This window comes from Macaca mulatta, chromosome 2 (assembly GCF_049350105.2).
Source record: "Macaca mulatta isolate MMU2019108-1 chromosome 2, T2T-MMU8v2.0, whole genome shotgun sequence".
NCBI lineage: Eukaryota > Metazoa > Chordata > Mammalia > Primates > Cercopithecidae > Macaca > Macaca mulatta.
In genome coordinates this window covers 59,054,436-59,198,614 of record NC_133407.1, presented here as the reverse complement: position 1 = coordinate 59,198,614, position 144,179 = coordinate 59,054,436, and the positions used below count along the sequence as shown (strand labels likewise).

Below are 144,179 nucleotides of genomic sequence, written 5' to 3'. Positions count from 1 at the left end.
CATTTAACACAGCATTTTCAAAGTTTGCTCATGTTTTAACATGTATTGGTACCTTCTTCCTTGTTACTGATTTCTTTTCATTGCCAAATAATATTCCATTGTATGGATGTGCCAGATTTTGTTTATCCATTTATCTGTTAATGAAGATTTGGATTGTTTTCACTCTTTGGCTGTTATGAACAATGCTGCTATGAACACTCTTTTACAAGTATTTGTGTAAACATATGTTTCCAACATTTTGATATTCATATAAACATGTATTCTCCCATATCCAGGAGTAAAATTGGTAAGTCACATGGTAACTCTATGTTTAACATTTCGAGAAACTGCCAAACTGTTTCCTAAAGTGGCTCCACTATTTTACGTTACCATTAGTAATGTAGGAGGGTTCCAATTTCTCTACATCCTTACCATCACTTGTTATTCTCCTGTTTTATTATAGCCCTTCTAGTGCTTATAAAGTGGTATCTCGTTGTGGTGTTGGTTGTCACCTCCCTTACAGCTAATGACTCAGAGAAAGCTATATGCTTTCTCCTAGATGTTTTCAAATTTTAATTCTTACATCTAGGATTATTATCTATTTTGAGTTAATTTTTGTGTGTGATATAAGGTAAAGCCTAAGTTCTTTTTTCCCTTTTTTTCCTTTTCTTATAAATAACCAACTGTCTCTGCACCATTGGTTGGAAAAACTATTCTTTCCAAAGTTGAAATGAATTATTATGGCATCCCTGGCAAAAATAACTTGACTGCAAATGTAAGGATTTATAATCTCAATTCTATTCCACCGGTCTATACGTCTATCATTTTGCCAGTGTTGTGCTGCCTTCATTACTGTAGTTTTGTTGTGATTTTTGATATCAGGATATGTAAGTCCTCCAATTTTATTCTTTTTCAAAAGTGTTTAAACAATTCCAGGTCTTTTCCATTTCCATGTGAATTTCAGGATCAGCTTGTCAATTTCTGGAAATCTTCAGCCAGCTAAGGAGTCTGATAGAGATTGTGTTGAATCTGTAGATCAGTTTTGGAAGTGTTGCCATCTTAATATTAAGTTTATGTATCAGAAGACTCAGATTATTTGCAAGGGCTCTTCATCTGCCTCAGATCAAATCCACCTACAACAGGTCTTACAAGGTCCAAGGTCCATCTTGATCCAGCCCCTAGTTAAGTAACCATTGCCTCTTTGGCAGCACCCCCTCCCATTGCCACCACAAAATACACTACAAGCCATATAAACCTGCCTTTGGTTCTTTAAATATGTGATGCTCTCTTTTATCTCCAGGTCTGTCCTCACTCACTTACACTGCACATTCTCTGTGTCAGGGGTTTTCTCCCTTGTGCCCCATCCCTGATTCACTTCTTTTCCTTCACATCTCAGGTCCCTTTTCACTTTCTCTGAGACTCACATCGTGAGATATGCAGCTCCCCACAGTCTACTGACTTGCCTTTCTTTGTTCTTTCATAGTGGACTTCAGTTTATTTGATGGAAAACATTGTTCGAGACTTCAAATTGGTTGAAATATCTTGATTGAAATGAGTATCACTAGTCCTTGTTTTAGGCAGTATTAGAAATTTGGGCAGTTTTACAACTATTCTTGTGTCTTTAAACATTTTTATAACTCTTTATAAAATCTTCAGGATTTGGAGAAAATATTTTCCTTCCTTTTTTTCTAGTATTTTCCTCCAATCTGTTGTACCTGTTCATACCTATTGGACCTGTTTAAAATGGTTGTTGCAGGTTGACTGATGGCCCCTCAAGGTGTCTATGTCTTCATCTCTGAAACCTCGGAATATGTTTATTCTATGGCAAAATGAAAATCTACAGATGTAATTAAGTTAAAGACTATAAAATGAGGAGATTAACCAGGATTATCCAAGCGGGCGCAAAGATGAAATCACAAGTGTCCTTATAGAAGGGAAGCAGAGAGAGATACTACAGAGACGAGAAGAAAATGTGAGGAAAGCAGAGTCTGGGGTGTTGGCAGCCTCTCCAAACTGAAAAAGGCACGTAGTTGGATTCTCCTCTCATAGCTTCCATAGGAAACTAGTTTTACTGACACCTTGACTTTAGCTCAATGAAACTGATTTCAGAAACTGATCTCCAGAGTTGTAAAATAATAAATTTGTGTTGCTTTAAGCCACTAAATTTGTGGTAATCTGTTACAGCAGCTAAAGGTAATACAATAGTAATGAGTTGCAAATAACCTAACATCCAACAAGCGGGGCTAGTTGGAATCAACTTGGATGTCCAATAACATGCCAGTAGGAAACAACCTATGTGCCCACAGGAAGAAACTGGTTATATAGATTCTGATAAGTTTCAGAAGAATAGGTGTGGTTTGGTTTTCTTCATCACCCAGGCTGGAGTGCAGTGCCGCAATCTAGGCTCACTGCAACCTCCACCTGTCGGGTTCAAGTGATTCTCGTGCCTCAGCCGCCTGAGTAGCTGGAATTACAGCATGTGCCACCATGCCCAGCTAATTTTTGTATTTTTAGTAGAGACAGAGTTTCACCATGTTGGCCAGGCTGGTCTCGAACTCCTGACCTCAAGAGATCTGCCTCCCTTGACCTCCCAAAGTGCTGGGATTCCAGGTGTGAGCCACCCATCGCACCCAACCTGGTTTTCTTAATGCATTAGAAAAAGATCTGGGAGGCTGTCTACAAGTTATTAAAGTGGATAGGACAATGAGTATTCTTTATGCTATTCTTTTTCTTTGTTTATTTCATCTTTAGTGAGTCAAAGGCTTCATTGTTGTTGTAGTAATAAAGGAGATAGATCAATAAAAGAAACTTTAGCAATGAAAGGAACAATAAGAAAACACAAGGAAAGGATCTGGAGTCTTTAGGAGCCTGAGTGGACTGTATGATTTCTTAATTTCTAATTTATATGCATCCAGGTTCTCCTGTACTATTTGTTCAACAATGTTTTCAAGAACATTTCCATCTTGCAAATTGGTTGAAAATGAGTATTTCTAATCGCTGGTTCCCATTTTTATAGCTTTTGTATGTACTATAAATACTGTATGATAATCTCTACTACTATATTTATGTGCCATAAGACAAAGATCTTGCCTAGAAATGATCATTTAGATGGTGAGAATCAGTAAAACTAAATAAAATAATTGGAAAATGAGGCAATCTGCAATAAAATGTTGAGTTACACATCTTGGATTTTAAGGGAATGATATGTGGTGGTTCATAAAACCATAAACATAGCTTTCCATGTGCTAGATTATTTATCCACATCAGCATCCCCAACTGTGAGTTCAAAATATACCGATTAACAATAACATTAATAGCAATGATAACAGTACTATTAGAATAAAAGTGTCATATTCTACAGTATATGTGTCTCATTGTTCAGCAACCCTTACAAAAACCATGTGCAGTAAAAATACTTGACTATTATTTATACTTTACACATGAAGAAGCTGGAGCTCAGAAAAGTTTAGCAATATTGTCAAGGTCACAAAGCTCCTTAGTGACTTAGATGACTTTTCTATTTAGTGACCTGCCCATGGGAGGTACAGATATCCCAGATCCCCATCTGTCTCTAAGAATCAAAGATAAAGGGAATCACCAGTAGCTTCCCTACTCCACTGGGGATTTCCAGTGAAGAGGAACCTGTGGCAAGAAATTTCTGACTGACACCTGCTCAAAGCTCAAGGGAATTTCTTGCTGAGTTCGTTGCTGTGATGCCTAACACTGGATGGCAATCTTGCACTAGGCAGAATTCATTAAGTGCCTAAGGGTCATGCAGGTCCATTTGTTTTTTGTTTTGTTTTTAATTGTATATATTTAAGGTGCGCAATTTTTTTTTATATTAGTCCATTTGTTTTTAGAAGTAGGTTACTGTTGGCCGGGTGCAGTGGCTCACACCTATAATCCCAGCACTTTGGGAGGCCAAGCCAGGAGGATTGCTTGAGGTCAAGAGTTCGAGACTAGCCAACATGGTGAAACTCCGTCTCTAATAAAAATACAAAAATGAGCCAGGCATGGTGGCGCATGCTGGTAATTCCAGCTAGTTAGGAGGCTGAGGCACAAGAATCGCTTGAATCCAGGAGGTGGAGGTTGCATGAGCTGAGATCGTGCCACTGCACTCCAGCATGGGCAACAGAGCGAAACTCCATCTCAAAATAAATAAATAAATAAATAAATAAATAAAAAACAACAACAAAAAAATAGGTTACTGCTCAACTTGCCAGAAGTGACTTACAATATTTGTGTTAAACACTATTATGATGTAGCAGAATGAGAATTTGTAACAATTCCAAAGTGCACTAAATGCAACTTTATTTTCTACAATTGTCCCCATCTTGCTCCAGCTGGCTCTGACTACAGTTCTGCTGATGGTCATTAAGGTACAGTTGAAATGGTGTTGGGGAATTTATTCATCTGTTTTCACACTGCTATAAAGAAATACCTGAGACTGGGTAATTTATAAAATAAAGAGGCTTAACTGACTCACAGTTCCACATGGCTGTGGAGGCCTCAGGAAACTTATTAACACAACCATGGGGGAATGCAAAGGGGAAGCAAGCACCTTCTTCACAAGACGGCAGAAGGGAGAACAACAGGGGAAACTGCCACTTATAAAACCATCAGATCTCATGAGAGCTCCTACTCACTATCATGAGAACAGCATACGGGAAACCGCCCCCATGATCCAATCACTTACTTCCCTTGACACGTGGGAATTACAATTGGAGATGAGATTTGAGTGAGGACACAGAGCCAAACCACATCAAGGAGGAACACTTGATTCTGCTAAAGAAGGGTAAGAGCATCTCTTTCTAAATACTGTCTTCAGATAAAGACTCAATGTAATTCAGATTTATATTCTTCATAACAGTGGTTTCTCTCCTCTTAAGGAACTTCCCTGTCCAATTCTCCCTTCCTCTGAGTTCCATGGAAAGTTTATTACAATGTGGGGAAGAGCCTCTGGTCCACGTGCCACATTCTGTGTCCTTGCCGACCTCACTTCATTTGGTCATTGTCACAGCTACCATGTTGATAGACATTGACAAGATTGTGGATATCTAGACTATACTTTCAGGGATCATTTCTATAGTTTGTTACTAGAGAAGTTTCTCTGAATGTGTAGAGCACCGAAGACAAGAATCCCCTCTCTCACCACTCCTATTCACTCATAAGTGAGAGTTGAACAATGAGAACACATGGACACAGGAGGAGAATATCACACACCAGGGCCTGTTGGGGAATGGGGGGCTGGGGGAGGGATAGCATTAGAAGAAATACCTAATGTAAATGACGAGTTGATGGGTGCAGCAAACCAACATGGCACATGTATACCTATGGAACAAACCTGCACGTTGTGCACATGTACCCTAGAACTTAAAGTATAATAATAATAATAAATCAAAATTAAAATTATAAAAAAGTAAAATAATAGAAACCCCCCCAAAACAAAGACTGTAGATCTCTAGTCATGACTTCATGTACAAGGCCCCTTCACTGTGTGACCTCCTTTTTCCATGACTCCAGGCTTCTTCTAGCCTACCAGTCCTCTCAGTTTCCAGGTTCCTCTCTACTCACACACAGCCTGCAAGTACCTGTGATTCTCCAGTGCACCATTGTTCAGGCCATGGGGCATAGGGGAACTAGTTTAGGCCCATCTATGGAAACACCTCTCTCCAACATCACTTCTGAACCGAGCCCATAGGACGGCACCACGTTCAATAAGGTGCCACAAAAAAACCTATGGCTTTCCTCAACTTCTTGCAATCTCTCCAGCGTGGAGAGTCTCTGACAGCCCCAAACCTGTGTGGATGTTTAACCACACTTGCCACATGCTCAACCCTAGGACATGGAGAACTAGGAAATTCTTACCTGGCCCTCGTCTCTTTCTCAACTTCCCCCCTTTTCACAGCACCAGGACTTTCTGTTTACTTTCCCTTTCCCTCTGTAAGCAACGTTCCTATGTAATAGCCTGTTTCTTACCAACTGCATGAGTGTCTTTGCTCCACGTAGATACCTTTTCCCTTCCTTAGCACTAAAACCTTCATAATCTGGCCCTTATGCTAGAAGGACTACAGAAGTTTTTTTGTTTTTAATTACCAAGGGGCAAATATATTGTAATTATTTCAAGAATATCCGTTTCCAATAATAGCAGTAATTAAGTGTTAGGCTCTATCTCTAGGGTTTGAAGCATGGCTGTACCACTCACTAACTGTCCAGCCTTGGATATGTCACTTAACTATTCTATACTTCAGTTTCCTCTTAAGTTGAAAAAAAAAAAAGATAACAGTCAGCTTGTTATGATGCTTAAGTAAGATAAAGCAGGTGTAGCACTCAACATAGTTGCTAGTACACAACGAAGTGCCTAGCTAACATTAGAAATTAGTGGTGTTTCTTTGTTCCTTAGCTACTAAGTTAGTCATTCATTTAAGTTATTGAATTTCATGTACAAAAAAAGAACACTAAACAAAGAAAGGATATTTTATTTCCTTGTAAAACCACAAAATTCTGCCTCCAGCTTTTTAGATCCCCTTGCAGAAGATCATTGCTGAGATGCCTTTTTAGATCCCCTTGCAGAAGATCATTACTGAATGCCAGTGTTTCACTGGGCAGGCTTCATTAAGACCCTGGAGAGTGGGTTCTTCCTTTCTGAAAAAGGGCATGGTTAAATCAACTTAATCAAATGTTAAGTGAAAATTTAGGGTCTGTCACATACACACATATGCACAATACACAATCTCTCCCTTTTTTTTTTTTTTTTTTTTTTTTTGGAAATGGAATCTCACTCTGTTGCCCAGGCTGAAGTGCAGTGGCACAATCTCAGCTTATTGCAGCCTCCGCCTCCCGGGTTCAAGCAATTCTCCTGCCTCAGCCTCCCAAGGAGATGGGACTACAGGTGAAGCCACCATGCCTGGCTAATTTTTGTATTTTTAGTAGAGGCAGGGTTTTGCTAGGTTGGCCAGGCTGATCTTGAACTCCTGACCTCAGGTGATCTTCTCACCTCGGCCTCCCAAAATGCTGGGATTATAGACGTGAACCACCGCACTTGGCCCACAATCTCTTCAAATCAACCAGAAAATATATCTTAAAAGCTATCTTCACATTTTAAATGATCTATTTAATACTAAATATCTTATTAACATTGAAAATGTCTCTTTTAATACTTCAGTAAGCGCCATTGTCAGTACATAGTATTCTATATACAACTGTCAAGTGTTTAGTAACAGCTGATTACTATGGCTTAATAGCCACTTCTGAATGAATCGGAAGCACTTTGAAACCTGGTTAAAGTAATTTATCTGGTTGTTCAAACACAGTTCCACGAAACAAGCTGCAAAATGTACCTGGCTTATAGTCCTGCCCTCTCAATAAACATTTGCTGAAAAACAAAATGCTGTCACACAACTATACCTTGAAACAACTGTAACTCTTTAGAAACTACCATTATGGAGAGATTTTGGTCATAAAAGAAATTTTATTAAATTTAGTGAGATACATATAGGAATTCAAATTGTGCTGCAATATTCCTTTGTTCATTGGTTCATTCATTTAAACTACCGTTGAGAGAGATATTCAAAATAAGCCAGATTTGCAACTCCGACAACCCACACCAGAATGCAAAAATTTCCCTTTTCCTCTCAGAGCTTGTCAGTCTAAATAACACATATGTGTTTAATTTAACTAAATATCTAAATGATACTTCTAAGATGCTTGGAATATAGTTGCTTTTATAAATATAAGGCACTACCACCCCAGATATTACCAGAGTCTTATTTATAGTGTTAATTTTCACCTTCTATGAAAAAAAGAGTTTGCAGAGCAAACCTCAGACTAGTCTCTATGCAATTAAGAATGTGTGGAGTTCAAATTAGTGAGACTTCATAGCATTTAGAACCAGAGGCAGAGCTATTCCCTTGGAGGGTCTCTGTCTTCCGAATTAACACTGCCTGTTTTGGTTTTGCAAAGTCTACATTTGAGGAAGCGGGAACAAAATCCCATCTAATAAACAAAAGTTTTCTGAAACTTTGGACTCTTTCAAAGCTAAGCAAATGCTTTCAAAGACAGGGCTTGAAAAAACCACTTTACTGCTCTTCCCTGCCCCGACCCCACCACCCAATGCTGGGACATGGGGTACTGTCCCGATGCAGCAAATAAACAAAGGGAAGAATCGAACTGATACTAACTCAAATGTGTCCTTTATACTTTATTTTAAATTTCCATAATCAGGAGGAATGCAGAGGTTCCTTTCTGCAATGTGCTTTGGTAATACATTTATTTGCTTTTTTGGTGTGGAGGAAGAGCAGGTAGTGCTTCTCTCTGAAGAAATTACGAAATCTCTCTTCTACCCATTTTCTCGTCTTCATCCCTTTCCCAAATTACTAATGTTTCTTTTCCAAATAAGATTCCATTAGTTTTTTACTATAGACACAAAAATCAGAGCACCTGATATGCATGCCTTGCAGTGATGAAAAAAAAATAGCAAATAAATGACAAGGAAGGAACAGGAAAAGCAAAGGTGAGAAATGAGATCTCTTGATATTTTTTCAAAGTGATCAGCTGGACATAAGTGTTGTTTAATGACTCCCTTCCTGCTCACCTCTCCTCAAGGGTCCCACTTCCCCCCACAGCTTACCCCTCTGGGTTGCAACTGGATAAAAAAATTCTAAAGTTTCTTCAATGAGGGGAATGATTTGTGTATGCGTGTGAGTGCACTAATTTAAAAAAAAAAAAAAAAAAAAAAACCCCAAGCAAATATATATGGATAATCTTCATATCTAGGGAAGAAATGAAATTCTTCTGGTTAAGTGAATAAGGTAAGATAAGAATGTTAATTTATTTTAATGGGTGGTGTATCAACTTTTCCCTGAAAAACATGCCCAATTCAATAAAGGAGGAAATCATCATTAAAAAGAAGTTGAGCAGTTTTTTAGTATATTATCCTGTTCATCATAATAGATATTGTCTCTGCCTATCCCAAAAAATAAAATAGAAAATACAAGCAAATAGGGCTGGGCGTGGTGGCTTACACCTGTAATCCCAGCACTCTAGGAAGCCAAGGCAGGTGGATACAAGGTCAGGAGTTTGAGACAAGCCTGGTCAACATGGTAAAACCTTGTCTTTACTAAAAGTACAAACATTAGCCGGGTGTGATGGTTGTATGCCTGTAGTCCCAGCTACTTGGGAGGCTGAGGCAGAAGAATCGCTTGAACCCAGGAGGCAGAGATTGCAGTAAGCCAAGATCATGCCACAGCACTCCAGCCTGGGGGACACAGAACAAGATTCTGTCTAAAAAAAAAAAAAAAAAGAAGAAGAAGAAGAAAGAAAGAAAGAAAATACAAGCAAATTTAGGGTGGCTGGCAAGATGGCCAAATAGGAACAGCTCCAGTCTGCGGCTCCCAGCAAGATCAATGCAGAAGGCAGGTGATTTCTGCATTTCCAACTGGGGTACCCGGCTCATCTCATTGGGACTGATTAGACAGTGGGTGCAGCCCATGGAAAGTGAGCTGAAGGAGGGTGGGGCATTGCCTCACCCAAGAAGTGCAAGGGGTTGGGGAACTCCCTCCTTTAGCCAAGGGAAGCTGTGAAGGACTGTGCCATGAGGAACAGTGCATTCTGGTCCAGATACTACACTTTTCCCATAGTCTTTGCAACCACAGACCAGGAGATTCCCGCAGGTGCCTACATCAACAAGGCCCTGAGATTCAAGCATAAAACTGGGCAGCTGTTTGGGCAAACACTGAGCTAGCTGCAGGAGATTTTTTTCATAACCCTGTGGCACCTGGAATGCCAGCGAGACAGAACCGTTCACTCCCCTGGAAACGGGGCTGAAGCCAGGGAGCCAAGTGGTCTAGCTCAGTGGATCCCACCCCCATAGAGACCAGCAAGCTAAGATCCACCAGTATGAAATTCTCACTGCAGCACAGCAGTGTGAAGTTGACCTGGGATGCTTGAACTTGGTAAGGGGAGGGGCGTCCACCACTACTGAGGCGTGAGTAGGCAGCTTTCCCCTCACAGTGTAAATAAAGCCTCTGGGAAGTTTGAACTGGGCAGAGCCCACCACAGCTCAGCAGAGCCGCTCTAGCCAGACTGCCTCTCTAGATTCCTCTTCTCTGGGCAGAGCATCTCTGAAAGAAAGGCAGCAGCCCCAGTATGGGCTTATAGATAAAACTCCAATATCCCTGGGACAGAGCAGTTGCAGGGAGGGGGCAGCTGTGGACACAGCTTCAGCAGATTTAAATGTTCCTGCCTGCCAGCACTGAAGAAAGCAGTGGATCTCCCAGCACAGTGCTCAAGCTCTGCTAAGGGACAGATTGCCTCCTAAAGTGAGTCCCCAACCCCTGTGCCTCCTGACTGAGAGACGCCTCCAAGCAGGAGTTGACAGACACGTCATACAGGAGAGCTCCAGCTGGCATCTGGTGGGTGAGCCTCTGGGACGAATCTTCCAGAGGAAGGAGCAGGCAGCAATCTTTGCTGTTCTGCAGCCTCCACTGGTGATACCTAGGCAAACAGTGTCTGGAGTGGACCTCTAGCAAACTCCAGCAGACCTGCAGAAGAGGGGACAGACTGTTAGAAGGAAAACTAACAAACAGAAAGCAATAGCATCAACATCAACATAAAGGACATCCACACAAAACCCCATCCAAAGGTCACCAACATCAAAGACCAAAGGTAGATAAATCCACGAAGATGAGGAAAAACCAGTGCAAAAAGGCTGAAAATTCCATAAACCAGAATGCCTCTGCTCCTCCAAGAAAATCAAAACTCCTCACAAGCAAGGGAACAAAACTGGATGGAGAATGAGTTTGATGAATTGACAGAAGTAGACTTCACAAGGTGGATAATAACAAACTCCTCTGAGCTAAAGCAGCATGTTCTAACCCAATGCAAGGAAGCTAAGACCCTTGAAGAAAGGTTAGAGGAATTGCTAACTAGAATAACCAGTTTAGAGAAGAACATAAATGACCTGATGGAGCTGAAAAACACAGCATGAGAACTTCGTGAAGCATACACAAGTATCAATAACCGAATCAATCAAGTGGAAGAAAGGGTATCAGAGACTGAAGATCAACTTAATGAAATAAAGCGTGAAGACAAGATTAGAGAAAGAAGAATGAAAAGGAATGGGCAAAGCCTCCAAGAAATATGGGACAATGTGAAAAGACCAAACCTATGTTTGATTGGTGTACCTGATAGTGACTGGGAAAATAGAACCAAGTTGGAAAACACACTTCAGGATATTATCCAGGAGAACATCCCCAACCTAGCAAGAGACGCCAACATTCAAATGTCGGAAGTATAGAGAACACCACTAAGATACTCCTCCAGAAGAGCAACCTCAAGACACATAATTGTCAGACTCACCAAGGTTGAAATGAAGAAAAAAATGTTAAGCATGGCCAGAGAGAAAGGTTGGGTTACCCACAAAGGGAAGCCCATCAGACTAACAGTGGATCACTCTGCAGATACCTACAAGTCAGAAGAGAAAAGGGGCCAATATTCAACATTCTTAAAGAAAATGATTTTCAACCCAGAATCTCATATCCAGCCAAACTAAACTTCATAAGCGAAGGAGAAATAAAATCCTTTACAGACAAGCAAATACTGAGGGATTTTGTCACCACCAGACCTGATTTACAAGAGCTCCTGAAGGAAGCACTAAACATGGAAAAGAAAAAGCGGTACCAGCCATTGCAAAAACATACCAACTTGTAAAGACCATCAACACTATGAAGAAACTGCATCAACTAGTGGACAAAATAACCAGCTAGCATCATGATCACAGGATCAAATTCACACATAACAATATTAACCTTAAATGTAAACGGGCTAAATGCCCCAATTAAAAGGCACAGACTGGCAAATTGGATAAAGAGTCAAGAACCATTGGTGTGCTATATTCAGGAGACCCATCTCATGTGCAAAGACACACATGGGCTCAAAATAAAGGGATGGAAGAAGACTTACCAAGAAAATGGAAGGCAAAAAGAAGCAGGGTTTGCAATCCTAGTCTCTGATAAAACAGACTTTAAACCAACAAAGATCAAAAAAGACCAAGAAGGGCATTACATAATGGTAACGGGATCAAAGAAACAAGAAGGGAAAACTATCCTAAATATATATGCACCCAATACAGTAGCACTCGGATTCATAAAGCAAGTTCTTAGAGACCTACAAAGAGACTTAGACTCCCACACAATAATAGTGGGAGACTTTAACACCCCACTGTCAATATTAGATCAACAAGACGGAAAATTAACAAGGATATTCAGGACTTGAACTCAGCTCTAAACCAAGCAGACCTAAAGGGTATCTACAGAACTCTCCACCTCAAATCAACAGAATATAATTTCTTCTCACCACCACATAGCACTTATTCTAAAATTGACAATAACTGGAAGTAAAACACTCCTCATCAAATGCAAAAGAATGGAAATCTATTGGGGGAACCCACCCCCAATATTTCAATGTAGTTCTTTCTATTTTCCATAAATGTTGGCCAGCTGAGAAATAAAGAAAAAGAGTACAAGGAGAGGAATTTTACAGCTGGGCTGCCAGGGGTGACATCACAGATCAGTAGGACCGTGATGCCCACCTAAGCGGCAAAACCAGCAAGTTTTTATTAAGGATTTCAAAAGGGGAGGGGATGTACAAACAGGGAGGTCACATGCTTCAAGGGGCAAAAAGTAGAACAAAGATCACATGCTTCTGAGGAAAGAGGACAAGGGCAAAATCAGAACTCCTGATAAGGGTCTATGTTCAGCAGTGCACATATTGTCTTGATAAACATCTTAACAGAAAACAGGGTTCAAGAGCAGAGAACCGGTCTGACCAAAAATTTATCAGGATGGAGTTTCCCAAACCTAGTAAGCCTGAGGGTACCGCAGGAGACCAGGGCATATCTCAGTCCTTATCTGAACTGCATAGGACAGATGTTCCTGGAGTGGCCTTTATAGACCTCCCCCGGGAATGAATTCCTTTCCCAGAGTATTAATATCAATATTCCTTGCTAGGAAAAGAATTTAGTGATATCTTCCCTACTTGCACGTCCATTTATAGGCTCTTTGCAAGAGGAAAAATATGGCTTTTTTTGCCTGACCTAGCGGGCAGTTAGACCTTATGGTCGTCTTCCCTTGTTCCCTAAAAATCGCTGTTATTTTGTTCTTTTTCAAGGTGCACTGATTTCATATTGTTCAAATATACATGTTTTACAGTCAATTTGTACAGTTAACACAATTATCACAGTGGTCCTGAGGTGATGTACATCCTCAGCTTACAAAGATAACAGGATTAAGAGATTAAAGTAAGACAGGCATAAGAAATTATAAAAGTATTAATTTGGGAACTGATAAATGTCCATATTAAAATGAAATCTTCACAATTTATGTTCCTCTGCACGGCTCCAGCCAGTCCCTCTGTTAGGGGTCCCTGACGTCCCACAACAGAAATCATAACAAATAGTCTCTCAGACCATGGTGCCATCAAATTAGAACTCAGGATTAGGAAACTCACTCAAAACTATACAGCTACATGGAAACTGAACAACCTGCTCCTGAATGACTACCGGGTAAATAACAAAATTAAGGCAGAAATAAATAAGTTCTTTGAAACCAATGAGAACAAAGACATGATGTACGAGAATCTCTGGGAAACAGCTAAAGCAGTGTTCAGCGGGAAATTTATAGCACTAAATGCCCTCAGGAGAAAGCAGGAAAGATCTAAAATCAATACCTTAACATCACAATTAAAAGAACTAGAGGCCGGGTATGGTGGCTTATGCCTGTAATCCCAGCACTTTGGGAGGCCAAGGCGGGTGGATCACAAGGTCAGGAGATTGAGACCATCCTGGCTAACACAGTGAAACCCTGTCTCTACTAAAAATACAAAATAAAAAAAAAAAAAGAGCTGGGCATAGTGGTGGGTGCCTGTAGTCCCAGCTACACTGGAGACTGAGGCAGGAGAATGGCGTGAACCTGGGAGATGGAGCTTGCAGTAAGCTGAGATTGCACCACTGTGCTCCAGCCTGGGTGACAGAGTGAGAATCCACCTCAAAAAAAAAAAAAAGAAAGAAAGGGCCGGCGCGGTGGCTCAAGCCTGTAATCCCAGCACTTTGGGAGGCCAAGACGGGTGGATCACGAAGTCAGGAGATCGAGACCATCCTGGCTAACACAGTGAAACCTCGTCTCTAATAAAAAAATAAAAAATACAAAAAACTAGCTGGGCGAGGTGGTGGGCGCCTGTAGTCCCAGCTACTCGGGAGGTTGAGGCAGGAGAATGGCATGACCCCAGGAGGCGGAGCTTGCAGTGAGCCCAGATCGCGCCACTGCACTCCAGCCTGGGCAACAGAGCGAGACTCTGTCTCAAAAAAAAAAAAAAAAAAAAGAAAGAAAGAAAAAAGAAAAAGAACTAGAGAAGCAAGAAAAACAAATTCAAAAGCTAGCAGAAGACAAGAAATAACTAAGATCAGAGCAGACCTGGAGGAGATAGAGACACAAAAAAATCCTTCAAAAAATCAGTGAATCCAGGAGTTGGTTTTTTGAAAAGATTAACAAAATAGATAGACTGCTAGCCAGACTAATACAGAAGAAAAGAGAGAAGAATCAAATAGACACAACAAAAAATTATAAAGGGGAGATCACCACTGACCCCACAGAAATAGAAACTACCATCAGAGAATACTATAAACACCTCTATGCAAATAAACTAGAAAACCTAGAAAAAAATGGATAAATTCCTGGACACATACACCCTCCCAAGACTCAATCAGAAAGAAGTCAAGTCAAATCCCTGAATAGACCAATAACAAGTTTGAAATTGAGGCAGTAATTAATAGCCTACCAACCAAAAAATCCCAGGACCAGATGGACTCACAGCCAAATTCTACCAGGGGTACAAAGAGGAGCTGGTACCATTCCTTTTCAAACTATTCCAAACAATAGAAAAAGAGAGACTCCTGCCTAACTCATTTTATGAGGCCAGCATCATTCTGATACCAAAACCTGGCAGAGACACAACAAAAAAAGAAAATTGCAGGCCAATATCCCTGATGAACATTGATGTGAAAATCCTCAATAAAATACTGGCAAACCAAATCCAGCAGCACATTGAAAAGCTTATTCACCACGATTAAGTCGGCTTAATCCCTGGGATGCAAGGCTGGTTCGACAAATGCAAATCAATAAACATAATCCATCACATAAACAGTTCCAATGACAAAAACCACATAATTATCGCAATAGATGCAGAAAAGTCCTTTGATAAAATTCGACACCATTTCATGCTAAAAATTCTCAGTAAACTACATATTGATGGACCGTATCTCAAAATAATAAGAGCTATTTATGAAAAACCCACAACCAATATCATACTGAATGGGCAAAAAAGCTGGAAGCATTTCCTTTGAAAAAAGGTACAAGACAAGGATGCCCTCTCTCAACACTCCTATTCAACATAGTATTGGAAGTTCTGGCCGGGACAATCAGGCAAGAGAAAGAAATAAAGGATATTCAAATAGGAAGAGAGGAAGTCAAATTGTCTCTGTTTGCAGATGACATGATTGTCTATTTAGAAAACCCCATCGTCTCAGCCCAAAATCTCCTTAAGTTGATAAGCAACTTCAGCAAAGTCTCAGGATACAAAATCAATGTGCAAAAATCACAAACATTCCTATACACCAGTAACAGGCAAACAGAGAGCCAAATCATGAGTGAATTCCCATTCAAAATTGCTACAAAGAGAAAAAAATATCTAGGAATACAACTTAAAAGGGATGTGAGGGACCTCTTCAAGGAGAACTACAAACCACTGTTCAAGGGAAATAAGAGAAGACACAAACAAATGGAAAATCATTCCATGCTCATGGATAGGAAGAATCAATATGGTGAAATGGCCAAAGTAATTTATAGATTCAATGTTATCCTCATCAAGCTACCATTGACTTTCTTCACAGAATTAGAAAAAACTAAATTTCATATGGAAACAAAAAAGAGCCCATATATCCAAAAAAATCCTAAGCAAAAAGAACAAACCTGAAGGCATCGCACTACCTGACTTCAAACTATATTACAAGTCTACAATAACCAAAACAGCATGGTACCGGTACCAAAACAGATATATAGACCAATGGAACACAACAGAGACCTCAGAAATAATGCCACATACCTACAACTATCTGATCTCTGACAAACCTGACAAAACAAGCAATGGGGAAAGGATTCACTATTTAATAAATGTTGTTGGGAAAACTGGCTAGCCATATGCAGAAAACTGAAACTGGACAACTTCCTTAAACCTTATACAAAAATTAACTCAAGATGGATTAAAGACTTAAATGTATGACCTAAAACCATAAAAACCCTAGAAGAAAACCTAGGCAATACCATTCAGGACATAGGCATGGGCAAAGACTTCATAACTAAAACACCAAAAGCAATGACCACAAAAGCCAAAATTGACAAATGGGATCTAATTAAACTAAAGAGCATCTGCACAGCAAAAGAAACTATCATCAGAGTGAACAGGCAACCTACAGAATGGGAGAAAATTTTTGCAATCTATCCATCTGACAAAGGTCTAACATCCAGAATCTACGAAGAACTTAAACAAATGTAAAAGAAAAAAAAAACAACCCCATCAAAAAGTGGGCAAAGTATATGAACAGACACTTCTTGAAAGAAGATATTTATGTGGCCAACAAACATATGAAAAAAGCTCATTATCACTGGTCATTAGCGAAATGCAAATCAAAACCACAATGAGTTACCATCTCATGCCAGTTAGAATGATGATCATTAAAAAGTCAGGAAACGACATATCCTGGAGAGGATGTGGAGAAATGGGAATGCCTTTACACCGTTGGTGGGAGTGTAAATTAGTTCAACCATTGTGGAAGACAATGTGGTGATTCTTCAAGGATCTAGAACCAGAAATATCATTTGGCCCAGCAATCTCAGTGCTGGGTATATACCCAAAGGATTATAAATCATTTTACTATAAAGACACATGCACACATATGTTTATGGCAGCACTATTCACAAAGCAAAGACTTGGAACCAACCCAAATACCCATCAATGATAGACTGGATAAAGAAAATGTGGCACATATACCCCATGGAATATTATGCAGCTATAAAAAAAGGAAGAGTTCATGTCCTTTGCAGGGACATGGATGGAGCTGGAAACCATCATTCTCAGCAAACTAACACAGGAATAGAAAACGAAACACTGCATGTTCTCACTCATAAGTGGGAGCTGAACAATGAGAACACATGGACACAGAGAGGGGAACACCGGGGGCCATAGGTGAGGGATAGCATTATGAGAAATACCTAATGTAGATGACGTGTTGATGAGGTGCAGCAAACCACCATGACACGTTTATACCTATTTAACAAACCTGCACATTCTACACATGTATCCCAGAACTTAAAGTATAAAAAAAGAAAATACAAGCAAATTTAAAACTATTTGCTGATAATTATGTCATTAACATCCTTGAAGTCAGTGAAATTTTTCTTTTATAAACATTTTGGATTGGTCACTTATCAACAGAAATAAACATCGGAATAAAATTATAACAAATAACTGATAATTTCATTTAATATTCTTCATTTTCTTTTTTTTCTTTTTTTTTTTCTTTGAGACAGAGTCTCACACTGTCGCCCAGGCTAGAGTACAGTGGTGCAATCTCCGCTCACTGCAAGCTCCGCCTGCTGGGTTCATGCCGTTCTCCTGCTTCAGCCTCCAGAGTACAGGCACATGCCACCATGCCCAGTTAATTTTTTGTATTTTTAGTGGAGATGGCGTTGGCCAGGCTGGTCTTGAACTCCTGACCTCATGATCCACCTGCCTTGGCCTCCCAAAGTGCTCGGATTACAGGAGTGAGCCGCCATGCCTGGCCCATTTTCTCTTTTTATGTATGTAATCTTAAGTACAGGTACCAGGAGGAATCACTTGTTTTGTTTTGTTTTGTTTTGTTTTTAAGACGGATCACCCAGGCTGGAGTGCAGTGGCATGATCTCGGCTTATTGAAGCCCTTGCCTCCTGGGTTCAAGCAATACTCCTGCCTCAACTTCCCAAGTAGCTGGGACTACAGGCGCCTGCCACCACACCCAGCTAATTTTTGTATTTTTAGTAGAGACAGACTTTCACCACATTGGCCAGGCTGGCCTCAACTCCTGACCTCAAGTGATCCGTCCGCCTCAGCCTTCCAAAATGTTGGAATTACAGGCGGGAGCCACTGTGCCCGGGGAGGAATGACTTATTTTTAACAAATGTTATTCTGAGCTGGCAGAAAAAAATGTTGAAAACTTTGAAATGGGCAAATAAAATTACTGGGTGTCCTGTCCAGTGGTGCATCTTGTAACTGGACAATCTAAACATAGGTCACTGCAAGCAATGCAAATGACTCCTGTTCACAGACTGCAAATGAATTTTGCCAGGGAGAAGTGCAAAATGACATCCATTTCTTCCAAGAATCCAGCTGTGCATTTATTAAGCAAATTCATTTCAGCATTCCTCATTGCCAATATATGTGTCTGCTCTTTGAATTCTCCTAAATTGGCTGTACATCTTACTGGTTCCCATTCATTAATGAATTAAATAAAAATCATTTATATATTTCATTTTACACTTATATTAGAATCATAATTTTGGCTTCTCATCAAAACTGTCTTTTCAACAGATCCAAGACACCTACACCATCCCCTTCATAAGAGGGAATTTTGAATTCCCCTTCAGAAAAAAAACAGATTAATTCAAAAATCATCCTTCAGAGAACATTGCCAAAAAAAAAATCACATGATCGTCCACCACCACCACTATTAAATTGTTTCTTTTTTTGTTTTTAATGTACTAATTGAATTAAAAATAAATTAGCCCATAAAATTTAAACAATATATAAGTATATAAAGCAAAGAGTGATGACACCTCCCTAAACATTTTGGTATCACTTCCCAAAAGTAACCAGTGTTAAAAATTAAAATGAACATTACATGTATAGGCATAAACTATAAGTAAGGAATCACAGGAAGGTAATATGGACGTAAAGTTAAAAACTTTGCCTTGGCATTGGGGTGGGAGTCTAATTGTTACATTTGAAGTCAGAAAACAAAAAGTCTATTCACCCTTACACGTACCCATGTGCTTCTTAGAAGTGCCTGTGGCCTCCTTATTCATACCTGTGTGCTCCCTGTATGTACTCATGGGCTCCTTATATGTATCTGTGTGGTTCTCATAAGAACCCATGTGCTCCTTATGCATACCTGTGTAAAAACACACCTACAGGAGGAGTTACGCTCAGCCTCTTCAGGGCCATCTCCCATGCACCTTCTCTGGTATGTTCACTCCTTGAGCATTTACCATTCCTCGTTTACCATTTTGCTCTTGTAACTTAATTCTTGTCCTTTAGCAATCTCCAACGCCCAGGTGGAGGCCCTCTATCTTAGTGTTCAGCCTTGGCCCCCTTCTAGAATATGACTTCTTTCTTTGCCTTTCAGAAAAGGGGATAAAGTAAATACTCATACCTGAAACCAGGTAAGAAAATGAAAAGCAGACCTGCTGGCAACTAGGCCATGATATTTCCAATTGAATATAAACCACAATCACAGAATAGAAACAAGGTCTAAACAAATCCATTTCAATCCCATATTTGGAAGGAGACACAGACAAGTACACTCTGAAATCACAAAAATAGTAAAACAGCCCCCTCTTCTGTCTAACATGAGTGACTGCTTCTCATTTACCTCACCAAGGAAAATCACTGTGGTCCTTCTATCTCGTAGATAAAAATGATTACGATATTCAATCACAAAATTGCTCCTGCTTCCTGAAACATCCAATTCAGAATTGCTCCCCACCTCCTCAATCCTCCCTTGAATCATCCAGCACACACTCACATACTATGACAAGCTTCTTCCAACTCCTCATCATTTCTTTAAGGTGCTTTCAGTCTTGCAACAGCAAGAAAAATACATGTAATTTCTTTGTACTGCAATAAATGTGTTCCTGATGGTCCTTCATTGGTGGGCTTTAATGCAGAAATACTTATTTACTTTAAGGGAATATTCAAATTGATTCTGGTCTTCTAGTAACTCTTAAGAATGCTTCCCTCTGTATGCTCTGTGTCCTTTCATTTCTAATAAACAGTCATATTGCAATGCACTTCCATATGCATTTTCTCACTTTAATTTAGCATCCAACATCTAAAGCAGGTAAAAGTAATGTTTTTGTCCTCAACACTCTCTAAGGTTGAGATTTAGGTCTGAGTTCATTCAGAAAGTTGTGAGCAATGCCATGTAGAGTTCTGAATTCTCTACACCTGAGGACAATCTAGCACAGGGAAAGTGATCAATGAAAAGGCCAAAAGTTTACATTTGTCTCCTCAAAAAACACACTGAGTGATGCAGGAGCTCCCAGAGGGGCAGCTGGATTGGAATGTACATGGGTTCAGGAATAGTGGCCACTGACACCTGAGCAAGGGGCAGTCCCACTTTAAGTGGAAGGCTAGTCAAATAACTTACTCCTTTTTCTTTCTCCTAGGTTCATACATACATCATCTCATTTTTAATGTATCTGTGTGGTTTTAATGAGATGATGTATGTATGAACCTAGGAGAAAGTGGCTCATGCCTGTAATCCCAGCTCTTTGTGAGGCTGAGGCGGGAGGATCAGTTAAGCCCAGGAGTTCAAGACTATAGAGAAAACCAGAACCCACGGCAGAACAAGTTCCAACAATGCTATTAATTAATTGAATTGCTTCTGCAAGAAGGAGTGATCAGACATCTCCAATGACTGACTCCTTTAACACTCCAAGGGGACTGACTCCTTTAACACTCCATCAGTCCCCACCACACGAGGATTCACCTTTTTCCTAGCCCTTCACCCTCCGACCTCCACCTCCCTCCCGCAATTTCACAAATGGAGTAAAGCTCACGAGCACCACCTCGAGGTTTCAGAATAGCTCAACTGCCCCCAGAAACTAATTAACCTAACAACCTGCAGCTACACTACCCCATGTATGAGACCAGAAACTTTGTGAGATGTAAAGTCAACAGACACCCCAGTTGGTCATTAAGACTTCCTCCAAAACATTGCTAAGCTCACCACCTAAGAATAAGCTTTGAGATTCCAGCTTCAGACACAAGCTGCATCCAGAGCTGTCTTCTCCCAAGAAATCCGAGGCACTGGAATGGCACTGGGGTTCGCCTTTCTAGTAAATTCCCCCCCCTCCAGGGAGGTCTCAAGTGGCCTTTTTTACACTGCTTTCCATTTAATAACAATTTAAATCATCAGAGATTTGTTTTGTTTTGTTTTTGAGACGGAGTCTCGCTCTGTCGCCCAGGCTGGAGGGCAGTGGCGCGATCTTGTCTCACTGCAAGCTCCGCCTCCCGGGTTCACGCCATTCTGCTGCCTCAGCCTCCCGAGTAGCTGGGACTACAGGCGCCTGGCTAATTTTTTGTATTTTTAGTAGAGACGGGATTTCACCATGTTAGCCAGGATGGCTTCGATCTCCTGAACTCGTGATCCGCCCGCCTTGGCCTCCCAAAGTGCTGGGATTACAGGCGTCAGCCACCGCGCCCGGCCCCCCAGAGACGTTTTAATAGCAGTTGACATGAGAAGGAAAACGTCTCAATCCTTGATAGCAGAAGATTCCATGTCTCCTATGCAAATGTCACCATCACTATCCCAGCAAATTTTGAACACCTTGTTCCAAAGGATATGTATTAGAACCTAAGTCTCGCTAGCTGCAAAGCCCTTACTTTTTCCACTTGCTGGCATAAAACCAATGAAAATTTGAAATACTTCAAAAAGAGGCCCCTGCTAGAGACTATACCCGCATTGACCAAGAACTATCAAATGGCACATTCAAGCTCTCCTGCCATGACCTGCACCTCAAATAGCATAAAGACATTTATACAATTGCAAATACAACGGAGGCTTTCAATTCTTTTAATATATAATATGGAAAGGAAATTGCTTTTCAGTGCATACACATTAATAGAATCTCTTCAAGCATATTTCTATTTAGATTGTTATTTGCAAACATTGGAAATAACACATTCTATGAGCTGTCAGCAGATGGATCAAACATTTGCACAACTCTCAGCTGAACATCCTAATGGAGCCTTAAAGTCACTATGATATTTGTGTGCATATTTGTGAGGATGTGTGTTTGAGCCTAATTTTAAACCCACACATTTTATTTCCTCTAAAGAGAAGGGTTGTTGCTTCATAAAAAGCTTTCTGGACATCAAGTGTAAACACACAGCTGGGTGCAGTGGCTCATGCCTGTAATCCCAGCTCTTTGGGAGGCCGAGGCGGGAGGATCAGTTGAGCCCAGGAGTTCAAGATCAGCCTGGGAAACATAGGGAGATCCCATCTCTACAAAACAATTTTAAAAATTAGCCAGGCATGGTGGCGTGCACCTGTGGTCCCAGCTACTCCAGAGGCTGAGGTGGGAGAATTGCTCCAGCCCCCAAGTTTGAGGCTGCAGTGAGCCATGATCATGCCACAGCACTCCAGTCTGGGTGAGAGAGCGAGACCCTGTCTCAAAAAAGCAAAACAAAACAAAAAGCATAAACACATTCTTTTTTTTTTTTTTTTTTTGAGACGGAGTCTTGCTCTGTCGCCCAGGCTGGAGTGCAATGGCACAATCTAGGCTCACTGAAACCTCCACCTCCCGGGTTCAAGCGGTTCTTGGCCTCAGCCTCCCAAGTAGCTGGGACTACAGGCACACGCCACCATGCCTGGCTAATTTTTGTATTTTTAGTAGAGACGGGGTTTCAACATATCGGCCAGGCTGGTCTCGAACTCCTGACCTCGTGATCCTCCCACCTCGGCCTCCCAAAGTGCTGGGATTGTAGGCACGAGCCACTGCGCCTGTCCCATAAACACATTTTTTAAAGAAAAGTCAGTCTTTCATTTCCAGAATTGGCAGTGATGAGGGGACAGAATATGTTAACTCACGCTATTTCAGTTTTGTCTCAGAGGCATTTACTCTGGTGGTTTTATGTAGAGTCTGTGTCTCATCTCCCAGACTGAACTGCCAGCTTCTGAGAACTAGAACTGAGCTTTCTGCTTCTTTTATTTTCCTCTTAGGTGGTGGCCATAAGCAAAGGCCAACATTTAATGAGCACCTATGGTAGCTCACTTAATTATTTTTCAGCAACTCCAAGCACAAACATTCCTATTACTTTCAGTAAACTCAAGCTCAGAAATTTAAGACACCCATGATCCCAAGGCTAGAAAATGCAGTTGATGCTTAAGATTTCAGGTGAATCTAAGATCCACCCATTATACTATAGTATATTACTACCCAGAGACACATATGTGGTCTTCCTATTTTGTTGTTTTCAGTGTGAGGATCATCTCCACTCAAAATCCTCCTGCACATGACTGCTGGATGACCTACACCTCCAGGTATGCTACACCATAGCGTATCTATGCTTATGCTATGCCTCATTCTATGCCTCACCCCAGCACGTTGTGAAAAGCAGGTGATATTTACTGAAACCTAATGGTTCATAAGGCACCCCTACTTCTTCCTTCTGTTTCCAAGAACATCAACTCCCTATGTAACAATTTGAAAAGCCATGTAACAAATTGACCAGACTGGCAACTTAATTTCCAGCATTTGTTTATCTGATGGAACTATGATCAGAGCAGTCCAAAAAAACAAACAAACAAACACAAGATCTCATCACAAAAGGAAGAGGCCAACCTAACAACTACCTGGTGGGGATTAGAGCCACGTATCTTACACATATGCTCAGCAAATACTTACTGAATTAACCAATGACCCAAAACTAAGAGACAAACCTTGCTCTGTTAAGCATTGTGAAATACTTCAGACACTCCTGAACTAGAAGCATTAACATAAAGCAAAAGATATTGGAAAAAAAGACGTATACGATACGCTATTTCCATTTTTTTCACAAAATCCCTGCACTGCAGGTGTGATGTGTCTTTGGCTGGGGAGGTGAGTGCAAGAGACTTAACAGATGTTGCTTTGCAGCCAAGTTGGAAGAGTTGAGCGGTTGTTCTTGGCTTCGGGGGACTGAGGCTGCAGTGGTTTGTAACAAATTGGCTGCATGTTTCTGCTTTAAAGGCTGAACTAATAAAAAGTCTTTGAAAATCCAAATGGTGCGGGAAAATGAAAAGTCCAATAAATCCAGTCTGCTGAGAGGCCCTCTGCTGAGAAGACTGGCGAGGCTTCCATGCCCATCCTTCATGTGTGTTTTCTCTAAATATCACAGCTGCTGTAAAACTTTCATATAGTAAAGGCCAGAAGGGGCTTCTCAGACTCTGCAAATGAAAGGCGGTAAAACTCTTTAGTGACCCAGATTTCAGCTTATCATTAACGCACCTCCTTGAAGGTGCTTCACACACTTGGCTAGATCTGCACAAAGAGAATTCATGTAAAAAACAGGCAGAAAATGAAGAAAGAGAACAAAGGGGCCTTGTAAAATCCAACCGCCATCTGCCTCTTCAAATCCAGCAGCACTAGGGTAGCTCACTGGCAGGAGTTTTCCCTCTGGCTGTCTAGAAAGACACTTTTTAGGCAAAGGTGGTGTAGGTCATCCCACAGTTTCATTCAGGGGGATTTTGAGTGAGATGATTAGCACACTGAAAACAACAAAATAGGAAGATAACAAATGTGTCTTTGGGTAATAGGAAACTGCAACAACTAGATTAGTGTTTGGCATTGGAGAGCTCAGGTCAGGCCTAACAATGGGATTTATTCCATCTTCACAAGTTTGAAAAAAAATAACTAGAGGAGTTGTCTTTGGCCAAAATGTAAAGAAATATAGTAATCCCTGACTTACCTATGATTTTGCTTTCTTCAGTTTTAGTTACCTGTGGTCAGCCACAGTCTGAAAATATTAAATGAAAAGCTCAAGAAATAAACAATTCACAAGTTTTAAATTGCTTACCATTCTGAGTACCATGATAAAATCTCATGTCATTCCACTCTGTTCCCTCTTCATCACAATAAGAAGCGTAAGGCCAGGTGCAGTGGCTCACACCTGTAATCCCAGCACTTTGGGAGGCTGAGTCAGGTGGATCGCTTGAGGCCAGGAGTTTGAGGCCAGCCTGGCCAACCTGGCAAAACCCTGTCTCTACTAAAAATACAAAAATTAGCCAGGCATGATGGCTCGTGCCTGTAATCTCAGCTACTGGGGAGGCAGAGGGAGGTGAATTGCTTGAACCCAGGAGGCAGAAGTTGTAGTGAGCCCAGATTGTGCCACTGCACTGGCGACAGAGCAAGACCCTGTCTCAAAAAAAAAAAAGAAAAGAAAACAACGGTAAAGAAGGGTAAGTACATTACAAGGTATTTTTGAGAGAGAGAGACCACCATGTTCACATAACTTTTATAATAATATATTGTTATAATTGTTCCATTTTATTATTAGTTACTGATGTTAATCTCTTTCTGTGCCTAATTTATAAATTAAACTTTATCATAAGTATGGTATGTATAGGAAAAAACATAGTACAGTTATGCACCCCATAAAGATGTTTCAGTCAATGACAGACCAAACATACTCTGCCGGTCCCATAAGATTATATACCGTATTTTTTACTGGATCTTTTCTATATTTAGAAATTTTTAGGTACACAAATGCTTACCATTGTGCTAAAATTGCCTACAGTATTCAGTACAGTAACATGCTATACAGTTTTGCAATCTAGGAGCTATGGGCTATACCATATAGCCTAGGTGTGTAGTGGGCTCTGCCCTCTAGGATTGTGTAAGTACACTCTGTGATGTTCACGCAATGACACAATTGCCTAATGATGCATTTCTCTGAATGTATCCCCATTGTAAAGCAAGGTATGACTGTATATACAGGGTTTAGTACTATCCACGGTTTCAGGTATCTACTGGGAGATTTGGAACATATCCCCTGTAGGTAATGGGGGGACTAATGTAGGAGTTCTTTTTTTTTTTTTAGTTGAAGTCTTTTATAACTTTAGGTTTACAGAACTGAATGGATAATATTCCTGAATTCACAGTATGCTATCATTGGTGGCCCCTGCAAAGTTATTATATTCTATTTAAATTTGTTTTATGTTAATTTTCTTTATTCCCCCTTCCAATTCCAATCTCTTTCCAGGTATAGGCACCCACTCTACTATATTTAAAGTTTGATCTTCAAACCATCTTTCATGCATATTTATTTTGATGCATACATATTTACATCGTGATACATAAATCTTATTTATATGGGGCATCTGTCTGCTGCATAATATTCCTTTAAATGTATGTACCGCACTTTATTTGTACATTTCCCTAGAGATGGACACCTGTGTAATTTCAGATCTTTGCTAGTTCAAGTAATACTGCTATGAACATTATCATGTGTCTGTTTGAGGACGTCTTTTTGTAAAACTCTATGCAAGTGATTCTCCAGATGTTGGAATTTCTCCAGGCATAGAATTTCTAGGCATGGTATTTATGCATTCTTAATTTCACTTCGCACTGCTAAAATGGCTCACTGGAATGACTCTTTATACTTCCACCTGCCATAGATGAGGATTCTCATGTCCTCACATTTTTGGTCACTATTTGACACTACCTGACTTCATTTTTGTCAACTGGATTGTGAGAAAATTGAGTTAATTTATTCTAAATTCATTTTTCTTATTACATTCACTTAAGAGATTTAATTATTATGTAAGTTTCGCTTTCTATTAACTACTTATTAATATTCTGTGTTTTCTTTTTCTTGCTGCAAGCTAGAATTATATGCTAGAATTCCCTGAATATTCTAAATAGTTTGTTGGTTTTATACAGTGAAAATAGCTTTTCCAATCTGTTTCCCTGTAGGTTGTTTGTCTATGATGAACTTTATTACATAAGAATTCTTAATTTTGTTGAAAATAAATTTTTAATTTATAGTATCTACTACTTCGAGTCTTGTATAATTAGTCTATCCTCAGACAGTATCCTGTATTTTCTTCCATAAACTATAAAGTTTTAATTTTCATATTAAGGTTTTTAATCCACCTACATGTTATGTGGAGAATTGGAGATTCACGCTACCTTTCAAAGAAACAAGAGTAGGTCAGGCACAGTGGCTCATGCCTGTAATCCCAGCACTTTGGGAGGCTGAGGTGGGCGGATCACTTGAGGTCAGGAATTCAAGACCAGCCTGACCAGTATGGTGAAACTCCATCTCTCCTAAAAATACAAAGATTATCCAGATGTGGTGGCAGGCACCTGTAATCCCAGCTATTTGGGAGGCTGAGGCAGGAGAATCGCTTGAACATGGGAGGTGGAAGTTGCAGTAAGCTGGGATCATGCCACTAAACTCCAGCCTGGGCAACAAAGTAAGACTCGAAAGAAAGAAAAGAAAGAGAGAGAGAGAGAGGGAGAGAGAGAGAGAAAGAATAAATCAGTACCAGCCAGCTTTGTCATCCAGGAATATTAGTAAACAATGACAAATCTTTCCATTTTTCAAGAGAAGCTGGAAGTTGAATTCTTTCGTACGTAACATCTCCTGATATTTAAAACATGGTGCTGCTCAAACAAAACATATATGTGACCCAGACTCATCCCATGAGCTGCCAGCTTTTTCCTTTGAGTTGCAAGATTTTTCTTTCGTATGTTGACCTGACTTTTGATGCCTTGTAGTCTAGTTATTAAACAAGAGTTTTTGCTTTCACGCTTTATATTGTTTCTACATTTATTTAATGCAGCTTATCTGTACTTAACTTGTTCCTAATCCTGCCCATTTAGCATTTTATCCCCATCTTCACACAAGTTAAATAATTGACCATAATTCTGTCAGCACATTTATTATTACGATAATACTACCTCAAGGCAACAGGGGTAACCACATGTTTCTCAAGAACTAAAATCAATGGGAATAAAAGAGGAGTCATTTTTCTGCCATCTGTCTCACAATGCAGATTCCAGGAACACACACTTACACCAAGGACTTCCTGGAGAGGCAATGTGTAGAAAATGAGGCTGTGAGTACCTTGAGAGTAACTGCTGTGTCTTCAATTGCATTAAATGCCCAGGAGCTCCTCACAAAAACATTTATCTGAGAAGTTCCTTTGTCCCCTTATCCTCTAGAAAAATGAATGTAAGGGAACTCAACATCCAAGTAGGTAAGGACATGGCCAATAAAAACTTCGCACAGGCTGGGCGCGGTGGCTCATGCCTGTAATCCCAGCACTTTGGGAGCCCGAAGCGGGTGGATTACTTAAGGTCAGGAGTTAGAGACCAACCTGGCCAACATGGGGAAACCCTGTCTCCACTAAAAACACAGAAATGAGCCAGGTGCGGTGGCGGGCACCTGTAATTCCAGCTACTTGGGAGGCTGAGGCAGGAGAATCGCTTGAACCTGGGGAGACAGAAGTAGCAGTGAGTCAAGATCGTGTCACTGCACTCCAGCCTGTGTGACAGAGTGGAACTCTGTCTCAAAAAAAAAAGAAAAAAAAAAAAAAAAAAAAAAGAACCTTCTCACAGTAGTAATCACAGTCCTGGAAAGTCTTTGATAAGAAAATTCTAAATAGCCAATTTATAATAAATTAGAGAGGAACTTGGTAGACACTACATGGCAAATTGTATTACTATTCAAAATACCTGATACTCCTTTCAGTGGGAAGACTATACTTTGCACCACACTGATGCCATGCTTGGCCATGTGGCTTCTGGTTCCCTTTTCTGTTGTATATTCATCCCCACTCCATTGAATGCAGATGGCATGCTTTGGGACAAAAAATGTGAGTAGAGGTGCTGTGTTCCTCTTTGGAACAAAAGCTTCTCTTTTCCTTTGACTGGCATGTCTCGGGGGAGCCCACTTCTTCAAGCTGAGTTGCAGAATACAGATGACAGAGAGCAAATCCTCCACTGACTTGCAATCAATATGGAGCATGAGTGAAAAATACACCTTGGTTGTCACATGCTATTGAGATCTTAGGGCTATTTGTCACCACAACATAACTTAGCCTAAACTGACAGATGAAATTTACTGCAACAAATCCATAATACTTTATATTTTGGACACATTAATTTTCTTCCAAACAATGCATAGTGCTTTATGTTCTCTGGTGAATTCTCTCAAGTGCAGTCAGTGGTTCGATTTGGTTGGGCTCTGACATTATTTCTTTTAATAAATACAATTCCTATTGTATTGCCTCTCTGCCTCCAAATACCAAGGATTCTCTCCATCAGACTACTAAGAACTCTATTTTTAAAATCTGAAAAGTGTTTTGAGAACTTAGGAGTGAGTTAACTTTAAGGTTCTTTACTTTAAGAACTAACTTCTGGTTTTCAGTCCAGCATGTAAGAAGCTTGGAAGTCACCACTCCATCCTAACAACAAGTAAAAAACTGAACAAATGGAAAAATCAACAACTCTTCTTAGATCCATCAGAGAAAAGAAGTTCCAGAGAAATCCACTTCCTCAAAAATTGGCGAGAGTAGCAGGTACAGAGAATTGCAACTCATCAGAACGGAAACCTCTTCAGGAACCAGTGCCAAGGTAGGGAAACCAGAACTATCATTGAGGAAATGCTGGAGGCTCAGAATAGATAAGACTGAGGTTTAAAACTTTAGGAAGGCCTCACGCTTTTGTCAGTGTTTGCTCCTGGAGCTCCACCAGGTTCTTACAGTGAATATCAAGGAAAAATCCCTTTGTGCTTCCAACAGCGGAAGGGGAAAGATAACCTTGAAATATGCCACAGCATTCCGTTCTTCTTAACAAGAACTGCCCTCAGGAGAAACTATTTTATCAGAGTTTAACCTACCGGAGTTTTATCAGAGCCTAACCCACCTAGGGGGAGGATTATATCCAACTCCAGCTCCTTCTAGCCATCCTAGCCCACCTAAGATGGTGGGTGTGGGGTAAATGAGAAACACATGTGAAGTTCACAGTTTAAAGTTAAAGGCTCACTAAAAGACTGAAACCTAATCATAGAACTACAGAATGCCTCCTTTTCCCCCACACCTTATCGCCACATCACTAAAGGCCTATTTATCAGAGCTACTTTCACCCAGCCCATCATGTCTGGCTTTCAAAAAAAAAATTACAAGGCATAGAACAGGCGGAAAACACAGTTTGAAGCAACAGAGCAAGCATCTAAAGCAGACTCACATGTGGCAGGGATATTGGAATTATCAGACTGTGAATTTAAAGCAACTGTGATTGGCCAGGCGCGGTGGCTCACACCTGTAATCCCAGAACTTTGGGAGGCCGAGGCGGGCAGATCACCTGAGGCCAGGAGTTCGAGACCAGCCTGGCCAACATGGTGAAACCCTGTCTCTACTGCAAATAACAAAAAATAAAAATAAAAAATTAGCCGGGTGTGGTGGCAGGCACCTGTAATCCCAGCTACTCAGGAGGCTGAGGCAGGAGAATCACTTGATCCTGGGAGGTGGAGGTTGCAGTGAGCCAAGACCGTGCAATTGTACTCCAGCCCGGGGAACAAGAGCAAAACTCCATCTCAAAAAAATAAATAAATAAAAATAAAACAAGAAACACTAGTAAAGCAACTTACAATACTACCCCCAACATCTATTTAGTCGTAAAGTCGTAAAGCTCAGGGAAATTTTGCCAACAAATAAAATGTTGGTTTCTCTTAGCCAAAGAAACACAGGGCAACACAAGGGAAATCTCATGCAAGTGAAGTTAAATATCTGTGAGGTTTTTTCTTGAATTTGCATCTATGAAAATTCCCCTTTATTTCCCATGTGTTTAATAAGCTAAGAGTTCTAATGGGAAAGAAGGCAACACGTAAGAACAGATAGGTAATGAAAGCAGAGAGATAGAAATTTTAAGAAAAAATTTAAAAATTGCTAGAGATCAAAAACACTGTAACAGAAAGGAAGAATGCCTTTTATGGGTTCATTGGTAGATTAGACACAATTGAGGAAAGAATTTCTGAGTTTGAGAACATGGCAAGAGTCCCGTTATTTGAGGTGTTTTGTTGTTGTTGTTGTTGTTGTTGTTGTTTTGAGATGGAGTCTTGCTCTGTCGCCCAGGCTGGAGTGCAGTGGCACAGTCTCGGCTCACTGCAACCTCCATCTCCTGGGTTCAAGAGATTCTCCTGCCTCAGCCTCCCAAGTAGCTGGGACTACAAGCAGGCGCGTGCCACCAACCTGGCTAATTTTTGTATTTTTTAGTAGAGACAGGGTTTCATCATGTTGGTCAGGCTGGTCTCGAACTCCTGACCTCATGATCTGCCTGCCTCAGCCTCCCAAAGTGCTGGGATTACAGGCATGAGCCACCACGCCCAGCATGGGGTTTTTAAGTGTAAAAATATATACAAGCCTGAAACACCTCCCTTTGGAATCTTTGAGGTTTAAAGTTTTAGCTTTATAGTGCAGCTTCCCTTTGAACATTCAAAATTATAAGATGGAAGAAATCTGGGGGTAAAAAAAATAGCCAATTACAGCTCTGCATACTCCAACATGGGTTCCTGACAGCAGAGAAGTAAACTTTCCCCTTGTTAAATTTGTCACCCTCTAAAGTAAAGGAGCAAGAGACACAGTGAAAGTGAAGCCCAGAAACACTAGTAAAGCAACTTACAATACTACCCCCAACATGTATTTAGTCATAAAGCTCAGGGAAATTTCGCCAAAAAATAAAATGTTGGTTTCTCTTAGACAGCCAGAGAAACACAGGGCAACACAAGGGAAATCTCATGCAAGTGAACTTAAATATCTGTGAGGTTTTTTTCTTGAATTTGCATCTCTGAAAATTCCCCTTTATTTCCCATCTGGCCTCCTGAGGAGTGAGGGTATCCTGTGGGCATCCAGTTATTAGAGTAAGTATTTTTACATTCTGTAGTCATTTTATATGGATACTAGATCATGTTTACATCTTTACAGTGACATTTCTAAGGTTTATAATAGTCTACATTCGTGATAAAAATGGAAATATTGAGAACATTTAGACCATTGGGATCATAACCAGTAGTATCCTTCAACGGCGAATAGAACTTGCCTATTTAAGGGCTTAAAAACCAATTATTTTTTCTAGCTTTTAACTTAGTGACATCATCATACGGGTATTTCTGTAAAAGAATTTGAGTTTGGGTAACATAGGCCCACTGGCCTCATCCCAGGTTACTCTCACTGTACCTGGGAATTACAGCTATGTGACCTATTAGCACACATTCTGGCCCCTTAGGAATTCACCTCCTCATCACTGTACCACAAGGCCTCTTCCAGAAGAGAAAACTAGAGAATACACTCCCCTAATGTATTCTATCAGGTAAGTATAAACTCAACATCAAAAAAGACAAGTACAACATGAGAAAGAAGTATTACAAGCCAATCTCACTTATAAACATAAATGCAAAAATCCTAAACAAAATTTTGACACAACACATCCAGCAGGGCATAAAAACGATGACACATCTTGACCAAGTTGGGTTTATAACAGAAATTCAGGGATAGTTTAATCCTAGAAAATTTACAAATGTATTTATCATGTTCACAGATTAAAGGAGAGAAAACTTACATATACTCATTTAAATAGATGCCGAAAAAGCATTTGACAAAATTAAACATGCAGACATGACTTACCCCCAAAATAAACTAGGAATGAAAGAGAACTTGCTTGCATTGATAAAAGATATCAAGCACAAACTTAATTCTTAGTGATAAAAGGATTCTCTTTAAAGTGAAGAACAAATAAAGATAGAATCTGTTATGGACTGAATTGTATACACCCCTCCCGCCTCCAAACCCTGCCACAAACTCACATTTTGAAGCCCTAACTCCCAATGTGATTGTATTCAAAAATAGGACCTATAAGAAGGTAATAAAGATTAAGTGAGGTCATAGAGAGGGACCTTAATCCAATAAAACTGACCTCCTAAGAATAGGAAGAAACCCCAGAGTTCACTCTCCCTCTGTGCACACTAAGAAGAGGCCAGATAAGGACACAGCTAGAAGGTGGCCGTCTGCAAGTAAGAAAGAGAATCCTTGTCAGAAACTGAATTTGCCAGCACCTCAAATTGAGACTTGTTGCCCAGGCTGGAGACTTGTTGCCCACTCTTGTTGCCCAGGCTGGAGTACAGTGGCACGATCTCGGCTCACTACAACCTCCGCCTCCCAAGTTCAAGCAATTCTCCTGCCTCAACCTCTTGAGGAGCTGGGATTACAGGCACCCACCACCATGCCTGGCTAATTTGTACTTTTAGTAGGGATGGAGTTTCACCATGTTGGCCAGACTGGTCATGAACTCCTGACCTCAGGTGATCCACCTGCCTCAGCCTCCCAAAGTGCTGGATTACAGGCGTGAGCCACCACGCCCGGCCTGACTCTTTAAACATATCATCGTTACTTGTAACCTGAATTTTGATTGCTGAGGGTTTTAAGATCCACTGGTAAAGTAAGAAGTTCTTGTTTTTCCTTTCAAAATTCTTCTTCAATTGATCACATTTTTTGTGGTTATAAGGTGACTCTTCTCTGTTTTCTGAGAATTTTAATATGTCTTCTTTATATAGTGCTATAGCCCATCACCTATGACATTATCTTGTACAAGTAAGCATGTGCATCTATCACGTGTGTTACTGGCTTGAGAACATATTGTTTGATTAGGGGCTCACTCTGGTTTTTGCTGTTTCCATTGGATGAGTAGTTTTTAAAATGTGGTTTTCAGATTCCTGGGAGGCCCCAAGACCCTTTCAGAAATTTTGTGAGGTCAAAACTATGTCCATAATAACACTAAAACATTATTTGCATTTTTAATTGTGTTGACATTTGCACTGGTGGTGTAACAGCAATGGTGGGTGAAACTATTGGTGGCTTGGCATAAATCAGTGTAGGAGCAAACTATGCCAGTAGTTGCTACACTCTTCACCAGCATGCACTAGCAGGGAGTGAGGCATGAGGCCTAGAAGCCAGTTTCACTTACAAATGTCCTTGATGAAGCAGTAAAAACTATCACATTTTATTGTATCTCACCTGTTTAGTACATGTCTTTTTAAAATTCTGTGGGATGAAATGAGAACTACACATCAAGGCCCTCGGCTTCATATCCATGTTTGATAATTATCTCGAGGAAAAATACTTGTGCGATTGTTTGCTTTGCAAGCTGAACTGCTTTTTCCATGGAATACTATTTTTACTTGAAAGAATAGCTGACAGATAAACTAGGCCATCCAGATTTGGGTATTTGGTAGACATTCTCCGAAAAATGAACTAAGTGAGCCCGCCACTTCAAGGAAAACAACTGACAGTGTTTGTTCTTAATAATACAATTCAAAATGTAAAGTTGAAATTAGAATTTTTAGAACTGTAACTGCTACCAGGAACTTGAAAAGTTCCCCAATATTCAAAGGCTTCTCTGATGAGATCAGTGCTGACATTAACAAATATTATTATCTTTTTTATTTTTAGACAGAGTCTTGCTCTGTCTCCCAGGCTGGAGTGCAGTGGTGTGATCTCAGCTCACTGCAAGCTCCACCTCCCTGGTTCATGCCATTCTCCTGCCTCAGCCTCCAGAGTAGCTGGGACTACATGTGCCCACCACCACGCCTGGCTAATTTTTTGTTGTTGTTGTATTTTTAGCAGAGACGGGGTTTCACCATGTCAGACAGGATGGTCTCGATCTCCTGACCTCGTGATCCACCCGCCTTGGCCTCCCAAAGTGCTGGGATTACAGGCGTGAGCCACCACAGTCGGCCTAACAAATATAATTTTCTTATGTTGTAAAATGAACTGTACCACATTTGGATGATCTGTATAACTCAGCAAACCAGTATTTTCCAAATGACCAATGCATGATGTTAAAACGTCGATTCCAACTGCAAAACAGACCAATTAATTTTAAAGTTAACAGAGTAGGAAAAGGCCAATGATATGATTTCAAATTCTACATCACAGCCAACATTTAAGAAACTACCAAGCTTTGCCAAGCTTTGATATAGTATCAAAAAAGAAACCCACAATTAACTGAAAAGGCCACTAAAATAACCCTCATTTTTCCACTTCCATATTTCTTTTCTTTTTTTGGGACTAAGTCTTGCTCTGTTGCCCAGGCTAGAGTGCAGTGGTGTGATCTCAGCTCGCTGCAGCCTCCACCTCCCGGGTTCTCCTCCCTTCTGGGATTCTCCTGCCTCAGCTTCCTCCACCTCCATATTTCTGTTAGGTTGCATTTTCTTCATATATTTGAACCAAAACAACACATCACAACAAACTGAATTCAGAAGAGGTGAGAATCTGTGTTCTAATACCCCATGATTTGTAAAAACAGTACCGCCCTTGTTGGTAAATTTATTTTTGTTTTGGGAGTATCATTATTTTTAAGGAAAAAATGTTATTTATGTTAATATGTAATGGGTTTATTGTTTTTTAAAGTGAATTAATAGCTAAACAGTTTTCTAACTCCTTATTTAATTTCTAAAAGAGTAAATATTGCTGGATGTAACCCACATAAACAAAATGCCTTTGGAGCTCTCAATTACTTTTAAGACTGTAAAGATAAATGCACGTGTATGTTCATTGCAGCACTATTCACAATAGTAAAGACATGGAATCAACCCAAATGCCCATCAATGATAGACTGGATAAAGAAAATGTGGTACATGTACACCATGGAATACTATGCACCCATAAAAAGAAATGAGATCATGTCCTTCACAGGGACATGGATGAAGCTGGAAGCCTTTATCCTCAGCAAACTAACAAAGGAATGGAAAACCAAACACCGCATGTCCTCACTTATAAATGGGAGCTGAACAATGAGAACACATGGACACAGGGAGGGTAACAACACACACTGGGGCCTGTTGGAAGGGTAAGGGGACGCAGGGCATCAGGATAAATAACTAATGCATGTGGGGCTTAACACCTAGGTGATGGGTTGATAGGTGTGGCAAACCACCATGACACATATTTACCTACGTAATAAACCTGCATGTCCTGCACATGTATCCTAGAACTTAAAATATTTTTTTTTTAAAAAAAGAGTATAAATTGGCCCTGAGACCAAAAAAGTTTAAGAGACTCTGATGTAAAACAAAGCATGTATTTTCAATTTCCAGGCAAATGGCTTGCATGATAAACTGAACTTTCTTACTCCTTATAAACTCCCAGTTCTTCACGGGGAAAAAAGAGAAAAAGAAAGCCTTAGAGAATCTAGTGATTCCTATCTGGCTCCTTTAAAGATAGGAAGATCTTCAGCATTAATTCAAAATAATTAATTCAAAATAATACCCATTCATTCATTAATGGAATTAATAATTATTGAGTGTCTGTCCTGTGCTGACGTTGTGTTTAAGCACTAAGGTTAGGAAAATGAGCAATAACGACTGTTCTTACAAGTCTCCATTTTACATTAGAAAAGAAAAATTAATAATATCATGAATGTAAGCAAATTAACTCTTATCGTATCAGTTTTAACAAGTTTTAATGCACGAAAGTGATTCCTCCCATTGTAACTGTAAGAGAAGACTTCCTCTTCATATCTTTCTCAGACTCTTCTGGTTACTAACAAAGACTTGCTCTTTTTAGGACTTTATCATTATAAAGCAAAACCCAGCTTGTAGGAAACTATAAGGACAAAACACTGATTGGTGGTCTTGGTCTGGGGGCGGTGGGCAAGCTTCAATTGTAAAGGGCCAGGAGGAAACTTTTTAGGATAAGGAACCTCTTCTGTATCTAGGTTATGGTGGTAGCTACATGATTTTGTACAGTTACCAAAATCCATCAAAAGAATACCTTAGGATGGGCACAGTGGCTCACGCCTATAATCCCAGCACTTTGGGAGGCCTAGGAGGGGATCACCTGACGTCAGGAGTTCAAGACCAGCCTGGCCAACAAGGCAAAAACCCATCTCTACTAAAAATACAAAATTAGCCAGGGGTGGTGCTGCATGCCTGTAATCCCAGCTACTCGGAAGGCTGCGGCATGGGAATCACTTGAACCCGGGAGGCGGAGGTTGCAGTGAGCCGAGATCACTCTACTGCACTCCAGCCTGGGCGACAAGAGTGAGACTCTGTCTCAAAAAAATAAATAAATAAAAGGAACACCTTAATAAACAAAATAATGGAGGGGGGAAGCAGGTCTCAACTTTACTAGCAGGAATGGAGAAAGGGAAAAATAGATTTTACTTTTTTAAAAATTACATAAGGAGCCTGGGACATTTTTCTCTCACAGACTCAGTGGTCTATTCTGGAAGCACTATGCATGCGCCTACAAGTTCAGATGCTGGCATTAGACAGTTCTAAGCTTGAAACATGCTATTGGTAGGTAACATATGTGTGGCCTTGGGCAAATCACTTATTCAAGGCCTCACAGCCTTCATCTGTAAAACGAAGTTCACAGCAGTATCTATCTCATTTTTTTAACAAGTAAATGAGACAACATATGTATCTCATACATTTACACAGCCCATAGGAAACGCTCAGTAACATTTGTAATTACTTTATTGAACAATTTAGACATCTATTTGCTGCACAGATATTCCCTTAGATGCTGTTATGGGTTGAATTGTGTCTCCCCGCAGAAAACATGTTGAAATCTTCATCCCTCCCCAGTACCACAAAATGTGACTTTATTTGAAAATGTGATCTTTACAGAAAATGTGATAATTACAGAGGCAATTAAGTTAAAATTAGATCATTGAGGTGGGCCCTTATCCAATATCACTGTGTCCTCACAAAAAGGGGAAATTTGAACCCAGAGATAAACATGCACACAGAGAGAATGCCATGTGCAGATGAAGGCAGAGATTGAGGTGATGCATCCACAAGACCAGGAATGACGAAAAGTACCAGCAAAGCACCAGAAACTAGAGGAGCGGCGTGGAACAGATTCTTCCTCACAGCCCTCAAAGGGAACCGACCCTGCCAAAACTTGACCCTGGACTTCTGGCCTCCAGAGCTGTAAGGCAATAAATTTCTGCTGTTTAAGCCACCCAGCCTGAGGCATTTTGGTACAGCAGCTCTAGCAAACTAATAAAGATGCTAATTATATAAAGGCCAACTGTTACTAACTCAGGTCACCAAATAACTCAAAGAAACTAGCACTATATTAACAATAGTGATTAACTGCAGGCAGAGAGGGGATAGTGAGGAGAGGGAAGGAAAAAGTGGAGGGAAAGGAGAAACAATACAGAAATCATTGGACTCGAATTCTTAATCCAGAAAAACTTGGACTCCAGAGGTGAAAGAAGAAAAAGCTGAGAAGGAAATCATTTGCATTAATGAAAGAGAAAGCACACAGAATATTGCCCACTGCCTCTTTTAAGCTTCCAAGGGCTCCTGACCATGGGTCACAATCAGCGTCTCTGTAAGAACTGTCCCCCAATTGGGGCCCACTGACTGTATGATTTGAATGTTTAAAGATCAGGTTTTTGCACCTATTCTGTACCAGAATTTCTTCAAGGGATAGACATTTCAGCTCATTTCTTCTTTTCTCAAACGATCTTCTAACCATTGTCACCAGACTTTGCCCAAAACGATCAAACCCCCTACTCCGAGCAAGTGTCTCCCTTCCCTCCAGACTCAGGGACTCAGAGACTAACCTTTATCACTCCATGATAGCTCCAAATCTTCATAACTTACTGGCTGCATAAATAATGGGCTACCATCTAAGGCTTCCTTACAAGAAATATTTCTTACTTATTTTTGCTGTAAATTGTTCTGCATCCTGAATTTAAATGAGTCTTACTGAAGGAACGAGAATATTCCACTTACGTGATTTTCCTAAAAACATGTCCTAAGGGAAAAAGCGCTTTAAGATAATCTGGGTTAATTCAACCACCAAATACTTACATTCTGGTCAAATTTTGGTCAAATGCACAAGGAATGACAGAACCAGGACTCAAGAATTAAACTTTCAGGATTAAGCTGACTTTTAGCACAGTGCTTTTTCCTATATACCATTTACCCCCTATAATTTCAGAATAAAATAATTTGGGTCTCACAAGAAAACAAGGCTGACCTGGATATTGGACCTACCCTTCTAAACAGAGTACAGGCTCCCTCCTTTTTAAAGAAGGTCATTCTAAGTATATCTTAGCCTGTTGTGTGCAAAGCAGGAAGCATATGTTCAGCAGATATTCGTACAGATGTTGGCAGCCATCTGCCCCATTCTAAGAGCTCTGAAGGCCAAGGAGTGCCTCGGGGTGCCAGGGCAATTACAGGATGTATAGACCAGTGGCAGGGCTCAAAAATGCCCATGCCATGCACTCTCTTCAATGTTGGGGAAAGAAATGTGTCAAGAAGGGACCAGAGACACATATGTTGTGTACAGGGACCAGGAATTGACGTATGCAAGAAGAGCCCATCATCTACAGCCATTGTTGGGAGCAGGCTTTCAGCAGCTGAGATTCTGAAATGTATTCATTATAAGGTGAAAATATGAAATGACCACTAGCAAACACTAGCTCTCACAGCACCTAGAACAGTATCGGTGATTTCTACGTGCTATGCCCTATTCCAAGCACTTTACACATATTAACTCATTTACTCACCAAAACTTGCCCCAAAACAGATATTATTATTATCCCTATTAAACTGCTGAAGAAGTTGAGGCACAGGATTAAGTAACTTCACTGACATACCAAAGCTACCAGTGGCAAAACCAGGATTCAAATGGAGGTAACCTGGTTCTGGGTCCATACTGATACTGCATTTTCCCCCTTACATCTCTACCAATTGGTAGCCAATTTCAAGCTAGCAGTATGACATCACTGAACATAGGGTTGGAGAAAGATGTACACAGTTGGTTCTTGCCAGCTGTGAGCCAGCTCCAGCATGCCAGTGGGTTGAGTGAAAGAGGGAAAGAAAAAAAGGAAGGAAAGAAGGACGGACGGGAGGGAGGGAAGGAGTTGTGAGGGGCAGAGACTAGAATAATAAGATATGCTTTCACCATGTGACCTCTCCCAGCAGTGACGCCTGGGGAATTTGAAGGCTGTCACAGGGAGGATCCCATTGTTGAGTCTGGTTGTGACATATCTTATTCATGTAATGAGTTGTTTCTTACCACCAGTAATCTCAAGGTGCAATTAAGACAAGATGACAAAATCTACAGTTTTTTGCTGACCCCCACCAGCATGAATGCAAGAGCCTACCTATTGGCTCTTCTGTTCCATAATGGGGGACTCTCATCACTTGTCACCTTAGTCCTCTCTATCTGTGACCATCTCGTATGTTTTTGGAATGGAGTCTGGGATGGTGCCTCTGGCTGCCAGCCCTGCCACCATGGCTGACAGGGCTGCCTCCCCACCACGAGGTGGCTGCCATTTTTGTGGCTGCAGCCGTTCCTGCTCCTCTCTTAACCAATGTTGCTGCTATTGTGCTACCACCTCAGGCACCAGTGGGACTGGTAGTTCCTTAGCACTGCTTCTGGCCACACCACCCCTCAGGCCCACCCACTGTCTTCTACCTAAGTCCTAGGGCCCTTCTCCTCATCCAGACAGAGCAAAGTTGGTCCTCCAAATGTGGCGGGACTTTTCCTTAGTTCAGCTAAAGTCAGGGTCCTTGTCACATGGCCATGAAAATTTAGACTCGCAGACAATCTGAAGGGTGAGTAAAGCAGGGTTTTACTGGGTGAAAAGGGAAAAAAAGGTAAACAAGGACCCTCTGCAAATCCAGAGTCCCTGCTGGTGCACTTCCGGCCTCACAGTTTGAATTCCAGGTTCCACCCAGGAAGAGGAGGGGCCAGGCTCCTCCTCTTGCTGCAAAGGGCATGAACTTCTGTGTTCCACCCCAGTGTGCACTCCTCCCTGTGCACAGGCAACTGGAGTTTTGCCAGGGAGCCCTTCCCACCTGTCTGTCTCACAAACATCAGGAGGCACATGCCTATTTCAAATCCAAACCCATCCAGAACAGTTCCATTTCTGCCTCAAGCCTGGTTACCCTAAATTGAATCAGTATAGTCCCCCATTTGTACAACAGACATTTATGGAGAGCCTAGGCACTATGCTGACCTTTCAAAATGCAACAGTAAACAAAACAGTACCACTTCTGGGGTTTACAGCCTGGCTGGGGGTTGGAGGAATAGATTCCAGGGAAGTGTGAAGCTTTGCTTTGCTAGGAGAGTGCACCAAGGAAACTGATCCTGAGAAACTAACCTCCAATCAGCTTGCTGGTAAGCACTCAGAAATAAGCAGTGTGCTTGCATGTGGCCTACTCAGCTACTTGCCTGACCTGGTTCCTGCAGCTTTCCCCATCCTCCATGCCAGAAAACTTTCCTCCCAAAATATGCATGCAGCTGTCTTTCCTCACTTCACTCAGGTCCTGGTTCACATACCACCCAATCAGAGAGGACTTACATGGCAACCTAATAAAAAAAAATAGCATCCTCAGCAACATGTGAGAAAGATTCAACTGGCTGCTGCTGGCTTGGAAAATAAAGAGGCCACAAGCCAAGGAATGCAGGCAACTTCCAGAAGCTAGAATAGGGAAGGGAATGGACTCTCCCCTAGAGCCTCCAGAAGGCATACAGTCCTCTTAACACCTTCGTTTTAGTCCACTGAAACTCATTTCAGACTTCTGACCTCCACGATTGTAAGATAGTAAATTTGTGTTACTTTAAGCCACTAAATTTGTAGCAACTTGTTACAATAGCAATAGGAAATTAATACACTAAAGTTCCCAGCACATAGAGCCAAAGTATGAGTAGCAGTTTTAAAAGCAGCTGGGGGAATGTTTTTCCAGGCAGAGGGAGCAGTGGCAGCATGTGCAGAGCCAGGCAAGTGAGAGAACATTATGCTTTTAGAGAACTGGAAGTAAAGGGTAGGTAACATTGAAAGGTATACAGTGTTCTACACATGCAATTTCTTATTTTATCTTCCAGAGATTATCTTATTTTCCACTGACCAGATCAAAGCAAAGAATGACAAGTTTGAGTGCTTTGTTCAAGAACCCAGCACAGGCCAGGTGCAGTGGCTCACTTCTGTAATCCCACCACTTTGAGAGGCCACCGAAGGAGGAGAGCTTGAAGCAAGAATTTCAAGACCAGCCTGGGCAACAAAGTGAGACCCCACTTCTGCAAAAAATTTTAAAATTAGCTGGGTGTGGTGGCACATGCCTATAGTCCCAGCTACTCAGGGGGCTGAGGATGACTGCTCGAGCTCAGGAGGTCAAGGCTGCAGTGAGCCATGATCATGCCATTGCATTCCAGCCTAGGCAACAAAGTGAGACTCTGCCTAAAAAAAAAGAAAAGGAAAAAAGAACCCACAGCAAGTAAAATGCAGCCAAAGATGGCCAAGAACACACCTGTAATTGAACAAAACTGGGTTTAATGATATTCTTGTAAGAGTGGAAAGCCATGGGACCTTTTATAAAAGTTTCTTAGCAAGTGCTTATTTTGTGATTTGGGCTTGTATTGAGGAAGCACATTGTGTTTTGTTTTTTTCTGGATTAGGTGCTCTCACATAATGGGAACAATTCTATACTTGGATATCTGGATAATTATTATTTAGCAGGCCAGAGCTAATGCTGCAATGGGTAGAGAAGCAGTGGTCACTCATGTGAGCCAGGTGAGGGGATGTTTAGTGTTTTTGCATTTTGTACAATGTTCTATTTTTGTCAGCGCCCAGACATGATTATAAGTGTGGTCCTTCATCTCCCATTGTTGTCGACACACAATGACGTTGTCAGATATTAGTGTTTTGTGAAATTGTTTATATTCAACAAGAGTACCCCATGCCAGGCCAGCTCCCAGCTGACAGCTGTCAGGGGCTGCCTTCTTATTTCTCACTTAGCTGGGGCTCAGATTCCTATCTTCTGATGCCAGGTCCTATGCTCTTTCTACTTCATGGCTCCGCCACCATTCAGTGGATCTGTAGAGTTGCAGTAATTACAAGACCTTAGCCAACAGTTCCAACCTCCTTCTCCTTTTTTTCCAATTTCTTCTCCCCTTATTTCCATTTTATTTTCTGAATATGTTGTATAAGATTATGTATCCGGCCAGGATTGGTGGCTCACGTCTTTAATCCCAGCACTTTGGGAGACTGAGGTGGGAGGATCACTTGAGTTCAGGATTTCAATACCAGCCTGGGCAACAAAGCAAGACGCTGTCTCTACAAAAAATTAAATAATTAGCCAGGTGGTGCATGCTTATAGTCCTAGCTACTCAGGAGGCTGAAGTGGGAGAATCACTTAAGCCCAGGAGTTCAAGGCTGCAGTGAGCTATAATCATGACACTGCATTCTAACCTGGACAACAAAGCAAGGCCCTGTCTCGAAAAGGAAAAAGGAAAAGAAAAGAAAAGAAACAATAAATCGTAATCACAAAAGAAAAGCATAATCAGTTTGTACTATTATACAATTACTCACAAACCCACTTTCCTAACATACCACCTAGTTCAGTTTTGCATTTCTTTCTAGATCTGCTCCAACAGCATCCACATTTTTACACAGACATGATGATAGGGTGAATATAATATTGGGTTTTTTTCATTTAATACTACATAAGAACCTTCTTTTCAAAGAAACTATTACAAAATTACACAGCATAATGAAGAATAACTTTGAATAAAAAATGTATCCTTTCAAAGGATCCACTCATTTTGGGTGGTTGTCAGTGGGATTCTACACCCAAGATGAAAAAAAAGAAAGATGGAAAAGTAAATACACCAAAAGGGTACAACTGAGTAGAGTTAGTGATTGGCTGAATGGCCTCCAAATTCTCACACCTTGGAGGCCACTGTAGACTCTAGTGTTCCATAATTGTTTTCTTGAGCTCTATCCTATGGAATCTGGACTATATCTTTGGGGATAGGAGAGCTCCATAGAGGCAAGGATAATCTGGAGACCAGTCATCTTTTAAATTTTTTAAGTTACTGGCTGAGAGAACAGCAAAAGCAGAGCTTAAAGGAAAATTTAGAAGATGACTGGTCCCTTGACACCAGTCAGGAAGAGCCTGAACACACTCTCTGAGGGAGCTTAGACCAGGACCACTGCTGGGGAACCTGTCAGGAATTGCCCCAGTCATGCAAGTATGGAGGTGGATACAGAGCCATGGGTTCTGCTGGAACCTCACAGCCAGAAAAGCACTTCACCCTAGAAACTGAAAACCAGCCCATGTGTGGAAAACCAACTTTCCCAGGAGAGAGTCATCTCAGAGGGTACTGTAAGCATATCCTGTAATCATCTTCCGGGACTGCACCTGACACTACAGGCTTTGGAATGGAAGCATCTCAGGTCTCAATACCTCTAGTGAGTGTCCTACCCATCTTTCCTATTGAACAACAGAAGGGGCAGAGATTGATTTCTTTTTAATCAACACTTTATGAGGGAGCAGCAAATCCAACTAAGAAACGTTATGAGGTTTGGGCTGAAGATGGTTGGAACTAGATGGAGTGTGGCTGGCCAAGACCGACAGACTGCAATTAAAACTGTTCCAGAGGAAGGAGATTCATGGAAAATACTGAATTCATTGCAAAATACTCTAATCTCAATTCACTTTACCATCTGGGTGTATGTATGTTAATGGTCAGTTCCATACCCAAGCTGCTTTAGCTCTGACTGATGTAGAAGAATGTTACCTGTGAGAGCTGAGATTCCTAGGTGTATTTGTCCATTTTTGCATCGCTACAAAGAAATACCCAAGACTGGGTAATTTATAAAGAAAAGAGCTTTAATTGTCTCATGGTTCTGTAGGCTGTACAGGAAGCATACCAACTTCTGCTATGTGAGAGGCCTCAGGAAACTTACAATCAAGGCGGAAGGCGAAGGGGAAGCTGGCACATCTCACATGGCCAGAGCAGGAGGAAGAGAGATAGAGAGGGAAAGGTGCCACGTATTTTTCAAACAACCAGATCTCATGAGAACTCTATCATGAGAATAGCACCAAAGGGATGGTGCTCACCCATTCAAGAGGGATCCAATCCCATGATCCAGTCACCTCCCACCAGGCCTCACTTCTAACATTAGGGATTACACTTCATCTGAGATTTGGGTGGAGACACGGATGCAAACCACAGCACTAGTTTTCTCTAAACAGGGAAGAAAAATTCTGAGGCCTGAGCTGGGTATTGAGACATTTAAAAAAGAGAAAGAAAGAGAGAGAGAGAGGGAGAGAAAGACAGAGAGAGAGAGACAGCACACATAATGTGGTTAAGGAGCTCCCCTCTCCCCACGAGGAAAAGTGTTGCCAGCCTTAGGACATGGGGGCTGGTGCTCCAGAATCTTAGGGTGCCCCCCTCCCCCTTAAGAAAGCAGAGCTTCCCAGGCATCTGAGATAGCTTTGTGGAAAGGAAGGGCCATAGGATAATTGTGGACTCAGCAGCAGTAGGCTGGGCCAGGAAAGGGAGATGAAGTGTCTGAATTTTGCCTTTGCTCATGATAAAGAGAAGACAAAGGGGATGGCAGAGGGGGATAGAATAAGACACGTGGCTGTTAGAGAACCATAAGAAACAGCTAAAGCATGAAGTAGTCCCAGAGTAACTTTTGGAGAGATGGCTACTTCCTTTTAAGTCTGGGATCAGAACATCAGGGACTGTTCTGTTGAATTGGGGAAACTGGCATTCTTTTTACTGTGATGGGAGAGGTTCTCTGGTGTCACTTCTGAAACCTGTGAAGGCAAGGGAGGAAAAGTTACAAGGGTGTCAAAAACAATGAGATAAGAAAGCACAAAGAGAAAGAGAAGCTGCCAGATCATGGGTACCTAACAAGGGTCCTAGTTTTACCCCTTATTGACTATCACCTCTGGGACCATTGGGAGGATACCCAGAAGATTGGAATCATCCAAACTAGATCCAGAAACACTGGACTGACAAGTGTCAACATTGGTGGGTTGATTTCTGAGCATGGACAGGAATATAAGGAATATAATGAAGCCGTGGTGTTGGGCAGAAAGTTGTAGAGAACCAGGATCTTAACTGGGCTAAGAACTGTGCCTGCGGTTGCCTATTTAAAATGGTATACTTGAATCCAGACAGCCTGGTGGGGCCCACATTAGTGAGGACTGGACCCTAGAAATGTTGGCTCATCTATTACTGTTAATTGCAGGAGTGTAAAAGAGACTACTGAGGGATGTGGAATGAAATTGTGGCAGTACAAAACTTCAGTAACCAATCTTAGCTAATAAGGATGAGCCAGAAAATGTTAGTTCCTTTGTGGATGATAACTGGAAATATTTTAAGGTTATTGTTGAATTGGGGAAATTGGCACTCTTTTCATTGTAATGTCTTACAAAATATTTGATAAGACAAAACTTGATAAATTTTTATCCATGGCGATAAGCCTGGTTGTGTCCACATTGAATGAGGAACAGGGTACCAGAAAATGTTGGTCCCTCTATTGATGGTAATTGGAAGAGCTTTAGGACAACTAATGAGACTGGACTCAAATAGTAGGCCAAACTTGGATGACCAATTATTTGTAGGGACCAGCTAGTTAGTGCCCACACTGTGTAAGGATCTGGTACCCTAAAATGTTAGTTTCTTTGTTGATGGCAGTTGGAAAAGCTTTAGAGTGGCTAGAGAGAAGCCTAAAGAGAAATTGGGTTAGGACAAAAACTAGATGGCCAATTAGATTCAAAAGAAAAAGGTTAGGAAAGAACTAGTTTCTTCAACCTATTGAGTCGCTGAGGGCCCTGCCCCTGTGGTTGGTCAAATGATATTTTCCATGTGGTCTGATTCTTATCGTTTAGAAACAATTTGTTTTAAGGTAATAGGGTGAGACATAGCAAGGGTTTATTGCACAGAAAGAAGCAGCTTCAAACAAATGGAGTTGAAGTAAACACTGAGAATAAAAAGAAAAATGGAGATAGAGAGAAAAGAAAAATATGGTAACTATTAGTGGTATCGAAAATGGAATGAGAAAGGGCAAGGAGGCAAGAGAAAAACACTGTGTCAGTCAGACATGGAAGAGAGCCAGAGAGCCAAAGAAACAAAAATAAATTTCTCTCTCTCTCCCACTCCTGACTTTCTTTCTTTTTTTTTTTTTTTTCCTTCCTTTACAATCATAGAGCGGCCACTATGTGTCAAACTAAGTAGAAAACCGTTCTACACCATGTTCTATAGGCCGGACGCGGTGGCTCACGCCTGTAATCCCAGCACTTTGGGAGGCGGAGACAGGCGGATCACGAGGTCAGGAGATAGAGACCATCCTGGCTAACACGGTGAAACCCCGTCTCTACTAAAATACAAAAAAAAATTAGCCGGGCGAGGTGGCGGGCGCCTGTAGTCCCAGCTACTCGGGAGGCTGAGGCAGGAGAATGGCGTGAACCCGGGAGGCGGAGCTTGCAGTGAGCCGAGATGTGCCATTGCACTCCAGCCTGGGCGACAGACAGAGACTCTGTCTCAAAAAAAAAAAAAAAAAAAAAAAAAAATGTTCTATAAAATATAAGTAAGACTCACTCTCTGCTCTGTGGGTCATTGCTTGGGACTAACACTTGGGAGAGTACAATAGTAAACCGCTAGTAAGATGGACATCAAGCTTTTAAGAGGAATTAAGAAGGAGTGGCAGAGTGAGAAAGGATCAGATAACCAAAGATTTAACTACCGGGGATCTCATCCCTGAAGTTGGGAAAGTGAGTCTGCTACGGAGAAAGGCCAAGGAGAGCAGGGTGGGAGGGCAGCTGTGAGAGCCACTTCCTACAGCCTAGAGTCTCTGAAGGGCCACAGATTTAACTCCCACCCCACATTTCGAGGTTGACTTACCAGATGTTGCCATTCTTGGAGTAAAAATGTTGAATTGCCTGTGCTCAGAGACCTGGCCACCCAGCTCCCAGGCATTATAGGTGCAAATGACTCACACCATCCCACATCTAGTGGTGGCGTGGTTACACCAGGAAGCCTTTACACACGAGGAAGTTCAAGAGAATCCGTGTGTTAGTGCCCACACTGGGTAAGGACCCGGACATTTATTTTTGTTTCTTTGGCTCTCTTCCATGTCTGACACAGTGTTTTTCTCTTGGCTTCTTGCCGCATTCCATTTTCAGTACCACTAATCATTATATTTTTCTTTTCTCTTCCTGTATCTCCAATTTTAAAACACTGCAGGGTGTGGGGTCAGAGAGGAGATTCTCTATCTGTACTTCAGTTGTGGGTTTAGCTGAGCCAGCTGGAGCATCACAAAATGCCAACCTGGTGCAGCCTAAAGCAGGCATTCATGTTACATGGAATTTTTAAATGGGTTGAGGAAAGTTCATAATTTTTAGCATTACCAGGAAACACATAAAGATATTCTTTAATATATTATTGATTAGCAGTCTGTTTCCAAAAGGCTTTTGAGGTAGCTTTTTGTTCATGCTAGGTTCCCATTTTCTTTTTTTTCTTTTTCTTTCTTTTTTTTTTTTTTTTTGAGACGGAGTCTTGCTCTGTCGCCCAGGCTGGAGTGCTGGAGTGCAATGGCACATCTCGGCTCACTGCAAGCTCCGCCTCCCGGGTTCACGCCATTCTCCTGCCTCAGCCTCCCGAGTAGCTGGGATTACAGGCGCCCGCCCCTATGCCCGGCTAATTTTTTGTATTTTTTAGTAAAGACGGGATTTCACTGTGTTAGCCAGGATGGTCTCCATCTCCTGACCTCGTGATCCACCCGCCTCGGCCTCCCAGAGTGCTGGGATTACAGGCGTGAGCCACCGCGTCCGGCCCCCATTTTCATTTAATGGGAGGAAAGCTTCAGGAGAAAGAGTCATGGGCCGGTAAAATTTTGATGGGAGAAAATACAGCAATAAATCTTAAGTATTCACATCACAATTGAAGATCTGCAGAAGCTACAGGACAGTGGAGAAAAGTGATACATGTGCTCAGAAAAAGGGGTGGGAAAAGAATTTCAAGTAGAAGACAAACTTTTCTTCCGTTGTGCCATATTCTACACAAAAAGCAAGAAACATTGTATTGCTACTGTGGACTTTAAAAGTAATAGACAAATAGAAATAACATATTAATTTATTCTCTTAAAGGTTCTATCATATAGAATAACAAGTAAAATGTTAAAGTCCCAATTCCCTTATCTCTTCTACTCATCTACCCCAAAGATAACTACTTTATAAAGTTTATGGTTTTTTTCTAGGCATTTACATATTTTTTCAAATATAAATATGATTGCTATACATTTTTACAACAGCCCATGGAGCTTTGTATTCTTTTAAACAGCTACATGTATACTCGATTATAAATGAACCCCACTTTATTTGACTATTTTCCTGTGGACAATGAGATTTTTTTTTCCTACCCTGTTTTATTTAAGAGCATTATTTAATAATCATCACTATCTAAATCAAGGATCTGCATGTCTATGAATCATTACAGAAACTTATGGAAAAGTAGAATTAAGGTCAACTTAACAGTTTTCCTTTATAAAGAGAATTGTGAAATATACCAATAAAGACCAAGAAACACACTTTTCAATAAATATACTAAAGTAATTGTCAAAACAGACATCATTGCTCTGGAATGCATAGGGAAGACAGTCAAAAGAGTGAGAAATAGGGAGAAATAGTGAGGGATAAAGGAAGAGACATAAACTGTTTACACTTTCAGAAGCTCAATGGACACAGTATTAATAATTCACTTTGAAATACATTTTCTGAAATAAAGCATCTCAGCTTTCAAAAGTCCAAAAATATTAGTAAATTTGCCAAGTTTACATTTATGTGACCAACAAACATATGAAAAACAAAGCTCATCATCACTGGTCATTAGAGAAATGCAAATCAAAACCACAATGAGATACCATCTCACACCAGTTAGAATGGTGATCATTAAAAAGTCAGGAAACAACAGATGCTGGAGAGGACGTGGAGAAATAGGAACGCTTTTACACTGTTGGTGGGAGTGAAATTAGTTCAACCACTGTGGAAGACAGTGGCGATTCCTCAAGGATCTAGAACTGGAAATACCACTTGACCCAGGAATCCTATTACTAGGTATATACCCAAAGGATTATAAATCATTCCACTATAAAGACACATGCACACATATGTTTATTGTGGCACTATTCACAATAGCAAAGACTTGGAACCAACCCAAATGCCCATCAATGATAGACTGGATAAAGAAAATGTGGCACATACACACCATGGAATATTATGCAGCCATAAAAAGGGATGAGTTCATGTCCTTTGCACGAACATGGATGAAGCTGGAAACCATCATTCTCAGCAAACTAACACAAGAACAGAAAACCAAACACTGCATGTTCTCACTCATAAGTAGGAGCTGAACAATGAGAACACACGGACACAGGGAGGGGAACATCACACACCAGGGCCTGTCAGGATGTGGGGGGCTAGGGATAGCATTAGAAGGGATAGCATTAGGAGAAATACCTAATGTAGATGACAGGTTGATGGGGGTGGCAAACCACTATGGGACATGTATACCTATGTAACCTGCACATTCTGCACATGTATCCCAGAACTTAAAGTATAATTTTAAAAATTATTACTTAAACTATAGCAGCAGAAACTTTCCTCAAATTCTCTATTTTCCGAATTTTCAGTTAAATATATATACACACACTGTGGAGGAGAGAAAATGACTTTTTAGATTTTACAAACCAGGAGTTAAATTTCATAGAACAATACCCTTGTCCTCCAATCCCTTAGCTTCTAGAATATTGTTACAAAATACTTTTTGTGTGTTTGTTTGTGATGGAGTCTCCCTCTGTCGCCCAGGCTGGAGTGCAGTGGCGCGGATCTCTGCTCACTGCAACCTCTGCCTACCAGGTTCAAGCGATTCTCCTGCCTCAGCCTCCAGAGTAGCTGGGATCACAGGCATGCACCACCACACCCAGCTAATTTTTGTATTTTTAGTAGATACGGGGTTTCACCATCTTGGCCAGGCTGGTCTCAAACTTCTGACTTCAAGCAATCCACCCGCCTCGGCCTCCCAAAGTGCTGGGATTACAGGAGTGAGCCACCACACCCAGCCAAATGTTGTTACAAAATACTTTGGAAAGTACATTATATTTTTGTCTATATGAGCCAGTTTATATGAAGCCAAGGTAGATATCACATATGAGGGATAGTTTATGCTCTCTTCCCATCTCCTGCAGCACTAGTTGCCAAACTTGGAATTCCCTTAAGGCTGCATTTATAAAAATGTGCAGTATTCAGTCATCAAGAAGCAGCTGAGGATCTAAATTTATCAGTCTGGAAAATAACTCGACATCAACCATCTTTGCTCCTTAGAGGCTGTAAGATTCAGAAGCAGAGTTTTGAGGCACAGACAAGGTGACAGACACAGTATGGTCTCAATTGGCTCATTAAATTTTTCTGCCAATTACCTTTTTATGTGCATTTATTTAAACAACACTTACGTGAACTTTCTATAGCCCAAGCTGTATTCTAAAGGCTTTGCCCTCATTGCCTGTTTCTCATCTGCCAACTGGGAATGAAAATAATAATACCTACTTCACAGAGCTGTGAGGTTCTATGAGGTTAAGTTTGTCTGAGGCCATATCTACTGCGTGGTAGAGTCACTTAGCCATGCTTCATCTTCTCTGGGTTCAACCTTTTCTGTTTCCCTTAACCACTAGTTCATTCAGTCCCCCAGTTCACTGTGATGGAGATTAGATGGGACCTAGAAGTTCTATCCAATCCCACCTTTACTAGTATCCAAGTTTTCTAGCACTTGTTCTTGAGTGCTCAGGTGAAATTTATGATTTAAGAAATTTAATATTTAAATCTCTCTCTTTTTTTTGAGACAGTTTCACTCTTGTCACCCAGGATAGAGTGCAGTGGTACGATCTCGGCTCACTGCAAACTCCACCTCCCAGGTTCAAGTGCTTCTCCTGCCTCAGCCTCCTGAGTAGCTGGGACTACAGATGCCTGCCACCACACCCGGCTAATAATATTTAAATCTTGAATTAAAATATTATCATGAATACAAAACCTAAAAGAGTTAGGAGAGCCAGAAGAAAAACTGGAATTTTTAAAATAGTTTTGAGAAATTATGAAAGCTTTTTCCCTTTAACTCTCATGTGACAACAAAATTTGATATCTGGGAAAGAAAGAGAGTTTGATGAAGCTTACAATGGATTTAGATCAATGTAAACCAGTTTGTTTTTCTAAATAAATTTCTCTGGTTAGGGTAACTATTAATCACATGTTAATCAGTGACAGTGACCCAATATTAAACGTCAAGAAACAAACTAACCAAAGATAAAACAATGAATGCTGTACTATATCGTTAGGTGTACACCATCGCTCCCCACCCCCTCACAAACACATCCATTTCCAGTTATGTGCACCTTTCAAGAGTCACTGTTGACCTGCTACAGAATGCACGTTCAAGTCTCCTGGAGGCCTGATCTGTCTCTCTTGCAGGCATATAATTCATGGTTTTCCCCTCTCTAATGCAGGCCCCTAGTGGTGTGACTTCTAGTTGTGGGTTTACATTATACAAGTTCAGTAACATGGAGCTCGTTGCACCTTACAAGGTGCCCAGCTTCCCGAGGCCTATTTAGTTCAAAACACCTGGTCCAACAAAATCATTAAGTCAAACCACAAGATTGGGGTTTCCTGGTAGGCAACTGCTTTTCTGTAGTAGTTTCATTTTTCTTGGGTTTTCAAGGAGCTTATGCTCCCTTGCCAAGTACCAAAAACTTTTGCTTTTATCAAGACTTCTATTTCACATGTCCCTAAGGCTCTGCAAACCACTTTTAAACCATTAATTTTATCTAAAAGTCTTATTCCTGGTTTCTTCAGGTACTGGTTAAACAAAATTAGGGTTTAAAGTGCTGTTAGTTGGCTGAGCAAGGTGGCTCACGCCTGTTATCCCAGCACTTGGGAGGCTGAGGCAGGTGAATGACTTGAAGTCAGGAGTTTGAGACTAGCCTGGCCAACATGGTGAAAGCCTCTCTCTACTAAAAATATAAAAAATTAGCCAGGTGTGGTGGCATGTGCCTGTAATCCCAGCTACCAGGGAGGCTGAGGTGGGAGGATTGCTTGAACCAGGAGGTGGAGGTTGCAGTGAGCTGAGATCGCGCCACTGCATTCCCGCCTGGGCGACAGAGCAAGGATCCATCTCAAAAAATAAAATAAAATAAAAATGATCCTCAGAGGATTATCATTTGGGGAATATATTTTTTCTCCTATGAAAGTAGCATGTGTTGTGGGGAATTTAGAAAATTCAAACCAAAAGGGGGAAATTTGGAATACTCTCTAATTTCATTACCCTGTGATAACTCACCAATAACATTTTAATGAACACCCTTACAATTGTTTTCATAAGCATATTTTTGCAGAAATAAGTTTAATTAGTACATGCTTCATATACCAAAAGTATCTTCTTGTGATTACAATTTTCTATCACATCAATTTTAATATCTATTACATGGATGTACTTTAATTCATTTAACCAATTATGCTGCTGTCTCAGGTTATCAGACTCTGAGAACTTGCACCTAGAAGAGACACCCCACTGGAGACCCTGAGAACAGGAGGCCATGGTGTGATGGGAGTTCTCTCCCAATGAGGAGAATCACAGTGCCTTTACAGCAGAGTGTGAAATGCATAGGTTATATCAGGTGGAGGATTCTTTGGAACTGTGTTTTCATTTATGGAATGAACAGTCCTATCCTGTGTTAAGAGGCCACAGCATTTAAACACTAAATCTCTCTTGAAGTGTCTGCCCATCTCACAATGTATTTATTTAAAAGTGATGTTACTTCAAAGCCATGTTTACCTTAAGATAGACACAGTTAGATAGATGCCAAAATTATAACGATGTATATACACATGTGCTAATATACACTCATATTTCCTAGCTTGTCCACTGAGAGGGTCTGGAGGCAGTAACACACACCCCAGTAGCAAGAAGCTCCTAGATCTTGGTTTCTATACCATTCTCCAAAAGAAACCAGAGCTCTTTGAAGAAGTGGCTGATTTTAGGGCTGGGGCAGGGAATATATAAGATGAACCTGGAGTATGACATTTTGAAAGAAAGCTTTACCAAAAGGAAAAAAAAGATCAGACATCTCAAAGCGACAAAGGTGCCAACCTAAAAGAGCTCCCAATGGCCAAAGCTGGAACACTTTCAACAGCAAAATAAACAACATAGTCCCATAATATAATAAAATAAATATCCATGAGTACATACTGGTCTAAACAAATGACTGAATGGGAGAAAAGAGTCAAGTCTCCTGTACAGAACTCTAATTTAAGTAGATACTCCCACCTTCCACTCTCCTCCCCCAATTGCTTCCAAACAGTAGGGTATAGAAAGGAAAGAATAAGTAACTTTACAGTGAAGGAACCTGGCCAACACTACCTTGGCCTGATAGTCAAGGTTAACATCATGAGTGCCAAGACATAGAGATAGCATGTTCCTCCTGAAATGACATCATGAAGGCACTTCACCTTTGTGGTCTTCCTCACAAAATCCATAACTTTGTTCTGAAAGAAATATCATGCAAACCAAAACTGAGGAAATATTATTTGACAATAAAAGGTACAATCTATAATGTGGATGAACACTGAAATCATGCTCAGTGAAAGCAGTCACAAAAGACTACATAATATCTCACTGAATGTGTATGAAATGTCCAGAATTGACAATCTTCTGCCCCAGCCCTAAAATCCATAGAGACAGAAAGTAGATTAGTGGTTGCCTAGGGCAGGGAAGTTTGAGGGGAAACTGGGAATAACCACTAATGGGTAGGGAGTTTCTTTTTATTTATTTACTTTTATTTTTTTCAAGTGGTCAGTCTTATTACTGAAGTTTTTTTTTTAGAGGTGATAAACTGTTCTACAATTATCTCTATAATGAGAATTACAGAATATTGCCAAAAGAAATCAGAGATGACACAATCAAATGGAAAAATATTCCACATTCCTGGATAGGAAAAAATCAATATTGTTAAAATGGCCACAGTGCGCAAAGCAATTTATGGATTGAGTGCTATTTCTATCAAATTACCAATGACATTTTTCACAGAATTAGAAAAAAACTATTTTAAAATTCATATAGAACCAATAAAGAGCCTGAAAAGCCAAAGTAATCCTAAGCAAAAAGAAAAAAGGCAGGCATCATATACCCAACTTCAAACTATACTACAAGACTACAATAAACAAAACAGCATGGTATTGGTACAAAAACAGACACACAGACCAATGGAACAGAATAAAGAACCTAGAGATAAAGTCATACAAGTACCACCATTTGATCTTTGACAAAGTTGACAAAAACAAGCAACGGAAAATGGACTCCCTATTCAATAAACAGTGCTGGGATAACTGGCTAGCCATATGCAGAAGATTGAAAGTGGATCCCTTTTTTTCATCGTATAAAAAATTAGGCTGGGCACAGTGGCTCACACCTGTAATCCTAGCACTTTGGGAGGCTGAGGCTGACGAATCACTTAAGGCCAGGAGTTCGAAACCAGCCTGACCAACATAGCAAAACCCCGTCTCTACTAAAAACACAAAAAATAGCCAGGCATAGTGGCGTAGCCTGTAATCCCAGCTACTCGGGAGGCTGAGGCATGAGAATTGCTTGAACCCAGGAGGTAGAGGTTGCAGTGGACGAGATTGCACCACTGCACTCCATCTTGGGAGACAGAGTGAGACCCTGTCTCAAAAAAAAAAAAAAAAAAAAACCCTAAAAGAAAACCTAGGAAATGCCTTTCTGGACATAGGCCCTGGGAAAAATTTCATGATGAAGACTCCAAAAGCAATTGCAACAAAAACAAAAATTGACAAATGAGACCTAATTAAACTAAAGAGCCCCTGCACAGAAAAAGAAATTATCAACAGAGTAAACAGACAACCTATAGAATGGGAGAAAATATTTGCAAACTATACATCCAACAAAGGTCTAATATCCAAAATCTATAAGGAACTTAAGTTAACAAGCAAAAAACAAATAACCCCATTAAAAAATGGGCAAAGGACATGAACAGACACTTCAAAAGAAGATATACACATGGCCAAGAAGCACATGAAAAAATGCTCAACAGCTTACCAATCATTAGTAAAATGCATATCAAAACCACAGTGAGGCTGGGTGCAGTGGCTTACACCTGTAATCCCTGCCCTGAGGTGGGCAGATCACGAGGTCAGGAGATAGAGACCATACTGGCTAACACACTGAAATGCCATCTTTACTAAAAATACAAAAAAATTAGCCGGGCATGGTGGCGGGTGACTGTAGTCCCAGCTACTCGGGAGACTGAGGCAGGAGAATGGCACGAACCCAGGAGGTGGAGGTTGCAGTAAGCTGAGATCTCGCCACTGCACTCCAGCCTGGGCGACAGAGCGAGATTCCATCACAAAGAACAAAACAAAACAAAAAAACACAATGAGATACCATCTCACACCATCAGAATGGCTATTATTAAAAAGTCCAAAAAATAATAGATGGTAGCAAGGTTACAGAGTAAAGAGAACACTTATGCTGGTGGGAGTGTAAATTAGTTCCGCATCTGTGGAAAGCAGTTTGGAGATTTCTCAAAGAACTTAAAACAGAACTACAATTTGATCCAGCAATCCCATTACTGGGTATATACCCAAAGAAATATAAATTGTTCTACCATAAAGACACATGCATACATATGTTCATCACAGCACTATTCACAACAGCAAAGACATGGAATCAACCCAAATGCCCATCAACAGTGGACTGGATAATGAAAATGTGGTACATGTACACCATGGAATACTAGACAGCCATAAATAAGAATGACATCATGTCCCAAGAAGTAACATGAATGGAGCTGGAGGCCATTATCCTAAGTCAATTAATGCAGGAACAGAAAATCAAATACTGCAGGTTCTCACTTATAAGTGGGAGCTAAACACTGAGTACACATGGACACTAAGAAGGAAACAACAGACACCAGGGCCTACTTGAGGGTAGTATCGAGTACCATGCTTTTTACCTGGGTGACAAAATAATCTGTACACCAAACCCCCACAGCACGTAATTTACCCATGTAACAAACCTGCACATGTACCCCCAAACCTAAAATAAAAGTTGGAAAGAAAAAGTAAATAAAATAAGAATTATACTGGATAACATTTAAAAAGTTAAACATATATCACAGCAATTTCACTCCTAAGAATGTGCCCAAGATAAATGAATGCATATATCCATGCAAGCTTATACAACATCATAGTGAAACCACCATTGCAAAATTATAACTGAGACAGTGAAAGAGATCGGATCTAACCAACTCCATCTTGCTTCTAACTTCCAAGCTGTCCTTGTTCATTCCTGGGCATAGGGCAAAGTAACTTTGGGAGGAACTTAGTTTAGAGTTTAAAATAAAGACGATAACAACCCTTTCCCAAAGGAGACCTCCTTCTTGCCTGGAGACTAGATTGCCTTTGTAGGACTAACAAACTAGCCAAAAGATTAGAAATCATGGTTTAGGTGTCATGCAGCTGGAGGCTACAGGATTCTGACCCTCTCTAAACTGCTCCTAAGAGATATTTTGCACACCCTGCACTTGACGGATCAGCTGGCACCACCCAGATACATCAACTGGCTCATCTGATCTTGTAGCCCCCACATAAGAACTGACTCAGCCCAAGAAGACAGCTTCAACTCCCTACGATTTTATCTCCAAACCAACCAATTAGTACTCCCAATTCACTGGCCCCCTACCCACCAAATTATCCTTAAAAACTCTGACCCCCAAATGCTCCGGGAGACTGATTTGAAATAAAACTCTGGTCTCCTGCACAGCTGGCTCTGTGTAAATTAGTCTTTCTCTATTGCAATTCCCCTGTCTTGATCAATTAGCTCTGTGTAAGCAGCAGGCAAGGTAAACCCAATGGGCAGTTACAATAGCAACTCTTTTCATCACAGCCCCTAACTAGAAACAACCCAGATGTTGATCAGCTGGTGAATAAACAAATTGTGATATATCTTTTAAAAAAGAAATGTTCTACTATTGATGGTGGCAATGGTTACACAGCTCTGTGAATATACTTAAAACCATTGAATTGTACAGCTTAAATGGGTGAATTGTTATGTAAATTCTACCGCAATAAAATTATTAAAAAGAAAACAAAACAAGGCGCATTCAACAAAGTATCTGACCAGTACTGATACAGGAAGTAAAAAGAAATCACTTAGGTAGATAGTGAGGGTAAGGAAGTCCTCAATAAGGTTTTCCTTTCAATGAAAAGCAGCCCCCAAATCATTTCTTTTCTAACAAAGAACAGCCTGTAAAAATCAAGCTGCAGACAGATAAGCTGGAAGCTTGCATGGATGAATGCTGGCAGCTGTACCAATAGGAAAAGGCTATGTGGGGGCTAGGCATGTTCAACATGGCATCTTCCCTCTTCTTTTTTTTTTTTTTTTTTATTATTATTTTTTTTTTTTTTGAGACGGAGTCTGGCTCTGTCGCCCAGGCTGGAGTGCGGTGGCCGGATCTCAGCTCACTGCAAGCTCCGCCTCCCGGGTTTACGCCATTCTCCTGCCTCAGCCTCCCGAGTAGCTGGGACTACAGGCGCCGCCACCTCGCCTGGCTAGTTTTTTGTATTTTTTAGTAGAGACGGGGTTTCACCGTGTTAGCCAGGATGGCCTCGATCTCCTGACCTCGTGATCCGCCCGCCTCGGCCTCCCAAAGTGCTGGGATTACAGGCTTGAGCCACCGCGCCCGGCGGCATCTTCCCTCTTCTTTGCCAACCATGTGTACAGTAAGGAGCAGACAACATGGCACCAGCCAGGTAGAAAACACATTTGCATAATAAAAAGATTAGGGTGGGGTGGCCAGCTTCTTCGTGGGCTATGTAAACATCACACCCGGTCCAACCAAACTTTGGGTCCTATGTAAATCAGACACTGCCTCCGCAAGCCAGTCTATAAAATCTTGTGCACTCCGCTGCAGACCAGAAGTCCCACTCAGGCACCCCTCTCTCTGCAGGAGGGAGACCTGTGCTTTCTTTCTTTTGCCTATTAAACCTCTGCTCCTAAACCCACTCCTTGTGTGTCTAAGTCTTCAATTTCCTTGGCATGAGACAACGAATCTCAGGTATTTCCCCAAACAACACCCACACCACTTCAGTACTACACAAAACTGTCAAGGTCATTATAAACAAGTCTTAGAAATTGTTACAGACAAGGGGAGACTGAAGAGACATGAAAACTAAATATAATGTAGTGTCCTGGATGGGATCCTAGAACAGAAAAAGGACATTAGGAAAAATCTAGTGAACTAGTAATAAAATGTGCCTGGTTACTAATGCACCAATATGAGTTCCTTAACTGTTATAAACGTAACGCACAGGAATGCACCCAGGCCTGTCTCATTCTACAGTTCGTTTTTTTTTAGCCACCAAACCACACTGCCTCTCTGTAACCCTAATTATGGAAGCTGACCCTGCCCTCATGTTGGAGGCTTATCTCTGTCTCATCCAGGCCTGCTACTGAGATCGCAGGAGGCCTCATCAAAAAGCTGCATCAGTTAATAAAAGAAACATCACTTCCTCCATAGCTCTGTCTAAAGACAGATTAAAATATAAAGCAGAATCAAAGTATATGAGAACCACGTTATGACTCTCTTCTGAGTCATAATGAGGTGATTGAAGCACGGAGTGGGCATTCAAATGTTGGTTAAATAAGTAAATGAATTAGCTTCTGAAGGCATTAAATTGCTCTTTTCTTCAAATACTTAAAAAGTTAGAATAAGAACATTTGAAAAGTTCTAAAAGTCTTTTTAGAACTCTGCTTTCTAAAAGACCTCTGAGATTGAAAAATCCATCCCTATGATCTGATACAGATTAGCTTGAAGGGGGAAGAAAAGCTTTTTCAGGTGATGTTTGTCTGCTAAAAGGACACTGGTCTAAGAAAGAAGCAGAATGAGTTTATTTTTAAAGTGAACTTGATGGGGGGGAAGGAGAAGCAAAGGCATATAAATATAGCAATGACCCAAGACAGGCAAGACTGACCAATGGGAAGAGGTATTTGCTCTCAAATGTGCTTGTAGGGGGCTGGGGGAAGTCTACCCTGACCGTTAGGATCCTCAAGGCAGGCGGGCAGGCAGTCTAAAATAGTGGGAAGTGCTCCCAGGCAGGAGTCCCAAGATGGGAGTTTTCTATGTAGCTCCAGCTTTAACCAGAGTGCAATCTTTCCACTGCTGGAAACTTAGTTGCCCTATGGGATAAAACTAAATGCTTTTCCTGGGTCCTTACCAATTCTCATCTTTCAGAAATCTGAAAGAACTAGAGCTAAGCGTCAAATAACCTTGAGGCCAATAGTATATTTCCTCCCCTACTGAAACTCTCTGGGCTGAAGTTATCAAGAAATAAAACTATAGTCAACTCTTGTGTATGTAAGGGTCCAGGACTCCCGCATATTCCAAAATCCACGCACACTCAGGTCCTCCAGTAAGCCCTGCAGAACTTGGGTATATGAAAAGCCAATCCTCCCTCCACAGGTCTCATATCCTGAGAATGCTATTTCTCCATCCACATTTGGTTGAAAAAAACCCAGGTATACATGAACTCACGCAGTTCATGCCCATGTTGTTCAAGAATCAACTGTAGCTTGTGTTTTCAGGCCTTTCCTTCTCAGTGACAAAGGAGCAGTTCAATAGCTAGTCAGGCAGTAAGAAGACAGAGGGCACGGGGCATAATTAGGCTAGAATAGCTTTCAGATGGATAGATACCAAAACGCACTTTCAACTTATAATTGGACCAAGTCATACTATGTTAGCTTCAACAGCTTGCCCTCACCAATTCATATACCCTATTTTTGTTTTTCCTAGGAAACCATAAGGATCTAGAAGAATAATACAAAAAAAAAAAAAAAAACCCACAAAACCTGACTTCACTTATTTTCCCCCAGATATTGGTGCTGCAAATATTTTAAATGGAGACAGGCTGGCTTTTTACTAAAAGATGAAGAAAAGGAACCAATTAAAATAGAAACTCCTTTCCAGGTGGAATCAGAAATAAAGCAGGTAAGGTTTTGTGCCTCACTAGAGTGAGGTGCTGGTGGAGGGTGTGGGGAAGGGGTGCACAGGAGGAGCTGGAGATTTGGAAGGTGTTTAACTCTTGTGCTAAGAGGACTCAGGTAAACCTTATTTCTGAACTATTAAACCAGGATGATGGGTTTGATTAACCTAAACTGCAAAACTGAACTAAGATTTTTCCTTCTGTCACCCACATTCTTTTTTTTTTTTTTTGAGACGGAGTCTTGCTCTGTCGCCCAGGCTGGAGTGCTATCACCCACATTTTCAACACTTGCAGCCTCATTTAACGTATCTGTGGATCCTTTGCTCTCTGGCTTAGTTCTTTTGGATAATAATGCCAAGTTCCTACCCATTACAGGAATCGTGATTGGAATCCACCAGCCCAGCACCCTGTACTCTGCTGCCCCAAGTGATTACATGTGAGCCTCCCAGAAAGGACAAATACAAATACTACTCTTGCTACTCCTCTCCAATGCTGACAGGACTGAGTCCTGGGGCAAGTGGATCCGGGAATTGCACTGCAATTTCGCAGTAATTCCCTGTGTGGAGAAGCACACCAGGTAACACTAGTTAAGACTGTCACAGTCCTAGGAGAGGTAGGAACAAAGCCCACATTATCACGATGTCTTCTGGTGGCAAGAAATCTTTCTCCCACCACCATCCCCTTCCTCCCAGCATCCCTGCCCCTTTGTGTATCTCTTCTGCTCTCACTTGACCACCCTATCCTGCTTACTCATAACCTCACCTTGCACAGTGCCAACACGGCCTCTCAAGACTCACTCTGAATTTTTTAGTTCTCATGCCCCTATATATCTCAGTGTTTCAGAATACCCTAGTTTAATTCATTTTTTAAGACAGGGTCTTGCTGTTGCCCAGACTGGAGTACAGTGGTGTGAACAGGCTTACTGTAGCCTCAACCTCCCAGGCTTAAGTGATCCTTCCATCTCAGCCTCCCGAGTAGCTGGGACCACAGGTGCACATAACCATGCCTGGATATTTTAATTTTTGTAGACACAAAAGGACTCACTATGTTGCCCAGGCTGGTCTTGAATTCCTGGCCCCAAGCAATCCTTCTGTCTCGACCTTACAAGTGCTGGGATTACAGATGTCAGCCACTATGCCAAGCCCAAACTAAACTAAACATTTTTCAAGTCAAGATCAGTGATTTACTTGTGTTTGAACTCTCAGAGCCTGGTTCATAAAATGTAAAAATTGAATAAATGAACAAGCTTATTTACAGTGAGGTATTAATGATCAAATCTATGATCTTTTTAAGGAGTTTCTGCTTTTTATTTTCTATTTTTTTGAGACAGTCACCCAGGTTGGAGTGCTGTGGCGCAATCTCAGCTCACTGCAACCTCCGCCTCCCAGGTTCAAGCAATTCTAGTGCCTCAGCTTCCCGAGCAGCTGGGATTACAGGCGCACGCCACCACGCCCGGCTAATTTTTTTGTATTTTTAGTAGAGATGGGGTTTCACCATGTTGCTCAGCTGTTCTCCATCTCCTGAACTCAGGTAATCCACCCGCCTCAGCCTCCCAGAGTGCTAGGATTACAGGCATGAGCCACTGCACCTGGCAGTTTCTGCTTTTTAAAAGAGACCTGCAAGAAAAGAGCAAGGCTTATATCAAAGGAATAAATGTCTAACAGTGGAATTCCAAGTATTAGACACCCAAGTGAAGCTGAACATGGGCAGGACTTAGCCTGCACCCTTGGCTTCACACTTCACATCACCAAATAGGAAACCCACTTGTATTTTTCCCCTATGTATAGCTTCAGCCTTTCCTGTTACAGCCCTAAGTGCAATGCTGTTTCGTTTGTTTCCAGAACTCTAGACAGTCTGTTCCTTGGCAGATTCTGTTTGAATTGTAAATTAAAATATGATAGCATGGAGAATAGCATGCAAGGTTGGAGATTAGCGACAGGAGTCAGTGTGTTCTGTTCTGTTAGGGTTAATATCATGTGGCATAAATTTCATAATGAACAACGAAATTGTTATATAATGGGGCAAGTACAAGCCCCATATAGTTCAAAGCAAGTGACCCCACACCATCTTCAAAATCTGGGACTCTGTTATAGTCTAAATTTATCTGATTTGTCCCAGCTAATTGAGCACAAAGACTATTAATCCTACAACACTCATTTCATCTGCACTGCTATGTTTTAAATAAGAGATTATGCTTATGTTATACATAAAGCACCTTCTCATACATATTTTCATACTTAATGTACTGGTAAATCAATTCCTTATACATTCTTTCACTTGACCCACAGAGGCAGTATTATTCCTCCATTATATGAGTGATTTGGTGCCAAGGAGATTGTTGCCTTACCCAGGGTTACACGGCTACATGGAGTCAGTCAGAAATAAGATACTGGATTCTAGGCCAATGTTTTACCAACAGATTTAGACCAATATGTTACAAGTGAATATTCTAACATACTGGAACAAATATTAGATAAAATAGATTCCCAAGATTACACCTAACTCAACTAGGAATCTTACTCTTATGTCACTCATACTCTGAAAATGCCTCATTCCCATTTCTCAGAGATAAAATTTTTACATTTTCTATAATGGTCCTCTTCTGAGATTCAGGGTAAAGAAATCACATAAAGATGAAAATATAAAGATAGTTATGCTTCTTTAGTAAGCTTTTTAAATTCAACTTATTTCCAAACTAATGTGAGCAATGCTGATTCCCTCTCTGCCTTACTGAACGACATCTCTAAACTCAAACATATCCAAAGGATGACCATTATTGTTTACTTAATGGGAAAAATTTAAAAATATATGTGGTGACTATTTCCCCTTACTTTACAAAGGGAAACCAACATTGTAACAACACTGTAAATAGCACATCTGGCCTTTTCTAAATCCAGTATATTAGAATATTCACTTCTATAATAATGGTCTAAAAGGTATGAGATAGTTTTAAATCTCTGTAGCAATACCAGTTACCTGAAAAAGCTAGCTCCAAGGTGAATTTAAGTATGCTTTAAATGTGGATCTAGGGACATTCTATACAGGTCTACTTTAAGAAATATATGGGATGTCTGTACCTCTACCCCAGGAAGATGCAATAAGATTCTTAAGTATCTATATTTTTGTAAAATATTCCAACTCTTAAATGTCAAAACAGGAAAGACAACACTTTCAATATTAAGGAGCTATATATATGTTTTTTATTTTATTTTTTGAGACAAGGTCTTGTTCTCTCACCCGGGCTGGAGTGCAGTGACGTGATCACAGCCCACTACAGCGTTGACATCCTGGGCTCAAGCAATTCTCCCGCCTCAGTCTCCCACATAGGTGGGACTAGAGGTGCACACCTGGCTAACATTTGTGTTTTTTTGTAGAGACGGGGTTTTGACATGTTGCCCAGGTTGGTCTTGAATTCCTGTGCTCAAACTATCTACCTGCCTCAGCCTCCCAAAGTGCTGAGACTACAGGCATGAGCCACTGCACCCAGCCAAGGACACATATATATTTTAAGACATATCCTTCAAAGTTAAGAAAAATTGAGAAAAGAAAAAAAAAATCACAATAATCAGACACCATGGTTCTCAAACTGTGCACCAAGGCACTAAAAGCCACTGCAACAAACTCACAGACACAAAGTGAACTATTAGTTTGTGGTCAATTTTCAACACAGCATCATGCTACCTTCCATTTAATGATGTCATGTTTGCACAGCTGGCTGGGTTTTCAGTGGCCGTGATTAAAAACATGTATGTTGCAAAAATCAGCGTGAAACAGAAAATGAGGATGGCAGTGATCTGATAAGCTTTACAGTGCTCAACAGATGCACATATCCCATTCATAGTTAACTTTAAGGATGGAAAGAATGAATTTTTTTCATTTACACATATTTTTTCAAATGGCTATGTTGATAGGACATAACTTTTTAAGTTGTTTTGTAACTATTAATAAATGGAACTGTTACTTATTTTGGCCTAGGGACACTACTAAAATTACTAAGGGAACTGTCAAAGAAGAAAGTTTGGGAACCTCTATACTAAATTCACATCAGGTACTCCAGCAGCCTGACCAGAAAAAGACAAAACAAGTAAAACAATGCCATTCAAAATGTATTTTATTTAATGATGAATCTTTAAGTTTCTCTTTAAGCAAAAATCTAACAGAAAATAGGTCAGGACAGCCACATAACCATTAAATTAAGTACATGAATTCTCCAAACCATCTCATTTCTTTAAAAAATCTCTGGGTACTGGCCAGGCACAGTGGCTTCTGCCTGTAATCCCAGCACTTTGGGAGGCCGAGACAGGTAGATCACTTGAGACCAGGAGTTCGAGACCAGCTTGGCAACATGGCAAAACCCCATCTCTACCAAAAACACAAAAATTAGCCGGGAGTGGTGGTGTGCACCTGTAGTTCCAGCTACTTGGGAGACTGAGGAAGGAGAATTGCTTGCACCTGGGAGGCGGAGGCTGCAGTGAGCCTCCCACTGCACTCCAGCCTGGGCAACAGAGCAAGACTCTGTCTGAAAAAAACAAAAAATCCCTGGGTACTTATTGCCAACTTTTTGGAAATCTCAACCGTGTGCTATATGGCTAATTCAGTCACTAACGAATCATGTTATTCTAATTCTTGAGTCTGAGTAATAGGAATATTGGGGTATGCTAATTGCATTATTCTACTTTTGTGTATGCTTGAGTATTTTCACGGTAATTTTAAGAAGGTCGTTGAACACCTAATAGTCATGATATACAGAATTCTTGGTACTCTCCCATAAACAAAATAAGCACAATAAGCAGTTCAATCTATTATATGCTCACTACTACTCACAATAAAATAGAAGTTGTTTTCCAAAAGAATCAAAAGATGAGATTGTCTTACTTAGCTAGATTTTTAGTCCACTGAAACTTTCTTCTTATTCAGAGTATCAATCATCCTAATGCAATTAAAGACATCTTGACAAAAGGCTCATGTTTTCCACACCATTTATGTAGCCATATTAAGTGGAAATTTTAAAAAGTTTTCTCTAATAATGTTATTTTTTAAAAAAGAATGTTTTGGCAGGTTTCATATTGTCTAAAAGAACAGTAATATATACACATGGAATGGCATTCTGAAATATTAAAAAAGCATTTAATGATTAGAATTTGACACACTACTTGAAAACAGTGAAGTTAACATAAGATTCCTAGCTGCTTTTCTTAGAATCTATATACATTAATTAGAATAACTCACTAACAATCTACTGAAAAAACAAAAAGCAAAAACAAAAACAGCTGTGTGGTGTTTATATAGCTTTTGATAAAAGGAGTATTAAGAGGCAGAATGTCAGTTTTGAAATACAGGAGTTCAAGATTAAAAACCTAATACTTTTGTTATGAATTATGCTAAAACAGTAAAAAAAATTTTCAAAATATAGTTGTCTCAAATACAGTCTTATCAGATAGCAGAAGGCCAGGCAAGGGCACTGACTTGAAGGGAAACAGACCACGGAAATATGACTGCCTGAAAGTAACTATGGAATTCAATTTCTCAACATTATTATTTCTTCTGATCTTCATATTGATGATTCACTAGTACATTTACTTTGATGGGTTTAATCAACTCTGATAACATAGTTTCAAATAATTAAAAGGACCTTATGTATTAAACAAAGGTTAAATTGTTCTTGAGAAACTGACAAAAGATTTGGTCAAATGTAAATGAATATGCAATAAGTCACGTCTGTGTATATACATATATATGACTTTAATTTTATAAGTGCATGTGTATACGCACACCTTTAGCTCATCATTTAAATAAAAAGCTATCCAATGTTTTGTATCTATTATGTTCCCTGTTAACACTGAGCAAAATGCTAATGCCTCCTATGTATGTAAAAGAAATAGAGTAAGTTGTTATATAGAAACCCCTGACACTATACGCAATTTCTTATGTCCCATATTCTGATAATGTCTGTCCTCTTGGCTCTCACTTCTTGGACTTTCTCATAACATGGAAGCTTCATGACAAAGTGTGAAAATCATCATTTCCTCCTTTATGAAGTATACTGAAGACAAAGGGATTAAAGTCATTTCACATTTAGCAAAGCTATTTTATGGCAACATTGTTACAACACAAAATAGACATTGCAGTTTACAATTAACAATTACATAGTGATTTCATAACAATTAATACTACTTACTCCAATTAACAAAATATTTCTTTATAAAAAATATGTTCAAAAGGAGGTTTACATTCACTTCTTTAATATCAAGGTTGTAACAATGGTCTTAGGAGATGCAAAGACAGAAAACTACTTACCTTAAAAATCTGTATTCTTGAAGATATATACTCCACTTGGATACTGCTCAAGGTTTAGGCTTCCCAGACAACTCAAGAGGATTTTGGAGTTGTACTTAATATACCCAAGAAATAGCCAAATTTCCTAAACTCAAAATTTTGCTAACCAAGGGCCCGTAACAAAGTTAAAAGACACCACAGGGTTCAAAAGTGAACAAATATGTTGTTTTTGTTTTGAGACGGCATCTCACTCGTCACCCAGGTTGGAGTGCAGTGGTGCAATCTCTGCTCACTGCAACCTCCATCTCCTGGGTTTAAGTGACTCTCACACCTCAGCCTTCCGAATAGCTGGGATTACATGCGCGCGCCACCAGGCCCTGCTAATTTTTACATTTTTAGTAGAGATGGGGTTTCACCATGTTGGCCACACTGGTCTCGAACTCCTGACCTCAAGAGATCCGCCCGCCTCAGCCTCCCAAAGTGCTGGGATTACAGACATGCGCCACCATGCCTGGCTACAAATATGTTAATGAGTTAATTAGATGGTGCTGCTCAAATGATTCTAACTCAGGAAACTTAGGTTGCAGGTAGGTAATCTCTAGTTCTCTAAAGAATAATACCCAAATGGCAGGAGGATTTATGTGTTGGTGCAGTAATACCTCAGTCTGTTTCATGACCTAGCTAGAGTCAGAACTGGAGCAGTGGCTACAGCACAGGGGTGGCTTTCTCCTCTCTGAAGGAAAAGTAAAGAAGTAGGAAGAATGAGGTTGAAAGAACAGCCTACACAGTTGTTGCCCAGATCTCGAAATTAGCAACAAGTATGTCAGCTGTCCTAATTATTACCAAACAGGTCCTGGGAGTGTCTGACATACAACATAATAAAGGTATAATCAGTTCCAGAATCTGGTTCCTGGATATGAACTAATTTAGCTCTAAGACCTTCAGCAAGACTGTCTCTATGGCCTGCATTTCTCTCCTATAGGTTTGACAAAGATTCACCTGTAAGTTTGATGAAGATAGGCTAGATATGGCCCTCAGTAAGAATTTATTCTGGCTGGGAGATTTAAAACTGTAAATGCTTGAGTTCTACCTCCAGATTCTAATTGTATTTAATTGGACATCAGACCATGGTGTCTGATTAAATAACTATCCAATTATTTAATTGGGCATATTGTATTTTTAACTCCAGGTTATGTAATAGGCATGAAGTATTGAGGAACACTGACAAAAAGGTTAAGAGTTCAGTGAGACACTGAGGCCTCTTCAGTACATAAAAATAGGGTTGCAAGTTAGCATCTTGATACTCTTTGGGGGATTCCATATCTCTTCACTTGCCATTAAGTGAAACGTTCAGAAATTTAAGAGTCAACAATGCCATCATTACTGCTGTCAAAGTCCTTCAGTGATTAAAAAGATATTGTGATCCCTCCATCATCTGGTGTTGTTAAATTACTTCAGTAAGTAAGAACAAAAGATGTGCTTTCCAAGGGTGGAGACATCCAACTTGTATTCAGTTCCCCATTACATTCTGGATTTGGGTCAATGAAAGCAGCATCCATTGGGGTGATAGCTAAGGCGTGCCCTCGCCACATATGAGTAAGATTTCTGGAGAGGAGTAGTGTGGAAAAGTGGTTTTAACATTGGGCAAGAGGATGTCAGAGAATTTCTGAAAGACACGGCTATCTCTAGAAACTCACTGTAAGTAAAGAGACAATTAACACTTTCGAAGCCCATTTATCCCTGATGGTCAATTACACACTAAGAACTTCCTTTTTAAGATTTGCCTTGAAGGGCCCTAGAGCATTACCTCTTCCATGCAGAGAATCAGAAAGCTTGGATTCTAGCTCTAGCTCCCAACAATTAGCTGTATATAACTGATGATGGGTGACTTCATTAGTGTCAAAGCCAAAGCATATTCTCTGTCAGCTTTTCAAAAAAACACGCAGTAAAGAGAGATTCCTACCAGGAAACTTTGATGGGTGTTTTTCAAGTGTTATCTCACAGCAGAAGATTCCTCAAGTGGTCAAACCTTGCCAACAGCTTCAAAAAAAAGGTAACTAGGATTTAACTTTACAGTGCATTTTGATGTTTCCCTTTGTGTCATATCTGACAATAAAAGAACTTAAAAAAAAAAAAAAAAAAAAAAAACCAACACTATCCAGCTTCTCCATTCTGTCTCCTGCTTTGCTTTTTCTTGTTTATAAAATACAAATTGATGGCTGGATTTGATGTTGAAAATTTAATATAGTTATCTCATGTCACAGATAAACAACAAAAATGACTTGACCAAGTTCACAGTGTTGTTTAATGGCAGAGCAAAGCACTAAAGATGGATAGTCCTGCCTTCCTAATTTGAACGCTCTTATCTCTACAGGTTAGGATCAAGTTATTCAGCAAAATAGGCTATCAGGAGGTTAAGCCCAAACAGTGAGGACACAAACTTTTATGATGTTTGACTAAATGCATGCAGTTTACCTCAAAATTAAGGGATTTAAAAAAGGTTGGAAAACAGTGTAACCCTATCTCCTGGATACATCTACAGACCTGCATTTAGGAATTATGCCAGGCTGTTATTTCTAACAGAGCTGATGATCATAGATGGGGCCTTTAGGCAGGACTGGGTATTTGGTTCTTAAAAATGATTCTGTGCCTGCCTATCTTAGGAATAAATAATGCTTTCAATGATCTGCATTGTTCTGTCTACCTAAAAGGTACAAAGAAAAAGAATATATTTAATTAAAGAGAGATGTGTCCCAGGTAGATGGTAAGCAATGGGAATAAAGTCATGATATACCCAGCATAACCAATAATGAATGTTATTAGCCTGGTAGCCACCATTCTAGTCTTAGTTGAAAATAAGCATCTCATAAGTTTACATAATTTTAGGTGTCAGAATACACATACGGAAAGGACAATCTAGACTAAGGAAACCTGAAATTTAATTCTGAAATTCATTAGGGAACCATGCCTAAGATGAGTTTATTTTCTTAACTGTAAAATGGAAGTGCAACCTTTAACTTTCCTCAGTGGCTCAGATGAAATACTGTGAAGGTACAGAGTAATGCTATATGACACAAAGCAAAAAGTGCTGTGCAAAAGACAGTGTGCTAAATATTAGGAAATTTCTGAGTTCCAGAAAATTTAGATTTTTAAGAAACTATGTCATGTGAAGACGTGTTTTGGATAAACAATTTTTCCAATATTGTATTTATATATTAGGAGGGATTATATAAAAGGTGTTCAAAAAACAAGTATCAGGAAAACACTAAATTAAGCAGAATTTAGCAACTGCTTTTAACTTCAGAATTTCTCAGAGCTTAGAATATTGTATACCATGAATCTCCAGGAAAGGACAACTGAGCTTATTCTCCCCAAACTTATATGACCACCTAATCCTTTTTACATGGACCTTCTCAGTGGAGCAGTGTTCCATATAACATACTTAGGGAACACACATTCTTACTATCTATTTTCCCAATTCCTATTGTTATGCTTCAACACAAAATAGTAAGACACCGTGGCTAGAATTTTTTTTTCCATATAAACATAAACGTGTACTGACACATGCTGGTAAGCATTTTATAGGCTGTCTATTCTAGCTCTCAAATAACATGACTCTAAATCTAAACCAGATCACTAACATAGCCTCTTTCCAGAAGGCCATAATGAGTACCTCCTCATCAGGATAGAGAATGTACCCTTTAAGTTTTGTAGGAGTCAAGTACCCCTTTGTCTTGGGCACAGATTTCTGTTAAGACAGACAGAAACTCTTCCCTTGCTGGTCCAGCAGCGGTTTTCTTGTTCTCTGGACCAGCCAGAATAAAAAGACTACTTCTTGCCATGCATCATTTGTTGTTTATCTAACACTGAATCCCAAATAAAATTTCACACCTGATTAATAGATCTGACCTTTTAAACTAGAAAAGCAGCAGCAACCTGAGATGGAATTGGTAAGAGAAAAATATGGTAACATTCTTAGCTAAAATACTGAGAGAAACGGAGAGTTTAAGTCTACTACTGTCTACAGTACTTATGTGAATGTTATAAAAGATCTGTTAGAAACTGGTGGCGATGGCAACAAGTCCTGCACCAGTTCTTAAATTCTCTCTTATAGCTAGTAGAAAGGATTACAAAGTTTGGCAAACATCTTGCATGGATCAAGACTGTTCACAGATGTCTGAGCAACGAATAATATGTCTATAGATTAGATCTAAGAGGTCATTTTACAACTGTTTACTAGAAGATATAAACATTTTTGCTCTCCCATTTGTAAGCTGTAGGTATGCATCATGGCTTCTGTGATCTCAGAGCTGTTTCTCGGACCAGCAAAAGAAGAGATCAAAATGCTCCTCTTGACCTCTATCTGCACTACACCAGAAATGTCACTGAGCCAGTTTCTTCTAGGGAGATAACAGAAACATTCTATGCAAGGCTGTGGGGGGCTGGTAATATAAGGCTAGGAGGATAAAGCTCCTTACTAATGAACAAGCTGACATTGAATAACATGGCATCTATGTGGAACATGGTTTGAAAACATTTTAAGATCATTCAGACATCTGAGACCACTGACAGTTTCTTCCTCCCAAGGCTGTGAAATAAAATTCAAAAGTACATCAATAAATTCCTGGTGCTTTTCCATTTTATGGTAGCTTATATTTTATACCCTCAGTGTCCTTCAAAAGTGGCTGGAATAGCCCACCTATGCCTTTATCTGATATGTTCATCTCTTTTTCACCCTTTGGAGAAGTAAGATTACTTACAAGAAAACTGATTCTCCAAAAGGTATATATACATAGTACGTAACACTGGTAAATAATGGGTGTTTCTAACAGTTCTTAGAAACTGGCAAAGAGACAGAAGCCCGTAACTACCCCAAACTCACCCACCTTCATACATCTTCACAGAGACATCAATAGCAACAGTGAATTTATACATAAAGAGTAAGTGAGGCAAAGGCAAAAGCAGTATCAATCTGTCTGAGTGTAGGCAATGGTGCCTTGATTATTTACCCGTACAAATTCTTCAGTCCCTTTTGGTTATCCCCAACTCAGCTCTTAAGCCGCAGATTTTTGCTGTGGAGAACTCAGATGTGATGTAGCTGCTCCAGTAACTCTTTTCACAGTACTGCATGTCAATAATGGGAATGATTTCTAATCAATTTAAACTGCACACGGTACTTTAATAGAACAAGAAGTTTATTACTCCCACTCAGTAGTTCCTGGGGGCTTTGATGTTAAGTCATACATAATTCGAGAAATACCAGGAATCTTCTTAATCTCAGTGACCATCTTTAATACCACCTATTAAAAAAAATTACAGAGAAAAGTCAGCATCCACTGCATGTCCAACAGTCCTAGAGGGCTTACATTTCTAATTTAAAATTAAAAGTTGACTATTTTCACTATTGTCCTCCACGTATATGGGATGGTTTCCGATTAATCTTATAGAATGAACCTATTCCCCTCTGCAGGGATAGGTTTAAGTTATTAAGGTTTAAAATATTAGTGACTTAAACTCAGTACTACTCAAAGTGTGATCCACAAACAGGTGCTAGTCTGCAATTTGTGTTTGTGACTGAGCCACAACAAATGCTTAAGAACATACAGTGATTTGACATTGCTGTGGCATCCAGGCATGTGATTTTATGTGTTTCAGCCAATGCTCTGCAAATTATCTGCAGCTTAAACATACAACTCTAAGGGCCATTAATCATTATCAAGTATACAGGAAGAGAGGATAGCCTGCTCACTTGTCAAATTTGGCAAATTTGAGTCTAAGAGAAAACTAACTAAGCCACATTCCCCAACCCATCTACCTAGCTACAACCACAGCCTCGTGTTAGTGCACTGGAGGCAGCGGCCCAACTGTGAGACAGAGTCTCACTTTGATTTTCACTTGCTATTATGCAAGTAGCTCCTTTGGAATGTTCTGGTGAAAACAAAGAAGGATCAAAAATTGAGTTGGAATTGGTAGTAGGGAGAATATTTAGGCAATTCTTGGGTGTCTGGCCATAAAGCTATCAAATTGCATCCTTATTTCTAACTAACTCTTCTTCACTCCTAGAGTTTTCTTCTTTATTTGGGGAATACTATTTGTAAAGTAGAAACTGGCAGGATTAGATAAAATTATTATAATTGATTACTGTTTATATAGTAATCAGACATTTGGAGAGCATTTATAACTTAAGGCCTTTTTCTGCCCCAGTGTATTAATCAAATATGTGAAAATTAAAAAAAAAAAAAAAAAAAAAAAAAGGCCTATCTTATGAACAGAAAACCAACATCAGAAATACAGCACTGGCACAGCCTATTCCATTCACTGTATTATAAAATGTAAGAGGCACTGAGAACATGCATTAGAAAAAAATATATAAATTACCTCTACAGGGATCTCATTGCCAGGTGTTGCAGGTATACCAGTCATGAAGTCACTAGTAATAAAGGTTCGAATAACCACAGATCTCTGGCATGAAGGCTGCTTTTGAAGTGGGTCCCGATCAAAATGTAATGGTGTCAAAATCACCGGCATCTGGCTGATTTTCCCAGCATACCCTAGAGAAAGGTACATGTAGAACCAATCACCGCACCATAGAAAAGCACTCTCAGTTCAATTAAATCCTCCCAGACAATATCTGAAATCACATATACACACACAGTATAGTTAAGACTGTCATCATGCATTGATTCTAGCTACTCGCAGAGCATTTTAATTGGACTCAACCACAAATGCAAAAAACAGAATTTGATCACATCAGTGATGTTTCACTGATGTGCTATAGAAAGAGTCCATTCTCATTATTCTCTATTATAATTTGCAGTATAGTTATATTCTACACTGCAAACAATGAATTAGTGAATATTGAACCATTTCTCCCAGGGGATATGGAGGGTTAGGTCCCTGCAAGCCTCTGGTTGCAATATTTTCATCAACTGATTAATATATAACCTTGTTTTATGTATGTTTCTGATTTAAGACACTGTATTTAATATTTATTATAGATTCATTCATACTGAACTCAAAATCAACAGCTCTTTAACTCATGCCTGAATGAAGTTTATCTAACACACAGATTTTCTCTGTAAGGTACATCACAGCATTCCTGTGCTTAGGAACCCAGACAGCACTTCAGCACTATACTTGAGATCCATTTTAAACAGCAAAATCACTAACAAAAAGCATAAAAATGCAAAAGATATTTCATCAAGGAGACCATGAAAAAGACTTGTTCACCTTATGAGCGCTGGAACAAGAAGGCACAGTGTCACCTTGTTCAAACTCAGCTGGGAACATCTAAGTCTGGAAATTCAAATTTTCTGCTGCTCTGTGCATACCCACAAATTGCCACAAAGGTGAATATATTTTATTTAGAAGCAACATTATAGGCTAGGTGCAGTGGCTCACACCTGTAATCCCAACACTCTGGGAGGCCAAGCCTGGCCTCACCTGACTCCTGACCTTATCACCTGAGGTCAGGAGTTCGAGATCAGCCTGGCCAAAACGGCAAAAACCCCATCTCTACTAAAACTGCAAAAAAATAGCCAGGTGTGGTAGCGGGCGCCTGTAATCCCAGTTACTCAGGAGACTGAGGCAGGAGAATCACTTGTAACAGGAGGCGGAGGCTGAAGTGAACCAAGATTGTGCCACTGCACTTCAGCCTAGGTGACACAGCAAGACAGACTCTGTCTCAAAAAAAAAAAAAAGCAACATCATAGAACATTCAAAGATTTAAATAATAAAAACAAAAGCATCTAAAAAGCAAAAGCTACATCCTCCTACTCTTAATGTCAAGCTTCCAAAAACTAGTTTCAGAGGGTAGTGATCAAAAACATGAGCAACTTACCAGACTCCCTGAGAATGTTATGGGCCTCAAAATCTGCTTGGCGTAAAGTACTGAGCACCCCTGTTGTCAAGAAAGTGGGAGTAACATCTGTAGGAGGTTCTTTAACTGGTGGGCCAAATATATAAACAACTCTGGAAACAAAGAGGTAAAAATAATAGAGCAATTACATTTTAAATGTAGAAATTACATTTCAGTATGAGAAGCAAGGCACTTAGAACAGTAACATTCTTTCCATTTCCCACTTAGTTTTAGGCCCTTCTCCTGCCCACTTCATCTCCTCAAATGGATAGGACAACATGTAAGATTATAGGAAGGTCTGTGTTCTATGTGCTTTCCTCAAAGTGTGTTCTCTGGAACATTCTGTATCTCAGAATGTGCAAAGATATAAGTGATTATTACGACTCTCTTTTCACTTAACGTACTGGGTCAAAGAGTATCCCCAAAACTTCATGTCCACCCAGAATCTCTGGGGAGAAAAAGGGTCTCTGCAAATGTAATCAAGTTAAAATGAAGTAATACTGGATTAGGATAGGCTCTAATCCAATGACTGGTATCCTTTCAAGTACCGGAAAATTTGGATACACAGACACACATAGGGGAATGAGGATCATGTGAACACAAAGACTGACTGGATTATGCTGCCACAAGCCAAGCATTGTTAGCAACCATCCAATAGTAGGAAGAAGCGAGGAAGGATCCTCCACTAGAGTCTTCAGAGAGAATATGACCTCGCCAACACTGAATTCAGACTTCTGGCCTCCTAAACTGTGAGAGAATAAATGTCTGTTGTTTTAAGCCTCCCAGTTTCTGGTAATTTGTTATGGGTGGTCCTAGGAAACAAATACACATAGTTAAAATTTAAAAATAGGTGCCTTTATGACAAGACTTCAGAAACTATTAATATACTATGCTAACATGCACTGGAAATCTCCAAGAGGAAACTATAGTGAATTTCCCAAAATTAGTAAACTCATCTTTTTATCTACTTGAGAAACAATGATCCTAGAGAGATTCTCATTTGCACTTCATTAAAAGGGCCATTGAAATAGGACTTAGTATCCTACTACTTCCTTCCAAAAAAAAATTCATTACTGTTTTATATAAATGTCTGTTTGAAAGACATGAAGATATACCACAAATATCTTCATGTTAATGACAGTCAATGAGAGTACAGTTTGGAACATAACTTGAGGAAATCAGAATCAGACAATTTTAACAACTTGAAGTGTGTAGCTGGCCATTGGTTTGAAGGGATCTGTTTCACAATCTTCACCCAGAAAACAAGAGGGAATCAGGGTAAAGATATGAGTGCCACTTAGCTAGTTCTCCCTACTCCAGCCAGTAGACAATTGTCACTTTTCATCAGTCATGATTTTAGCAAAGAAAATAAAACTCCCTGGCAACTATCATGGTAAAGTTTAATGTTTTTTCTTTTTTTCTTAATATGTACTTAGGTAAAATACACAAAAGAAAACCATATTAGCACAAAACCACTGACACCACCACCGACTTTATTGTCTCCTTCCAAACATACTACAACAGAAGCAAGCTTTTTATCCCATGCATAGACAGTAAGTTATACTTTTTCTAAACAATATAGTTCCTAAAGCTCATAAAAGATCTTTAGAGGAAAAAGTTAAGAGAATACCATGAACCTGCTTTTTAAACCTTCTCACTTCTTACATACAAAATCACTAGAGTGTACTGGCACAGGTATTTACCCACACTATATATGACAGTAAAACTGGAACAGTCCCTTCCTGTACAAAGATTCCCTCATCCAAATTAGGAAAAAAACTGGCAAACATGGAAGAATATTTTAAAACTCCAATTCCCCAAAAAGACCCCGGCAAAGAAATCTAAAGTTCACCAAGATCTCTTTTTTTTGAGACGGAGTCTCGCTCTGTCGCCCAGGCTGGAGTGCAGTGGTGTGATCTCGGCTCACTGCAAGCTCTGCCTCCTGGGTTCACGCCATTCTCCTGCCTCAGCCTCCCGAGTAGCTGGGACTACAGGTGCCCGCCACCACGCCCAGCTAATTTTTTTTTTATTTTTAGTAGAGACGGGGTTTCGCTGTGTTAGTCAGGATGGTCTCGATTTCCTGACCTCGTGATCCTCCTGCCTCGCCCTCCCAAAGTGCTGGGATCACAGGCGTGAGCCACCGTGCCTGGCCAAGTTCACCAAGATTCTTTTAAGAGCTTGCTGGGAAAATCTAGTTTTTTGTTTGCTGATTGTTAGGCTTTTTATTTTTTTCTTTTTTGAGAAGGGAGGAAGGAAGAAGAGACAAATAGGGAAAAGAGAGAGAAACTGGAATATAAACATAAAGTTTAAATAAGGATGTGTGCCCTTCGGCAAAAGAAAAAGGAGATAAAACTGTAAGAATGCTGTGAATGAAGAAATACACTAATTATACAGTAAAAGTGTGCAGTTCAATTTAGGGAAATTTTCTCTGTGATAGGCAAATTATGAGCCACTGTTCTAACCAAGACAATTATGTCCACTCAAAATAGGCAATTAAAAATTTATCATTATTGAAGTTTTTTTGTTTGTTTTGTTTTTGAGAAAGGGTTTCACTCTGCTGCCCAGGCTGGATTGCAGTGGCACGATTTTGGCTCAAGGCAACCTCCCAGACTCACGCGATCCTCCCACCTCAGACTCTCAAGTAGCTGGGACTACAGGCACACACCACCATGTCTGGCTAATTTTTGTATTTTTTGTAGAGATGGAGTTTCACCATGTTGTCCAGGCTGTTCTCAAACTCCTAAGCTCAAGTGATCCACCATGCCTGGCCCCCATTATTGAAGACATTAATAATTCCATTTTTCAGCATATGAAAGATGCTTCTGTATTTGGGGGTCTTCAGTTCATTTGAGTAAGCTTTTGAATGAGCATGTTCCCATCGGTAAAAACACGGCTTCCCTGTAACTCCTTATCTCTAACTATACAGACTCTGCTAGGTTAACATTAAAAGGTAAGCTTCTGATTTCTGCAGCAATTTGAGCAAAATGAAATCTCAAGTAATTCTTTTTGGTTGTTAACTGCCTAACACCCATGAAGAAAATTGAAGAGAGAGAATAACCGTGAAATAAGAAAATTTAATTAGCAATCTAGTACAAAATAAGTGAATTTTTAAACTATATATGGTATGATGAAATTGAGTATTAGAAATAGATTATAAATCAGCTGTTGATATATCCAATGTAAGAAATTAATATGCAAATTAAAGGAAAATTAACCTAAAATGTAAATTATATATTTAAATGTAACTATTTTAATGCTATCTGGCACATGCCCATTTCTTCGATTTTTTCCTTGGGGTTACTACTAAATTAACCAAGTCTCCATTTTTGTTTGCGGGGTGGGTGGTTGGTTGTTTTGTAGGGGTGGGTGGGTGGGTGTGTGTGTGTGTTACTTTATTTGTAATTCTGTAACCTGGACATACATTTTTTCAGTCCTTCTGGAATAAAACATGTCACCATAAAACCAATAGCTAATATAAGCCACTAATGTAGAAGATAATGTTTTACAGCTGCCTTTAATATTTTACACTAAAATAAAAAATCTTTCTCCTTTAAATAATTTTTAACAGATGATTACATTGTGATGAAGAGTCAAAACACAAGATAATATTACATATCTACTTAACTGCGACCTATGTGCATATTTGAATTGCAAACACAGCCATTTACTCTTATCTACATGACCTACCTATATCTACATTTGAGCCTTTTGGTCTTTCATTAATGGAAAGCCCTTAAGAAGCACATCCTTCCATTACACATGTCCCCACCCTAGCTCCTGTGAAACACACCTGTTAACGTTGTGACACATGCGAGGTATAAGCCTAGCCAGAAAAATAAGTGATTCCCAGTCAGGTTCATCTTTACTGGAGATTCCACACACGTAACTGTAGGAACGACAGTCACCCTGAAAATAAAAAGATAATCAGTAATTTTTAACAGTCAAAAGTTTAACTTGACTTTAAACTTAAACTCGGTTTAACTTGACAATGCTGTTTTTTTTTAAAAGAAAAGATGCATTGAAAAATATCTTATGCATGGTGACACTATTAATAGTTTTTTTGAAATCTGAATGAAAGTATATACTAGATGTTTCTTTAATGGTATGAATAAATTCCAAATTAAAATCCCATATTAAATCCTACCTGAATCAGTTAAGACATACATAAGGTATCATGGTAATATCAAGAATTTAGGCTGAGCACAGTGGCTAATGCCTGTAATCCCAGCACTTTGGGAGGCCGAGGTGGGCAGATCACCTGAGGTCAGGAGTTCAAGACCAGCCTGGCCAACATGATGAAACCCCGTCTGTACTAAAAATATAAAAATTAGCTGGGCATGGTGGCATGAACCTGTAGTCCCAGCCACTTGGGAGGCTGAGGCAGGATAATCGCTTGATCCTGGGAGGCGGAGGCTGCAGTGAGTTGAGAGATCACGTCACTGCACTCCAGGCTGGGTGACAGAGCGAAACTCTGTCTCAAAAAAAAAAAAAAAAAAAAAAAAAAGAATTTATTCAACATTCCCATTACCTGCTAACTGTGGATAATTTGGCAGACAAGGCCAGGTACAGAAGCTCACACCTATAATTCTAGCACTTTGGGAGGGCGAGGTGGGTGGGTCAGTGGAGCCCAGAAGTTTGAGACCAGCCTGGACAACATGGCAACACCCTGTCTCTACAAAATATACAAAACTTAGCTGGGCAGTGTGGTGGCATGTACCTGTAGTTCCCGCTACTCAGGAAGCTGAGGTGGGAGGATCACATGAGCCCAAGGAGGTCGAGGCTATAGTGAGCAGTGATCATACCACTGTACGCTAGCCTGGGCAACAGAGTAAGACCCCATTTCAAAAATAAATAAATAAAATTATGAAAAATTGTAATTTGGCAAGCAACATCTGCCCATGTTTTTTGAGTGGATAAAGAATTCTTAAGTGGGAGACAAAAACGATTCATAAACATTTACTTATCAATGTGTTTAAGTATCAGCTTAAAAGCTAATTTTAAAATAAGTAAATAAAACTGATTATAATTTATTCTCTTTTCCTGTGTCCTGTTTAATCCAAGTAATTTGCTTTTTTTATGAAAAGCATTTTAAAAAGTAACAGATTAGAGAAGTACCTAATGCCCAGAGTGGCAGGTACTAAGAACGCGAAAATTCAACATATGTGAACGCTAATGTGATAGCATCTTATATAAATAAGTATAAAATGGGCCGGGCGCGGTGGCTCATGCCTGTAATCCTAGCACTTTGGGAGGCCAAGGCGGGTGGATTGCCTGAGCTCAGGAATTCAAGACCAGCCTAGGAAACATAGTGAAACCCCGTCTCTACTAAAATACAAAAAATTATCCAGGCATGGCGGCGTGTGCCTGTAACCCCAGCTACTCAGGAGGCTTAGACAGGAGAATCGCTTGAACCTGGGAGGTGGAGGTTGCAGTGAGCTGAGATCATGCCACTGCACTCCAGCCTGGGCAACAGAGCAAGACTCCATCTCAAAAAAAAAAAAAAAAGTGTAAAATGTACATTTAACACAGAAAATGATCCTATATAAATACATGAATAACTGATGGGATGCCTATATAATAAAAAACTGAGAACAGTTTAAATGCCCACTGGTTAGAAGAATAGTTAAATAAATGATGGTATGCATAGAATATGAGGGAACAGTTAAGAACAATCTACTTGGAAAGGCACAGAAAGGTAAGTTCATGATGCTCAGTTAAAAGAAAAGTTGACAATGTGTACCCCAAATCCCCTACTTTCTTTTTAAAGTGTTTCTGGAAAGACACATACAAAACTTAACTGGAGAGTAGAAATAAAAAGAATTTTTTTAATGTATTTTTGATTTTTTACAAATATGGTTTACTTCGGTATTTAGAAAATAAAATGCGTTCTTATACTAACCATGAACCATCATTTTTATCTGGGCTTGCAAGGGTCTAAGCTTCAAAGGGTAAGAGACGAAAGTCAGTTATCCAATAACAAAAGAAAATTTTATTTTGGTGGGAATAGTAGTAGAGCCTGAATAAGTTTCATTTTCAAAAAAGAAATCACTTATTCATCAAATTACCTCAAATATCTATTTTTTGTAACATTTCTCTAAAAAGAAGAGTAGGGAACTATTTCAACTCAACTCCCTGTGTAGCATGAGTTAGCATACAGACGTGGAAGTTCTCTGTAACAAATCTACTTAAAACTGAGAAACTTTTAAGAATTAAATAACCTGTCCACGATTCTATTTTTATATATTAGGGTAATACTGCCTGTATCATTGCAAATTTCAAAATAAATTTGTATGTGAATGAGATAATCCATAAACCACTGAAAGAAAACATCAATAACTCCAAGTAAGGTTATTTCAATAGTGATTTTAAAACAACATAAGCAGCTTACAACATTTTACCTTTAAAAAGAAGGCAAGAGTTCCTTAACCCAAATAGCTGGCTCTATCACTTTCATGAAATAAAATATTTTAGTTTACTTTAAAAATAACAATCAATTTTTTCTTTTTTAAGACGGAGTTTTGCTGATGTTGCCCAGGCTGGAGCGCAATGGCACGATCTTGGCCCACTGCAACTTCCGCCTCCTGGGTTCAAGCAATTCTCCTGCCTCAGCCTCCCGAGCAGCTGGGATTACAGGCATGCGCCACCACACCCGGCTTATTTTGTAATTTTAGTAGAGATGGGGTTTCTGCATGTTGGTCAGGTTGGTCTTGAACTCCCGACCTCAGGTGATCCGCTCAACTCGGTCTCCCAAATGTAATCCTGGGATTACAGGCATGAGCCACTGCACCTGGGAACAACCACTTTTTATCTTGTTTCATTTACAAGCAGAACTGCATGAATTCAGAGCAAAGAGGAATTTAAACTGACAGATTCATATATTTAGAAAAAATGCTTGTTAGGTTTTAGATGAATAATCTCAAACAGTAGAACTTCTTTCTACACATAATTTTACTGTAAGAGCACATTATAAACACATTAACCCAATAACTGGCACTTATACCATTTTTGAGTTGAATTACTGACACCTCTTCTAGTTTCCATTTAACCACACACTTGAAATAAAATAACCTTCCTCTTCCCTACCCTCCCACACTTTTGTTCCCCAAACACTCATTTAAGGATCATATAAAGAAGACCGGTCACAGTGGCTCACGCTTCCAATCCTAACACTTTGGGAGGACAAAGTGAAGGATCACTTGAGGCCAGAATTTCAAAGCCAGCCTGAGCAATGCAGTGAGACCCTATCTCCATAAAAAAATTTAAAAATTAGCCAGGCATGATGGTGCATGCCTGTAGTCCCAGCTACTTGGGAAGCTGAGATAGGAGGGTCGCTTGAGCCCAGGAATTCAGGGCTATAGTACACCATGATCACACCACTGCACTCCAGCCTGGGAGACAGGGCAAGACCCTGTCTCCAGAAAAAGAGGAGAAATTAACATACTATCTTATGTATTTTACTGGTTTTTAGCAGGTGATTGTATTTGGTATCTCCTTGAGTTGTGTGTGCTAGGCACTATGCCAGAAATTCACAGCTGAGGGCTAGGACTATGAAGAAGTCTTAGGATAAGAAATGCAGATTGGCCGGGCGCGGTGGCTCAAGCCTGTAATCCCAGCACTTTGGGAGGCCGAGACGGGCGGATCACGAGGTCAGGAGATCAAGACCATCCTGGCTAACATGGTAAAACCCCGTCTCTACTAAAAATACAAAAAAAAATCTAGCCGGGCGAGGTGGCAGGCGCCTGTAGTCCCAACTACTCGGGAGGCTGAGGCAGGAGAATTCCGTGAACCCGGGAGGCGGAGCTTGCAGTGAGCTGAGATCCAGCCACTGCACTCCAGCCTGGGCGACAGAGCTAGACTCTGTCTCAAAGAAAAGAAAAGAAAAAAAAAAAAGAAATGCAGATTATATTTACATACATTCAGGCTTTAGTACCCTGTCACCAGCACATGATGCACCTTATCTGAGTCAAATATTATCTCTAATGCTTTTTGCCATAAAGTAAGTTTTGTCTGAAATTATGTTATTAGTCATTTTGCAAGTAGCATTTTATAATTGAGAACTATATTATTCTCATGTTCTTTTACAACTAGAAAGGCAGAATAAACACAAAAAACATCAGCAGAACATGTTCCCTAGCACAGGGAATACACAAGCTGAGAACAACACCTAAATGGTGTAACTTACATCTGGAGGCCTTCCTGCAGTTAAAGACTTCTAAAACCATAGTGTATTTCACATCTAGAAGGATAAATGACCTCTTGATCCCTGCCCTACATGGCAGAAATAAGCATGCCAACCCTATAGGAAAGAGCTGCTTTCAATATTTGCCTTTGGTTAGAGTTCATAGATGTTCCAAAACTACAAAATCTCAACCTGACTATTTAGTTCCTGTAACTATTCATTCCCTAAACATTCTATAAAAAATTACCTTCTTATTTCTCTAAACTTGGTATATATACTTACATATTTCATTTTTCTAAGTAATCCTTATTTCAATATTAGTAGAAAGAGTGCTAGAACCCAGGAGGCGGAGGTTGCAATGAGCTGAGATCATGCCACTGCACTCCAGCCTGGCCGTCTCAAGAAAAAAAAAAAAAGTGTATCACTGACGAATGAATTCACACAACTCACCTGCACACCTACAGTTTTAATTGGCAGCAAGAAGGCATTCAGTGAATGCAGACTGGTAATTTGCATCAGCTTCTCCTGATCCTCTTCTGTTGTGCAGGCTTTGACTCTCTGTAATAGGGTATGTGGCTGAGAAAAACCAAAGAGGCATTTTTTCAGTTTTAAGAAATAAGGTATTCACTCTTTTATTATCTACTACTATCTTATGTATTTTACTGGTTTTTAGCAGTGGATTGTATTTGGTATCTCCTTGAGTTGTGTGTGCTATGCACTATGCCAGAAATTCACAGCTGAGGGCTAGGACTATGAAGAAGTCTTAGGATAAGAAATGCAGATTATGTTTACATACATTTAGGCTTTAGTACCCTGTCACCAGCAAGTGATGCACCTTATCTGAGTCAAATATTATCTCTAATGCTTTTTGCCATAAAGTCAGTTCTGTCTGAAATTAATATAGCTCTACCCATTTCTTTATTTACCTGGTATATGTTTTTCCATTCTTTAATTTTCACTCCTCCTATCCCTAGGTATTAGTAATGCCTGTTATGAACAGACTATACTTTTCATATCTACTATTCTATACTAAACAGATTTTAGTTTTCACTCTAGTTTGACACTCTATGTTTTAACTAGGGATATTAGTCCTTTTAATGAGTTATCAATATAGTTGAATTTCATTCTACAATCTTATTCTGTAATTATCTATTTATCCCACTTTTTACTCTTACTCCTTTTTGTTGTCTTCTGAACTGGTGATTTCTCCCAGCTCATTTATTTCCTCTTTACCAATTTTGAAGTTAAATCCTCTATTTCTATTCTTGCAGTAGTTGCCCTTAAGTGTTAACAAGGATACTTAAAAGATAATCAATCTTCTGTCCTTCTGGCAAATAATACAGGCATCTTTGAATTCCTTAGCTCAAATCAATCCCTTTGTGGCTTACATGTTACTTCTGCTAAACATTGTTACATATTTTCTAATAAACAAGAACAAGTAGGTATCATTTTTACCTCTACTCCCAATTTTATAATTATTTTTATCATTTTATACAGTCCATGTTTGTTTCAGTTTTACTCATTTACCATTTTCTTTGCTTAGCATTCCTTCTTGTACTCACGACTTTCTCCTGGTATCCTGCTGTTTCTCCTGAAGTCAGTTCTTTAAAACAATGGTTCTCAGCCGGGCGCAGTGGCTCACACCTGTAATCCCAGCACTCTGGGAGGCCGAGGCGGGTGGATCACCTGAGGTCGGGAGTTCGAGACCAGCCTGACCAACATGGAGAAACCCCATCTCTACTGAAAATACAAAAGTAGCCAGGAGTGATGGCACATGCCTGTAATCCCAGCTACTCAGGAGGCTGAGGCAGGAGAATGGCTTGAACCTGGGAGATGGAGGTTGCAGCGAGCCAAGATCGTGCTATTGCACTCTAGCCTGGGCAACAAGAGCAAAACTCCATCTCAAAAAAAAAAAAAAAAAAAAGTTCTCAACCCTAACTGCACAAATTACTTGGGATGCTCAGGTCCCATCTCAGACCAATTAAATTCTAGGGCTTTATATCAAGAATAGTATACTTCAAAAGCAAGGGACTATTAGTAGTAAATTCTATGTAATCTCAAAATAACTTTATTTTGCCCTTGTTTTTAAAAGACAGTTCAGCTGTTCACTACAGTTAATTATTTTCTCTTAGCATTTTGAAGTCTTACCTTTACTGTTTCAGTATAATTTCCTGGGTAGGTAATTGATCTGTTCTCTGCAGCTGCTCTGTCTTTGGCAGTCTTTAATTTCTCTAAGATATGCTTACTAGGTGTCAAATTATTTCCCTTTATTCTGCTTGAGATGTGTTATGTTTCCTGAATCTGAGCCATCATGTCTTTTACCAGTGTGGAGGAATTAATACATTTTTGTCTATTATTTCCTTCTGGACATATGTTAGCACTTGCCTTATCCTTCTATCTTAACCTTCTGTACCTATATTTTCTTTATGATGATTTGTACCAATTTCTGGATAATCTCTAAACAACTTTCTTTTAGTTCGTTAATTCTGTCTTTAAGCTGTTTTTCAGTTACTATTTTCATTCCCAGAACTTATTTTCAAATCTGCCCAGTTATTTTTAGTAGTCTCTTATACATTATTCTTATTATCAAGAGCTTATTTCTATTTACTTTACATATTGCTTGTTAATTCCAGTAAAGTCCTGAGGGTCTTGTTCTGACAGTTTTTTCCCTTCTCATTCATGGTGCCATACTTCTATATGTGATTTATATTTTTTATTATAACCTCATATTTGTTGGAATTCTATCTATGAGAATCCTTTGGGACCTAGGTGAAGATGTTCTATAGAGAATCTGTATTGCTCCTTGCCTAAGTCCCATAAGCACTACCAACCGAGATCCACTTTAAAATTCTTATGTTGCAATTTTCAGACCACACACATTACATAAATTAAAACCCCCCATCTGTAGAATAAAGTAGACTGGGGAACTTTTCCATTCATCTTCAATTTGGAGCTAAAGTGTTGCATAGCGTGAAGATATCTGATCCAATCTCTGGCCCTTCTTGGACCCAGTCTCATACTCAGACACCTGTACATAAATGAAATTGTTAAAACCCAAATCCTAGACCACACAGGATTTGAAGCTGTCCTCAGAGGAGCAGACAGCTTTGGTTTCTTGAAATGATGCTCCCAGTAAATTCCTGACTCAAAGGATTTCCCTTACTTTCTTGCAATACCATAAGACAGTGCTTTAAAATACTTTATCTGACATTTTTAGAGACTCAGGATATCCAGTCTTGTTTCGCTGGAAGGAAAAATGTATATATAAGAATATCCGTGGAATACTTTCTCCACAGTCATTTCAAAGGTTACATTGCTCCAAATTTTCAAATAATAAAACCCTAAAAAATTCATTATAAATGCTGGTATATAGTAAGAATCCATTCAATTTCTTGTAATGATTAGCTGTATCAAATATTACCTTTTTAACACTTGCAGAAAAATCAGCTACTATTTTCAAAATATTGTTGGTTTCAGGAAAGTCCTTACAAATATAAGGTTCTTCAGCACATATAACTCTGATTGCCAGGCCAGGACCTAAAGGTAAGAGTAAGTATTTAACATTAATGTTATATTTCCAATATAAAAATCTAATATAAAAATGCCACTATTTTCAAAATATAAAACCTTTCCAAAATTAAAATCCATCTGCCATCATAAGTATCCAAGTGTAGCTATTAGTTTCCCATTCAACTCAGCATTCTTTAGAATGCTTCAACATTCTAAAAATGTTGTAACATTTAGAATGCCGCAACATTTAAGTTATGCACACTTTTTAGTCTGCATAACTTTTCGGCATGTTAGTCTCTGTCCCTAAGTTTCTTCATCTATAAAACAGGATAATACTATCCTAGTTTCCATTGTGAGGCTCAAATAAGACAACATGTTTAATTCTCTCCCTATCATTCCTGTCTCTCTTTTTAAGAGATAGAGTCTTGCTCTGTCACCAAGGCTGGAGTGCAGTGGTGCAATTATTGCTGACTGCAGCGTCAAATTCCTGAGCTCAAGCAGTCCTCCCACCTCAGCCTCCTAAATAGCTGGGATTACAAGCACACGCAGCCGTGCCTGGCTAATTTTTTCAGCAAAGGCAGGGGTTTCACTATGCTGTTCAGACTGGTCTTGAACTCCAGAAGCTCAGCTTCTGGAAATGCTGGAATTATAGGCGTGAGCCACTGACTGCACTTGGCCTATCCTATTTTTACAGTCCACGTATTAAGTATCACAAAATTATCCAGTTAATATTTTTAGTTTATAACATATGTGCCAATCTATTCAAAGTTTTTAATAAGGGAATTTTCCAACATATACATAAAGAGAACAGTATAATTAACCACCTTACTCATCATCCAACTTCGACTATCAATCTGATTTTAGGAATGGTATTATACTGTTAAAATATATACATAATCAAATAAATAATGTGAGTTTTTAATACCAAAAAATGTGAACTAGTATTTCTATTTTATTTTATTTTGACAGACTCTCATTCTATCACCCAGGCTGAAGGGCAGTGGCACAATTTGAGCTCACTGCAACTTCCACCTCCCGAGTTCAAGAGATTCTCCTGCCTTACCCTCCCCTAGCAGCCACCAGTAGTACCTAGTACAGGCATGCACAACCATGCCCAGCTAATTTCTTGTATTTTTAGTAGAGACTGGGTTTCACTGCGTTGGCCAGGCTGGTCTGGAACTCCTGACCTCAAGTGATCCGCCCGCCTAGGCTTCCTGAAGTGCTGGAATTACAGGCATGAGTCACTGCACTCGACTTCCGTTTTACGAAATACTTAAAAGTTCGTACAAACACAAGGTGTGCACAGACGTATGAAAAACTGGATTCTGCTGCTTTACTACAACAGAAGAGGCATCACTTGAGATGCCTAGTTGTAGGCAAAACCTCAGCTATGTCCATTAATTTCCTAGTCCATTCTTTACCTTTAGAATAAACAGCATATTTAAGATAGTTTTTAAAGTAGCAAAACAATTTTTGCTAATGAAATCTTACATAACAGACAACTCAACATACAAAGTAGATTTTTAAAACATCAAGTGAGTCTAGATGAAATAATGACCAAGGACATAGAACACTTGGCTTCCCTCCATTACATTCACAGACCATGTTTTTTTTTTTTTCAAGATGGAGTCGTGCTCTGTTGCCGAGGTTGGAGTGCCGTGGTATAATCTCGGCTCACAGCAACCTCCGCCTCCTGGGTTCAAGCGATTCTCCTGCCTTAGTCTCCCGAGTAGCTGGAATTACAGGTGCCTGCCACCACACCTGGCTAACTTTTGTATTTTTAGTAGCCTCAGGGGTACAGGCATGAGCCACACGCCAGTCCACAGACCATTCTTTGCCAGCATGCAGGTTAGGGACTAAAGATCTCAATCTGATTACTAGATTTGAGAACAAGTGCTAATCACCACATAGGTTACACATTTGTAAAGCTGTTTATGGAGGCAATATGATCATTAAGAGTATAAACTCAGAGCTAAAAATTATTGGGGATATAATTCTGGCTCCACTCCTTTCAATCTGCATAACTTTTGGCAAATTAGTTGCTTTCCCTAAGTTTCTTCATCTGTAAAACAGGATAATACTAGTTTCCACTGTGAAGATTAAATAAGACAATAAAAGTATTTAGCAGAGTGCCTAGCACATAGAGTACTCAAGAAATGTTGGCTATTATTCTGTTTTTCAATTCAATTAGGTCATTCTCCCAAATCATCCCCTAATCACTATTACAGTGAGCTAGAACCTGAGGTACAGACTTGCCCAACCTCTCAAGAAATAGTAACAAAAACAGGTTAAGACCTGCAGTCCTAACTTTAAACAAGTATCACCTCTAATTTTTTTCTATATGACAGCAAATGGAGTATTATTTGTTCAGGAATTAGTTACATTGTGCCAAGAAGAAGTGGTTCATCCATTCAAACAAGTCAGACATAGGACAAGGATTTTAAAGAGCTAAGTTTAAATCCTCACATCTTCCATGGAAAAGACTATGGTATGGTACAAAGAATATAACAAATCCTAGCTCTACTACTAGGACTGTGTGGCAATGTTATTAAAATATCTTTATGTCTTGGTTTTCTCATCTGATGGCAACAACAGATGCCAAACTCCCAAGGATAATGTAACACTGAAATGCAAAGACAATGGAAAATGAGTATTTAATAAAATGAAGTAAATACAGTAGATACTCAAAAGATTTCAATTATTCCCTAACCATCCTTTCCTTTCTCTCATGTTACATATTCCCTGAGATGACAGATTATTTCAGAATTGTATGAATTGATTTTTCTTCAACATGAAGGTCTAAAGATGAATCAGGCCGGGCGCAGTGGCTCACGCCTGTAATCCCAGCACTTTGGGAGGCCGAGGTGGGCAGATCACGAGGTCAGGAGATTGAGACCATCCTGGCTAACACGGTGAAACCCTGTCTCTACTAAAATACAAAAAAAAATTAGCCGGGCATGGTGGTGGGCACCTGTAGTTCTAGCTACTCGGGAGGCTGAGGCAGGAGAATGGCGTGAACCCGGAAGGTGGAGCTTGCAGTGAGCCGAGATCGCGCCACTGCACTCCAGCCTGGGTGACAGAGCGAGACTCTGTCTCAAAAAAAAAAAAAAAAAAAAAGGTGAATCAAACAAAATGCAATTCTAATTTTTACCTGGAAATGGATGCCTGGAAACTAACTCTTCTGGAAGTCCAAGTTCTCTGCCCAAAATTCTCACTTCATCTTTATGAAAATCTTTCAGAGGTTCTATTACTTTTCCCTACAGGGAGGAAAGAAGCCAACCAATACAAATTAGTAACCAAGATGACATGACAAACAAAGGGTAATAAATTATTGGCTTTTCCTGTTACCATTTCTCTTAACACTAACAGATTATTATTAAAAATGCATCTTTTAAAGTATTTATTCCTAAATGCCTATAAGGAATTAGATGAATATTTTAGTGCTATTATTTCTCTTTGAAGCACATTTTAAACATAAACTTTTTAGATATAAGTAAATCAGGGTAAACCAATCCATCATCTCTGATCTAGTTCTCATTAGAACACAAAGCAATTAGAAAATATACTAGTGTTCCAAAATTAAAATTCTCCAAATACTATCACTGAGAAAATGAAAAGACAACTCACAGAACTAGAGAAAACATTTGCAAATCATATATCTGATAAAAGATTTGAAACCAGAATATATAAAGAACATTTACAACTCAGTAATAAAAAGATCAATAAGTCAATTAAAAAATAAGCAAAGCTAATGGGTACTAGGCTTAATACCTGGGTGATGAAATAATCTGTATAACAAACCCCTATGACACAAGTTTACCTATGTAACAAGTTACAGTTACCTATGTAACTACACTTATACCCTTGAACTTAAAATAATTTTTTTTTAAAAAGGGAACAAAGGATATGAATAGACATTTCTCCAAGATACACAAATGGCCAATAGGCAAGAACATGGAAAAATGCTCAACATCATGAGCTATTAGGGAAATGCAAATCAAAACACCACTTCATATACACTAGGATGACTAACATTTTTATTTACTTTTTTTTAAGACGGAGTCTCACTCCGTTGCTCAGGTGGGAGTGCAGTGGCACAATCTCGGCTCACTGCAACCTCTGCCTCCCAGGTTCAAGCAATTCTCCTGCCTCAGCCTCCAGAGTAGCTGGAACTACAGGCATGCACCACCAAACCTGGCTAATTTTTTTGTATTTTTAGTAGAGACAGGGTTTCACCATGTTGGCCAGACTGGTCTCGAATTCCTGGCTTTAAGTGATCCATCTGCCTTGGCCTCCCAAAGTGCTGGGATCACAGATACGAGCCACTGTGCTGGGCCAGATGACTAAAATTTTTTAAAGTCAGATAACACATCCATAAAAAAATAGAAAATAACAAATTGTAAGCATTTGGAAAAACTGGAGTCCTTACGTACTTTTGGTTGGATTGTAAAATGGTGCAATTGCTATGGACAACAGTTTCCTCAAAAAAATTAAAAACAGAACTACCATATGATCCAACAATCCCAATTCTGGGCATATATCCAAAAGATAAACAAAAATGGATAAGCAAAACGTGGTATATACTTATAGTAGTATATTACTCAGTCTGTTTTTTTGTTTTTGAGATGGAGTTTCACTCTTAATGCCCAGGCTAGAGTGCAATGGCAATCTTGGCAATCTTGAACCTCCAGGGTTCAAGCAATTCTCCTGCCTCAGCCTCCCAAGTAGCTGGCATTACAGATGCCCACCACCACGCCTGGCTAATTTTTGTATTCTTAGTAAAGACAGGGTTTCACTGTGTTGACCAGCTGGTCTCGAACTCCTGACCTCAGCTGATCCACCCGCCTCAGCCTCCCAAAGCACTAGGCATGAGCCACTGCACCTGGCCCATTATTCAGTCTTAAAAAAGAAGGAAATTCTGTCACATGCTACAACATGAATGAACCTTAAGGACATTATGCTAAGTGAAATAAGCAAGTCACAAAAAGGCAATACTGTATGATTTCACCTATATGAGGTATTTAAAGTAGTGAAACATAGAAACAGAAAGCAGAATGGTGGTTACCAGAGGGTGGGGGCCAGAAAAAAGGGAAAGTTGTTTTTTAACGGTATAGAGTTTGTTTTGTAAGATGAAAAGTTCTGAAGATCTGTTTTACAACAATGTGAATACACCTAACACTACTGAACCTTATACTTTAAAATAGTTAAGATGAGGCTGGACGCAGTGGCTCGCACCTGTAATCCCAGTACTTTGGGAGGCAGAGGTGGGTGGATCACCTGAGGCCAGGAGTTCAAGACCAGCCTGGCCAACATAGTGAAACCCCATCTCTACTAAAAATACAAAATTAGCCTGGCCTGGTGGCACACGCCTGTAATCCCAGCTACTTGGGAGGCTGAGACAGGAGAATTGCTTAAACCAGGAGGCAGAGGTTGCTGTGAGCCAAGGTCACATGACTGCTCTCCAGCCTGGGCAATAGAGTGAGACTCTGTCTTAAAAAAAAATAAACACAAAACAGAGTTAAGATGGTAAACTTTATGTTATGTGATTTTGTGTTTTTTACAATAAGAAAAGAGATAACAACAAGTCTTGGTGAGGATGTGGAAAAATTTTAATCTCATACGTTTCTAGTGGGAATGTAAAATTGTATCGTCATTTCAAATAATAGTTTGGCAATTAATCAAAATGTTAAACCTTAAGACCTAACAATTCCACTCCCAGGCATATACCAAAAGAAATAAAAACACATATCCACAAAAACTTATGACCAGTATTCATAGCAGCATTATTTACAACAGCCAAAAAGTAGAAATAACCCAAAAGCCTATCAACTGATCAATGGATAAATACAATGCATTATACCCATAAGATGGAATATTATCTGGCAATAGGAATAAAGTTCTGATACATTCAGCAACATGGATGAACCTTGAAAACATTACGGTAAGTAAAAGAAGCTAGTCATAAAAGACCACATATTGGCTGGGCGCAGTGGGTCACGCCTGTAATTCCAGCACTTTGGGAGGCCAAGGCGGGCAGATCATGAGGTCAGGAGATCAAGACCATCATGCCTAACACAGTGAAACCCCGCCTGTACTAAAAATACAAAAAAATTAGCTGGGCGTGGTGGCGGGCGCCTATAGTCCCAGCTACTCGGGAGGCTGAGGCAGGAGAATGGCATGAACCAGGAGGCAGAGCTTGCAGTGAGCCCAGATCGCACCACTGCACTCCGGCCTGGGTGACAGGGCGAGACTCCGTCTCAAAAAAAAAAAAAAAAAGACCACATATTGTACAATTCCATGTATATAAAATGTCCAAAATAAGAAAATCTATAGAGACAGAAATAAATTATTGGTTGGTAATTGCCTAGGGCTGGCAAGAAAGGAGGAAAGGAAGAGCTGGGGAGTGGGGGCAGGATGACAATGACAACAGGTAGAACAAGGAGTGACTGCTAATGGGTATAAGGTTCCTTTTTAGGGTAATGAAAATGTTCTAAAATTAGATGTGGTGATAGCTGTGCAACTCTGTAAATAATAGGAGGGAAGAGGAGGGAAGAAAGGGAGACCTTCCATGTATCTACTGTATGAAAAAGTTCTCATAAACTTTTACCTCCTCTCTCAACTTTCTGATGAGCTCTGTGTCATTGTGATGGGTTTTGATGAGTTCAGCTTTGCCACTTGCAACAAGGGATGCACTTTCAATTAGATCAGGCCGTAAAGTACCTTGGGCAAGGAAAACCTCCTCTGGTTTCAAGTTCATTTCCCCAATTACTTCATTGGCAATCTATAATCAACAGGAGTAAAACAGCCTTGTAAGAGAAAAATTTTTTTAAAAGCAAAAGTTTATACTTTCAGCTAAATCTCCTAGAGTCCTTTAGAAATACTGACCAGAAAATAAAATCCACCAAGCCCCAAAATAAACTCCTTTATGAACGTGTCTTTTAACATGATTCAAAAAGGTACGTGAGGCCGAGCACAGTGGCTCATGCCTGTAATCCCAGCACTTTGGGAGGCTGAGTGGAGCGCATCACTTGAGGCCAGGAGTTCGAGACCAGCCTGGCCAACATGATGAAACCCCATCTCTACTAAATATACAAAATTAGCAGCCAGGCATGGTGGCTCACGCCTGTAATCACAGCACTTTGGGAGGACAAGGCAGGTGGATCATGAGGTCAGGAGTTTGAGACCAGCCTGACCAACATGGTGAAACCCCGTCTCTACTAAAAATACAAAAATTAGCCAGGTGTGGTGGCACATGCCTATAATCCCAGCTACTCAGGAGGCTGAGGCAGGAGAATCGCTTGAACTCTGGAGGCGAAATTTGCAGTGAACAGAGATTGCACCACTGCACTCCAGCCTCGGAGGCAGAGCGAGATTCCATCTCAAAAAAAATAAAAAATAAAAATAAAAATAAATAGCTGGGCATAGTGGTGCATGCCTGTAATCCCAGCTACTCCAGAGGCTGAGGCAGGAAAATCGCCTGAACCCAGGAGGCAGAGGTTGCAGTGAACCGAGATCGCTCCATTGTACTCCAGCCTGGGTGACAAAGAGCAAAACTCCGCCTCCAAAAAACAAAACATAGGTATGTGAACATTCCATTCAAGAGCTTGAAATTAGCCATTGAGATAACCAATGAATTAAAGTCTATGATCAGCTGAAGACATCTATTCTTAAAAAGTTAAAATAACAGTCTGGCAATGTAAGCAAACATGTTTATTAAAACATAAAACAGTTGGCTGGGCATGGTGGCTCACACCTGTAATCCCAGAAGTTTGGGAGGCTGAGGCGGGCGGATCATGAGGTCAGGAGATCAAGACCATCCTGGTCAACATGGTGAAACCCCGTCTCTACTAAAAGTACAAAAGTTAGCTGGGCATGATGGTGCACACCTGTAGTCCCAGCTACTCAGGAGGCTGAGGCAGGAGAATCATCACTTGAACCCAGGAGGAAGAGGTTGCAGTGAGCCGAGATTGTGCCACTGCACTCCAGCCCAGCCTGGTGATACATCGAGACTCCGTCTCATAAAACAAACAAACAAACAAACATAAAACAGTTTCTACTGGTCAATATAATGACAATATACAGTAAAACTCTCAGCCACATAAGAAAAAGGAAAAAATTAGCAAATTTGGTTATTTGATATAGTGACAAGGAAAAACAAATACAAAGATTCACATCAAAAACAGTACATGTTGAGGATATTAAAAACAAAGGTACCTTAACAAAAGTATCCCCAATGATTTTTCTTTTCTCTTCAGGACTTGTGGTCATATTTAACGTTTTGCTAATTCTTTTCCGTGGGGTTCTATCTTCATCTGATATTGGTAGGGTTGTTGTTCCATTGTAGAAAGAATGAGCAGCATTTATCACTAGAGGAAAGGGGAGAAGCATTTGAAATTGGTATAACATGTTTTTTTAATCAAAAATAACAAACTACAGAAAGAAAAGTTTATTTCTTTTCCAGGCTAAAGAACAGTCCATGGTTCCTTTGATCTCCCCTAAATCTGCCTACAAATTTCAATAAACTATCAATGTTCAAGAATTATTGGCCAGGCCTGATGGCTCACACCTGTAATCCCAGCACTTTGGGAGGCCGAGGCAGGCAGATCACGAGCTCAGGAGATCGAGACCATCCTGGCTAACATGGTGAAATCCCATCTCTACTAAAAATACAAAAAAGTTAGCCAGGTGTGGTGGCGGGCACCTGTAGTCCCAGCTACTGGGGAGGCTGAGGCAGGAGAATGGCGTGAACCCAGGAGGCGGAGCTTGCAGTGAGCCGAGATCGTGCCACCGCAATCCAGCCTGGGCGACAGAGCGAGACTCCATCTCAAAAAAATAAATAAATAAATAAATAATTAAAAAAAAAAAAAAAAAAACTATCAATACATCCTGAGTAAAAGAATTCAGATACAGGCACTCATTAAATGTTGTTTCTGTGAGAATCTCCTGGCATTTAGATCTAGGGCCATGACATCACAAATTATGCTGATTAGGACTGGCACGGTGGCTCACGCCTGTAATACCAACACTTTGGGAGGTCAGGTTGGGTGGATCACTTGAGGTCACGAATGTGAGACCAGCCTGGCCAAAATGGCAAAACCACATCTCTATTAAAAACACAAAAATTAGCTGGGTGTAGTAGCACATGTCTGTAATCCTAGCTACTCGGAGGCTGAGGCAAGAGAATTGGTTAAACCTTGGAGGCAGAGGTTGCAGTGAGCCGAAGTCGTGCCACTGCATTCTGGCATGGGCAACAGAACAAGACTCCACAAAAAATAAAATAAAATTATGCTGATTATTTTCCCTCTGTTCAGTGCTTCATCAGAGCAACAAGCAAACGCCACAGCAAGAAGCATAGCCCCAAAGGAATCAAAAGCACTGGTTCCTAAACAGAATCAAAGTCGTTTGGAATCATACACTAGTGTCTTGTAAAACTGATATTTATGAACACACGCTTAACAATCCTTGGCTTTTTATTTAACGACAGGAAACTAAAAACTGACTAAGATCTCTATTTGCTAATAAAACTTAGCTACTGGAGGCCTTCACTGTAAGATGACAGGGCAGCTTGCTATTTCATTGTGGAAAACCCAGTGAATTTGTAGGTCTTTCCTGAACCTGGTCAACTATCCAGAGAAGACGTATCTACTCTCCTGCCTATTGGCATTCTGGCAGTTGAACAGAAGAAGTGGTAGCAAAAGGGAGTTGCCATTCAGGATAGAGACTTTTACTTCATCCTGTTCTTAATGTAGAGTCTTACCTCCACCCTCAACTATGCCTGGTATTAGTAGGCTCAAGTCCAGAACCTCTCTTGTTTAGCCTTTCTAGAGAATATATCCACAGTGTTCTGATGGGGAAGGAGAGTGCAGTTTGCTCCTGTGCTAAGGAAAAGGATCTGCTTCTCAGATATTTAATCCATTTCAGGCTAACCCAGAGACCAATGACCCAAAAAGAACCCAATGATTCAAATTCCTGAGCCTCCTCAGAAGTCTACAGCACAAATCAGCTTGCTTTTTGTTGGCTTCCTTCCCACCCCACCCCAAGGTTGTGAATTCCTTCATTCTGCTATGTCAGTTACCAGGGAAAGATCCAAGTTTTACAATTTGAAGGCCTCCTTCAAGAAACAGAACAAATAAGATATTAAAAATCTTAAGTTATACTGGGATGGCTACCAAGTACTTAACTATACACAGAAATAACTGCAAATCACATATATACCTCTAAACCCATACTAAGCACATCCCCAGCTCATCTTTGTCTTAGCCTGATCTCAAAATGCCCACGGCCATTCCAGCACCACCTAACAGAGAACAAGTTAAAGTTGAAAGAAAATAAACAACTACAAATTATCAAAATATCTTACTTGCAAATTTCACAAAAACATATGACCATGTGAAGATACCATTGGGGACCTTCCCAGGATGCTGGGAGAGACCTCCCTAGCTTAAACAGAGAAAATCCACCTCTACCCATCTGCTTTCTACTTCCCAACATTTTATTGAAAGCATCTGTCTGCTATCATCTTCTCTATCCCTCATCCTTATGGTATTACACTGTTTTATGCTTTTACTGTTATTTTAGAGAAGTTTCAAAGAAATAGATTCATATTCACATCATGCTTACCTACAAGTCTTCATTTTATTCAGACTTTTGGTATCAATTCCAATTAATTCAATAATATGTACAATAACTTGTATCATTAAACTACTGACCTCATTTCATTATAACTATCAATTGCACCTTGTTTTTAAAAAGTATAAAAGGTATCTACAAAAGTAAATGTTATTAAGGACTAAGAAATTTATTAGTGGCCCTTTAAAAAAAAAAAAGTAACTATAGAATCTTCACCTCTCCCACAATAATCTGTTTGCAAAATAATCTGTATATCCACACCTGAGGAGGGTTTGGGTAGCCTCGTGCTATATAAATATCATGAAATAGAGTGGGAAAAGATAATTTCTTTTTCTTTTTTTTGAGATGGAATTTCGCTCTTGTTGCCCAGGCTGGAGTGCAGCAGCATGATCTCTGCTCACTGCAACCTCCAGCTCCCAGGTTCCAGAGATTCTCCTGCCTCAGTCTCTCGAGTAGCTGGGATCACAGGCGCCCACCACCAAGCCTGGCTAATTCCTTGTATTTTTAGTAGAGATGGGGTTTCATCATGTTGGCCAGGCTGGTCTCAAACTCCTAACCTCAGGTGAGCCACCCACCTTGATCTCCCTAAGTGCTGGGATTACAGGCGTGAGCCACCGCGCCTGGCCAGGAAAAGATAATTTTAATAGCGAATGACTAGAAGAGAACTGAACAGTAGCTGGAAAATGTTAACTTATCAATCTATGTATAAAATTAGCAGAATCAATAGTTTAAAAATTTATACTGAGACCTCTCTTACACCAGAGGTAATTGTAAAAATGAAAAGCATTTTCAACCTTGGCATACTGAGAAAACTGTAATTGTGCTCACTTAAACCGTAAGACTAGATTTGATTACACAAGTCCTAACATGTAAGTTAACTTTTCTGGGGTTCTTCAATACCTTTGACCTGAATTCCAAGCTTTTTGAGGGCCTCTTCAACAGACTGGCTTTCTCGTTTTCTCATAAAGCCATTATCAATGTGTACAGCAATGACTTGATCTTGGTTCAAAGCACGATTTAGCAAAGCTGTACAAACTGTTGAGTCTACTCCACCACTGAGTAAAACCTACGGGGTAAAATGAAAAATCAAACAAAGCAAAACAAGCAAAAAAGAAAATAAACACTATCAGCTTAAATCGTTACCTAAAAGCGCTATTTATATCAAAGATATGTATGGTGACTGGAAAAACACTCTAAAATTACAGAACATTTAAGGGCTGTGTTGAGGACTCTAGCTCCTGGTTTCCACCATTATTGATATAAATTTGTAGACTTCTAGATAATAAATTGCTTACCAAAACTTTTGACGTGCCTACTCTCTCTTTGATCTCTCGAATGCACTCAAGTTCTCTGTTCTGCACCGTGAAGGTTCCACTGCACCCAGCTATATCATAAAGGAAATTCTTCAGTATTACTTTTCCATTTTCTGTAAGGCCAACTTCAGGGTGGAACTGTGCTCCATATAATTTTTTAGATTCATTTGCTATACCTTTATAGAGAAAATAGTCACAAATTAAAATTTTTTCATGCTGAAAAGACTCAAGCAATAACCACAATTAATTTCTCACAATCTCTGCCTCTATGGTTTAAATTTTTTTTTTTTTTTGAGACAGAGTCTCACTATGTCACCCAGGCTGGAGTGCAATGGCATGATCTCGGCTCACTGCAACCTCCGCCTCCTGGGTTCAAACAATTCTCATGCCGCAGGCTCCCAAGCAGCTGGCATTACAGATGTGTGCCACCACACCCAGCTAATTTTTTGTATTTCTAGTACAGATGGGGTTTCAATATGTTGGCCAGGTGGCCTCGAACTCCTGGCCTCAAGTGATCCACCTGCCTCAGCCTCCCAAATGCTAGGATTACAGGCATGAGCCACTGCTCCCAGCCAATTTTATTTTATTTTATTTTATTTTATTTGTTTTTTTCTTTTGTTTTGTTTTGAGACGGAGTCTCACTCTGTCGCCCAGGGTGTAGTACAGTGGTGCAATCTCGGCTCACTGCCACCTCTGCCTCCCACGTCCAAGCGATTCTTCTGCCTCAGTCTCCCGAGTAGCTGGGACTACAGGTGCCTGCCACCACGCTCAGCTAATTTTTTAAATATTTTTAGTAGAGACGGGGTTTCACCATATTGGCCAGGCTGGTCTTGATCTCCTGACCTTGTGATCCGTCTCGGCCACCCAAAGGGCTGGGATTACAGGCGTGAGCCACCGAGCCTGGCCTATTTTATTTTTTAGGCAGGGTATTTACTGCTCTGTCACCCAGGCTGGAGTGCAGTGGCGTAATCATAGCTCACTATAGTCTCGATCTCCTGGGCTCAAGTGATCCTTTCACCTCAGCCTCCTAAGTAGCTGGAATGACAGGTGCGTGCCACCACACTCAGCTAATTTCTAAATATTTTGAAGAGATGGGGTTTTATCCTGTTGCCTTGCTGAACTCCTGGGCTCAAGGAATCCTCCTGCCTTGGCCTCCCAAAGTGCTGGGATTATGGGTGTGGGCCACTGCACACAGCCTTCTTCCTCTATAAATGTTAAAACTGATATGTCTCACTGGATTTTTAGCTATAGGAAAAATAAATACATAACAAAGACAAAAACTACATTGCTGTAACCTTTCTTTATAAAGGTCTTTCTTGACACAGCAATTAATGGGCTAGAGGATGGTACATTAAGTCCCACACAGAGATTATTTAACAGTATTCTCACCTCTCCACCCAAGTTACTTCAGTTGCCTTGTCTATCTAGTGCATTGATAATTCAGTTTTGGTTCTCATGTTGCACATGGCTTTCAAATGCATTGTACAGCTACCAAGTTCTCATATTAAAAGAATCTCATATATCAGACTTGTCAGAATATACTGTTTCTTTCTTGACTACTATTAACCACAAATATATATTCACCTACTTGACTAATGTGTTTCCAGCAAATATTACCTACGGGGCAATAGATGTTAGACTAGGTATTTTACATGTGCATGTGTTACCCCTATTTTATGGCTCTGAGATATCGAGAAACTTGTATGAATTCTCAGGTAATTAAGTAACTAAATCAGGCCTGACAGGCTCCCTAACTCATACTCACTCTACTATACCACAGTACTTCACACCTTATTTGGCTCTCAGGATACCACTCTCTTGGTTTACTTATTTTACTGTCTATTCCTTCTGAATCTCCTTTGCTGGTTCCTCTCCATCTTGCCCATCTCTATACATGGAAGTTACTCAGTCCTCAGCCCTTAAATCTCTTTTCTAAACATTGAGAGATCTCACACTCTCATCACCTTAAAATTCTGTCTATATGCCGGTAGACTCCCAAATTTATACCTCCAGTCCAGTTTTCTCCTCTGAAGTCCAGGCTCACATATACAACTGCCTACTCAGCACCTTTGTTTTGATGTTTAATACAGCACCTTGAATTTAATATTGCAAACTCAAACTCCTGAGGTCTTTCCAATCAGGTAATAGAAACATTTTCCTTTTGGTTCCTCAGGCCAAAAAACTTGGGAGTTAAAACTTGATTCTACTTTTTCTTCCTCACTCCATATTCAATCTAACAGCAAATCTTGTGTCTCTCCCTTCAAAACAGTGGAATCCAATCACTCCTAACAACGTCTACCTCTATTACCCTAGTCCTGTCAACTTCCACCTCTGTCAACCTGGTCCTAACAACTTCCTCTTCTACTGTTATAAAAAAAACCGGGTTCTTTTCCCATAACCAGGAAAAGTTAGGCACGCAGACACTTTGAAAGGTAAGAAGTAATGGAATTTATTGAGAAAAAAGGAAAAATCTCTCAGCAAAGTGGAAGGCTTCCTGTTAACAGGCCCCCATCTCACAGATTGAATCCCAGGTCACCACACAGGAACAGGAAAGGCCAGGCTCCTCCCTCCTGCAAAGGGTGAGAACTTCCTGTGGCTCCACCCTGTTCTCCCAGTAGGCAGGCTGGTGGGAGATTCTCCAGGTACCCTCCCCTTTTATCTTCCTCCTGCGTCTATCACTACTATCTTGATCCTGACAACACTGTCTCTCTCCTGGTTACTACAATAAATTCCTAGCTCGTCTTCTTGCTTCTCTTTCACCCTGTATCTTTTCTCCTCATCACAGCTTAATCCTGAAATTAGATCACATCTCTCCTTCATTTAAAACCCCACCTCACTATGAGTAAAGCCAAAGTATAGGAGTGGCCAAAAGGTCCTGTGTTCTGGCATCCAACTACTTCTCTAACTTCACCTTCTTTCACTCTCCCCGTCATGCTTACTCTGCTCCAACCACGTGGATTCCTTGCTGCTCCTCAAATATGGTACCCACCCAGGATCTCTACTGCTGTTTCCTCTTTCCCCAAATATCCAAAAAGGTTAGCACTTATTTTCTTCGTGTCCAGTGTCATCTTATAGGAATGCCTTCCCTGAATAGCCTATAAAATTGCAACAACCCTAATCATACATATTCCAGAATACCCTCTTCCCCCTTAGTTTTTCAATGTAAACACTATCTGACTCTGACATATTCTGTATTTCTTTATTGTTTACTTTCCTTTTTTTCCAGTGTTAAACAAGAATTTTTGCTATATTGGTTTTAGGTTTTGTTTTCTTTTTAAGAGAGAGGGTCTTGCTCTGTTGCCCAGGATGGAGTGTAGGGGTGCAACCACAGCTCAACACAGCCGTGATCTCTTAGGATCAAATGATTCTTCTACCTCAGCCTCCTGAGTAGCTAGGACTGCAAATGTGCATCACTACACCTGGTTAATTTTTTTTTAATTATTTTTATGTAGAGATGGAGTCTCACTATGGTGCCCAGGCTGGTTTCGAACTCCTAGCCTCAAGCTATCCACCTTCCACAGTCTCTCAAAGTGCTGAGTCACAGACTCTCAAGTGAGAGTCACCACACCTGGCCTGTTTTATTCATTGCTAAATCCTTGACACCTAGAACTGTGCACGACACATAATAAGTACTCAAATGTTTGTTGGATGAATAAAAATACACAAGCCTATCTACCACTGTTGATCTTTTTTTTATGAAGTAAAACCATTCTTGAGCATTCCTATGCTAATGTCAGTTAAGTAACTGCAGGCAGTTTACTAAATTCAGCATATCCATGACAAATCTTTTTTTCAACTTATTATTTAGCTGTGGCATCTCAAACAGAACTTTATTGATAAACCCACCTTTTTCTTTCACTGACTTCCAGGACTTATTAGTGACCATTTACATTATTCAGGTAAGCAAGTCAAAACCCCAAACAGCCAGAAAGTCAATTTCCCTTCCTCAAAAAAGTAGAGAACAAAATGGTTTAAGAGCATGGGTCAGCAAACTTTCTGCAAAGGACTAGAGAGTAAATAGTTTAGGCTCTGTGCAGCATATACAGTCCCTGTATTTTATTATAACCCTTTAACAATGTAAAAACATTCTTAGCTCCTGGACATTAAAAAAGGGCAAAAGACGAGATTTGACCCACAAGTCACAGTTTGCCAACCCTGGTTCAGGGAAATCTCTTGAGTACTTATTTGGGTGCTATGGGCTATGTATACCTAAGAAAGGAATAAAAGACAAGTAACTCTGAATATAGTATAGTAGGAAGAGAGCAAGTTCTCAAATTTTTCCTGAGTCATAAAAGTATAGTGTTTTATGTTTGAGAAGCTTATATTAGGATGAACATTTTTCAAAGTATTTCAAAGCAAACCAGTAAACCAGTAAGTGAGAGATTTCTGGATAATCCTCTTATTATTAAATTCCCTTCATAACAGTTAATCCTACATTCATTATTATCTTTTAAAAAAGAGAAGAAAAATCAGAAGAAAAAGGAAAAATCAAAGAGTACCTCATACAGAAGCATATGCTTACTCTTCAGATAAAGTTTTTAAAATGAACTCTGCAAAACTTTTAGAATTTTCACCTGCTACTATGTTTCCAGAACGTGCCACAACCTTGAATCCATCAGCTACTTTGTCTACACTATCTCCATGTGTAAGCAAAACAACTTCTTCCTTCTGAAGGCCCCTAAACATACAAAAAATAAAACACACAAATATCTTAATTAAAAACATGATTCTTGGGTTCTTTTGTTTTAGAAACACAAGCTTGCCATACATGATTAGAAAAACAGAAAAAAGTGACAATGGAATACTGCTAGCATTCAAATATTGTGCCCATTACAAATAAAGCCAATAAAAAAACGATAAATCTTTAAAAAGGCAATCCATAAAAACTGGAAGGAAACTAGAACAAATAAATATATGTAGTTGGTAGTATAACCAGACACCCAGGAATAATTTTAAGAGAGTATAGAACAATAATTTCAATATTATATATCTGTTGAGATTTATGTTAAGAACAGAGGTATTTCAAAGATCTTAACACTTCATTCGGTAGTCTTATGTAAGTAGTAATAGGACTCAGTACTAAAACTATTATCCTGTAACTGTAAGTACAGTATAGATACAGGCATATGGTAGGTTAAAACAAATAATATAATTAGCAATCAACATTTTCAGCTTAAGAGTAAGGAGATGGCCGGGCGCGGTGGCTCAAGCCTGTAATCCCAGCACTTTGGGAGGCCGAGATGGGCGGATCACGAGGTCAGGAGATCGAGACAATCCTGGCTGACACGGTGAAACCCCGTCTCTACTAAAAAATACAAAAAAACTAGCCGGGCGAGGTGGCGGGCGCCTGTAGTCCCAGCTACTTGGGAGGCTGAGGCAGGAGAATGGCGTGAACCCGGGAGGCGGAGCTTGCAGTGAGCCTAGATCACGCCACTGCACTCCAGCCTGGGCGGCAGAGCGAGACTCTGTCTCAAAAAAAAAAAAAAAAAAAAAAAAAAAGAGTAAGGAGATACAAAATCAAAAGAGTTAGGTAAAAACCCAATAATCTTTCATATTAACTGGAAATAAGTATACACTAATGATTCTGTTTTCTAATTCTAAAAGACTAGGTACTGCCCAACTCTGTTATCTGGAAGTCCTAGAAACAATTACAACCCAGTACCAATGTGGACCTCTAGTGCCAAACAAATTAATGATACTTAGTTAAGAAAGTGTTACTTAAGAGATTTAAGTAACATTAATCAAATGTAACATGTAGACTTTCTCTGGACCCTGATTCAAACAAATCAACCATAAAAATACACTGTTTACGTTATGGAAAATAATGTAAGAACTCAATATTAAATAATATTAAGGCATGGCCAGGTGTGGTGGCTCATGCCTGTAATCCCAGCACTTTGGGAGCCCGAGGCAGATCACCTGAGGTCAGGAGTTCAAGACCAGCCTGGCCAATATGGTGAAACTCAGTCCCTACTAAAAATACAAAAAAATTCGCCTATAATCCCAGCTACTCAGGAGACTGAGGTGGGAGAATCACTTGAACCTGGGAGGTGGAGGTTTCAGTGAGCCAAGATCATGCCACTGCACTCCAGTCTGGGCATGCGACAGAGCGAGACTCCATCTCAAAAAAAAAAATTTAATTAAATTACAAAATAAATAATAAACATTAAGGAATAAAAATGTAAATTAAAAATAAAGCAAGAAGATAAAGTACATTAATGCCAAAATGATATTTTGGGGTTTGTTGTTGTCATCATTGTTTAGGAATAGTATAGGTTGTGATAGAGTCTCAGAATTTTAGAACTAGAAAGACAGAAAAATGTCAAATCTTAACCAAATCTTTATGTTTAAAGCTTCTTCTGGTATATCACAAACAAGATTCCTGAAATGGTTCTCAAGATTAGTCACATGAAATAAGGATGAGTGTATGTGTCAACACCTCTCCATTATGAAGCTGAACAAGCACTGGCTTTCAAACTCATTTTGGCAATAACTTCAGTTTAAAAAATTATTCTGAGCAACCTTGGCTTTTTTATTAATCTTCCTTTGAAAAATAGTAATCTTCGGCAGGGCACGGTGGCTCATGCCTGTAATCCCAACACTCTGGGAGGCCGAGGTGGACGGATCACGAGGTCTAGGAGTTTGAGACCAGCCTGGCCAATATGATGACACCCTGTCTCCACTAAAAATACAAAAATTAGCCGGGTGTGGTGGCTCACACCTGTAGTCCCAGCTACTCGGGAGGCTGAGGCAGAAGAATCGCTTGAACCCAAGAGGCGCAGGTTGCAGTGAGCTGAGATGGTGGCACTGCACTCCAGCCCGGGTGGCAGAGCAAGACTCCGTCTCAAAAACAAAACAAAAAAAAAAGAAAAAGAAAAATAATAATCTTTAAAAACAGATCAAAGAGTGAAAAGGGAAAATACAAATGTTGGTATCACTATATATGATTCCAAATAGGGTTCCACAACTGCACAGGTGTTTTCAAATTTCTTAAATACCTTCCTTACTCCCTATTAACATCACCACCATCCCATGTTGTCTTGACACTCAACTGGAAGGCAAACGTGACAATTACACTTGTGGTCACTACTATACCCTTAATTTTGTTTATGAATTATAGAATCTCCAATTGTGAAAAATAACAGTATCAACTTTAAATTAATTACTACTGTTCTTATTCATCTAAAAATGTAATACCTGAATAATGAACATGTATTATCCACACTAATGTTGAAAACTCCATCTTCTCTAACACTTTTTTTGTGCACAGTACCTCCAAATACCTTATTCATCATCTGTTCAAAGAAAAAAATTAATGTTAATAGAAACAAAAGAAAAATACCCATTTTGTTACACTGATTTAATAATTTATATTATTTCTTTTCAGAACACCTGATATATCTGTATCCCCAAAATAAAAGGAGTTTAATAAATGTAGATCATTTGGTATTGTTATATATAACTATACAGTTATTAACAGGCATTGTTATAAAACAAAATTGGATTCAAAATTTGACCTGCGGTTAAGTTTTGTTAAACACTGGCAGATTTTCCACTTAGTGTACTTTAATGAATTAATCTGCTTAAAAATAGATATCTTAATTACTTACATCTGAGTTTGATTTAAAAGCATTTTAAAAGGTATTCTGAGTTTGGAAAAAGCTACAGCAAACAACAAGAACCTTGTACCAGAACAAGAATTAGACAATAAATTTCTCCAAGCTATTTAAATCTTTGGCTCCAAAGGAACAGTCTGAAAGCCTGCCGAAGGCTGTGCTGTAAAGATGCGAGAAGCAGGAAAATCTGGCCTTTCAGTTAAGCTCATCTGTTCAAGTCCCATAGGTTTATAGACTGATTTCAAATGGTCTCTTCAATTCAGCACCTCCTCTGTTAATCAATCTTCTTTTCTTATTTATCATTTACATGTCCCAAACTTCCCACCTCAGATAAATATACACAAGATTTTTGCAAACATTAAATCTGCAGTGATATAAACACTCCCACTCATCTTAGTGTATCTGTTCCACAACAGGTATCAGAAGATATCTGCCTTAATCATGTGTAATGCAGGTTGACCCAGCCCCTGACAGAAAATAAGACAGACTTAAATAAATGTTCATTCTTGTAACTCAGAGTAGCATATTCTTCAAAACCATTACCAAACGGTGCCCTCTACATTCTCCTTTTAGGTATTCACAATACACTGTCCCACAATAAAGGTTTGTGTTCGCTCCAGCAGGAAAGGACACCTGCTAGCACTTGTTTAACACAGTATTTGTCAAACTAAAGACTCAGAAACAAAACTCTTTACTGTAGCACATTAACTAACATGCAGTTTAAGAAACATTGCTACGATCTAATCAGTTCCCTTGACTCTAGTCTTGCCCATCTTCCAGCAATGTTCTAGAGACCTACCAATGTTAGCTACTACAGTATAAAGATGATTCTGTTAATCTATGATTAAATTCTTCATTAGCGCTCTAGCATCTACAGCAAGGGTTGGTAAACTTTCTGTAAAGGGCCAGAGAAAAATATTAGCCTCTGCAGGCCCTACTGTGTCTGTACCAACTATTCAGTTCTTGCCACTGTAGCTCAAAAGCATCCATAGACAATACTTATAAAGAAATGGGTGTGACTGTTCCAATAAAACCTTATTTATGGACACAGACTTGAATTTTATTTTCACACATCACAAAATATAATTTTTTTCAATTTCCCAATCATTTAACAATGTAAAAAAATCATTCTTTGCTTGCAGGTCATGCAAAAATAGGGGGTAGGCCAGATTTGGTCTATAGGCCATAGTTTACTGACGCCTGGTCTACAGGATAAAATCCAAGTTCCTTATATTAAACACAAGACTTCCTTACCTGACCCTTGTCTAATTTTTCGTTTCACCTTCCCCCTCATTTTCTACTCCAGTCCATTCGAACTAGAGTGATTATCAAAACAGACTATGTTCTCTCCTCCCTGTCTTCAGGTCTCTTTACAGCCCAAGGGCCCTACCTAGCAAAGTATATGGCCAGTATGGATTCCTGATAAACCCCGAGGTTCTAACTGCCTCAAGGAATCCCATATAGTACTCCAGGTCCACCATCCAATCAGATCAGCTCCTCTTATCTTTCTTATATATCAAAGTTTTCTAGGTTTTAGAATGAGAAGGGAGAAAGGGAAGGAAATTCTGCCCAATAAAAATAATTTGACAAAATCTTGTGAGAGTATATAAAAAGCCAAGTGAAACCATAAAGAGTGAAGAGACAAGTCACAATCCAGAAGGTATCTGCAATAATATATAGTTGGGAAAAGTTTAGTATCCAGAATATATAAAGGCTCCCACAACACAATAACAAAGACAATTTGATATAAAAATGAACAAGTATCTATAGTAAAGCAGACACAAATGGCAAATAAACATACGAATCTTACAATAACAAGGAAAATTAACTTTGAGACTACAATGTGACCCCCATTTAATACCTTTGCAGATAAGAAAATACAAAAAGAAATCTAATCATGTCAAGGGTTGGCAGCGATATAGAGCAGAAGATGTTTTTATATATTGTTGTGGGAACATACATTGAGGGAAAAAATTATCATTTACCTAGTGACACTGAAAATGTACATTATGACCCAGCATTCCTACTGCCAGTTACCCTGGAGAAAATTTTGTGTATGTATAACACCAGAAAACAAGTACAAAAATATTCATGGCAATATTGTCTAAATAGAAAAAAACTAGAAAGCTAACAGTATGAACACTGGAATGTAAAAGTAACATGCTATATTCAAACAAATTCAATAGTGAAAATGAATAATTTACAGTAAAATGTACTAACATGAACGAATCTCAAAACCAAAGTTGAAAATAATACACGTAGTATGACTTCACTTATATATAGGTCAATAGACAAAACAAATATATTATTTAGGAATACAAACATACGTATAAAACTATAAAAAAAAAGAAAGGGAATGAATAATAAAATTCAGGAAAGTTGGTCGCCACTGATAGGAAGAGAAGAATGTGAATGGAGACATACAAAGGAAGTTTCAAAAGCTCTACCGATATTCTGTTTTTTTATGCTGGGGGGTGTAAATCAGTAAGAGATATAAAAGGGAGCAGTATAGATATTTTTCTTCTAAAGCAAAGAATCACGAGGAAGCAATTAGAAAGACTCTGTCAGGAGAGTCCAGTTAATGGGAAAAGATGGTATATAAGACACTGAAATTGCTCAAATTTCAGAATGTCATGGGGGGCAAAGGTACACACTTAGGTCCTAAAATTACCCAACCTAGTCACTAAGTGGCAGCCCTTTACAAACAATACATTAGCTAGACAGCATCATCTATATCCTTATTTTATGGAAGGACAAATTCTGCCCAAATAACCAAGATCGGCATATCCCATTATCTTACTACAAAAGTTCAGATGATAATAAAGGCAAAAATTGTTAGGCATTTAACATCAGCAGGCCTGGCTTTGGCTGTAAGATATCCTATCGAATGACAGAACAATTTGGCCTTATAATTATATCAGGAAACTGACATAATAGGGAAACACTAAGCCATTATCTCTTAAATTAAAGGAGCATTTTTCAGACATATTTCACTCTAAGTAGGCCCTAAAAATATATCTTGTGAGATTCTTCCTTAGGAGAAGTTACAATGCCTCTCAATATACTAACAACCATTTAATATAATTATAAGTTGTGCTATATGATTAACATTGAGTACTCTGACAAAGAAAATCAGTAAATTATATAAATATATGACACCCTGGGACCAAAAAAAAAGAAGCCAGCCAATATCCAACATTCAACTCAATCAGGGTACAGGCTCTTCTAAGACTACTAGATGGAAAAATCTTTTTGCCAAGTCAAATTCATAATCACTTTTCAAAGAACACTGAAAGGAAAAAAGAGGCTTTTACTATAAAATGCAAAATTGTACACCTACTTTGGAACACAGTTTTGGCAATTTCTTACAAAACTAAACATACTCTTAAAAAACGATTTAGTAATCATTCTCCTTAGAATTTACTGAAAAAGCCGAACATTGATGTCCACACAAAAACCTGTACATGGATGTTCACAGCAGCTTTATTCATAATTACCGAAACTTGGAAGTCACCAAGACGTTAGTAGATGAGTAAGTAAACTGTCACTTACGGAATGAGTAAGTGAGTGAATGAACTGTGATACATCCATACAAAGGAATATTATTCAGTGCTAAAAAGAAATTAGCTACCCAGACTGAAAAGACATGGAAGAACTTTAAATGCACATTACTAAGTGAAAGAAGCCAATCTGAAAAGGCTACATACTGTATGATTCCAACTATATGACATTCTGAAAAAGGCAAAACTATAAAGATGATAAAAAAAATTTGAGTGGTTGCCAGGAGTTGGGGGATAAATAGGTAAAGGATTAGGCAGTCAAAATACTATGCATAATACTACAATGGTAGATACATGTCATTATACATTTGTCCAAAACAATAGAATGTACAAAAATCAAGAATGAACCCTAATGTAAACTAAAGACTTTGGGAATAATGATGTGTTGATGTAGGTTCATCAGTTATATCAAATGTAACACTGGTGTGGGATACTGATAATGGGAGAAGCTATGCATGTGTAGCGGTTGGAGGTATTTAAGATATTTCTGTACCTTAATTTTGCTGTGAATGTAAAACCACTCTAAAAACAAAGTATTTGAAAAAAAAAGAAAGAAAAGAAGACGAGTACCTTATCTCAAGATCTCAGTAAGTCCCTACTTATTCTTACTTTTTTTTTTTTTTTTTTGAGGAGTTTCGCTCTTGTCATTCAGGCTGGAGTGCAATGGCATGATCTCCGCACACCGCAACCTCCACCTCCCGGGTTTAAGCGATTCTCCTGACTCAGCCTCCCAAGGAGCTGGGATTACAGGCATGTGCCACCACGCCCAGCTAATTTTGTATTTTTAGTAGAGACGGGGGTTTCCCCATGTTGGTCAGGCTGGTCTCAAACTCCTGACCAGGTGATCCGCCCACCTCAGCCTCCCAAAGTGCTAGGATTACGGGGGTGAGCCACCACGCCTGGCCTATTCTTACTTTCGATATAAAACCAAGGTACATATACTTATTAATTAATGTTACAGTGGAGACACCTGACAGATACCATCTTGATCAAATAATCCAAGTTAACATCACCCGTCATGCCACAAATCCACACCGTGTGCCGCCTGATAAGATGCTCTGAGAAGCACAGCACAAATTCTGTGATACTCCTGACAAAAGTTCATAACCTGAATCTAACAATGAGGAATCATCACAGAAACCAAAGTTGGGAAATGTTCTACAAAATAACTAACACATACTTTTTAAAAATACTTTCATGGTCATGAAAGAGAAGGAAACACTGAGGAACTGTTTCAGACTGAAAGAGTCTAAAGAAACAACAACTAAAAACAATACATAGTCCTGACTGATCTGTGGCCTATAAGAGATATTAATGAGACAAACTGAAATGTGAAGGAGTCTGTGGATTAGATTCTAACAATAAGTCAATGTTAACTTTTCTGATCTGGATAGTTGTACCGTGGTTAGGCAGTGAGAGTGTCCTAATATTTAGGAAATATAAGTAACAGGGCATCACGTGTGCAACTTTCAAATGGTTCAAAAATGTCAACAACTGGAGTATTAGATAAAGGTATACAGGAGCTCTGCGTACTATTTCTGAAAATTTTATGTAAATTTGCATGTCCAAGGTTTTTTTAAATGGATAGTGTTTTGTTACATGAAATAGTATACTTACTACTCTGGAAATAGATTCCCTATCAGGCCAGTTCTGCCATACTAGTGTGGCAATTCACATATTTGTAATATTTGCGCACGTTATCTCATCCAACTAATCCTAAATATCCTAAAGAGAGAAAATACTAATACAGTATGAGTCACAAACAGAATAAAATATAAGTAAGCTTTCAAAACAAATTTGCTGACATACCTGCATGCCATAGCAAATTCCAAGAACAGGCTTGCCAATAGTGAATATTGCTGGATCAAACCAGGGAGCATCTTCAGCATACACAGAATTAGGTCCTCCAGAGATGATAATAGCACTGTGATTTAAGGAACAATCAGTGAAGAATCTCTGTTAATTTTTACACAAGGTCTATGCCCTCTCTCCCTTGTGCCACTGAGGGAAACAACACAGATTCAGAAATTTTGTTGTTTTTGGTAGAATGTAGCAAATTCTAATTATATCACAGCGAATTACCATCCTACACAGTTTAATTATTTTTACTGTACTTTACTGCAATGTTTAGAAGTCTATCAAGCATTTACTTGTTAATAAGCACAAACTTCCAAATAGACAATACCAATGTTTCTATCTGTGATATTTAGCATGGATTTGTTTTACTTGTTTCCTTATCAGTGGAAGAAGTACATAAGAATTCTGGGCCGGGCGCGGTGGCTCAAGCCTGTAATCCCAGCACTTTGGGAGGCCGAGACGGGCGGATCACGAGGTCGGGAGATCGAGACCATCCTGTCTAACACGGTGAAACCCCGTCTCTACTAAAAATACAAAAAACTAGCCGGGCGTAGTGGCGGGCACCTGTAGTCCCAGCTACTCGGGAGGCTGAGACGAGAATGGCGAGAACCCGGGAGGCGGAGCTTGCAGTGAGCCGAGATCGCGCCACCACACTCCAGCCTGGGTGACTGAGCAAGACTCCGTCTCAAAAAAAAAAAAAAAAAAAGAATTCTGGAGATGGTGAAAACACGGGTCTTCTCAGAGCCTAGCAGGTCACAGAACAACTGAAGGTATTATGAAGGCCCTGGGTAGCTCAGAGCAAAATACTCTACAACAAAAGACGGCAGAATAGAAAGTATAAATTACCTAACTTTGCCTGTTTACAGCATCCACCATCCCCAGCAATTTTCCCTGAGCCCAGGAAAGGGAGCTAATAACAATTCTGCCCCACATGCCCTGCTCTCAGAAATCAGGCCAGTAGTATAATTTAGCTACCTTACAATTTGCAGAGCATGGGTTAACTTGGGAGTCAAACTACTACACTAAGGGAAAACTCCAAACTGAGGCCTATGTTCCTCTCCTGGCCATTAATACATCTACACTGGCCATCAGTATTCACTCAAAAAATTTAAACATTTTAATATCAGGAATTTCACAAAAATTCAGATTTCTGGATTTTCTTTAGGGAAAAAAGAATCTGGAAACACTGGGCCTTCACTCCTGTATAACTACAACCAACTGGAATCATAAAGAGGCTTGCACCTTCAAGCTGCACATGCTCTCCAGTTTGCCACACATGCCCACTCACATAATAAAGGTATACTTAGTCCCTTTATCCAATTTAAGGTACTCTCTAACTCATTTTGAGTTTGCAGATAAATCTGTTTCATCTGTATTTCAAAGAAAAAGGCATTGTAAAATCTAATCAAAATTTACTTACAAATGTGGATTGCAACACACTTTTTAATTAGTCGTTCCCTGTCATATAAAAATATACAAAGTATATTGCTAGATTTATAATACATCTAGAAGAATAATATGACATAAATCAAATTTATTTTTTTAAAAAATCTCAGTAAGGCTGGGCATGGAGGCTCACACCTGTAATCATAGCACTTTGGGAGACAGAGATGAGCAGACTGCTTGAGCCCAGGAGTTCAAGACCAGCCTGGGCAATATGGCAAAACCCCATGTCTACAAAAAATTTAAAAAAATAAAAAACAAAACAGTGAGAGAGAAAAAAAAAAAAAAAACAACTCAGTGAGCTAGGTCATTTTTAAAAAAACAGCAATTTCAATGAGCTCAAAAGCACCTTTTGAACTTTGTATGAGCAACCTGAGACGTGGTAAACATTGGCCAGCATGTGTTCTGCAAAAGAGAGATGGATGACAACCTATTCAGATGATAAATATGAGATATTTAAGATAACAATTCTAAAGGGAAATGCGGTTACCCCTAAGGGTAGATCTATAACCTAACTCCTTAAAAATACAGAAGCTAAGGCCGGGTGCAGCGGCTCACACCTGTAATCCCAGCACTTTGGGAGGTCGAGGCGGGAGGATCACGAGGTCAGGAGATCGAGACCATCCTGGCTAACATGGTGAAACCCTGTCTCTACTAAAAATACAAAAAATTAGCCAGGTGTGGTGGTGTGTGCCTGTAGTCCCAGCTACTTGGGAGGCTGAGACAGGAGATTGGCGTGAACCCAGCAGGCAGAGCTTGCAGTGAGCTGAGATCGCGCCACTGCACTCCATCCAGCCTGGCAACAGAGTGAGACTCCGTCTCAAAAAAAAAAAACCAAAACAAACAGAAGCTGAAATTCTATAAAACATACTTAATAACCAAGACCTCTAGATTCTATTATATTATATTTAGTTTCACAAAGGATAACCACCATGGGACTGCCTAGTACTCCTTAATCTGCTAAATAACTCAAGGATATAAGATTCTTAGTGCTATTAAAAAAACAAAAAAGTCATGGACTTAGTTAAGGATAAAACTCAAGCAGTACTTAAACCAATTAAGAACGTCTTATTTCAACAAATCTTTAAAAGCTAATCACTCTTTGAGCCTTCCATTTCTACCCTGCTATTTTGAAAATAACTTGCAATTACAAGGCCCAATAAGCCATAATTCATTCCAAATACCAATTTTATGTATCAGGCAGATCAAGTTTCTAAAAATAGATGGGCCACATGGGGTGGCTCACGCCTGTAATCCCAGCAGTTTGGGAGGCTTGAGGCGGACAGATTACTTTAGGTCAGGAGTTCGAGATCAGCCTGGCCAACATGGCAAAACTCCATCTCACCTAAAAGTAAAAAAATTAACCAGGTGTGGCAGCACCTGCCTGCAATTCCAGCTACTCGGGAGGCTGAGGCAGTAGAATCTGCCAGGTTGAACCTGGGAGGCAGAGGCTGCAGTGAGCCGAGATCACACCACTGCATTCCAGCCTGAGCGACAGAGTGAGACTCCATCTCAAAAAAGTAATAATAATAACAAAAATAAGTAGGTTAAGATGTCTCTCATGTCACAAGATGTTCTAGAAAAGGGGTGGCCAAATAGTTATTTCTGCAGAAAGGATTACAGTAATAAAAGCCACAGTGATATAGTTCCTATTCTCCTGCTACATAAGGGAAATTTGAGGTACAAAATGAACCTAGACACTGTTTATGATCAAGTGACATGAAACCCATTAGATTTCTCTCACCAAGTATTCAGCTATCCTATTCTAGTATCTATTTAGTCTGTTACTTTGCTGGGGATTTTTCATTTGTTTTGGGTGAGGGGAATGATGGAGCTCTGATCTGACAGAGAGCCATTCAGATTTATCACAAAGTTTTTTGATCCCTCTAAAAAACTAGTTCTTACTGGTAAATAGTCAGCTGAATTAGATAAACTCGAGGGTCCCTTATTACTCTAAAATTCCATAGTTTAAAAGAGAGAGTCATTTTTTATCTGTATCCTAACACTAGAGCAGAATTAAATTTAAACCCGCCTTTTCTAATTTCTAATTCACTCTACTTCAGAGCCAAAATATCACAGGATAATGCACACATGTCTGTGAAGTCTTTAAAAGTTCTTTGAACCACTTTCACACTAGAAAGATAATTCTTTTAAGAAAAATAAAATTTTAAATTTTGGGAAAAGCATAGTACATCTAATATTAAAGTTTAAAAGCCAATTAAGGACATAAACTACAGTTGCTTGCTTCCACATAACAGTCTTAATCTAAGAAAAAACAACAATTAAAAAAAAATTAAAAAGCATGACATTGGCCGGACACAGTGGCTCACGCTGGTAATCCAGCACTTTGGGAAACTAAGCAGGCGGATCACCTGAAGTCAGGGGTTCGAGACTAGCCTGGACAAGATGGTGAAACCCATTCTGTACTAAAAATACAAAAATTAGACAGGTGTGGTGGCATGCGCCTGTAGTTCCAGCTACTCCAGAGGCTGAGGCAGGAGCATCGCCTGAATAGCAGGTGGAGGTTGCAGTGAGCCAAAATCGTGCCACTGTACTTCAGCCTGGGTAACAAAGTGAGACTCTGTCTCAAAAAAAAGAAAGCATAAGCCGGGCGCGGTGGCTCAAGCCTGTAATCCCAGCACTTTGGGAGGCTGAGACGGGCGGATCACGAGGTCAGGAGATCCAGACCATCCTGGCTAACCCGGTGAAACCCCGTCTCTACTAAAAAGTACAAAAAAACAGCCGGGCGAGGTGGCGGGCGCCTGTAGTCCCAGCTACTCGGGAGGCTGAGACAGGAGAATGGCGTAAACCCGGGAGGCGGAGCTTGTAGTGAGCTGAGATCCGGCTACTGCACTCCAGCCTGGGCGACAGAGCGAGACTCCGTCTCAAAAAAAAAAAAAAATAAAATAAAATAAAAAAAGAAAGCATGACATTAACCAAAAATAGCGGTTAAAGGAAGAAACGATATAAGCTGGCTGTTATTTTGACTAGTTCTAAGGGTACAAGCTGTCAAAATTAGCCCGTATATTAGATTTAAGAAATCTTCTCCATACTTTGGAAACTAGTCTATTGGGACAGGAAGCAAAAACACTTATTGTACACAGATTTCTTCTCTTTGGAGTATTCTAGCCAACTTCCTACTTTCCTTTGATAAAATGCTTTTGGGTAAATGAATGAATGACCACAACAGCTACATCTAACTCTGACCCACAAATCCTATAAAACATAAAATACTCAAAAGATAGTAAGTTCTTTCAACTGTGCAATTAAAATTAATCCCTTTAAACTGAAAGCTTAAATTTTTCCTTTTTCTCCCCAAATCAGAGCCATGGGAAATCACTCATAAAACCATTCCATATCTTATTTTCGTAGAAAAATTCAGTGCTCAAGCAAATTAATAATAAAATATTCCACAATCTAAGTTCAATCTCCTCATAAAAAGATTAGTGAAAAGCCTACCGGAATCCTTGTTCTTTTATAGCAAATGCTGGTGTTTCCAAGGGGAAAATTTCAGACTGCACGAACATTTCCCTCACTCTTCGGTCTATGACTTTCCCGTACTGAGCACCAGCATCCAGAATGACAACAGCTCCTTCATAGTGGTGGTGGCCATCCTTAAGGTCTCCTCCAGCATTCTCCAGCTGCAAATATCAATACAAATACAAAGTCTTAATTATGAAAATTAAAGCTACAGTACTTAAAAAAAAAATTAATGATCACTGTCAGCTCCAAAAAAACACAGGAATGAAAACTTAGGACTTTATGAGTTACCAATTCAAAATACCCCTTTTAAAGGGAAGATTTTAATATATATCCATGCATGGGCATATATTAAACACTTAAACTTAATAAATGCTACCATTTATTGACTATGTAATATAGTGATCGTCTGTATATATATATACCTTATATACATGACCTAATGGTAGGATGAGCATACAATCCAGCTGCGCCAAAATATAGTCCTGGTTTATGTTCCTTATATGGACATTATTATTAACAGTGCATCCTTTCAATCTCAAAGTGTCCCAGTTTGGACAGTAAGTTATTTGGTCACCCTATCAATAGTCACAACATTTTTATGAGGGATATATACTGATGGGGAAACTAAAAGTTTGATGCCAGAGTATAAGCACGGCCTAATTCAATGTGTTAGGATTTTTTTGTATTATCTGAGGAAAATGATATATGCATCTAACTCATAACACTAAGATTTTTAAAAGGCCTTTTAGGCCAGGTGCAGTGGCTCACCCCTGTAATCCCAGCAATTTGGGAGGCCAAGGCAGGTGGATTACCTGAGGTGAGGAGTTCAAGACCAGCCTGGCCAACATGGTGAAACTCTGTCTCTACTAAAAATATGAAAAATTAGTTGGGCGTGGTGGTGGGCACTGTAATCCCAGCTACTGGGGAGGCTGAGGCAGGAGAATCGCTTGAACCCAGGAGGCAGAGGTTGCAGTGAGCTGAGATCACGCCACTGCACTCTAGCCTGGGCAACAAGCGAAATTCTGTATCAAAAATAAATAAAAATAAAAAGACTTTTTAAATCTAATCGCTGTCAGGTATACATGGATACACTTTTCAGGAAGGTTAATTTGGCAAAATGTCAAGTTGCTAACTGAAATATACTGAAATACTTACCTGGAAGATGTTTCAAAATAATGCAAAAGTAGGTGGCTATGGATGAAACAAGATTGCTCAGGTACTAAAATCACTGAAGCTGGGTGATAGGTACATTAAGTTCATTGTACTAATCTGGTCTCTATCCTGGATTTTTTGTTTGTTTGCTTTTTTATTTTGTATATTTTAAATTTTACATAAACTCTTGGCCAGGCGCGGTGGCTCAAGCCTGTAATCCCAGCACTTTGGGAGGCCGAGACGGGCGGATCACGAGGTCAGGAGATCGAGACCATCCTGGCTAACCCAGTGAAACCCCGTCTCTACTAAAAAATACAAAAAACTAGCTGGACGAGGTGGCGGGCGCCTATAGTCCCAGCTACTTGGGAGGCTGAGGCAGGAGAATGGCATAAACCCAGGAGGCGGAGCTTGCAGTAAGCCGAGATCCGGCCACTGCACTCCAGCCTGGGCGACAGAGCAAGACTCCGTCTCAGAAAAAAAAAAAAAAAAAAACCTCTTTAAAAGTTTCTGTGTACCCTGGAAATCCACTTATAGGAAGCATATACAGTATAATGCCACTTAAATATGGCTTGTATAAAAGTGTAAAAGTCTGTATGCATGCATAAAAAAGGAAGAGTATGGCTGGACATACACCAAAATATTAACAGAGAGATGAAGTAGTTCATCTAAGTAATGGAACTATACGTGATTTTCTATTTTTATTTCCTTACACTCTTCAATATGTCCTAAATGTTTACAATAAACATATTAAGGGAGGTTTTCTCCCTCTAGTTGTAAAATTTGCACATAAAAACCTTAAGTCAATCCTTTAGCCACTTGTGTAATCTTTTCCACCCTTCATCCCTTCTCCATTTATCTGCAAAAAATAAATGCAGGCCTCACCTACAACACCATTATTCCTTCTGCTGCAAAAAGGAACAAGCGTTCAGGCATGGTAGCTCACACCTGTAATCCCAGCATTTTGGGAAGCCGAGGCAAGCAGATCACCTGAGGTCAGGAGTTCAAGACCAGCCTGACCAACACGGAGAAACCCCGCCTCTACTTAAAATACAAAATTAGCCAGGCATTGTGGTGGGCGCCTATAATCCCAGCTACTCGGGAGGCTGAGGCAGGAGAATCACTTGAACCCAGGACGTGGAAGTTGCCATGAGCCAAGATTGCACCATTGCACTTCAGCCTGGGCAACAAGAGTGAAACTCCGTCTCAAAAAAAAAAAAAAGGAACAAGCAAGTCAGTCATCTACATAGGAGGATTTGTGAGAGACCCAATCCGGTGCCAGAAGAAATTACTCAGGTCATAGAAATGAAGGTTTTGGTCACACGAATATGCAATAATGTAGAAAAGTAAGATCACAGAACAAACTAAAACTTTGTCCTTTCAGACCTTTACCCTTAGTGTTACTGTATACACACACACACAAACACACACACATCTTCGTGGATTTTCTCTATAATTCCTTAATCTTAACTTTTTTTTTTTTTAATTATACTTTAATTTCTAGGGTGCATGTGCACAACGTGCAGGTTTGTTACATATGTATACTTTTGCCATGTTGCTGTGGTGCACCCACCAACTCGTCAGCACCCATCAACTCGTCATTTACATCAAGTATAACTCCCAATGCCATCCCTCCCCTCTCCCACTTCCCCATAATAGGCCCCGGTGTGTGATGTTCCCCTTCCCAAGTCCAAGTGATCTCATTGTTCAATTCCCACCTATGAGTGAGAACATGTGGTGTTTGGTTTTCTGTTCTTGCAATAGTTTGCTCAGAATGATGGTTTCCAGCTGCATCCATGTCCCGACAAAGGACACAAACTCATCCTTTTTTATGGCTGCATAGTATTCCATGGTGTATATGTGCCACATTTTCTTAATCCAGTCTGTCACTGATAGACACTTGGGTTGATTACAAGTCTTTGCTATTGTGAATAGTGCCGCAATAAACATACGTGTGCATGTGTTTTTATAGCAGCATGATTTATAATCCTTTGGGTATATACCCAGTAATGGGATGGCTGGGTCATATGGTATTTCTAGTTCTAGATCCTTGAGGAATCGCCATACTGTTTTCCACAATGGTTGAACCAGTTTACAACCCCACCAACAGCGTAAAAGTGTTCCTATTTATCCACATCGTCTCCAGCACCTGTTGTTTCCTGACTTTTTAATGATTACCATTCTAACTGGTGTGAGATGGTATCTCATTGTGGTTTTGATTTGCATTTCTCTGATGGCCAGTGATGATGAGCATTTTTTCATGTGCCTGTTGGCTGTAGGCATGTCTTCTTTTGAGAAATGTCTATTCATATCCTTTGCCCACTTTTTGATGGGGTTGTTTTTTTCTCGTAAATTTGAGTTCTTTGTAGACTCTGGATATTAGCCCTTTGTCAGATGAGTAGATTGCAAAAATTTTCTCCCATTCTGTAGGTTGCCTGTTCACTCTGATGGTAGTTTCTTTTGCTGTGCAGAAGCTCTTTAGTTTAATTAGAACCCATTTGTCAATTTTGGCTTTTGTTGCCATTGCTTTTGGTGTTTTAGACATGAAGTCCTTGCCCATGCCTATGTCCTGAATGGTATTACCTAGGTTTTCTTCTAGGGTTTTTATGGTATTTGGTCTAACATTTAAGTCTCTAATCCATCTTGAATTAATTTTCATATAAGGAGTAAGGAAGGGATCCAGTTTCAGCTTTCTACTTATGGCTAGCCAATTTTCCCAGCACCATTTATTAAATAGGGAATCCTTTCCCCATTTCTTGTTTTTGTCAGGTTTGTCAAAGATCAGATGGTTGTAGATGTGTGGTATTATTTCTGAGGGCTCTGTTCTGTTTCATTGGTCTATATCTCTGTTTTGGTACCAGTACCATGCTGTTTTGGTTACTGTAGCCTTGTAGTATAGTTTGAAGTCAGGTAGCGTGATGCCTCCAGCTTTGTTCTTTTGACTTAGGATTGTCTTGGAGATGCGGGCTCTTTTTTGGTTCCATATGAACTTTAAAGCAGTTTTTTCCAATTCTGTGAAGAAAGTCATTGGCAGCTTAATGGGAATGGCATTGAATCTATAGATTACCTTGGACAGTATGGAAATTTTCACGATATTGATTCTTCCTATCCATGAGTATGGAATGTTCTTCCATTTGTGTCCTTTTATTTCACTGAGCAGTGGTTTGTAGTTCTCCTTGAAGAGGTCCTTTAGATCCCTTGTAAGCTGGATTCCTAGGTATTTTATTCTCTTTGAAGCAATTGTGAATGGAAGTTCATTCATGATTTGGCTCTCTGTTTGTCCGTTACTGGTGTATACGAATGCTTGTGATTTTTGCACATTGATTTTGTATCCTGAGACTTTGCTGAAGTTGCTTATCAGCTTAAGGAGATTTTGGGCTGAGATGATGGGGTTTTCTAAATATATAATCATGTCATCTGCAAACAGGGACTTCTTCTTTTCCTAACTGAATACCCTTTATTTCTTTCTCTTGCCTGATTGCCCTAGCCAGAACTTCCAACACTATGTTGAATAGGAGTGGTGAGAGAGGGCATCCCTGTCTTGTGCCAGTTTTCAAAAGGAATGCTTCCAGTTTTTGCCCATTCAGTATGATATTGGCTGTGGATTTGTCATAAATAGCTCGAGCAAACACATTCAAAAGCTAGCAGAAGGCAAGAAATAACTAAGATCAGAGCAGAAATGAAGGAGATAGAGACACAAAAAAACCTCCAAAAAATCAATGAATCCAGGAGCTGGTTTTTTGAAAAGATCAATAAAATTGATAGACCGCTAGCAAGACTAATAAAGAAGAAAAGAGAGAAGAATCAAATTGACGCAATAAAAAATGATAAAGGGGATATCACCACTGACCCCACAGAAATACAAACTACCATCAGAGAATACTATAAACACCTCTACGCAAATAAACTAGAAAACCTAGAAGAAATGGATAATTTCCTGGACACTTACACCATCCCAAGACTAAACCAGGTAGAAGTTGAATCCCTGAATAGATCAATAGCAGGCTCTGAAATTAAGGCAATAATTAATAGCCTACCAACCAAAAAAAGTCCAGGACCAGATGGATTCACAGCCGAATTCTACCGGAGGTACAAGGAGGAGCTGGTACCATTCCTTCTGAAACTATTCCAATCAATAGAAAAAGAGGGAATCCTCCCTAACTCATTTTATGAGGCCAACATCATCCTGATACCAAAGCCTGGCAGAGACACAACAAAAAAAGAATTTTAGACCAATATCCCTGATGAACATTGATGCCAAAATCCTCAATAAAATACTGGCAAACTGAATCCAGCAGCACATCAAAAAGCTTATCCACCATGATCAAGTGTGCTTCATCCCTGGGATGCAAGGCTGGTTCAACATACACAAATCAATAAACGTAATCCAGCATATAAACAGAACCAAAGACAAAAACTACATGATTATCTCAATAGATGCAGAAAAGGCCTTTGACAAAATTCAACAGTCCTTCATGCTAAAAACTCTCAATAAATTCAGTATTGATGGAACGTATCTCAAAATAATCTTAACTTTTTAAAAAATATTTTTAAGCACTACATTATTGCATAAATTTCTCAGACTCAGTCCCATTACTATCTTTACCATTTTTACCAAATCTAAGTATGCTTTTTTACATTACAGGCGGAGTTCTTGACTTGCATAATCCTAATATGCACAAATTTCAATTACTATGGTTTATACCAAGGTTTAATTACCAGTCTCCAATAACATGGCTCAAATTTCAGTTATCATACATTACTGTAAGTAATTATATAAAGGACAAACTTCATTGCCAGCTCTTCAGTCCACAAACCACCATGTAAATAACAGATGAACATCAGGATCAGTGACCAATCACCTCCCTTCTTTCATTCTATTGGTGATTGGTCACTGGACAACAAACAGCCAAGAGTGCAGTGTGTTGCCTGTCTTACAGTGATAAACCCCAAAGGACTTTTTACAAATACAGATAATCTGGTCGGGCACAGTGGCTCACGCCTGTAATCTCAGCACTTGGGGGAGGCCGATGTGGGCGGATCACGAGGTCAGGAGATCAAGACCAACCTGGCTAGCACAGTGAAACCCTGTTTCTACTAAAAATACAAAAAATTAGCCAGGCGTGGTGGCAGGCACCTGTAGTCCCAGCTACTCCGGAGGCTGAGGCAGGAGAACGGTATGAACCTGGGAGGCAGAGGTTGCAGTGAGCCAAGATCACACCACTGCACTCCAGCCTGGGCAACAGAGCGAGACTCCGTCTCAAAAAAAAAAACAAAAAACAAAAAAACAAATACAGATAATCCAAATGGGGCTGGCCAACAAAGATGAAAGTGCAGCAAAGAAATGAAAAGTGATAATACTGGAGTGAAATTTGAATATATGGAGTTATAGAAGAAAATGCTGACTATGGCAAGGCTGACAAGGTTTCAGGGCCTCTAGATATACAGCCAGGGAACTTACCAACATCAGTGAGGAAACTGGTTGTGATGGAAAGAATGGCAACGTCCCAGAGGAAGTGACTCCAGGAAAATAGTTCACATTAAAGAAACTCTAGGACATTTCATGACATTAAAAGTGCAAAGGATAAAATGTTGGAAGCAACCACGGCACAGAAAAGACACAGAGAAGTACTCTTTAAACTACTATTGAAACTACTACTGGCAAGCTTTTTACAAAGAAATAAAGTACTTTAATTCTCAATGTTCTTAGTATTTTAAGTTACACTGTAGTAAACAGTAGTTTTATTTTTTTGTTCCCCTATACTTTTGTAATTGACAAAAGATTTTAGTGTTTTAACAAAAATTTTTAAAGATCACAAAGCAATTGTAATTTTCCCACTGACTATTAAAATTGCTTTGCACGGTTTCAGCTTGCATTATTATTTTTAGTCGTTTTACTTATCCTGCATAGCAAGGACTGCCTGTATTTAAGTAAACTAATCTTTACTCAAAAAAGGTATTTTAAAAGAATATTCCTGTTTTCTTAGCAATAAATGTTCAATTCTGTGCCACAAGAAGTTACTGAAGAAACTGAATTCTTGCCCTATTTCCTTCTACCTTGGGTATGACCTTGCCTATGCAGCAACTGTCACAGCTTTGACAATTCAGGAGAAAGCAAAAACGCTCCCGCTAGTAAAGGCAAAGTTCCTCTCCCTCAAAACCAGGAATTTATTTACTCCCACTTCACACACAGTTGAAAAGTTTGATAATTGGACTTCAAGAGATTAGAAAAACCACCCTAATGAGAAAAAAGAAACTTAGTCACATCAGTGCAGAGACAAATAAAATTCAGCATCACAAGACAGGAAAATCTACCACATCTATTTACATAAAGTTATTAAAAAGACAAATGCCTAAAGACTTAAGGTGACTATCCCTCAACTGCCCTGAGTGCATCACAATAAAGTAGGCAATATTCATAAAGATATATTTTAAGATATCAAGAAAAAAATATTAAGGAAAAAACTAAACCATATACAGCAAACTCTTTAAGAATGGGGCAAGGAGATCTAGCAGATTCTGGAAAAGTAGAGATGGAAATGTTTTGGATTTTCCTGGATCCCACATAACTACTGAACTAGATAGCAATGACCTTTACAAGAACCCCAAAATACAAGTTGGTGGTGACAGACTACCACAGTCACAAACCCTAGTGCTATAGCACCTACATGGGAAGCAATCCATCTTTATTAAAGGACCTGAAAACAGGAGAATTCTCAACACCCAAGAGGTATGACCCAGAAGGCACAGCAGCCAATTAGAGAACTGCAGCGCACTAGGAGGAGGTTTGTCCACACCAATAATACACAAGTAACAGGGAACCCAAGGTAAGGCATAAAGGGGCCAGAGGAGTTTAACCCCCATGAACCCTTGACACTAACCAGTCAGAGATCCTTTCCAGGAGAGGGCCTGCTATGAAGAGTCACTGCTGGGAGATGAATCAAAATCAACAGGACAGGAAAAAGGGAGAAGGAACAGACTAACATGGGGCACAGGGACAGAGCCAGGAATCCTTAGAAAACAACTGCCATAATTTTTTAACAGAAGAGGGAGTTATATAAAGTTAGAAACATTATCTTGACTAGTTTCCTTCTAAAAGTTGAGGAAAACTAAATTCACATAAAAAGGAAACAAAGTATAGAAGTTAAATCCCATACAAAGTTACTAAAAGTAAGAAGAAGGGAGGCCAGGTCCCTGTGACTAAAGCCTGTAATACCAGCACTCTGGGAGGCGGAGGTGGAGGTGGGCAGATCGCTTGAGCCCCATGAGTTCAAGACCAGCCTGGGTAACATAGAGAAATCCTGTCTCTACAAAAATTACAAAAATTAGGCCAGGTGCCATGGCTCACACTGTAATCCCAGCACTTTGGGAGGCTAAGGCAGGTCAGGTCAGGAGTTCAAGACCAGCCTGGCCAACATGGTAAAACCCCATTTCTACTAAAAATACAAAATTATCTGGGTGTGGTGGCGCATGCCTGTGATCCCAGCTACTTGGGAGGCTGAGGCAGGAGAATCGCTCGAACCTTGGAGGCAAAGGTTGCAGTGAGCTGAGATCACGCCATTGTACTCTCGCCTTAACAAGAGCGAAACTCTGTCTTAAAAAAAAAAAAAAAAAAAATTAGCTGGGAGTAGTGGCACGTGCCTGTGGTCCTAGCTACTTCGGGAGGCAGAGGTGAGAGGAGCCCAGGAGGTTGAGGCCACAGTGAGTCATAATCATGCCACTGCACTCCAGCCTGGGTGACAGAGCGAGACCCTGTCTCAAAAAAAATAAAAATAAAAAATAGAAGGAATAAAGAACAGAATGATGTCTCTATGACAGTAAGCCAGAAAGACATCCTCAGATCAAAACTAGAATATACCATTTCTATAGGAGCTAAAAGATACTTTAAAAATTACACAAGGCAAGAGAGAACATGAATCAACATTAGTCTATGAACTCAGAACGACCAACCCTAAGACATACTCCAGCAAAATTGCTGGATTTAAAAAAAAAAAAAAAAAAAAAAAAACCTTTGGGTATTTTAGATTAAAAGCACACATAATTTTTTAGGCTAAGGTGGGGGGATTACTTGAGCCCAGGAATTGTAGACTAGTCTGAGCAATACAGCAAGATCTTATCTCTTAAAAAAAAAAATTAATAATTAAAAAAAAGGAATGTTGATAAACTTTACCGAGGTTTTTCATAAGAGGCCATCATCTCACATGTAACACTGAATGAAGCTGGAACCTAAAGTGTTAAATCAAAAAGTTTAAGACTCTGTAGTTCTGTTATCTTACCATGTACTTATTCTACCCTATCCCTTTTTATTTTTAAAAATTTTAACCTAAAGAAAAGTTGAAAGTTTGGTATAATAAACACCACTCTTCATCTATATCAATGATCAGTAACATTTTGCTATATTTGCTTAATTTCCATCTACATATACTTTTTCCACCTGAACGAGTTAAAAATAAACTGTATACCTTTCACTCCCCCAAAACCTTTTCAGCATGCATCTCCTACAAACAGGGACAATCTCCTATGTAACTACAATATCATTATCACATCCAAGAAAGTTAAAACTGATAATTGTCTACATATAAGTTTCCCCAATTGTTGAAAACAAGGTGTTTATGGTTTTTTTAAAAATCCATGGTTTTTAAAAAAAATCTATCAAGGACCACACACACAGCACACACATTTTCATTCACTGCCTCCTTCAACTATTCACTCCTCACCTTTGTATGGTCTTTTATGGCATTGACCTTTTTTAAAGATCAGACCAGCTTTTTGTAGTATGTCCCACACTGGATCTCTTTGTTGTATCATGATCAAATTCTAGATCAACATTTAACAAGAAATTTACATTGGTAATGTTACCATGCCTCCTCTTGATGTGATACAATGGCAAAGACACAATGTCATTTTGTTCCATTACTGGTGATACTGAGTTTGGATAACATGCCAGCGTGCTTAATAGAAAGAAAAAAATAATCAGATTCAAATCTTCCCTTTGCTCAAAACCTTACAGTGACTTCCTCTTAGAATGTTCAATAAAGCTCAAAATATTTCCCAAGACCTGTAAGAACCTGGCCTATTCTTTAGCCAAAACTGCTCTTAAAATTCTCTATAGCTCCAGAGTGGTATGCTGTCTTTTCTGGCTGAAAAATCCCCAAAACAGGAATGAATCATTTCAAACTTGCCAAGTGAAAGCAGCCAGGCATCTCTGAAATTACAATATATCTTAAAATTCCACTAGTCCAATGACACAACTATTATTGCCATTGTTAATTGTTACTCATACTGAGTTACATAAAGTTGCAGAAAAGCTTTTCCTTTAGGGAAAGGGATTCCCAGTGTGTCTCAAGGAATTTCCCATAGAACAGCCATGTCTGTAATCCGAGCTACACTGGAGGCTGAGGCACTAGAATCACTTGAACCTGTGAGGCGGAGGCTGCAGTGAGCCAAGATCATGCCACTGCACTCCAGCCTGGGCTGTAACAGAGCGAGACTGTCTCAAAACAAAAAACAAAACAAAACGACAACCCACGTGTAAGTAGGACATGAGTCTTTCAAGTTTGTCTAAATAAGTCTCTTTCTACATGCAGGTTAAACATCCTTAATCCAAAAACCTGAAAAATTTTGAGCACCGATATGATGCTCAAATGAAATGTTCATTGGTGCATTTTGGATTTTTGGATTAGTGGCACTCAAACAGTAAGTATAATACAAATACTCCGAAATCCAAAATCTGAAATACCTCTGATAAAAAATTCTAGGTATAGATGACAGTTACACAGTTGTTCATTTTAGGTAACAAATGTATAAAATGCCTTTAGAAAACTGTGTTTATACCTGAGAAAAAATCTGGAAGTCACAAGACATACCCTGATGCAATAATGCACAGTATTAGATCTACATTTGGTCATATAAGCAATGCTTACCAATTACCAACTGTTTCATGTTGCCTAAATTATGACCACTGTTGTTCCATTGGTCTTATACTAACAAATGCGTAGCTATTAAACAATATAAACAAAAATTTCAATCACTTAATTCATCTGAGTTCATTTTCACTCCCTCCTTTAATGTGAGTACACAACACATAGGATTCTATGGGAATGCCTTCAATAAATTACTATGTTTAAGTTTTCAATGTTCGATAGGTTTGGGAAATACAAGTCTCTACTGACATATAATGTTATCTCAGCTTTTCACCGCTCTTGGTTAATAACTTCATACACTGAGAAAACTCTTTTCCCTAATGAGATTTGAAGCTAGTAGGTATTCATTAAAGACTACTTAATTTCTACATGTTATGTATATTGTTTCAAATTCAATTATTTTTCCTCCTTAACTGAACCAGTTTGTACCTCTGACTGCAGTTTCATCTTCTTTTGCTAACCAAACACATCTCTTAGTTTTTCAAAGTAATCCAGACTCTCTTCTGCCCTATCACAAGGGGCCAATAGCTCCTTTCAAGTTCATGTGGGCACCATCCCAGCATATAATGAACAGCTGAATATACTATCTAAATCAATGAACTAAAATGCAATTTAGCTTTAACTTAGATACCAGTTCTAGCACCCATCTAAAGACGGCCAAAACCCCATACACATACCCAAACCATGGAATTGGGTGGACGAATTCTTTTTTTTTTTTTGAGACGGAGTCTCACGCTGTTGCCCAGGCTGGAGTGCAGTGGCGCGATCTCGGCTCACTGCAAGCTCCGCCTCCTGGGTTCACGCCATTCTCCTGCCTCAGCCTCCTAAGTAGCTAGGACTACAGGCGTCCGCCACCGCGCCCGGCTAATTTTTTGTATTTTTAGTAGAGACGGGGTTTCACTGTGGTCTCGATCTCCTGACCTTGTGATCCGCCCGCCTCGGCCTCCCAAAGTGCTGGGATTACAGGCTTGAGCCACCGCGCCCGGCCAGGGTGGACGAATTCTATCTTCTCAGGTAAAATGAATACAGTTCTACTGTATGTAATCTGTACATTATGAACACTAGGGGTAAGAAAATAGAACAATTCTCTATTATCTTTTTCTTCTAATTTGAGCGGAAATTTAAAGTTGGTTCAGGGCCACAATTTCTAATCTGATTTTTTAACCTTTGAAATCAATGCCTATTTTCCCCTCGAGTTTCAATTATCCTAAGACTTGTCTTTCCAGAAAGTTAAGGCAATATTATTTTGTTGACACAATATACGTATGTGACCAGTTCTCAGATAACCAAGAAAAGTTGGCACTGTTGACTAAATGAAAGTATATTGTTCTTTGCCCTGTGATTTTTTTTTTTTTTTTTTTTTTGAGGCAGAGTCTCATTCTGTTGCCCAGGCTGCAGTACAGTGGTGCAATCTCAGCTCACTGCAACCTCCCCTTCCCAGGTTCAAGTGATTCTCCTGTCTCAACCTCCTGAGTACTTGGGATTACAGGAGTGCACCACCATGCCCAGCTAATTTTTGTATTTTCAGTAGAGACGGGGTTTCACCATGTTGGCCAGGCTGATCTTGAACTCCTGACCTCAGGTGATCCACCTGCCTTAGCCTCCCAAAGTGCTGGGATTACAGGTGTTAACCACCATGCCCGGCCTGCCTCATGATATTTAAATCCCTAAAATCTTCATTATAGCTAGTTTTTCTATTCAATAACAAGCATTAGCCAACTGAGGAACAAGGTTATCTTTGGGTAGGTTTAAACCAGTATCAATCAGCCCGAATCAATCTGCTTGTTTCCTAAAGTTGGCAACGTACACAATTTTGAAAAGGGTAAACATTCAGTAAAAACTGTTGTCAAATTATTAAAATATTAGAACAAAAAGTTCTGAACTGCGTTCAGTCTGATCAATTCTGTTCTGTTAAACTCCTTGGGTTTTTTCTTACATTCACCTCTAGTTGTCCTGACTCACTCTGCATTCCTGTGGTGACGGAGATCTACTATTTTAACAAAAATTACTTTTGAAGGTGATTTCAAGTGTGTGCACATGTGTAGCCTGCTTGCATGAAGAACCAAAGGTATCTTGCAAAGAAGCGAAGAAATGAAAACAATACAAATGTATACCCAAACTCTGACTCGTTCTCTTCAGTTCATCTTCCCATACTATCAGTGTACTAAAGATGACCTTAAAACACAAGACAGTTTTTATGAAGAGATGAAAGATAATCAAAGGGCTATATTTTTCTAAATATACTGAATTTGTGAACACTCTTAATTTTGATTATCATATGATCACTATTCCTAAAGTATTTTTAAGATATTTATACATTTTTTTCCTTAAGAAATAAATTAGGCCAGGCGCAGTGGCTCATGCCTGTAATCCCAGCACTTTGGAAGGCTGAGGCAAGTGGATCACTTGAGCTCAGGAGTTTGAGACCAGCCTGGGCAACATGGTGAAACCCCATCTCTACTAAAAATACAAAAATTAGCTAGGCATGGTGGCCTGCGCCTACAGTTTTAGCTACTTGAGAGCCTGAGGTATGAGAATGGCTTGAATCCAGGAGGCAGAAGTTGCAATGAGCTGAGATAGTGCCACTGCACTCCAGCCTAGGTGACAAAGTGAGACTCTGTCTCAAAAACAAAAAGAAAAAAAATAAACTTTAAGTAATGGAGTGTCACAATTTCACAAGTGTTTAGTATGTAGGTAGTATGTGGTCCATTTTTCAAGATGTTACTATTTTGTACTTCATAAAGCCAGTCTCTTTTCTACATGTGACCCTTTCTATTATATAGCATACATTAATTGCACCATCGGAAATAATGAATAAAACCTGAAAAAACTATTTACAAAATTGGTAAAATAATACTGAAAATGAGAATGAATCAAGCATGTACTCTGACTCTACCAGAGTAACCACATAGTTAGCGAAGGAACATTTTTAAGCAAACTGTTACCAGTTCATGACAAAAAAAGAATACATAAGTTTTACATAAGCATCCATAAATTTGCATAACAAGTTGACAAAGTAATTTTATTTCTGTTGCATCTATAATAAATATCGGGGGCTTTTAAAATATATTAGATTTTATATTTTCATTTGTCTAGAAATATATTGTATTTTACAAAAGTAGCAGTCCTCAGTACTGGAAATTTTTTTAAAATGGTCTTCACTACAGATGTTTGAGAAGCACTGAAAAACAGTGGCTATTAAAACCATTAGGTAAAAGGTTAATGCGAAACCTGATAATGATGGATAAGTTGGTAATATCTGAATCAACCAATGCAGCTTAACATACAAAAACAGACAACCAGACATATGTAACTATCTTACTGTGATGCACTACATAAACACAAATGAAAGACTGGTCACATGTTGATAATTGCTGAACTGGATAGGGACATGAGGGATCATTATACTCTTCACTGTACTTATGCAAATGTTTTCAATTTTCCATATACAACAGTCTGCATCATTGGCCCTAATTCTTCACCGTTTCCTGTATCTATGATTTTATCACTTGAGTCTGCAGCTTGTCCTATTACAGATAGAATACACTTCCCTCACCTTTGTCACTGGGCTCAAGCACAAGACTTGCTTTGGCCAACATAACGAGGGCAAAAGTCATAGTACGCCAAGCCTTAAGCAGTCTTCATTTATTTTATTTTATTTTATTTTTTTGAGACAGGGTCTCACTCTGTCACCCAGGTTAAAGTGCAGTGGCACGACCTCAGCTCACTGCAACCTCCGCTTCCCAGGCTCAAGCAATCCTCCAAGCTCAGTCTCCCAGGTGGCTGGGACCCCCCATGCGTGCACCACCACACCTGACTAATGTTCTGTATTTTTAGTAGAGACAAGGTTTCGTCATGTTGCCCAGGCTGGTCTAAACTCCTGAGCTCAAGTGATAACGCCCACCTCAGCCTCCCAAACTGCTGGGATAACAGGTGTGAGCCACCAGGCCCTGCTGCCTTAAGCAGTCTTAGTGTTTCCACTTGCCTCTTGGGCTTCTGCCACCATAACATCATGAGTGTACTAGTCTCAGGAAAAGGACAAGATCAAGTGGAGCTGAGCAATGTCAGTTGACCCACAAACTCATGAGCAAAAAATAAATGCTTATGTTTGTACGCCACTTAGATTTTATGATTGTTAATCAGCATTATTGTGGCAATAGCTAACTGAAATGCCACAGTACAATTTTAAAAATTAGTATATCATATGCCTTTGTGAAGATGTTTCTACCACCAGCCTAAGTAACATTTAAAAAACTAATATCAAGCTGGGCACAGTGGCTCATGCCTGTAATCCCAGCACTTTGGGAAGCCAAAGCGGGTGGATCACCAGAGGTTGGGAGTTTGAGACCAGCCTGACCAACATGGAGAAACTCCGTCTCTACTAAAAATACAAAATTAGCCAGGTGTGATGGCACATGCCTGTAATCCCAGCTACTTGGGAGGCTGAGGCAGGAGGATCGCTTGAACCCAGGAGGCAGAGGTTGTGGTGAGCCAAGATCACGCCATTGCACTCCAGCCTGGGCAACAAGAGCAAAACTCCATCTCAAAAAAAACCCAAAAAACTAGTATCAAAGCATCCATAGCAGGCTCTGAATTAACAACATACTTTGTCAAAACATCACATTGTGCCCCATAAATATATACAACAAATAAATATTAATAACATGTTTTGATTCTGCCTTTGCTGGCCATATACAACAGAAATACAAAGAGTGTAAGTCAAAATTGTACAAAATGTCTATAATTATGGTCATCTCTCTGTGACTTTGTCTTTATGATAAACGTTACACTGATTCTTTAGCTTTAGACATTAAAATACAAATGCACATTTATCGTTTTCTTTTAATAAGGGAGTAACTAATGAAGGAAAGACATCAGAGAAAAGAAACCACTGGGAAGCACTATTAACATCTAGAGAGACAGACCTGGTTAACCCAAGATGTACCACATTAGACAGGATAATATGCCTAACAGACAAACCGATAAAGATTTTAATAACTGAAAAAAGTTTTTACTTAAAAATACTGCACCAAGTTTGCATTTTTTAAAAACATAACTTTGTTAAATCCAGAGTGCTTCTGATTCTATTTGTTGTTCAAGGGAATGTTGTAAGTGACAGAAATGTTCTATATCAATTGGGGTGATGGTTACATGAGTACATATATATGTCAAAACTCAAACTACATACTTAAAGATCTATGCACTTCACTGCATGTACATTTTACCACAATAAAAACAAGCAAAACAAAACACCTATTAGTGAGTTTTTTAAACTATCACCTCTCTCCACAAACCGATACTAAAGATACAAAGCTGATATAAAAGGATACTACCACAATGAGCAACTGTTACCCTCAGCCTTCCGGGGCACTGACGGTCAAGCTCTGCCAACGTGTCAATAACAAGGCCAACAGTCATCCAAATCTAAGAGCCAGTCTGTTAAAAAACCATAAGTCAGATTAAATCCACCTTAGAAAAGATACAAAAATGATCTCAAAATGAAACAAAGACATAAATAAGAGCAAAAACTATAAAACTTTTATAAGAAAACATAGGTAATTACACAAATCTTTGTGATATGCATTGAATTAGGCAACAGTTTTTTAGATGACACAAAAAATGAAAGTGACAAAAGAAGAAATAAATTAAGCCTCAAAATTAAAGGTTTTGGTGCTTCAAAGAACACCATTAAGAAAGTGTAAAAAGATAATCCACAGAATGGCAGAAAATAATCACAAATCATATTGACAAGAAACATCTCTAGACTTAAAAAACAAAACAAAACAAAAAACTCTTAAAACTCAATAAAAAAGAAAAATAATCCAATTTAAAAATGGGCAAAAAAGTTAGCCAGGCATGGTGGCAGGTCCCTGAAATCCCCGCTACCTGGGAGGCTGAGGCAGGAGAACTGCTTAAACCCAGAAGGTGGAGGTTGCAGTGAGCTGAGATTGTGCCACTGCACTCCAGCCTGGGTGACAGCATGAGACTCTGCCTCAAAAAAAAAAAAAAAACAAATGGGCAAAAGACCTGAACAGGCATTTCTCCAAAGAAAATACATAAATGGCCAATAAGCACATGGAAAAAATGCACATAATCAGTCATTAGGGAAATGCAAATTAAAGCCAGAATGAGATCCCACTTCACAGCGACTCTGATGGCTATAATCAAAAAGACAAGTAGGTCAGGCGTGGTAGCTCATGCCTGTAATCCCAGCATTTTGGGAGGCCGAGGCAGGTGGATCACCTGAGGTCAGGAGTTCGAGGCCAGCCTGACCAACATGGGAAAACCTCGACTCTACTGAAAGTACAAAAATTAGCCAGTGTGGTGGCGCACGCCTGTAATCCCAGCTACTTGGGAGGCTGAGGTGGGAGAATCGTTTGAACTGGGGAGGTGGAGGTTGCAGTGAGCCAAGATAGCACCACTGCACTCCAGCCTGGGCGACAGAGACTCTGTCTCGGGGCAAAAAAAAAAAAAAAGGATGTGGAGAAATAGTGATGGCTAATTTCAGGTATAAACTTCACTAGACTAATAATACCCAGAGAGCTGGTAAAGGATTATTTCTGGGTATGTCTCTGAGGGTGCTTCCAGGAGAGACTGGCATTTGAATCAGTAGACAGAGAAAGGAAGATCGACCCTCATCCAATGTGGGCAGGCATTATCCAATAGGCTGAGGCCAGGGCAGAACAAATTCAAGGCAGGGGAAAGTCGAATTATCTCCCTTCTGGAGCTAGGACACCTTCTGCCCTTATATATAAGAACTTCAGGATATGGCCTTCGGATTCCAGGACTTGCACCAGCAGCCACTCTCCCATCGTCCTCTCACCAACCCTCTTCCACCAAGGTTCTCAGGCCTTCAGACTGAGAGTTACACCATGGACTCCCCCAGTTCTCAGGTCTTCAGACTTACATGAAGTAATGCTACCAGCTTGGTGGGTTCTCCAGCCTGCAGACAGTCTATCGTGGGACTTCTCAGCCTTCATAATTGTGTCAGCCAATTCCCCTAACAAATTTCCTCTCATATTTCTCTATATATACATATCTATTATCTATTTCTCTGTCTATAGCCTACTGTTTTTCTGGAGAATCTTAACATATACTGCTACACAGCAGACAGAAATATAAAATGTTGCAGCTGCTTTGGAAAACAGTCTGACAGTTCACTAAAACGTTAAACGGAGTCACCATATGACCCAGAAATTCCACTCCTAGGTATATACTCAAGAGCATGAAAACTTTTGTCTAGATAAAAACTTATACAGAAATGTCCATGGCAGCATTATTCACAATATCCAGAGTGAAAACAACCCAATGTTCACCAACTGATGAGTAGATAAATATAAGGTGGTACACATACAATGGAATATTAGCAGGTAATAAAAAGGAATAAAGTACTTATACATGCTACAAGATGAACCTCGAAAGCATTATGCTAAGTGAAAGCCACAAAACACCATATATTTTAAGATTCTAGTCACAAAATGTCCAAAATAGGTGCTATGGTCTGAATGTTTGTGTCCCCCTAAAATTCGTATGTTGAAACCTAATCACCAATGTGATATTAGGAGGTGAGGTCTTTGGGAGGTGGTTAGAGCATAAGGGCAGAGCCCACATGGATAGGATTAGTACCCTTACAAAAGAGGTCCTAGGGGCTGGGTACAGTGGCTCACGCCTGTAATTCTAACACTTTGGGAGGCCAAGGTAGGTAGATCGCCTGAGGTTAGGAGTTCATGACCAGCCTGGTCAACATGGCAAAACCCCGTCGGTACTAAAAATACAAAAATTAGCTGGGAATGGTGGCACATGCCCAGCTACTCAGGAGGCTGAAATAGGAGAATCGCTTGAATCCAGGAGGCAGAGGTTGCAGTGAGCTGAGATCACACCACTGTACTAGTGAGACTCTCAAAAAAAAAAAAGAGGCCCCTCACCTTGCACATAGAAGTGCAGGAAGCACTTCTATGAACCAGGAAGTGGGCCCTCACCAGGCACTGAATCTGCAGGTCCCTTGATTTTGAACTCAGCACTCAGAATTGTCAGAAATTTTTGTTGTTCATAAGCCACTCAGTTTCTGGTATTTTGTTTTAGCGGCCCCAACAGACTAAGACAATTGGCAAATCTACTGACAGAAAACGAATTTGTGGTTGACTAGGATTGGGAGGGAGGAGTGGTTGCAGGAAAATGGGGCCTTTGCTAAAGGGCAGAGGATCTTTTGGGGGAGGGGGGATGAGAATGTTTTAAAATTAACTGTACAAATGGGGGGTGATGGTTGTATAAATCTATGAATACACTAAGAACTATGGGGTTGGACACTTTAAATAAGCAAAGTACATGGTCTGTGAATTATATCTCAATAAAGCCGTTATAAAAATAATGTTTTTTAAAGAAAAGTAAATGGTAGAATCCAGAATGGGGACATGGATGTTGACTAAAATTTCTTTTAATTTGCTTGCGAAATAATAAAGCATAGGCCGGGCGCGGTGGCTCAAGCCTGTAATCCCAGCACTTTGGGAGGCCGAGACGGGCAGATCACGAGGTCAGGAGATCGAGACCATCCTGGCTAACACGGTGAAACCCCGTCTCTACTAAAAAATACAAAAAAACTAGCCAGGCGTGGTGGCGGGCGCCTGTAGTCCCAGCTACTCGGGAGGCTGAGGCAGGAGAATGGCGTGAACCCGGGAGGCGGAGCTTGCAGTGAGCTGAGATCCGGCCACTGCACTCCAGCCTGGGTGACAGAGCAAGACTCCGTCTCAAAAAAAAAAAAGAAATAATAAAGCATAATAAAGTTCTACTACTACCAGTAACATCAAAATAATGATGTATCTACAAGTACTTTTGTTCATCTAAAATTTCCCAAATTAATCAGAGATCGTTGATCCAAAATTTGTCCAAAGCAGAATTTTAGAAATCTGGAGTCCTAAATTTACATTCGTAATAGGATTCAGGAGAATTACTGAGACTCGTTCTCCAAACTGCAAATGAGGCAGAAGTAAATTAAATTTACATGGACTGCTGTGAGTTTTGAGATTAAAAGGCTACTGTTTTTCCAGTGACAAACAGGAGTAACTAAACAGAAAACTTCACATGCCCAGGCAGCTTTAAAGGTTTGGGAAACATCCCTTGCAAGTGTTATGGCAGACTAGAGAAGATTATTTTACCTCTCGGTCAGGTTCAGTATTGCTGGCTCACCACTTTTAAATAACAAGTAATTAATGACACTCAATTTTCAAGAATTTTAGGGTAATACTCTTATTATATAATTAACTCAGAAAAATAATGCTAATGTATACACATTAGACTTAAATTTTAGCCAAATTTTAAATACACATCACTGGGAGAAATCAGAGCCAAACTCAGAACAATACGTGCTCTATAACTGGAGTGACCATATGGTCCAGTCTGCCCAGGACTCTCCTGATGTACATCTGTTATTCCGGTATCCCACCCAGCTTAACATTTGTCTCAGATTTTTCTTTTTAACAACATACTATGAATAACTGCATTAAAGTAAAATAGGACGGGTTTGTTAAACTTTCACCTTATATTTAATACCACCTTCAGCTATGGCTTTGCCTAGTGTCGTGTGGGTTGCAAGCACAGCAAACAGAGTTCTCACTTTTAACTTCTCATTCAGTCTGAATGCCAAATACTGATAACACATCTTTCCTGACTCTTTTCTGATAAAATCAAGTACACTTGGACACAGGCAATTAAGGATAGCTAACTCGGCCGGGCGCGGTGGCTCAAGCCTGTAATCCCAGCACTTTGGGAGGCCGAGATGGGCCGATCACGAGGTCAGAAGATCGAGACCATCCTGGCTAACACGGTGAAACCCCGTCTCTACTAAAAATGCAAAAAATTAGCCGGGCGAGGCGGCGGGCGCCTGTAGTCCCAGCTACTCGGGAGGCTGAGGCAGGAGAATGGCGTGAACCCGGGAGGCGGAGCTTGCGGTGAGCCGAGATCGGGCCACTGCACTCCAGCTTGGGCGACTAAGCGAGACTCTGTCTCAAAAAAAAAAAAAAAAAAAAAAAATACAAAAAACTAGCCGGGCGAGGTGGCGGGCGCCTGTAGTCCCAGCTACTCGGGAGGCTGAGGCAGGAGAATGGCGTGAACCCGGGAGGCGGAGCTTGCAGTGAGCTGAGATCCGGCCACTGCACTCCAGCCTGGGTGACAGAGCAAGACTCCGTCTCAAAAAAAAAAAAAAAAAAAAAAAAAAAAAAGGATAGCTAACTCTATCTAGTCTTGGGTGATGATAGGAGAAATATCTGAAGTTGCTGTTCCTGCCAGCTACTCAGTGTACCTCCCAGTTGTGTTACAGCCACTCCTCACCTTGCAAGATGCACAGGAGCCTCAAGGCCATTATAAGCTGGGTCACTGGGAAATATGGGGTATTTGTGTAACACATGCAGGAAAGAGATGTTATACGTCCCTGTGTATAATGTACAGAAGACAGTAATCTGAACACTCTTGCTAAAGGAGTTTTGCCATTTACTTACTAATCGTATTGTGCAAATCTACAATTTTATTGTGCAAACCTACAATTTTATTTTGCAGCAATTATTATAAATTTAAATTTTCCACACCTTCTTTTTTATGCTCATGTGCCCCAGTTTAGAGATCTTACTCCCTTTCACATAACAATCTTAATGAGTGTATAAACTTAACTATATAATCTCCTAGGTCCTCAAAACCATGAACCTGAAGCCATAGCAAGGGTCCACCAACAAGAAAACCAATTGACTGTTATGTTTTTACTATAATAAAGCTATTTTTTTTAACCACCATCATTCTTGAGCAAATACAGAAACATCTCTATTCCACAATAAGCATGAAAAGAATAATATTCTACACAACCCAGAATTATATATGCCATACAGAGATTTAAAATTCTATGAAACAATTACTTTTCTGTTGATTCACAAAGTGCTTCAGAATTATGCATTAACCCTGATACCTTCATTGATTTTCAGCATCTAAACATGGTTTAGGTTAGAAAGAGGCATAAAAACAAAGTTTAAGGCCAGGGCCGGACATGGTGGCTCATGCCTATAATCTTAGCAGTTTGGGAGGCAAGGCAGGCGGATCACCTGAGCCCAGGAGTTCGAGACCAGCCTTGGCAACATGGTGAAACCCCATCTCTACTGAAAGTACAAAAGTTAGCCAGGCACGGCGGCACGCGCATTTAGTCCCAGCTACTCGGGAGGCTGAGTCAGGAGAATTGCTTGGGCCTGGGAGGCGGAGGTTGCAATGAGGGGAGATCATGCCACCGCACTCCAGCCTGGGTGACAAAGCAAGACTGTCTCAAAACCAAACAAAACAAAACAAAACACAAAGTTTAAGGCTAGGCGTAGTGGCTCACACCTGTAATCCCAGGACTCTGGGAGGCCAAGGCGGGCGACTCACCTGAGGTCAGGGGTTCTGAGACCAGCCTGGCCAACATGGTGAAACCCTGTCTCTACTAAAAATATAAAATTAGCCGGACGTGGTGGCACACGGATTACACATGCCTGTAATCCCAGCTACTCGGGTAGCTGAGGCACAAGGATCACACAAGAATCACTTGAACCAGGGAGATGAAGGTTGCAGGGAGCCAAGATCATGCCACTGTACTCCAGCCTGGGCAACAGAGCCAGACTCTGTCTCAAAAAAAGAAAAAGAAAAAGAAAAAGAAAACAAAGTTTAAGAATGTCTCACAACAGTAAAATTTGATTATTCTGGGTAGCAAATAATTATTCGTTACTTCAAACAACATCCTTTGGAGTGTAATTCATTAACCTTAAAAAAGTATCAAATACATTTGTACAAGTATAGGACAAGTCTATACTTTTTGTAAAAATTCTTAAAAGACTGAATTGTTTTCCTTAAGTGACAAGTTGGCCCACGCTAAAGGCAATGTCATCTGAGATTCCTGGAGGAATTTCAAAACCTTTCAAGTCTAAGAACATACTACACTAAAAACCATTCCTTTTGTCTGCAGCAGTTCTTCCACTCTAAATGAATATCCTAATGGAATAAAATCTGAAAAATCTAACTTTTATCTAAGAAAAAAATTTACTAAGTTGTGACAAAAGTTGATACAGTTGTTTAATTCTCAGTGCATCCTAGATAAAAATCCCAGGTTATATTCCCATTGCATTCAAAATCTTAAATTTGGAAATTCCAAACTTAAAATTAACACTATTATTTTATTTTATTTTATTTTATTTTATTTTATTTTGAGACGGAGTTTCGCTTTTTGCCCAGGCTGGAGTGCAATGGCGCGATCTCGGCTCACCGCAACCTCCGCCTCCCGGGTTCAAGCAATTCTCCTGCCTCAGTCTCCCGAATAGCTGGGATTATAGGCATGTGCCACCACCCCGGCTAGTTTTGTATTTTTAGTAGAGACGGGGTTTCTCCATGTTGGTCAGGCTGGTCTTGAACGCCCGACCTCAGGTGATCCACCTGCCTCGGCCTCCCAAAGTGCTGGGATGACAGGCGTGAGCCACCGCGCCCGGCCAAAATTAACATTATTAAATGCCATTAAAGATTCTGTATTACATGTAATCACTAAGGGAGTGTTTATAAAACATCTTTCATCCAAGTATGATATAACCTAGTCATAACCTCTCAATGAAGGTGATAGGACAGGTACCATCTTTACTACAAACAAGAGTCTCACCCTTAGATGGGGGAAAGGAGAAGGAAACTTGACAAGTCACCCAAAGCATTACTCTGATAATGCTGCCTTAATAAAACTCAAGAAAAGTTACTATGTCAAATACACCCTTGCCATAATAAAAAGTTTTTAAAGAAAAGCTGATCACCTATGCTGTGAGGATGCAAAGGTGTAAGAATGACACAATGGACTTTGGAGACTCAGGGGCAAAGCGTGGGAAGCGGGTGAGGGATAAAAGACTACAAATTGGGTGCCGTGTATGCTGCTCGGGTGATGGGTGCACCAAAATCTCACAAATCACCACTAAATAACTTACTCATGGCCGGGCACGGTGGCTCACGCCTGTAAATCCCAGCACTTTGGGAGGCCGAGGCGGGCGGATCACGAGGTCAGGAGATCCAGACCATCCTGGCTAACACGGTGAAACCCTGTCTCTACTAGAAATACAAAAAAATTAGCTACAGGTGGCAGGCACCTGTAGTCCCAGCTACTTGGGAGGCTGAGGCAGGAGAATGGCGTGAACCCGGGAGGCGGAGCTTGCAGTGAGCCAAGATCTTGCCACTGCACTCCAGCCTGGGCGACAGAGCGAGACTCCGTCTCAAAAAAAAAAAAGAACTTACTCATGTAACTAAATGACACCTGTTCCCCAATAACATATGGAAATAAAAAATTTAAATAAATAAAATCCTGGCCAGGCACAGTGGCTCACTACTGTAGTCCCTGCACTTCGGGACGCTAAAGTGGGAGGATCGCTTGAGCCCAGGAGTTCCAGACCAGCCTGAGCAACATAGCGAGACCTGTCTCTACAAAAAAATAAAAATTAGCAGGGCGGGGTGACCCATGCCTGTACTCCCAACTACTCATGAGGCTAACGAGGTCAAGGCAGCAGTGAGCTGTGATCACACCACTGCACTCCAGCTTGGGTGACAGAGCAAGATCCTGTCTCAAAAAATATATAAATTAAAAATTAAATGAAGTACTGTGTATAAAAAATAATTAAAATATCCCAAATGCTTTTAGAGCTTTTAGGTCCCTCTCTAGTTTCTATCATGCAAAAATGCTGTTTCAGAAAATCCTGATAACTGAAATGTACCAGAAACAGGAATCAAAACCAGCTCTTGCCCAACGTTTAATTTATGAACTAAGATACACACAGCAAAGGCCCAATCAATGTACAAAGCAAGCCCTTCCTCCCAAGGGAAAGGTGGTTCAATGGTAGGCTATGCAAAATAAGACTCCTACTTATTTCCAGGTGGGCCTCTTAGAAATATGCATAATATAGTAGGTGATATAAGGTATTTCCCATATTTAATATCTCTTTACTTAAAATGTTTATGATCAATGGCATGTTATGGTTTGTCAGGACTTTTTTTATCCTCAGGGGTACATACAATGATCATAGATTTGATGAAATATGTTAATTCTCCAGATGTTCCTCTTGAAAATGCTTCCAATTCAGTCCACAACTAATCGTTCACATAGTTTTAAAAATGTTTAATTATGCTATAAAACATAAAGAACCTTGAAATAAAATTAATTCACCTTAGGCTCAAATATAGCAAATGGATAAGATTATCTTTGTAATTCCAAGTCAAGCAAAACAAAAAATACCAGTTAGGAAGAAGAAAAATCCTCTTATATACTCTGGAAAGAGATCTTAACACTTTCCTGTCACTTAGTTTTGTGAAAATACTCCTCTCAAACGCACTATGTATCTTTCAAAGCCCATAAATTTTCAGTCCTTCTAACACCAGTTATTTCATCTATCAGTATAAGGATGAATCTTTCCAACGAGTTGTAAGGCTCAAAACTAGACAGAAAAATGCTTTGCAAGTCAACTAGCATGCAGGAAAGAGCTGAACAATGAGGTTTACATTTGCTTCTGCTGCGCGGTCAGAAACTAAAGGTTTGTGTGTTCTTCACCAGTTTTACAACCCTCAGAAAGAGCTCCCCGGACCCAAGCACCACTGGTGCCTTGGTTAAAAGAGTTAAAATCAGCTACCTTATAATCTTTACTCATTTGTTCAACAAATACTTTTTGAATTACTACCAGGTGCTAAGCAACCATTCAAGAGTACCTCCTAAGATGTGACCCTTGAGCACCTTTTAAAGAGAGTGTTAAAATTCTGCCTGTATAAGGCACTATTATCTGACGTAGAGCACCAAATTCCACTCGAAGTATATAATCCCACCTCCCGAGTCAAATTTAATTAAGTTTTTTCCTAAAGCTAGGCCCTCAACAGCGTACAGGAGGAGGTATATATATATCTTACTCAAGTAAATCGCAGTTCAAAACTGCGCGGTTTCCCGCAGGCAAAACTGACTTAGTGAAGGTCGGAAAGAACTCCAGGCCAATGAAAATGTTAATACAGAGGTGAAAGCGAAGGTGCCCAATTCAGAAGCGGGACGAAAGTACGAGAAAGGGTCTAAGAAAAAAGTGAGTTGGAGGCGAGGAGATGCGCAGCAGCGGTCAAACGTGCTCTCCCCGCCGGGTACGTCAAGGTAGCAACTTTTCCAGCACTCCGGAACTCCCGACTGTCCAGCCCTCGGGCGAGCTGGCACGGCTCGCATCCCGGGGAGCGACCCCAAAGGCGGGGAAGGGGGTTACCCCGCAAACCAGCAAGCTAGACAGGGAGTAAACTGGACGGGGGCGGGACCTGGACACACACCCTTTCCTCTCTGGGAAGGAAGCGGGGAGGGGGAACGGAGTGCGCGACCCCGGGGCCACCAGCCCTCACGCGAGCCTGCGGGGGCGTGGGGGGAGGGGGAAGACGGTGCAGCCCCGCGGGGTTCGTCCAGAACCGACCTAACCGCTACGGAGCCCAAGGCCGGCGGGGCAAATGGAACGGGCCTCGCCGAGGGCAGGCGGGAAACCGGGTGGCGGGAAGACCAGAGGCCGGCCCAGCTCCAACGCCGCACAGGAGGCCTCGACCCTGCCCTGCCTTCGGCGGGCCACGGGATCGCCACAACAGGCCCCCAGCCTCCCAAAGGGACGGGGTGAGAGCCAAGGAAGCCCCCACCACGACACACAGACACACAAGCCTGCTCACCTCCCTACCCCCACCCTCGGGCCGCGCTCGCGGGCTCTGCGCCCCACAGCGGCGCGGGGGAGGCGGGGACCATCGGCGCGGCCGCGGGAGCTGATGCCCTCCCCGACGCCCGGACCTCGACACGCAGACAGAATCAACAAAGCATTGCCGCTCCCGAGAAAAAACATGCCACAGGCCCCGACCAGGGACTCTCCGACGCATGGCTGCCCGGGCCGCAGGGCTGCGCGGACGGGCTGGGGGAAGGGGTGGGGAAGGGCCCCGCGGGGTGGCTCCCCGGTCCGGGAGCCTCGCCTCCGCCGGGATGCGGTGCTGCAGGGACCCCCACGCTGACCTTGGAGTCTCCGTTGCACAGAGCCATCGGGGCCAGGGCCGGGGCCGCGGCGGTGACGGCGACAGTACGAGACGGGGCGGGAGGGTGCCGGAAGGGTCGGCGCCGCGGGCCGAGGCTGAGAAGGAGGCCTGGTCGAGGAGCAGCCGGCAGCGGAGAGGAGCCAGCCGCCAGAGAAGCGCCGAATGGAGCAACAGCAGCAGAGCGCGGGCCCCAGCGCCGCGGGAGAGGAGACCAGCAGCGCGCACGCAGCCCCCGCCTCCTGCTTCCGCCCCGGCCGGCCACTGGGAGGAGCCAGAGCCCGTTCGGGTTGGCAGCCGAGCCTCAGATACCCTCCGCAGCCGCCGCCAAACCGGCCGGCCCTCGAGAGGAGGGGCTCGCGGCGTCCGGCCCCGCCCCCAGCCCCGTCCCAGCCGGCAAAGCCGGCCGGGTCTCCGGCGGCCCGCCCTTGGGAGGAGGAGCCCGCGGCACCCACCGGCTCCGCCCCTCCCGCCCTCGCACTGAGGAGCCAGCCCCGGGAGGCGGGGCCTGTGGCGCCGGCCGGGAGAAAAACCGAAGCCGAATCCGAGCCAGTTTGCTTCTACCCGATTTGCCTGCTACATTGG

At 40.1% G+C, this 144,179-nt stretch overlaps 1 protein-coding gene and 1 pseudogene across 1 annotated transcript; one reads left to right on the top strand and one right to left on the bottom strand.

Moving 5' to 3' along the window:
- The first annotated feature begins 5,037 nt into the window (after positions 1-5,037).
- On the top strand, positions 5,038-5,119 carry LOC114676665 (small nucleolar RNA U3; annotated as a pseudogene).
- Positions 5,120-72,203: 67,084 nt separating this feature from the next.
- GMPS (guanine monophosphate synthase) lies at positions 72,204-143,911 on the bottom strand. Its single transcript, NM_001261203.1, is given in 16 exon segments — positions 72,204-72,327; positions 73,406-73,578; positions 74,868-74,998; positions 78,676-78,791; positions 83,515-83,640; positions 86,486-86,601; positions 89,726-89,831; positions 93,182-93,355; positions 94,789-94,940; positions 98,104-98,269; positions 98,499-98,692; positions 103,091-103,194; positions 105,714-105,811; positions 111,502-111,616; positions 116,452-116,633; positions 143,578-143,911. Coding segments are annotated over 16 exon segments (2,082 nt in total). The 5' UTR covers positions 143,605-143,911; the 3' UTR covers positions 72,204-72,225.
- Positions 143,912-144,179: the final 268 nt, after the last annotated feature.